This window comes from Rhinoraja longicauda, chromosome 11, assembly GCF_053455715.1.
Source record: "Rhinoraja longicauda isolate Sanriku21f chromosome 11, sRhiLon1.1, whole genome shotgun sequence".
Classification (NCBI taxonomy): domain Eukaryota; kingdom Metazoa; phylum Chordata; class Chondrichthyes; order Rajiformes; family Arhynchobatidae; genus Rhinoraja; species Rhinoraja longicauda.
In genome coordinates, this window is record NC_135963.1 from 5,391,949 (window position 1) to 5,527,796 (window position 135,848).

At 45.7% G+C, this 135,848-nt stretch overlaps 4 protein-coding genes across 17 annotated transcripts in view; 2 read left to right on the forward strand and 2 right to left on the reverse strand.

Moving 5' to 3' along the window:
* Positions 1 to 6,465: 6,465 nt before the first annotated feature.
* On the reverse strand, positions 6,466 to 24,777 carry dnajb4 (DnaJ heat shock protein family (Hsp40) member B4). Its single transcript, XM_078408149.1, has 3 exons — positions 24,170 to 24,777; positions 18,157 to 18,737; positions 6,466 to 9,338 (listed from the first exon to the last, which is right to left on the reverse strand). Exons 1-3 carry the CDS (start codon positions 24,378 to 24,380, stop codon positions 9,105 to 9,107), a joined length of 1,026 nt encoding a protein of 341 aa, XP_078264275.1. The 5' UTR covers positions 24,381 to 24,777; the 3' UTR covers positions 6,466 to 9,104.
* Positions 24,778 to 34,800: 10,023 nt separating this feature from the next.
* Positions 34,801 to 68,193, forward strand: fubp1 (far upstream element (FUSE) binding protein 1). 11 transcript variants are annotated; one of them, XM_078408151.1, is made up of 23 exons: positions 34,801 to 35,169; positions 39,496 to 39,589; positions 41,134 to 41,169; positions 42,413 to 42,449; positions 43,702 to 43,751; positions 44,515 to 44,586; positions 46,101 to 46,158; positions 46,411 to 46,573; positions 46,680 to 46,778; positions 46,868 to 46,978; positions 47,206 to 47,308; positions 47,412 to 47,512; positions 47,681 to 47,828; positions 50,880 to 51,040; positions 53,897 to 54,057; positions 54,154 to 54,233; positions 54,792 to 54,917; positions 55,261 to 55,341; positions 56,339 to 56,413; positions 56,505 to 56,662; positions 59,093 to 59,227; positions 63,966 to 64,129; positions 65,475 to 68,193. In XM_078408151.1, exons 1-22 carry the CDS (start codon positions 34,942 to 34,944, stop codon positions 64,023 to 64,025), a joined length of 2,337 nt encoding a protein of 778 aa, XP_078264277.1. In that variant the 5' UTR covers positions 34,801 to 34,941; the 3' UTR covers positions 64,026 to 64,129; positions 65,475 to 68,193. The 11 variants fall into 11 exon arrangements, with proteins under 11 accessions (XP_078264277.1, XP_078264278.1, XP_078264276.1 ...); XM_078408150.1 differs by having other exon boundaries at positions 34,803 to 35,169; positions 55,258 to 55,341; XM_078408159.1 differs by having other exon boundaries at positions 35,165 to 35,212; positions 55,258 to 55,341.
* Positions 68,194 to 70,550: 2,357 nt separating this feature from the next.
* nexn (nexilin (F actin binding protein)) lies at positions 70,551 to 117,543 on the reverse strand. Of its 4 annotated transcripts, XM_078407886.1 has the most exons (13): positions 117,343 to 117,543; positions 114,454 to 114,533; positions 101,217 to 101,298; positions 96,812 to 96,960; positions 92,757 to 92,957; positions 89,385 to 89,564; positions 88,323 to 88,526; positions 82,465 to 82,533; positions 78,976 to 79,179; positions 77,462 to 77,683; positions 73,134 to 73,316; positions 71,564 to 71,930; positions 70,551 to 71,231 (listed from the first exon to the last, which is right to left on the reverse strand). In XM_078407886.1, exons 2-13 carry the CDS (start codon positions 114,478 to 114,480, stop codon positions 71,218 to 71,220), a joined length of 1,902 nt encoding a protein of 633 aa, XP_078264012.1. In that variant the 5' UTR covers positions 114,481 to 114,533; positions 117,343 to 117,543; the 3' UTR covers positions 70,551 to 71,217. The 4 variants fall into 4 exon arrangements, with proteins under 4 accessions (XP_078264012.1, XP_078264015.1, XP_078264013.1 ...); XM_078407889.1 differs by lacking the exon at positions 92,757 to 92,957; XM_078407887.1 differs by lacking the exon at positions 82,465 to 82,533.
* An 11,204-nt stretch (positions 117,544 to 128,747) lies between these two features.
* miga1 (mitoguardin 1) overlaps positions 128,748 to 135,848 on the forward strand; it is a 57,927-nt gene continuing 50,826 nt past the window's right edge. The window contains exons 1-2 of the mRNA XM_078408086.1: positions 128,748 to 128,752; positions 130,940 to 131,102. Of these exons, the coding sequence (XP_078264212.1) occupies positions 128,748 to 128,752; positions 130,940 to 131,102 (168 nt within the window). The remainder of the gene's footprint in view (positions 128,753 to 130,939; positions 131,103 to 135,848) is intronic.

Below are 135,848 nucleotides of genomic sequence, written 5' to 3' on the forward strand. Positions count from 1 at the left end.
GGTTTGAGGAACATGATGAAGTGTTCACGGTGTTGCCCTGGCCTCCAAATTCTCCAGATCTCAATCCGATTGAGCATCTGTGGGATGTGCTGGATCGACAAGTCCAACTCCACCTCGCAACTTACAGGACTTGAAGGATCTGCTGCTAATGTCTTGGTGGCAGATACCACAGGACACCTTCAGGGGTCTTGTAGAGTCCGTGCCTCGGCGGCTCGGCGCTGTTTTGGCGGCACACGGAGGACCAACAGCATATTGGGCAGATGGTCATAATGTTTAAGCTGATCGGTGTATATGTATATAAAACTAAATTTATTAAATATATGTCTATACAGCGCGGAAACAGGCCTTTCTGCCCACCGCATTAACCAGCGATCCCCGCACATTAACCCTATCCTACACACATTAGGGACAATTTACATTTATACCACACCAATTAACCTACAAACCTGTACGTCTTTGGAGTGTGGGAGGTAACCGAAGATCTCGGAGAAAACCCATGCGGCTAATGGGGAGAACGTACAAACTCCGTGCAGACGGCGCCCGTAGTCGGGATCGAACCCGGGTCTCCGGCGCTATAAGGCAGCAACTCTACCGCTGCCCACAAAATTAGGACAACTTAATGCAACACAGATATAGTCTTAAGGATGTTTAGGCAAAAACAAGATCGCATTACTGGATTCCAAATTACTTCAAACACACTCACGGCCTATTTATACAAAGATTGATTTACTCCTGTGATAATAATAATCTGTGGCATGTCTATAAACAGATCTCGTTCACAACTCTGTGTTATGTTAGGAAACCTACTTCGAATTTTCCACAATCAACACATTGTTTTTAAAAAAAGGTGGTCACTGAATTTGAATGTTAGTTGATTTTAATAGTTAGTTTATAAAGATAGAAAATAGGTGCAGGAGGAGGTCATTCGGCCCTTCGAGCCAGCACCGCCATTCATTGTGATCATGGCTGATCGTCCACAATCAGTAACCCGTGCCTGCCTTCTCCCCATATCCCTTGATTCCACTAGCCCCTAGAGTTCTATCTAACTCTCCTTTAAGTGAATTGGCCTCCACTGCCTTCTGTTGTATTATTTAGTCTTCCAAATCCATCTGCCCTTTTAAAGCCAATCCCCAGGTACTTTCTGTGCCTAAGTGGTCAAAGTGCTGATGTTAATTGAAATGTGTTTGTTTTTGTTGGCATGGGAAAGTTGCACGTTGTAAGATATTATCAATTTTTTTCACCTGGGTTCATAAGAACTGCAAGCTTTCACTTTATTTTCTTCGAATGTCGGTTTATTATTGACATATGTATCGAGGTACAGTGAAAAGCTTTGTTTTGCATGCTATCCAAACAGATCAGATAATACCATACATAAATATAATCATGTCAAACTCCATGCAATAGGTAGAGCAATGGGGAAGATACAGAGTGCAGAATATAGTTCTCAGCATTGTAGCGCATCAGTTCCACAGACAAAGTCCAATGTCCGCAATGGGGTAGAGGTGAATCGGACAGTACCCTAGCTTATGGAAGGAGCCTGATATCAGAGGGGAAGCAGCTGTTCCTGAGTCTGGTGGTGCGCGCTTTCAAGCTTCTTTTAGTTCAGTTTAGTTTGGGTTAGTTCAGAGATACAGCGGGTAAACAGGCCCTTTCGGCCCACCGGGTCCGCGCCGACCAGTGATCCCCGCACACTAACACTACCCTACGCACACTCCGGACAATTTTTTTTTACAATTACCAAGCCAATTAACCTACAAACCTGTACGTCTTTGGAGGGTGGGAGGAAACCGAAGATCTCTGAGAAAACCCACGGGGAGAACGTACAAAAACTCCGTGCAGACAGCACCCGTAGTCGGGATCGAACCCGGGCCTCCGGCGCTGCATTCGCTGTAAAGCAGCAACTCTACCGCTGCGCCACCGTGCCGCCCAGATTCTGTGCCTGCTATTGGGGTAGAGGTGAACCAGACAGTCCCCTTGCTTATTGGGGTGTCCTATCTTAATCGCTAAAAGTTGTTGGCAGCTCTGACAGCTGCTTAAGACTCTAATATCGCCTGTCGAACAGAAAGTAGATAGTTGTAACCACTCCTGAATATGATACCACTGAATGTACAGGACAGGCACTGAGAATGTTTCTGCACAGCTTTTGTTTTGTATGTTTATGTATTTTTTATTCTGGGTAAAGTTTATCTTTGGAAATAAAAAAACCCAGAAAGTAGCAAAAGAGTCACAATTTCTCTTCCGGAAACCTGGCAAATGCTCAACAGAACTGAACAAGTAAGAGAGGTGACCAGCTGATCATTCCCACGGACACTCATCGTTGCGGCCTCTGCTTTAATTCGGGGGACCATCTTCCCTTTCATATCGCTGTCATCTGCGAGGTTTGGATGCATTACCAGGCAGAGTGACCTGTACAGAATGTAGCCACCGCTCTCCTGCCATTTATAATTGGAACTGCTCAATGTGAAGGTAATGTGCCAGCAATGTCACGTTAGCTGCCTGTCACGGTGACATTTACACCCCTCCACTTGGAAATTTCTATGAGACTCCTCGTCTGATATCAATCTTCGGCTTCACGGCACAGTGGCGCAGTTGGCAGAGTCCAGCTGGCACGGCCCCAGAGACCTGGGTTCGATCCTGACATCGGGTGCTATCTGTGAGGACAATAGACAATAGACAATAGGTGCAGGAGGAGGCCATTTGGCACTTCGAGCCAGCACCGCCATTCAATGTGATCATGGCTGACCATTCTCAATCAGTACCCCGTTCCTGCCTTCTCCCCATACCCCCTGACTCCGCTATCCTTAAGAGCTCTATCCAGCTCTCTCTTGAATGCATCCAGAGAATTGGCCTCCACTGCCTTCTGAGGCAGAGAATTCCACAGATTTACAACTCTCTGACTGAAAAAGTTTTTCCTCATCTCCGTTCTAAATGGCCTATCCCTTATTCTTAAACTGTGGCCCCTTGTTCTGGACTCCCGCAACATTGGAAACATGTTTCCTGCCTCTAACGTGTCCAACCCCTTAATAATCTTATACGTTTCGATAAGATCCCCTCTCATCCTTCTAAATTCCAGTTTATTCAAGCCTAGTCGCCCCAGTCTTTCAACATATGAAAGTCCCTGTGACCACATGGGTTTTCTCCCACATCCCAAAGACGTGCAGGGTTGTAAGATTAGCCTCCACAGTTTAGTTTAGAGACACAGCGCAGAAACAGGTCATTTGGCCCATTTAGTCCGCACCGACCGGCGATCCCCGCACACCAACGCTATCCTACACCCACCAGGGACAATTAGGGGCAATAAAGTGCTCCGAGTGTGTTTGGGAGTGGATGTAAAAGTGGCATAACCTAGAACTAGCGTGAACGGGTGATCAGTGTGGACTCAGTGAGCCGAAACGCCTGTTTCCATGCTTTACCTCTACCAAACCTAACCTAACTACGTCAGGATCTCAAGACCTGAAACACTTCACAGTTAGTTGCTCATCTGAACATTTCGATTTGATGAACACTTTTAGAATTCCATGTGCATGTCTTGAGAACTATGTCAGGGAGTTTAAAAAAAGTCATGCATTGGAAGGATTTGCAGATGCTGGCATAAACCAAAGATAGGCACAAAACGCTGGAGTAACTCAGCGGGTCAGGCAGCATCTCTGGAGAGAAAGAATAGGTGACGTTTTGTGTCGAGACCCTTCTTTAGACTGAGAGTCAAGGGAAAGGCCAAGGAGAGATATAGACAGTGATACAGAGAGATATAGAACAAATGAATGAAAGATATGCAAAAAAAGTAACGATGGTAAAGGAAACAGGCTTTGGCTTTGGTTAGCTGTGGGCTGGGTGAAAACGAGTTACAGACAATGAGACTCAACAAGACGACCTTGAAACCAGTACAATGACTTGGGTGGGGGAGGGACGGAGAGAGTGGGGATGCAAAGGTTATTTTGTTAGCAAAATTAATATTCATACTTGGGTTGTAAGCTGCCCAAGCAAAATATGGTGCTATTCCTCCAATTTACATTTGGCCTCACTCTGCCAAACACACGAAAGTCATTTGGTACGTGACTGAAACACCTCTGGTTCTGCTTGTGCACTTTTGTAAAGGTCGATATTTTACAATAGACAATAGGTGCAGGAGGAGGCCATTTGGTCCATCGAGCCAGCACCGCCATTCAATGTGATCATGGCTGATCATTCTCAATCAGTACCCCGTTCCTGCCTTCTCCCCATACCCCCTGACTCCGCTATCCTTAAGAGCTCTATCTAGCTCTCTCTTGAATGCATTCAGAGAATTGGCCTCCACTGCCTTCTGAGGCAGAGAATTCCACAGATTCACAACTCTCTGACTGAAAAAGTTTTTCCTCATCTCAGTTCTAAATGGCCGACCCCTTATTCTTAAACTGTGGCCCCTGGTTCTGGACTCCCCCAACATTGGGAACATGTTTCCTGCCTCTAACGTGTCCAACCTCTTAATAATCTTATACGTTTCGATAAGATCTCCTCTCATCCTTCTAAATTCCAGTGTATACAAGCCTAGTCGCTCCAGTCTTTCAACATACGACAGTCCCGCCATTCTGGGAATTAACCTAGTAAACCTACGCTGCACGCCCTAATTTGACAGCATAAATTCAGAACAGTGGAAACCGTGTTGAATTCAACATGTGAGTGAAAAATCAGAAAAAATCTGCAGGTGCTGGGAATGTAAAATACAGAAATAAACACTTGAAAGGTCAGTCAGCATCTGTGGTAAGAGAACTAGAGTTATCGTTTCAGGTTGAAGAAGGAAAGAATGTCAGGCACAAGAGACAGCAGATGTTATAGTCTGGAGCAAAATCTTTGATCATGTTGGAGAGTCCTCCCCTCCCAGACTCCACCGCACTTTAACAAGCCATTTGTGTCAAGAAACAGGGAATTGCAGGTGCTGGAATCTTATGTGAAACATAAAGTGCTGGAGTCACTCAGCGGGTCAGGCAGCATCTGTGGAGGACATGGATAGGTGACTATTTGGGTCAGGCACCTTCTTCAAAATCTGTATGTACATAGATCTGAATTCTATTCCTGATCTCTTAAATCTGAAGAAGAATCCCGATATAAAACGTTACCTCTCCATGTTCTGAATGGATCTGAATTTAGAAGGATGAGAGAGGATCTTGTAGAGACTTAAAATTCTCAGGGATTGGACAGGGTAGATGCAGGAAAAATGTTCCCGTGTTGAGGGGAGTCCAGAACCAGGATAAGGGGGAGGCCATTTAGGACTGAGATGAGGAAAAAAAAATTCACCCAGAGAGTTGTGAATCTGTGGAATTCTCTGCCACAGAAGGCAGTGGAGGCCAATTCACTGGATGTATTCAAGAGAGAGTTAGATATAGCTCTTAGGGCTAACAGAATCAAGGGATATGGGGGAAAAAGCAGGAACGGTGTACTGATTCTGGCTGATCAGCCACGATCATATTGAATGGCGGTGCTGGCTCGATGGGCCGAATGGCCTATTCCTGCACCTACTTTCTATGTTTCTATGTCTCGACCCAAAACGATACATCCAGAGATGACCCGCTGAGTTACTCCAGCATTTTGTGTCTGTCTTCGATGTACTTCAGCATCTTTCCTACACTCTATTGGCATTGTCAGTAAAACCCCTGTCCCACGTAGGCGATTGTTTAGGCGACTACAGGCGACTAGGCTGTCGCCACACGGTCGCCGGGGTGTCGCCTGTACGGTCTGGTGAGTCGTCTCCAAAGAGTCGTAGCCTCTTTCTGGCCGCCGCTCGATTTTCGGAATGTTGAAAAAATTTCGGTGACAGTGGGTTTGACGCCAATGATCGTAGCTTGACGTCTCCTGGCGTAGGTGCTGTGGTAGGTCGTTGCCAGGTGACGTAGGTTGTCGCCGGTGCTGACTTCGGTGAATTCCATTGGCGACTACCTACGTCAACCTACGACAGGTACCGGCGTCAAAACCGGGGGCCAAAATGGCGTGAATTGTCTTCAGTTGTCGCCGACACGGTCGTAGCTTGTCGCGGGTGGACGTAGGTTGACTTCGGTTGTCGTAGGTTGACGCCTGCGTGGTCGTAGGTGCGGTCGTAGGTGGACGTCCTACTCACGACGATCGGGTCGCCGGTTGTCGGTAGCTTGCCGTAGCTTGACGTCGGCTAGGTGGTAGGTTGGTGTAGCTTGTCGTAGACATTATCATAGTTTTTCGACGAACTTCTGCGACTGACAGTCGCCTAAAAAATCGCCTACGTGGGACAGGTCCTTAACACTATATTCTTTCCTTTTCGCGCTATCTGTTGGTCTCATTCATGGTATGATTGCCTAGATTGCTAGATAGAGCTCTTAAGGATAGCGGAGTCAGGGGGTATGGGGAGAAGGCAGGAACGGGGTACTGATTGAGAATGATCAGCCATGATCACATTGAATGGCGGTGCTGGCTCGAAGGGCTGAATGGCCTCCTCCTGCACCTATTGTCTATTGACGGCATGCAAAAAAAGGTTTTACGCTGAATCTCGGCAAACACGACAATAACAAAGCAATACCATGCTCACACTGTGAATAAATATAGAAATATAAGACATAGAATGCCATGTAACCATGTTTGCGTTGCATTTATTAATAAAAAGTAAGACTTTTCCAGACAATATGCAATAAAAACCCTGCTTTAACGTTGGATCGGAGTAATTGCTGTCAGTATTGTTAGATCCGCTTCAGTTACTGAGTTACAAATGAAACTGCACACAATATCGTGATGCTCCAAGGATGCACCACTTGCTTCATGCTTTTAATTAAATCACCTCAAAAGATCCTTTTCCTTGCGATAGATTCTCAAGTGTAGCTGTTTCCACTAGTGGGAGAGTCTAGGAACAGAGGCCACAGCCTCAGAATAAAAAGATGTACCATTAGAAAGGAGATGAGGAGGAATTTATTTCGTCAAGAGTGTGGTGAATCTGTGGAATTCATTGCCACAGACGGCAGTGGAGGCCAAGTCAATGGATATTTTTAAGGCAGAGATTCTTGATTGGTACGGGGTGTCAGGAGAGAAGGCAGAAGAACGGGGTTGAGAGGACAAGATAGATCAGTCACGATTGAATGACGGACTAGACTTGACGGGCCGAATGGCCTAATTCTGCTCCTGGAACTTATGAAACCACTATGCCGCCTTTTAAGAATCTATCACAAGGCAATGGACTCGCCAGATTCGAACGGGGGCAGAAATGGGATAACATACGAGGTGCCTTCACAATATAAGTGGCTAAAATGTTGACAAAACCATCAAAAATCTGCTTTGAGTAAATACAGTGACATGTATCCAAACACCTGCCATGCTCATTGACAGTGAAGAGAATTGGGGACTCAAATTGCACTATGTTGAAACATATTTTTAAAGATTATGGTATATTTCTGTACGAAAGTGCTAATCTGGTAAAAACACATTATCTAGTTGGGTAAAGTGACACCATACATACATACACATGTTGCTAACAGCACACAGTGCATTCTGAATCCTAGAAATCCATCTTTGAGAACATGTTCTTGAATGGAATACTCACATCAGCATGGTCGCATTCATTTAGTGTAGTTTGATTCAGAGGTACAGCATGGAAACAGGCCCTTCGGCCCACCGAGTCCACACTGGCTATCAATCGATGTTACCACTAGTTCTACGTTATCCCACTTTCTCATCCACTCCCTCCACACCGAGGGTAATTTTACAGAGGGGCCAATTGACCCTCAAACCTGCACGTCTTTGGGAAGTGGGAGGGAACCGGAGCACACGGAGGAAACCCGCGCGGTCACAGAGAGAACGTACAAACTCCGCACAAACAGTACCCGTAGTCAGGATCGAACTCGGGTCTCCCAGCTGTTGCCTCACAGTGCAGGTTAATTGGCCTCTAAAAATCGCCGTTAGTGTGCAGGGAGTGGATGCAGGAACGGGGTAACAGGTAGGTAACAGTGTGGATGACTAATCGTGGGATGTGGGAAGAGTCTTAAAGGAGGAATGATAATGGGCAGCGAGACTTGTAAGATCTAATTCTGGGCTTTATGGGTTTGGCAGAAGGGCGAGCAACTGCCAATGATTGGGGAAGCAACAGGGGATGAGCAAAAGGCCTGAAATGGAGCAGCATTGTAGGTAGGAAGCAGATCGCAAGTAACAGATGACCAAGATAATGGATGGAACTGAAAACAAAAAGTTCAGGAATCGTTAAACTGGAGCCCGTACAAGTCAAAGCAATGATGTGTGTAAATGAGACTTGGTTCATGGGCATATGAACACATGCATTAAGAGGTGCCTAGGCTTCATCCACATAGTTTTCAATGATCTCAAGTTTATGCTCTTGAAAAGTCCAACCCATTGTGAATTTTTAGTTTCGAGATGCAGCGTGGAAACAGGCCCTTCGGCCCGACGAGTCCATACTGACCGTTGATCATCCATTCACACTCCCCACTTTCTCATCCACTCCCTGCACACGGGGGGGGGGGGGCAATTTTACAGAAGGCCAATTGACCCACAAACCCGCACATTTTTTAGGATATGGGCGCGCCCAGAGGAAACCCACGCGGTCACAGGGAGAACATGCAAACTCCACGCTGGCAGCACCCAAGATAAGGATGGAGCCTAGGTCTCTGATGCTAGCAGCTATGCCACTGAGCCATCTTGTGCTGCCACTCTTGAAAGGGTTCCGTCTCAAGTCAGCCAGCGTTCACATCCAAACAAACGATAAAAAAATGTACAAAAATGTCCACGTTAGCATCAGACGGAACACAGTGGAAAGCTTGCCTGTAAAGAACCACCACAAAAAATTATTGCTGTTGGTGAAAATCTCTCGAAAAGAGTCCTTGCTGCTTCTTCCCGGGGCGTGCAGGCTCAGTACTTCGAAGCAGTCATGTCGCTATGTACAAGAGTGCGAGGTGCTACTGGGTACAAGAACACGTCCTCACATCTATGAGCAGGAAGGAACTGCAGGGGCTGGTTTAATGGGAAGATCAACACAAAAAGCTGGAGTAACTCAGCAGGTCAGGCAGCATCCCTCAAGGGTCACGACCCCGAAACATCGCCCATTCCTTCTCTCCAGAGAGGCTGCCCTGCTGAGTCACTCCAGCATTTTGCGTCCGTCCTCACATCTACGACATGGGTAAGTGTCGCTTCAAGCCCTCTTTGGAAGACGTGCTGAGGAAGTCTGGGAACTTGACCTCAAATTCCACGATCAGGTCACCTCTTTGTTGGGGGCTCTTTGAGAATGGCACTCCTCTGCCGCTTATTCTCTTCCTCGCGCCCGGCTTAATCACCTCCTGGGTCGTTAGCGAGACGGATCTACCTTCCATGGTGGGCACGTGAATTGTACAACCGCACAGAGCCTGCAACGGAGAGGAATACAGAGTTAGTAGGAAGGAATATATATTCACAGCGCCGCGAGATTTTATATCTTCTAGAGACGTATAAAATTACAAAAGGACTGGACAAGCTAGGTGCAGGAAAAATGTTCCCGATGTTGGGGGAGTCCAGAACCAGGGGCCACACAGTCTAAGAATAAAGGGGAGGCCATTTAAAACTGAGGTGAGAAGAAACATTTTCACCCAGAGAGTTGTGAATTTGTGGAATTCTCTGCCACAGAGGGCAGTGGAGGCCAATTCACTGGATGAATTTAAATGAGAGTTAGATAGAGCTCTAGGGGCTAGTGGAATCAAGGGATATGGAGAGAAGGCAGGCAGGGGTTACTGATTGTGGATGATCAGCCGCGATCACAATGAGTGGCGGTGCTGGCTCGAAGGGCCAAATGGCCTCCTCCTGCACCTATTTTCTATGTTTCTATGTTTATGTTTCCATCAAGGCATCCGTTTTTTCTCATCATTAACCCTCCTCTTCCATTCCCTGGGAAAGAAAAAGTTCCTTCAGACCTTATTCAGAAACACAGACACAAGAGATCCTTTAAATAGATTGTTGCTGTTTCAAACATGCCATTGCCTTGTTGTCATTTGTTAATCATAGACTTGCCATTGGATCTGAAATCTCGCGCAGGTCCACCACTGAGTTTACAACTGATGCTCCTACACCTCCTTTAATCCGGACAAAATCACGAGTGCACTTGAATCCCCCCCCCTGGAAGTCTCCCCAAAAATGTGGCGTCTGGGAAGGGTGAGGTGACCTATCTCAACCTTATCGGGACTTCTGCGCCGATTGGCGGGTCGAATTTGCTCCCTGCGGCCTGGGCTCTGGAACACAGCCGACTCCTGAGGCTGACAGTCGGACTCCTCTCAGAGGCCGTGACCTCTGTTGCTCCGGGAGAACAGATAATCCAGAAAAGTATCACAAAATGCTGGAGTAACTCAGCAGGCCAGACAGCATCTAGGAGAGAGGGAATGGGTTACGTTTCGGGTCGAGACCCTTCTTCAGACTGAGGGTCTCGACCCGAAATGTCACCCATTCCACTTCTCCTAGATACTGCCTGACCTGCTGAGTTACTCCAGCATTTTGTGATACCTTCGATTTGTACCAGCATCTGCAGTTATTTTCCTAGATCATCCAGAAACGCTCTGGAACCAAGGGTGCCGACCTGAACTTGCTTTGCCTTCGTGGCTCAAGAATGTTATTAATCGATTGACTGATCGATTGATTGATTAATTGACCGATTGATTGATTAATTGACCGATTAATCAATCGATCAATTGTTTGAAAGATGCAGCATGGAACCCATCCCTTCGACCCACAGAGTTGGGATATAGGTGGGAAACCAGAGCACCCGGAGGAAACCCGCACGGTCATGGGGAGAACATGCCAACTCCACACAGACAGGACCCAAGATCGGGATCGAACCCGGGTCTCTGGCGCTGTGAGGCGGCGGCTCTACTCGCGATGCCACTGTGTCGCAATCGATAATAGTGGCTGAATTTAAAATATAGCAATTAAACCAAGAGCTGCCAGAACTTTTATCTCCTTAATAATACATATTTATTATTCAAAAGGCCTGTGAGCTGTGTCTTTGCATTTGGTTTCTGATTTCACAAAACAGAGAGAACATGACATACAAAATAGGAACTAGACACTGAGGCCAGCTACCATTCATTGAGATTCCTTGAAAGTGGTGTCGCAGGTAGCTAGGGTGGTCAAAAAGGCTTTTGCCACTTTGGCCTTCATCAGTTAGAGTATTGAGTATAGATGTTGGGGGCGGGGGGTCATGCTGCAGTCGTATAAGACATTGGTTAGACCACATTTGGAGTATTGTGTGCAGTTTCGGGCACCATGTTATATCATATCATATCATATATATACAGCCGGAAACAGGCCTTTTCGGCCCTCCAAGTCCGTGCCGCTCAGCGATCCCCGTACATTAACACTATCCTACACCCACTAGGGACAATTTTTTACATTTACCCAGCCAATTAACCTACATACCTGTACGTCTTTGGAGTGTGGGAGGAAACCGAAGATCTCGGAGAAAACCCACGCAGGTCACGGGGAGAACGTACAAACTCCTTACAGTGCAGCACCCGTAGTCAGGATCGAACCTGAGTCTCCAGCGCTGAGATATAGTCAGGTTGGAAAGAGTGCAGAGAAGATTTACTAGAACGTTGCCAGGACTCGAGGGTCTGAGCTATAGGGAGAGGTTGAGCAAGCTAGGACTCTATTCCTTGGAGTGCAAAAGGACAAGGCGTGATCTTTTTGGAGTGAACAAAATCGTGAGAGGAATGGCTCAGGTAAATGCATAGAGTCTCTTGCCCAGAGTAGGGGGATCATGAACCAGAGGACATAGGTTTAAGGTGAGGGCAGAAAGATTTAATACGAACCTAATGGGTAATGTTTTTTACACAAAGCGTGGTGGGTGTATGGAACGAGCTGCCAGAGGAGGTAGTTGAGGCTGGTACTATTGCAATGTTTAAGAAATACAGGTTCATGGATAGGATAGGTTTAGAGGTATAAGTGCCAAATGTGGGCAGGTGGGGCTAGTCTAGATGGGGTATGTGGTCAGTGTGGACAAGTTGGGCCGATGGGTCTGTATGACTGGATGGGGGATGATTTGATCATGGTCTCAGGTACACATTCCTGCCAGTGACTCCTGATCCTCCACTTGCCAGTAGAGTCCATCTTTCTCAGCCTTAGATATATTAGACAATAGACAATAGGTGCAGGAGGAGGCCATTCGGCCCCTCGAGCCAGCACCGCCATACAATGTGATCATGGCTGATCATTCTCAATCAGTAACCCGTTCCTGCCTTCTCCCCATACCCCCTGACTCCGCTATCCTTAAGAGCTCTATCTAGCTCTCTCTTGAATGCATTCAGAGAATTGGCCTCCACTGCCTTCTGAGGCAGAGAATTCCACAGATTCACAACTCTCTGACTGAAAAAGTTTTTCCTCATCTCAGTTCTAAATGGCCTACCCCTTATTCTTAAACTGTGGCCCCTTGTTCTGGACTCCCCCATCATTGGGAACATGTTTCCTGCCTCTAACGTGTCCAACCCCTTAATAATCTTATATGTTTCGATAAGATCTCCTCTCATCCTTCTAAATTCCAGTGTATACAAGCCCAGTCGATCCAGTCTTTCAACATATGACAGTCCCGCCATTCCGGGAATTAACCTAGTAAACCTACGCTGCACGCCCTCAATAGCAAGAATATCCTTCCTCAAATTTGGAGACCAAAACTGCACACATTACTCCAGGTGCGGTCTCACTAGGGCCCTGTACAACAGCAGAAGGACCTCTTTGCTCCTATATTCAATTAATTATTCCGTCTCTGCAGATCTCTGGGGATGATTCACAACCCAGATGAGAGGATTAGATCAGGTATTCCTTGCCCAGTCTCTTGCCCAGAGTAGGTGAATCGAGGACCAGAGGACATAGGTTTACGGTGAAGGGGAAAAGATTTATTAGGAATCTGAGGGGTAACTTTTTCACACAAAGGGTGGTAGGCGAATGGAACGAGCTGCCAGAGGAGGTAGTTGAGGCTGGGACTATCACAACATTTATGAAGCAATTGGACAGGTACATGGATAGGACAAGTTTGAAGGGATATGGACCAAACATGGGCAGGTGGAACTAGTGCTGCTGAGATATGTTGGCCGGTGTGGGCAAGTTGGACCGAAGGGTCTGTTTCCATGCTGTATCACTCAATGACTCTAAGATTAATCACTCAGAAGAAATTCTTCCTCATTGCCAACATAAATGAATGTCCCTTATTTTTGAATCTTTGTTTGATTAGACAGATCAGGTGACCAGCGTTGCATTTTCATTAATGAAGGAAAGTTCTTGGGAGACCAAAGGAACTGCAAATGGTTTCGGAAAAATGACATAAAGTGCTGGAGTAATTATGTCTGGAGAAGGGTCCCAACCTCTCATCTTCTCAAAGAGAAATTTCGTGTCGTTGCTCCCTGCTTTTCCAACAGCTGTTTTCGAGCACATTTTGACGAAGAACAATGATATATTTTGTAGATGGGAGCTGGTTCTGCCCGATTAGGAAGGAGTTTTCCTTTGATCTTGGACACATGCGATTTAGTTTAGTTTAGTTTAGAGATACAGTGCGGAAACAGGCCCTTCGGCCCACTGAGTCCTCGCCGACCAGCGATCCCCACACACTAACGCTATCCTGCACACTCGGGACAATTTATACTTACGCCAAGCCAATTAACCTACAAACCTGCACGTCTTTGGAGTGTGGGAGGACAATAGACAATAGGTGCAGGAGGAGGCCCTTCGGCCATTCGAGCCAGCACCGCCATTCAATGTGATCATGGCTGATCATTCTCAATCAGTACCCCGTTCCTGCCTTCTCCCCATACCCCCTGACTCCGCTATCCTTAAGAGCTCTGTCTAGCTCTTTCTTGAATGCATTCAGAGAATTGGCCTCCACTGCCTTCTGAGGCAGAGAATTCCACAGATTCACAACTCTCTGACTGAAAAAGTTTTTCCTCATCTCCGTTCTAAAATGGAGATCCCGGAGAAAACCCACGCAGGTCACGGGGAGAATGTACAAACTCCGTAAAGACAAGGATCGACGCTGGCGCTGTAAGGCTTAAGTTAGTTTTTGCAATGAAGACAGTAGAATTATGTAGCACCGAGGGTAATTCAAACCAATATGTCGGAACTTCAATGAGAGATATCCAATTAGTGCCTCTTCCCTGCTCTTTAGCCATTTCTCTGTAATTTTCTTCCCCCTGAGAGCATTTATCTAACTCAGTTTTGGAAGTTGCTATCAATTTGCATCCACCCCCTTTCAGGCTAAATGTCAGGCTGTGACAATTCACCCTGCAAGCAATTCCTCTCTATTTTTGTCTTGGCTTTTTGCCAGGAACAGGCAGTGCCTGAGTTTCATAAGGGTTCTGTTCCAGAGAACTGTCGGTAAGCCAATTTCTCCATAGATCTGTATCTGCTCATGTTGTATCACCATAATGTTCATTAGTTCATAAGTTCTAGGAGCAGATTTTGGCCACTCGGCCCATCAAGTCTACTCCGCCATTTAATCATGGCCGATCTATCTTTCCCTCTCAACCCCAGTCCCCTGCCTTCTCCCGATAACATAGAAAATAGGTGCAAGAATCGCGGGCCAACATCGCCATTCAATATGATCATGGCTGATCATCCAAAATCAGTGCCCCGTTCCTGCTATCTCCCCATATCCCTCGATTCCGTTAGCCCTAAGAGCTACATCTAACTCTCTTGAATACATCTTGACACCCTTGCTAATCAAGAATTTGTCAATCTCTGTCTTAAAAATATCCACTGACATGGCCTCCATTGCTGTCTGTGACAAGTTTGTAGGTTAATTTGGATTTGGGAAAAATCTGTTCCATCTCATATTTTGCTTGGACAGTTTACACCCCAGCGGTATGAACATTGACTTCTCTAACTTTAGATTGCTCCTCTGACCCTCTCTTTCCCCTCCCCTTCCCAGTTTTCCCACTAGTCTTCCTGTTTCCTACTACACCCTTATATGTCCCACCCCCTCCCCTGACATCAGTCTGGAGAAGGGTCTCGACCCGAAACGTCGCCCATTCCTTCTCTCCAGAGATTCTGTCTGACCTGCTGAGTTACTCCAGCATTTTGTGTCTACCTTCGATTTAAACCAGCATCTGCAGTTTTCTTTCCTACACATCTCGCCCTCATCCCAGGTCACAATAAACTCCCACTTTCAAACAGGAAAAAAAAGGAACTAATTCTCAGACATCTTGTACACCACTTGGTCAAGGGGAAGCTCTTATGGGCATACCGTGGCACAGCCGATAGAGCCATGATTGAATGGCGGGGTAGACTTAATGGGCTGAATGGCCTAATTCTGCTCCTATTACTTATAACCTTATGACTTCATAGGTTTCCCCCAGGTGCTCTGATTTCCTCCCACATCCAAAGGATGGCATGGGATTGTAGGTTAATTGGCCTCTGTAAAATCCCTCCTATTGTGTAGGAAGTGGATGTGGCAATGGGATAACATCGAACTAGTGTGAATGGGAGTTTAGATGAATAAGGGGGAACCTCAATGAAACATACAGAATAGTGAAAGGCTTGGATATAGTGGATATGGAGAGGATGTTTCCACTAGTGGGAGAGTCTAGGACCAGAGGGCACAGCCTCAGAATTAAAGGGCGTTTTTTTATGAAAGAGATGAGGAGAAATTTCTTTAGTCAGAGGGTGGCGAATCTGTGGAATTCTTTGCCACAGAAGGCTGTGGAGGCCAAGTCAGTGGATATTTTTAAGGCGGAGAGAGATAGATTCTTGATGAATACGGGTGTCAGGGGTTATGGGGGGAAGGCAGGAGAATGGGGTTAGGAGGGAGAGATAGATCAGCCGTGATTGAATGGTGAAGCTTGACTAGAACTTGAACGAGTGAATATCTGACCTTGAAGTATACAAAGTGATGTTTAGAGAGGTGCCCGAAAGTAAAAATGGTCACGTAGAAAAGGTGTGGCACGGTGGCGCAGCGGTAGAGTTGCTGCCTTACAGCACCATAGACCCCAGGTTTGATCCTGACTACGGGTGCTGTCTGTACGGAGTTTATATGTCATCCCCGTGACCTGCGTGGGGTTTCTCCGGTCTCCTCCCACACACCAAAGACATGCAGATTTGCAGGTTAATTGGCTTCGTATACTTGTAAATTGTCCCTGGTGTGTGTCGGATAGTGTGAGCGTGCAGGGATCGCTGGCCGGTGGGCCGAAGGGCCTGTTTCCGCCCTGTATCTCTAAACTAAACCCAAAAAACCCGAAGTGAACAAAAAGGTCTAAAAACAGTGGGAGAGCGGCTCAGAGAGAAAATTCTGGAGCTGAGGGAGAAACAAAGAGAATGTGGTAGACTAGAACTGGCAATGAATTGTGTAGCAACTGTGTTACCCCCGACTCATGGCTAAAATATTACATGGCTCAGAATATCAGATATCATAACTTTCCACCTGAATTCCTTCCCCCATCTTCACAATTCGCAACTCTCTATCCTTTTGGCTTACATAGAAACATAGAAACATAGAAAATAGGTGCAGGAGTAGGCCATTCGGCCCTTCGAGCCTGCACCGCCATTCAATATGATCATGGCTGATCATCCAACTCAGTATCCCGTACCTGCCTTCTCTCCATACCCCCTGATCCCTTTAGCCACAAGGGCCACATCTAACTCCCACTTAAATATAGCCAATGAACTGGTCTCAACTACCTTCTGTGGCAGAGAATTCCACAGATTCACCACTCTCTGTGTGAAAAAAAACGTTCTCATCTCGGTCCTAAAAGACTTCCCCTTATCCTTAAACTGTGACCCCTTGTTCTGGACTTCCCCAACATCGGGAACAATCTTCCTGCATCTAGCCTGTCCAACCCCTTAAGAATTTTGTAAGTTTCTATAAGATCCCCCCTCAATCTTCCAAATTCCAGCGAGTACAATCCGAGTCTATCCAGTCTTTCTTCATATGAAAGTCCTGCCATCCCAGGAATCATGTTTTTTCATCTCTGGCCATTGTCCAACCTATCAGAAATCCCCCTTGCCTGCTTTCACCTATTACTGACTTCGTCCTGCCTCCTCTCCCTTCCAGCTTTTCCCCCTACCCCCCTCCATGATCAGCCATGATCATATTGAATGGCGGTGCAGGCTCGAAGGGCCGAATGGCCTACTCCTGCACCTATTTTCTATGTTTCTATGTTTCTCCCCTCACAATCAGTCTGAAGGAGAGTGCTGGCCTAAAACATCACCTCTGTTCTCCAGAGATTTTTTTTGCCTGACCCCCTGAGTTACTCCAGCACTTTGTATCTTTCTTCGGTAAAGAAGCATCTGCAGTTTCCTTGTTATAAACATTCCAGAATATCTTGAGGATGATTCCCGAACCAGAACTGGTGGAGACTGGAACTGTTCTTGAGCATGTGGAAGAACTGGAAAGAAATGCAAAGTGTACAGCTCATCTAACAGACAGGGAAAGCAAGGTTCACATTCCAAGCAGAACTGGTGGTTCACCAAACTGGAGTGTAGGCCTGATCTACCACCTACCTCATCGCAGACCCTTGCACTGCCTTTGTGTAGGAAAAAAACTGCAGATGCTGGTTTAAATCGAAGGTAGACACAAAATGCTGGAGTAACTCAGTGGGTCAGGCAGCATCTCTGGAGCGAAGGAATGGGGGGGAAAAAAACTGCAGATGCTGGTTTAAATCGAAGGTAGACACAAAATGCTGGAGTAACTCAGTGGGTCAGGCAGCATCTCTGGAGAGAAGGAATGGGGGGGGAAAAAAACTGCAGATGCTGGTTTAAATCGAAGGTAGACACAAAATGCTGGAGTAACTGGAAAAAAACTGCAGATGCTTCTTCAGTCTGAAGAAGGGTCTCGACCCGAAACGTCACCCATTCCTTCTCTCCAGAGATGCTGCCTGACCTGCTGAGTTACTCCACCATTTTGTGTCTACCTTGCACTACCTTTCATCAGTACACTTCCAGATTCAGGGACAGTTTCTTCCCAGCTGTTATCAGGCAACTGAACCACTCTACCACCAACCTGACCTCCCATCCACCTCACTGGAGCTGTTCGAACTATATTTAATTGGACTTTACCGGTTTTTATATTGCACTAAACATTATTCCCTTTGTACTGTATCCATACGCTGTGGACGGCTTGATTGTAATCATATATCGTATTTCCGCTGACTGGATAACACGCAACAAAAAAGCTTTCCACTGTACCACGGTACACGTGACAATAAACTAAACCAAACGTACCTCCCGAAGGCTGACCCGAGCATGGTAGACAATATTTGATCCGTCCCTCTTGAAGTGAGGATGAGGCTTATCCTTCAGTATAAAGACCACGTCTGCTGGTATAGTGTTGGGCATTTCGTCGCCTTCCTTTGGGAATGTGATCTTCGTTCCCTCCTTCCAGCCCTTTTTAATCTCGATGGTCAGTATTTTGTCCTCCATCCGGATGGTCCTGCCGTCTGGGTTGAGGCGTTTCCTGGAGATCTTCATCCTCTTGGTGGAGCCGTTGTAGACCTCCTCCAAGGACACCTTGAGATCATGGACGATGGGAGGGTCCTGCCTACGCTGCGTTGGCCCCATCATCCCTCCCCGGTGCCGGTCCCTGGGGAAGCCGTTCATGCCGAAGCCCCCAAAGTGGCCGAAGATGTCCGGATCCACGTCCATGGACTCCCCCTGCTGGCCATTGGCCATCCTCCTCCCGAAGAACATCTCGAAGGGGTTGGCGCCATTAAAGAAAGCGGCAAAGGTGGCGTGAGGATCTCCGTGGAAACTGTAGCGGAACGTCCCTCCCTGATCATCGTTCCCACCAATTCCTCCTTTCAGACCTGCAATGGAAGAAGAAAAGAATACAGAAAAAATCATTCACGCTTTCATTTCCTCCCGCCTATACTACTGCAACTCCCTATACACTGGGATCAGCCAATCTTCCCTGTCCCGCCTGCAACTGGTCCAAAACGCCGCAGCGAGACTCCTGACGGGTACCCGTAAAAGGGACCACATCACCCCGATTCTGGCCTCTCTCCACTGGCTCCCTGTACGGTACAGAATCAACTTCAAGCTCCTCCTATTCACGTATAAAGCCCTAAATGGACACTCCCCCCCCCTACATCAAAAATCTTCTAACCCCCCTCTCTAACTCCAGGTCCCTCAGATCGGCCGACTTGGGGCTATTCACTATCCCGCGGTCTAGGCTTAAACTCAGGGGTGACCGCGCTTTTGCGGTTGCAGCTCCTAGACTGTGGAACAGCATCCCTCTCCCCATCAGAACTGCCCCCTCCATTGACTCCTTTAAGTCCAGGCTCAAAACATATTTCTACTCCCTAGCGTTTGAGGCTCATTGAGGAGGCGCTGTGAACTGTTTGCGTGCTACTGTATGTTTTCATTTTTTTTCTATTGGAACCTAATCAAATGTACAGCACTTTGGTCAACGTGGGTTGTTTTTAAATGTGCTATACAAATAAAATTGACTTGACTTGACTTGACTTTGTCAGTCTGTGGCTGCACCGAGACAGTACGCAAAGACGTGGAAGACAACGCAAGTATAAATCAAATTCTCATTACTCCCTGAACCCAAACCACCAATTTAGCAGGACATGCAGCATCTCTGTAGAGAAGGAATGGGTGACAATTGTTTTTTCATGTATGCATGCATATATATATATATATATATATATATAATATATATATAGATAAAAAACCAAGAGTCAAGAGTGTTTTATTGCCATATGTTCCAGATAGAACAATGAAATTCTTACTTGCATCAGCACAACAGAATATGTAAACATAGACTGTAAACAACATAATAAACGAGGAAAAAGGTTCTGCTTGTGCATATATATACACATACCCAAATATACATATACACATACACATATATGTATATACACATATATATATATATTTGTGTGTGTGTATATATATATATAAATATATATATATATATATATATATATATATATATATATATATATATATATTTGTGTGTGTGTGTGTATGTAGGAAAATCTCATATTTCGCTTGGGCAGCTGACACCCCAGCAGTATGAACATTGATTTCTCTAACTTCAGATAGTTCCTCTGTTGCTCTCTTTCCCCTCCCCCCTTCACAGTTCTCCCACTGACTTCCTGTCTATGACTCCATCCTATCTTTGTCCCGCCCCCTCCACTGACATCAGTCTGAAGAAGGGACTCGACCCGAAACGTCACCCATTCCTTCTCTCCTGAGATGCTGCCTGACCCGCTGAGTTACTCCAGCATTTTATGATACACACACACACACACACATATATATATATATATATATATATATATATATATATATATATATATATATATATAGCATTCAAGAGAGAGCTAGATAGAGCTCTTAAGGATAGCGGAGTCAGGGGGTATGGGGCGAAGGCAGGAACGGGGTACTGATTGAGAATGATCAGCCATGATCACATTGAATGGCGGTGCTGGCTCGAAGGGCTGAATGGCCTCCTCCTGCACCTATTGTCTATATAACGTGTGTGTGTGTGTGTGTGTGTGTGTGTGTGTGTGTGTGTGTGTGTGTGTGTGTGTGTGTGTGTATATATATATATATATGTATCTTTGGGTATGGGTATATTATATTGTTTATAGTGTATGTAACAGCATATTCTGTTGTGCTGATGCAAGTAAGAATTTCATTGTTCTATCTGGGACATATGACAATAAAACACTCTTGACTCTTGGTTCCCGTAAGGATATTTTTTAGTCATTTTGCGATTGTTAATTTATTTAATTTTAGTTTCTTATATATTATCAATATGTATTACATTTACAAGCCTCTTACGTTGCAGCAAGTAAGAATTTCATTGTTGCATTATTGGTACACACGACAATGAAACACCCGTGACTCTCTTGAACCTTGAGTTTTGTCCTCCAATCCATTCACTCCATTCATTGCCCCCTCCAATCTCCAATTGACTATAGACATTCCAAATTTCAAACTGGTGAATGATAATACGCTAAAGGTGTGGCACAATGGTCGGTAAAGGGAGACTTAGTCAGAATGTGTAGGAAGGAACTATCTACGCTAGTTTGTACCGAAGATAGACTCAAAATACTGGAGTAACTCAGCGGGTCAGTCAGCAAAGGTAGACATGAAATGATGGAGTAACTCAGTGGGACAGGCAGCATCTCTGGAGAGAAGGAATGGGTGACCTTTCGGGTCGAGACCCTTCTTCAGACCAGCATGACTGGAGGCAAGGAATAGGTGACGTTTCGGATCAGAACCCTTCTTCAGGCTGTAGAAGGGTACTGACCCGAATGTCACTTATTTTTTCTCTCCAGAGATGCTGCTGGACCCGCTGAGTTACTCCAGCATTTTGCCTCTATCTTCGAGATTTAGTCAGAGTTTGGTTGTGATCCAATTGACTGGTTTAACAGACTTCAGAGAAGGTATTTCAAGGAACATCATGGTGTACGGGTGAAAGAGGAGGGAAATGAGGCTAGCTCGCACTCACTTGATGGGCCAAGTGCATCCCTTTTGTCTTGTATTATTCAAAGAAATATACCTGCTCAGCTCATGGACTTCAGCAAATCAATTGGTGTAGGGATGAAGGTAGACACCAAATGCTGGAGTAACTCAGCGGGACAGACAGCATCTCTGGAGAGAAGCAATGGGTGACGTTTCGGGTCGAGACCCCTCTTCACTCTTCATTGCTTCTCTCCAGAGATGCTGCCTGTCCCGCTGAGTTACTCCAGCATTATGTGTCTACCTTTGATTTAAACCAGCATCTGCAGTTCTTTCCTACACATGAAGTAGGAATGAGACACAGTGACCCTGTTCAATTCGGGTACCATGGAGGAATTTAGAACATTGTGTTCAGTTCTGGACACCGTGTTATAGGAAAGATGTTATCAAGCTGGAAAGGGTACAGAAAAGATTTACCAGGTTGTTGCCAGGACTAGAGGGTCTGGGCGATAGGCAGAGGTTGATTAGGCTGGGTCTCTATTCCTTGGAACGCGGAACGAGCTGCCAGAGGAGGTAGTTGAGGCAGGAACTATCGCAACATTTAAGAAGCAATTAGACAGGTACATGGATAGGACAGGTTTGGAGGGATATGGGGCAAACACGGGCAGGTGGGACTAGTGTAGCTGGGACATGTTGGTCGGAGGACTATCGGAACGCAGCCCCCAGCCTTGGAGGGCATCTACAACACACGATGCCTCAGAAAAGCCACCAGCATCCACAAAGACTCTTCACACCCCTGCAACAGTCTGTCCGAACTTCTACCATCGGGCAGACGATACAAGGCCTTCTACGCCCGCACCTCCAGACTCAGGAACAGCTTCATCCCCAGGGCCATAGCTGCTATGAACCGGTCCTGCTGAGCCGGATGGTCACATCGCACAGTGAACCGGCACAGATCTACTTGCACTTTATTCTGTTTTAAAACTGTTCCAATTTGTTTCATTGGGTTGTTTAAATTAATACTGACTAACTAATTAATTTATTGCATCGTATGGGAGGCGCATTCCCAATCTCGTTGTACCCCTGTACAATGACAATAAAGATATATTGTATTGTATTGTATTGCATTGTGTGGGCGAGTTGGGCCGAAGGGCCTGTTTCCTCGCTGTATCTATCACTCTATGAATGCATGGTGACCATCCCATCTCACCTCCCCATGGACAGATAGATACATGCCGCTGAACCAACCAGTGGGATGGTGACTGGTGCTTGGTTGGGGAAAGCGAGGTTAAACCATGATGTAATGGACTGCAGCACAGGTGCTCGGAGAACCGAGACCTCCCTGAACATTCAGAGAAATGACCAAGTGGGAACATTCCCATTTACAAGGGTGGATAGATTTCGCAAACTTTGAAGTCAAGAGTCTTCTAAAACAGATCCATCCATGGTCGCGGTCACTCCTCTCTGCCTCCAGCATTGGGCAGGTTTGTGACTGGGCGTAAGAGAGAGAGAGAGACACACAAAAAGCTGGAGCTACTCAGCGGGACGGGCAGCATCTCTGGGAGGGGGGGGGAGGGGGGAGGAATGGGTGACACTTCGGGTCGAGAGACCCTTCTTCTGTAACCGAGAGACCGTGAATCGAGGGAGGTGGGATGGGGGGGGGGGGGGTGGGGATGGGAGGGTGGGGATGGGAGAGTAGGATGGGCAGGTGGGATGGGGATGTGGGATGGGGAGGTGGGATGGGGAGGTGGGATGGGGGGGTTGGGATGGTGAGGTGGGATGGGGATGTGGGATGGGGGGGTGGGATGGGGATGTGGGATGTGGGATGGGGGGGTGGGATGGGATGGAGAGGTGGGATGGGGCTGGGATGGGGAGGTGGGATGGGGAGGTGGGATGGGGAGGTGGGATGGGGGATGTGGGATGGGGGGGTTGGGATGGGAAGGTGGGATGGGAAGGTGGGATGGGGAGGTAGGATGGGGAGGTGGGATGGGGGTGAGCTTTGGAGAACAACATCACACTAACGTTGTTAGTGAAAAGATTAGAATGTCCCCGGGAGGTGGGATTGGGGAGGGTGGGATTGGGGAGGGTGGGATGGGGGGGGGGGGGATGGAGGAGGTGGGATGGGGGTGTGCGATGGGGAGGTGGGATGGGGGGGTGGGATGGGCAGGTGGGAGGGGATGGAGAGGTGGGATGGGGGTGGGATGGGGGTGGTGGGATAGGGAGCTGGGATGGGGGGGGTGGGGATGGGGGGTGGGGAGGTGGGATGGGGGGGGTTGGGATGGGAGGTGGGATGGGGGGGGTGGGATTGGGATGTGGGATGGGGGGGGGTGGAGGTGGGATGGGGGTAAAGCTTTGGAGAACAACATCACACCAACGTTGTTAATGAAAAGATTAGAATGTCCCCGGGAGGTGGGATTGGGATGTGGGGTGGGATGGGATGGGCAGGTGGGATGGGGGGGGGATGGGGGAGGTGGGATGGGGGGTTGGGATGGAGACGTGGGGTGGGATGGTGGGGTTGGGATGGGCAGGTTGGGATGGGCAGGTGGGATGGGGGGTTGGGATGAGCAGGTGGGGGGGGGGTGAGCTTTGGAGAACAACATCACACCAACGTTGTTAATGAAAAGATTAGAATGCCCCCGCACGAAATTCGCAGGGGAACCACCAATGCCTGGAGCCATCACCGTTACACAAACAGCTGCAACAATTGCACCTCACTCAGTGCCCACTCCAAGTGTGGAGCGACCCCTTCACTAGACAACGAGAGACTCCCTTCCCCTCCCCACCCCTTCCCCTCCCCTCCCCTCCCCTCTTTGCTTACCTTCTTCCCCGAATTGATCGTAGATTTCCTTCTTCTTGGGGTCGCTCAAGACCTCGTAGGCTTCGGCCACCTCCTTGAACCTGTCCTCTGCGTTGGGAGACTTGTTCTTGTCCGGGTGCCATTTCAGGGCTTGCTTGCGATAAGCCTTCTTGACCTCTTCTTCGGAAGCCCCCTTTTGCAAGCCCAGGATGGTGTAATAATCTTTGCCCATCGTACAGTGCAACAAAACAAAAAAAAGACTGCAGAGGGTGGTGGGGTTGCCCTTCAGAGATAAAGGTTCAGTGATCACTCTGCTGGGGAATTAACCCACACCTGTCTACTGGCAGTAACCGATCACTCTCAAAACATCTCTCTCTCTCTCCCTCTCTCTCTCTCCCTTCCTTCACTGCAGCTGACTTTATATAAAACCTCATTCAGCCTGGGTTTAAAAAAAAAAAAAGCCCTAGTCCTTTCCAGAACATCTATAAACGTCATTTCCCATCCATCCAGACAAGACTGACGCAAAACTTTGAACATTCCTGCCACCGCCCTTTCTCCTAAAAAGGAAACAACAGCGCACAATAGGTCAAATTATCTAGAATTTGAGCAAACGGTGGTGGACTCTCGCAGATGCTGCAGTCGTGAGCACAAGCCACACACGCTAACAGTGCTGGGCTGGGGCTGGGGACACACAGACTCAGTGGGTCAGCCGGCATCTGTGGAGCAAAATGACCAGATCTCCCTCTATCTTCCTGTCCTTTAGATAGTTCCTCTGTCCCTCTCTTCCCCCTCCTCCTTCCCAGATCTCCCTCTATCTTCCTGTCCTTTAGATAGTTCCTCTGTCCCTCTCTTCCCCTCCTCCTTCCCAGATCTCCCTCTATCTTCCTGTCCTTTAGATAGTTCCTCTGTCCCTCTCTTCCCCTCCTCCTTCCCAGATCTCCCTCTATCTTCCTGTCCTTTAGATAGTTCCTCTGTCCCTCTCTTCCCCTCCTCCTTCCCAGATCTCCCTCTATCTCCCTGTCCTTTAGATAGTTCCTCTGTCCCTCTCTTCCCCTCCTCCTTCCCAGATCTCCCTCTATCTTCCTGTCCTTTAGATAGTTCCTCTGTCCCTCTCTTCCCCTCCTCCTTCCCAGATCTCCCTCTATCTCCCTATCCTTTAGATAGTTCCTCTGTCCCTCTCTTCCCCTCCTCCTTCCCAGATCTCCCTCTATCTTCCTGTCCCTGTTGCTCCCCATCCGCAGATGCTGCCTGCCCCCGCTGGGTCGTCATTTCTCTCGTGTTTCGCCTTGCATTTAACTGCCTTCCCCAAACTCTGGAATCATGTCAAATGCGATCACCATGAGATATCACAAAAAGGCCACTCACTGATCATATTTTAAAAAAAAGACAAAAGTCCTGGAGTTACTCAGCGGGTCAGGCAGCATCTGGGGAGGGAAATGGGTATGGAGTGAGACCCAATGCAAATTGGAGGAACAGCACCTCATATATCACTATATACTGACATTTTTTTCCCCGTTTATTATTGTTTAACAATAGACAATAGGTGCAGGAGGAGGCCATTCGGCCCTTCGAGCCATCACCGCCATTCAATGTGATCATGGCTGATCATTCTCAATCAGTACCCCGTTCCAGCCTTTTCCCCATACCCCCTGACTCCGCTATCCTTAAGAGCTCTATCTAGCTCTCTCTTGAATGCATTCAGAGAATTGGCCTCCCTCCACTGCCTTCTGAGGCAGAGAATTTCACAGATTCACAACTCTCTGACTGAAAAAGTTGGACTGGCCCAAACTCTGGAATCATGTCCAATGCCATCACCATGGCGGCGAGATCTCACAAAAAGGCCACTCACTGATCATATATTAAAAAAAAGACAAAAGTGCTGGAGTTACTCAGCGGGTCAGGCAGCATCTGGGGAGGAAATGGGTATGGAGTGAGACCCTACGCAAATTGGAGGAACAGCACCTCATATATCCCTATATACTGACTTTTTTTCTCCCCGTTTATTATTGTTTACAGTACTATGTTTACATATTCTGTTGTGCTGTTGCAAGTAAGAATTTCATTGTTCTGTTTGGGACACATGACAATAAAACACTCTTGACTGTTAAAAAAAATTAGCAGAAAGATGTACCCTGCAATTTAAGAAAGAGTTAGATATAGTTCTTAGGGCTAACGGAATCAAGGGAAACAGGGAGAAAGCAGGAACGGGGGATACTGATTTTGGATGATCAGCCATGATCATATTAGAAACATAGAAAATAGGTGCAGGAGTAGGCCATTCGGCCCTTCGAGCCAGCACCTCCATTCAATATGATCATCCAGAATCAGTACCCCATTCCTGCTGCTCCCCATATCCCTTGATTCCGTTAGCCCTAAGTTATATCCAACTCTCTCTTGAATAGATCCAGTGAATTGGCCTCCACTGCCTTCTGTGGCACAGAATTCCACAGATTGGCAACTCTCTAGGTGACAAAGTTTTTCCGTCCGGCGCGGCGCTTCAATGTCGGGAGCCCCGACCGCTCCGATGTGGCAACTCCAACAGCCTGACCGCGGGAGAAAACGGCAGGGGAAGAGAAAATACATTCTGGCCTTCCATCACAGTGAGGAGGTGACTGGAGGAGACTCACTGTGATGGATGTTTCTTTTGTTTGGTGTTGGTTTATGATTGTATGTGTTATTGCATATTTTTATTGCTTATTTTTATTGGTCTTATTGTTGAATTGCAGGTCATTTTTCATTTCACTGCACATTTATGTGTATGTGACCAATAAATTGACTATTAAATGGCATACCCCTTATTCTTAAACTGTGCCCCCTGGTTCTGAGCGCCCCCAATATCAGGACATTTTTCCTGCATCTAGCCTGTCCAATCCCTGAATAATTTTATATATTTCTATAAGATCCCCTCTCATCCTTCTAAATTCCAGTGAATATAAACCCAGTCGATCCATTCTTTCATCGTAGGCCAGTCCCGCCAACCCGGGAATTAACTTGGTGAACCTACGCTGCACTCCCTCAATAGCAAGAATGTCCTTCCTCTAACTAGGAGACCAAAACTGCACACAATACTCCAGGTGCAGTCTCACCAGGGCCCTGTATAACTGCAGTAGGACCTCCTTGCTCCTAAACTCAAATCCTCTCGCAATGAAGGCCAACATGCCATTTGCTTTCTTCACTGCCTGCTGTGCCTGCATGTTTACTCTCAGTGACTGATGTACAAGCACACCCAGGTCTTGTTGCACCTCCCCTTTTCCTAATCTGACACCCTGCAGATTATGTGTAAGAAGGAACTGCAGATGCTAATTTAAACTGAAGATAGACACAAAAAGCTGGAGTAACTCAGCGGGACAGGCAGCATCTCTGGAGAGATGGAATGGGTGACATTTCGGCTTGAGATTTCTCGACCTGAAACGTCACTCATTCCTTCTCTCCAGAGATGCTGCCTGTCCCGCTGAATTACTCCAGCTTATTGTGTCTACCATTCAGATAATAATCTGCCTTCTTGTCCTTGCCACCAAAGTGAATAACCTCACATTTATCCACGTTATACTGCATCTGCCAATAATCTGTCCACCCACCCAACCTATCCAAGTCACGCTGCAGCCTCATAGCATCCTCCTCGCAGCTCACACTGCCACCCAGCTTTATGCCATCTGCAAACGTGGAGATGTTACATTTACTTCCTTCATCTAAACTGTTAATATATATTGTAAATAACTGGTGTCCCAGCACTGAGCCTTACAGCACCTCACTAGTCATGCATATTGATATGGCGTTGCTGGCTCGAAGGGCCTAATGGCCTACTCCTGCACCTATTTTCTATGTTACAAAGTACTGGAGTAACTCAGCAGGTCAGGCAGCATGTCATAAGTGATAGGAGTAGAATTAGGCCATTTGGCCCATCGGGTCTACTCCGCCATTCAATCATGGCTGATCTATCTCTCCCTCCAAACCCCATTCTCCTGCCTTCACCCTTAACCTCTGACACCTGTACTAATCTCTGGATAAGAAAACACAAAGTGCTGGAGTAACTGAGCAGGTGAGACAGTATCTCTGGAGGACATGGCTCGGAGACGCTTCTGGTCAGAACCCTTCCCTTTCCATAAACCAGCATCTGCAGTTCTTGTCTAATGATCGTAAAACTTGTGTGATGTTACCCGGGTATCCCATCAACCCCATTCTCCAGCCTTCTTCCCGTATACTTTGAAGCCCTTACTAATCAAGATCTGAGAGAAGGTAACAATGTGGGACTGGCACAAGACTATGTGTTAAATTTTGATTACATCTCAATTCTAATCAACAGTCTGCAGCAGTGATGCAAAATGGTCTTTGAACATTAGCAAGTCACCAATCACAAATGTTTAGGAAGGAACTGCAGATGCTGGTTTAATCCAAAGATAGACAATAAAATAAAAACATTTTAAACCATTGTGATGGTGAATTAGAAATACCCCAAGCTTGTGAATTATTGATGATTTGATGGCATTACATCTTTATTGGATGTCACTTTGTGGTTTAAACAATCTCTGATCCGTTCAGAAACATGTCTAGTTTTGGAGCTTGCTTTGAGCTTCAGAAGTGAGATTGACTTTTCCCCAAAGATAGACACAAAGTGCTGGAGTAACTCAGCAGGCCAGGCAAACGTCACCTATTCCGGAGAAATGGAATAGGTGACGTTTCGTGTCGAGACCCTTCTTCAAACGAAAATGTCAAAATGTTGACAGCTTCTCTTTCTAGAGAACTAAGAGGGATGCTGAAGAAAGGGAGTGGGGGGGGGGGGGGGGGGGGACACAAAGAAGAACAAGGACAAAGAAGAACCTTCGAGATTCTTATGACTACTTTTGTAACTTTGGCGTCATGAGAAACGTGGTGACACTTTGTGTATTGTATGCAAAAACAAATAATTTCACCGTACATGTGACAATAAAGTATCATTGAAGTTTATTGTAGACAATTAACAATTGTCGCACCTCAGTAGGAGTGGTAACTAGTTTAGTCAACTGCGCTTCAAAAACCCTGGGTAATTTTGTCATTAGTGGACCTTGAGGCCCTTCAGGCCACGAGCTGCAAACAAATAACAACATTGTGACAGTCTCGCAATGGCCTGGAATTCACAGAGCCCTAGTAAATGACATAAATGATAGCCGATGATATCCAGCTCCTCATCTCCACCAAGTCAATCTCCTCCACCACACACTCTACACTGACAAACTGCATTACTGAAATAAAATCTTGGCTTCAATCAAACTTCCTCAAACTCAATTGCAACAAATCTGAAATCATCATCATTGGTCCAAAAATGCTCACCAAATCCACCCAAAACTTCATCCTCAACATTGATGGTCTCCCAGTATCCACCTCACCTCACATCCGGAATCTTGGAATCATCCTTGATCAAACCCTCTCCTTCGACAAACACATCACAAAGACAGCCTTCTTCCACCTCAAAAACATTGCCCGTCTCCGTCCATCCCTCTCCTCCACAGCTGCAGAAACCCTCATCCACGCCTTCATCACCTCCCGTCTGGACTACTGCAACAGCCTCCTCTATGGCGCACCCTCAAAAATCATCAATAAACTTCAATACATTCAAAACTCTGCTGCCCGTCTACTCACACACACCTCGATCCGTGACCATATCACCCCCGTCCTTTATAAACTCCACTGGCTCCCCATCCCCCAGAGAATCCAGTACAAAATCCTCCTCATAACCTACAAAGCCCTCCATAACCTGGCCCCATCCTACCTGACCGACCTCCTCCACAGGCACACTCCCACCTGCACCCTCCGCTCTGCCGCTGCCAATCTCCTATCCCCCCACGTCCGGACTAAACTCAGATCCTGGGGGGACAGGGCTTTCTCCATCGCTGCTCCCACCCTATGGAACTCACTACCCCAAACCGTTAGAGACTCCCCCACATTCAAAACATCGCTGAAGTCTCACCTGTTCAGTACTGCCTTCAACCACTGAAGGTCACCTCACCTACTGTCTCCTTTCTCTGTTCATTTATTTATTTACTTATTTATCTATTTATTAATTTCCCTATGTTCTCAAAATCTCTGTAAAGCGTCTTTGAGTATATGAAAAGCGCTATATAAATAAAATGTATTATTATTATTATAAATCTATCCGGAAGGAATTCTACATGTCCTCATGAGCTCTGATGAACTTGTTCATATTTTTTATTTGAATGAATAAGTGAATACTTTATTGTCACATGTGACAAGTCACAGTGAAAATTCTTTGCTTACATCCATCCCCATGATATGCATATAATTGCCACATAAAGGGCACTGACAAGTGTCCCGCACCAAGTTCTCCATTATTCTCCCCCCCCCCCCCCCCCCCCCCCCCCACGCCGGGACCTCCTCTGTTCTCACCCCCCCCCCCCCCCCCCCCCCCCCCCCGGCAGTATTTGTAGTTTGTAGATATCACAGGATTAAACTGTGTAGGAAGGAACCGCAGATGCTGGTTTACACCGAAGATAGAACACAAAAATGCAGGAGTAACTCAGCGGGTCAGGGAGCATCTCTGGAAAAAAGGAATAAGTGATGTTTCGGGTCGAGACCCTTCATGAAACTCAGTCTGAAGAAGGGTCTCGACCCGAAACGTCACATATTCCTTTTCTCCAGAGATGATGTCTGACCCGCTGAGTTACTCCAGCTTTTTGTGTCTATCTGCAAGATTGAACTTGTTGGTTGAAGGAAAGTAGCTGTTCCAGAACCTGGACTTGTACACCAACTTCTTCAGTACTCCTTGGAGCCCATCATTCACTGTGTACGTCCTACCCGTACTTAGTGAGGAGCCAGATCTTGCGTTATCTGCACACATACTAATAATATCTGCCATTGTCATTAATGTATACGGCAAACGCAGTGCGCAGTCAGAGGCGCAGCTGTTACTGCTGCTGCCTCACAGTGCCAGAGACTCTGGTTCCATCCTGACCTTGAGTGTGTGTGAAGTTTGCACGTTCTCCCTATGACCGTATGGGTTTTCTCCGGGCGCTCTGGTTTCTTCCCACATCCCAAAGAACGTGCGTGTTTGTACGTTAATTGGCCTCTGTAAATTAGCCCGAGTGTGTAGGGAGTGGATGCAAAAGTGGGATAACATGGAGCTAGTGAGAACAAATATTCCAAGATGAAGAAGGGGGTTCCGACCCAAAATTCGCTTGTCCATGTGCTCCAGGGACGTTGCCTGATCCACTGGGTTGCTGTTGAATTTTGGGCCTTTCTTTGATCTGAACTAGCATCTGCAGTTCTTTGATATCCCATTGGCGCGTGTTTGACCTATATCCCTCTAAAATGTTTCCTATCCATATACCTGCCCAAGTACCTATAAACATCTTTTCACGTGGAGCCAGGTACTATAATAACATTTTGACAGGTACATGGATAGAAATGGTTTAGAGATGTGGGTCAAACGAGAGTAGGTGGGATTAGTGTAGATGGGGCATCTTGGTCAGCATGGGTAGGTTGAGCCAAAGGGCCTGCTTCTGTGCCGTATGATTTTAAATCATACTGTTGTAGTACCTGACTCAACTACCTCTTCTGGCAGATTGTTCCATACACCACCACCCACTGAGTGAAAAAGTTGCCCCAGAAATTCCTATTTTATCTTTCCCCTCTCAGCTTAAACTGTGTCCTCTGCTTCTTAATTCTTATATTCAAGGTAAAAGACTCACACTATCTATTCCCCTCATAATTTTCTTCTGCCTCTATAAGATCTTAAGGATAGCGGAGTCAGGGGGTATGGGGAGAAGGTAGGGTACTGATTGAGAATGATCAGCCATGATCACATTGAATGGTGGTGCTGGCTCGAAGGGCCGAATGGGCTACTCCTGCATCTATTGTCTATTGTCTATCACCTTTTATATGCCTAAGATCATTCTATAAGCCTCCTGCACTCTAAGGAAAAAACTCCTAGCCCACCTAACCTCTCCTTCTTGCTTAGGTCTCGTGTCCTGGCCATGATCTAATTTTATGAGTACATAACTTTTTTAAGGTCGAAATTCCTAACTATTGAGAGAGTTCGATGTAGCTCTTAGGGCTAAAGGAATCAAGAGATATGGTGAAAAAGCAGGAACAGTGTTCTGATTTTAGATGATCGGCTGGCTCAAAGGGCCGAATGGCCTACACCTGCACCCATTTTCTATGTTTGCCATTCATTAGGATTTGTGGTCAACATGATCAAGGGGGCACAATGGCACAGCTGATAGAGCCGCTGCCTCACAGCGCCAGAGACCCGGGTTCAATCCTGACCTCGGGTGCTGCCTGTCTGGAGTTTGCACGTTCTCCCTGTGACCGCCCGTATCTTCCCACATCCAAAGACGTGCAACTGTGTAAATTGTAAACGTGTAAATTGCCTCTAATGTGCAGGGTGTGGATGAGAAAGTGAGATAACATCGAACTAGTGTGTTTGGGTGATGGATGGTCGGCGTGGACTCGGTGAGCTGAAGGGCCTGTTTCCACACTGTGTTTCTAAACTATGTAAATCATTTGTTGGGTATGGGAACCTGATTTTAATATGAAATGACTTTTAATATGAAATGACTTTATATATGAAATGACTTGCACGTTTGTACAGATACTCAAGGAGGACTTAAGATGGCGCTAACATGAATACAGGATCGTTTGAATACTTGTGTGTGTCTGAGATTTATTCATAGTCCAATTACAGCACAAATACACATCAATTTGGCGGCGAGGATGGGATTCCTCTAACAGGAACAGATTGCAGTCATTTTGAAGTTTTCGCACGACCTAACATGAAGTAAATGACTCGGTACGTCAGCAATAACTTCTGGATCTTTAGTTCCAGGTCTGTTCCTTTTCCTTTATTCACACCTGCTTTCACCGTCTGTACCCCTCTTTCTGCTAGTCCGTTGCTGGACGGGTGCTTGGGTGATGTTTGAATGTGGCAGATGTTGTTGCTGCTGAGGAACTTGGCAAATTCTTCAGACACAAACTGTGTACTGTTGTCTGTGACCACCGTTTCTGGTAACCCATGAGTTGCAAACAACCGCCTCACTGTTGTTGCTGCTTCTCCTCCCACTATTTCCAGTCGTTTCTTGAGGTGTGACTAAGTAAGTAAGAATTTCATTGTTCTATCTGGGACTTCTGACAATAAAACACTCTTGACTTTGGCTGGAGTAACTCAGCAGGTCAGACGACATACGAGTGTCCAAGCTACTCCTTGGATTTGGAGGAGTGAAAAGGAGAATTTGGTGAAAGGACCAGCTCCACTATAGATCGGGTAGGTGCAGAGTCTCTTGCCCAGAGAGTAGGTGAATCGATGAGAAGAGGACATAGGTTTAAGGTGAAAGGGAAAAGATTTAATAGGAATCTGAAGGGGAACGTTTTCACACAAAGGGTGGTGGGAGTATTTAAGAAAGTGTTAGATATAGCTCTTAGGGCTAATGGAACCAAGGGATATTTAGGGCTAATGGAATCAAGGGATATGGGGAGAAAACAGGTAGTATAAGAAAATAACTGCAGATGCTGGTACAAATCGAAGGTATTTATTCACAAAATGCTGGAGTAACTCAGCAGGAGAGAAGGAATGGGTGACGTTTCGTGTCGAGACCCTTCTTCAGACTGAAGAAGTCACTCATTCCTTCTCTCCTGAGATGCTGCTGACCTGCTGAGTTACTCCAGCATTTTGTGAATAAATGGGGAGAAAGCAGGAACGGTTTTGAATGTCAGCCATGATCATATTGAATGGCGGTGCTGGCTTGAAGGGCCGAATGGCCAGCTCCTACGCCTGGCCAATCTATGATTGTCTTTTTCCTACAACTCCAGAGGGGCTAGGCTTTGGTAAATTGCGCCAAGGGTCTTTAAAGCTGGTCTGGGGGCGCCTTGGCCGATAGATGTATGTGGTTGAAGGAAGGAAAAGATGCTGGTTGACACTGAAGACAAGAGACAAAATGCTGGAGTAACTCAGCGGGACAGGCAGCATCTCTGGAGAGAAGGGAAGGGTTAGGTTTTTACAGAGTTAAGGAAGTGCAAGAGATCAAAAGAGAGGGAGATCAGGGAAAATGTAGAATATGCCATTGTTAGCTGGGAAAGCAAAAATGCAATCAGACTGATCGGAAAAAGGGGGAGGGATAGAGAGAGAGGGGGAAAACAAGAGTTACTCATCCATTGACAAAGTTGGACACAAAGCTTTCGGCCATCTTCCATGTCCCGCTCGCTGCACCGCCTCCCGCCCGCAATATGGCGGCAGTTGCTGCTGCCCCGCGGCAAGCGGGCTCTCGCTCTCAGTACAGGCAGCGAAACTCTCGCGAGAGCTGGTCCGCCCCTCAGTGCAGTCATGGGGAGTTATCGCGAGAGTTGGTTCGCTCCATCAATGCGGTCGTGGGGAGTTCTCGCGAGAGTTGGTTCGCCCCCTCAGTGCGGTCGTGGGGAGTTATCGCGAGAGTTGGTTCGCCCCCTCAGCGCAGTTGTGTGGAGTTCTCGCGAGAGTTGGTTCGCCCATCAGTGTGGCCGTGAGGAGTTCTCGCGAGAGCTGGTTCGCCCCTCACTGTGGTCGTGGGGTGTTCTCGAGAGAGTTGGTTCGCCCCATGGTGCGGCCGTGAGGAGTTCTCGCGAAAGCTGGTTCGCCCCTCTCCATCCGAGCGGGCAGCCCGGCAGGTTCTCGCGAGAGCCGGTTTGCCCCCCACAGCGCGGGGCGGGGCGACGACCTCGCCGCGGCGGCCATTTTGCAGCGGATTCCCAGCGCACGGAGGCCATTTTGCTGCGGATTCCCAGCGCACGGCGGCTGTTGCTACTCTTCTCTCGTCTCTTCGCTGTTCCACATGGCCGAGTACTCAGCGGTAGCGCCACCGAACGCCTTGGCGTCGGTGGGTGGAGGTCCCCCAGGAGGTGGTGGTGGTGGTGCTGGAGGCGGTGGAGGAGGCGGAGGCCCTGGTCCCAATAACGTCGGGGGAGGAGGAGGAGGTGGTGGAGGAGGAGGAGGCGGCGGCGGAGGGCCCGGCGGCTTCAAAAATGACGCGTTCGCCGATGCCCTTCAGAGGGCGAGACAGGTGGGTGAGGAGACGGTGGGAGAGCAGCTTCAAGATGGAGCGGGTTCGTCGTCGTAGTTGTTCACCGAGGATGGGGGGGAGAGGGGACAGCGGGCCCGCCGAACCCCGGTGTCCGGATGGGGGGGGGGGGGGGGGGAGAGAAGGAGACTCGGAGTCCTGGGCTGGGGGTCAGGGTTGGAGAGGGAGGTAGAAGAGTTCAGCCAGGCCCCGGGGACGGTGTAGGGAAAGGGTCGAGGCCCGCGGTGGCCCAACGTGGAGGGGGGGGGGGGGGTGGAAGAGGCGGGAGGGGCAGAAATTGGATGGAAGAGGGGGTATGGTAGAAGAGCTGGGGGGGGGGGGGGAAGAGAGAGAAGGTTTTCAGGCCCCGGGGTGGAACAGGTTTGAGGGGGCAGGATGGCAGAGGCGGGAGGACTGGGTCTGATATGGCGCGGGGAGGGGGGGGGGGGAGGAGATGGGGTGGAAGAAGGGATTATGGTGGGGGACAGGGAAGAAAGGGGGGGGGGGTTATGGTAGGGGAGAGATTTGTGGTGGAACCGGTTTGATGGGGTGGTCAAGGCGGGAAGGCTGGGATATATTACGGGGGAAAACCGTGGCAGGGGGAGGTTGGAGAGAGTTTTGGGATTGAGTGGAAAAAAAGTGGGGGGTATGGTTCATGCCCGGGGTGGTGAGTATTGGGGTGGGGTGGGGGGAAGAAAAGAGAGATGGGGTGGAAGAGGGGACATGTCTGAGATATGGTGGTGGGGGACAGGGAAGAAATTGGGGGGGGGGGGGTTATGGTAGAGGAGAGATTTGGGGTGGAACCGGCTTGGTGGGATGGTCAAGGCGGGAAAGCTGGGATATATTACGGGGGAAGACATTGGATGGAAGAGGGGTGTGGGCTGGGAGGGGGGGGGGGTTAACATGTGGTGGGGAGGGTTAGCACGTGGTGGGGAGGGTTTTGGGATGGGGTGGAAAGGGGGTAGAGTCTGGTTCCGGGGTGGGGAACATTGAGGGGGGGGGGGGGGGTGGAAATGCGGTTTCAGGGTGATGGGAGAAATGAGTGAGTGGCTGGGGTGGGAGATGGGAGGGATTGCGTAAGGCGGGAGGGTTCTGTCCCCAGTCTGTGAACAATAGGCGAGGCCCAGGTGGCCGCGGCTGGGATTTACTTCCTCTCCACCCTGCCTGCTGTGTGCAAACACGAGTCTCCACGTCGCTTTATAATATCTCCGGGTCCCTTCGCCACAAACTGCTGCGGAAGTCTACTTCACGGCGGCGGAAAAATTGTGCACGGCGGTAGTTAAATGAGTACTCGTGGTGAATAATACGCGTGGGTCTTCGTATCGCTGAATAGATCACGTCTGGAAACACAGACCGTCGTCAGGGGTCGAAACCTTCCAATATTAGTCCCAATTAATGGTTTCCATCCAAATCTCCCCTCACCACCAGATAATAGTTGATCTCAGATTCTCCAGAGTAGCTCCAAATTCCAGCATCTAGTCTCCATTGATCAGACTTATTCATTCCCCATCTTGTGCCACAACCTTACTTTTGCTACCAACCGTTGCTTTGTTTTGTGGGTGAAATGTGCGATGATATCCTGTCTTTGTTCAGATGTGTAGTCTGAAAGTGCAGTTTAATTATGCTGCATTGTTTTGTGAGGTTATAATAGCCTCATGAAAATGCTGTCCCCTCCCCCCCCCCTCTTAAGTGTAAAACACCCCAGGCACCATCCTTTGAGTTTTTTTAAATAATAAAATCAATCCCTCTCAGTTCACCCATATGCATTTGTCCCTCCACATATGGTGGAAATTTTTGAGATATGGCCGCAGTCACTTACTGGCTTTTGAATGCCAAATTTCACACTTGAGATACATTGAGTGTTAATAGCACACACGTTTCCATTGCCTTAATTCTTTGAGTGTTTAAAAAGACCAGAAAGGGTAGAAATTGTTGAACTATTTTTGGTTGAGGGCACCTCGAACAAGTTGAAGCTGATCCATTCAGAGAAGTAAGTCGATTTATCGAACTTGTGCTCTTGAAGGGACAATTGATATGAATAATTTGCATAGCATATCAAGTAAAAAAAGACAAATAGACACACAAAATACTGGAGTAACTCAGTGGGACAGGCAGTATCTTTGGAGAGAAGGAATGCAAAACATTTTGGGTCGAGACCCGTCTAAATTGGTATACTGCAACTGTGTAAAATCACAATGATTCCTTGCAAATGCGTGGAGGCAATTCAGCATAATGCAAACTAATGCAGTTAACCAAATTCATACTTGCTTCATTGCAGATCTTCATATTGGATAGTCTTTTGTAATAAGAATGCAATATATGGAAAAAATAGGTGCCAGAAAAGGCCATCTTGTCCATCAAACCTTCCCTGTTATTTAATAGGATTGTGACTGATCTGCCCCAGTCAACTCTCTTCTATGGTAGTTTCACATGTCACTAGTGGGACAGAGATATCTTGAATGATCACCATACATAGAGGCTTGCTTCATATTCATGAACATTAAACACGGGCGTTAACTTCTGCAATCAGATTATCAGTTGCGCTTTTTCCTGTTGTGGGCTTTTATGTGCTACCATCATTCCACAACCGAACTATTTTGGCCTTGATACTGTGGGCGAAAACATTGTTCCAATCAACAATAACAATTAAAGTTACTGAATCCAAGCAGATGGTAGGCATTCAGTATCCCAAAAAGCATTTGAATCTGGAATTGTTCAAGATCTCTGGGTGGTAAAAAAAGTTCTGGAGCACGAAGAAAAGCAAATTTCCAAATGTTTTAGTGTGCATTTTTTGTGAGCTAAGTATTTGAACCTTTTCTACCAACTTGTTGGAGTAACAACATGTAAAGTTGGCTGAAGTAACAAAGCTGAAAATTCAAAAGTCTTTTGTTACTTCACCAGACAGGAGCTCTTTATTGTAATCTTTACAACCTATGTCAAATAAACATTTAGAAAAGTAGGCAGACAAATGTTAAATGTCCCAACCTTTAAATCAAATGTACTCCTGAGCAAAAGCAATGCTGAATTCAAACTTGCCTTGGAATTAAAATATTACACAGTGGTTAGGGATTTATGGTGGAGAGTTGATAGAAAAGCCATGAAATCGCATGGAAAGTCCTTTTGGAGTAGTCTCAGCACTAGCCACTGGGTGGTGTGCACAAGTATGGAGGATTTCATTCAAATTTCTGTCATTGGGTGGTATTTTGCAGAAACTGGGAATTATAACTTGTTTCTGAACTGGTGTCATTTTACACAAAATAGCCTACAGCATTATTATTGTCATCCAGTATAAGAGATGAGAATAAGCTCTTACCAGTTTATTGACAATTGTCACAATCCTCCTTACTTACTACTTGTCATAGTACCTGGTAACCTTCAAATATGTTTTACATTGGTGTTGATTTATTATTTCCACGTGTACCAAGATACAGTGAAAAAGCTTTATCCGCATGCCAATCCAGGCAAATCATACCATACATCGAGATAGTGAAATGCAAAATCCAGTGTTACAACTCCAGAGAAAGTGCAGATTAAAAGAAGTGCAGACTGTAATGAGGTAGGTTGGGAAAGCAAGAACTCGTCATTGTGCTTTCTTAGCCATAGTGTATTTAGAGGTTTCTTGCATCAAATTGAATAGATTTTCTCCAGTGCATCCTGAAGGATTTATAAATATATTTTAAACCATTCTGTTAGTGAATCAGAAATACCATAGGTTTGTGAATTGTTGATGATTTGATGGCATTACTTCTTTATTAGATATCATTGTGGTTTAAACAATCTCTGATTCATTCAGAAACGTGTCTAAATTTGAAGCTTGTTTTGAGCTTCAGAAGTGAGATTGACTTTTCCCAAAGATGGACACGAAAAGCTGGAGTAACTCCGCGGGTCAGGCAGCATCTCTGGAGAAAAGGAATAGGTGACGTTTCGGGTCGAGACCCTTCAGACACAGACTTTTCCCCAAGACAGTTTCCCATGAGTGCAATCGTAGTTAGGAATATCAAATATGCTACTCTTGGAAATGTGCATTTTAAACCTCCATCACTGAGCAAATCAGAAAGCTGCTTTAACAATAAAAACAATAATTTGAGACTCCCTTATTTTCCTGTCTGTTGAAACTAAAGGGATTTCCTAATTTTCAGTGTTTAGGGTTTTTATTGATTTAGGAGTTTGGGGTCTGGGAAAAGCTGACATTTTTTGCCCATGAGTGAGTACTATGTGAGTACATCCCAACTTTTAATACTTGCTGCATTTATATAAGTAGGCCAATGAGTTGAATAGAAAGGGAAAAAATAGTTGACTCTACAAACCATTGCATTTCTTTTTACGCAGATTGCAGCAAAAATTGGTGGAGATACAGGAACAACAACAATAAGTACACCTGACTATGGATATGGTGGACAGAAAAGGCCTTTGGAAGACGGAGGTAAGATACTAAATTTTCTTTGAATATTTATAAAGTCTTTGGGTTGCTTGACCTTCACCAACAGTGGCGGATGCGCCTTTCTATGACAATGTGAGTAGAAGTGATCACAGTACAGTCCTTCAGAAGATATAGTCCCAACATTACACCTAGGATGTCTTCTGTCATATTGTGTGACATTGCAGTTATGCTGAATGTGATAGACTTGAAACAGATAAGGCAGCTCAGAACTGGGCATATGAGGTCTGCTGGACCAGATACTGAAAGTGTCCTTACCCCTCCTTGTGCGAGAGGACAGAAGCTTTAGTTACTGGTTCTTGCGGGTGCTTGGTATGGAAGCTGCTCTTTTAACCTGATGGTCGGAGATCCAGTGCATTAAGGAATAGTGAGGTTATGATGTTGGTCTTTCATTCAGATTGGATGAGTTGTTTTTGCTGCTCCACTTTATGCTGTGGATTTTGAATCACCTGCAATGGCAAGAACAGCAATCATAGTCATATAGATGAGCACTGGTTTGAGAAGATATTTAAAGTGGGCCACATCTAAAGTATATTGATTTTTATTTGCAAGCTGGAGTTAATAATAGAGCAAAGATATTAAGATAATTTCAGACTCCTAGATCAAGACTGCATGGTCTAAGAAAATTGTGTGTGCACATGCATTTGCATAATATAAGTATGCAGTTACATATTCTACACACTAACTTGTATAACATTCAAAAACAATTTATTTCCTCATGCACCATTCATCACTCCTAATTAATTGTGAGGGCAATAATATTCATAAGTGATCGGAGTAGAATTCTGCTGATAGTTGGATGTTGGCAGGCCAGTTAAAAGTTCTTAGGTTTCCTAAGAACCCCATATTTTGTTCTTTGAATTCTGGCAGTATTTGTATTTCCCAACTGTCCAACTAATTTTCTGTCCAGAACCCAGCATATTGGTTCATGTAGTTCTTCCCTAAATTACTGAACATTCATTCACTTAACACTTCTTTGCTAAAGAATTGAATTTATCACTGAAAGGTTTCACTTGCGACAACTTGGGGTTGGGAATGTATTCATTTGGAGACGCTATCACAAACACTTCAGGGGAAAAAAGCGACATTTAAGATTTTGACCCCTTTATTGGAAAGTGCTTGTTAAATATTCCAGCTATTTAACATGGGCGAGATGGAGCCACTCCATTGAACACTAGCTGTCTTCCATCTGGCAGAAAGGGCTGTTGAATGAATGGCTTTTATGCATCAGTTTTTAAGATTTCAGCTTGTTCTAACTAGCACTGTTTGTTTTATCATTACTGCATCCTTCGTTTCTGATTTCTTTTCTCACGTCCATGGCAGCTGGTGTGCCCTGTGAAAGGGTTTATTGTACCTCCGCTTGTAAAATATTTGCATAATGAAGAGTTCTTTAGGAACCTAGCCCCTTTGTTAACTGGAGGAAAGAGCTATGTTCAAAGGAAAGATGAATACCACCTGACCTGTTTCACCATTTTTGGTGTAGTGAAGCAGCTACCTGCAACAGTTGAGAAAATTCTTTGTTTTTGCAGATCAACCAGATACCAAGAAAGTTGCCCAGAATGACCGTAAGTAGTGATTCTCCAGAATGGGATTCTCTACTGCTAATTACATTAGAAATACATTTCTCTATCTTATTTAATAAAAATAATTAAATAGCTCCTTTAAGATAGTTGAGCACTCTTGGAATTGTTGAGTAAACATTGACGATGAATCATAGATTAGTGCATGCGACATAAGGCTTGTGGCCGATTTTATAGCGTACGTTGAGGGCAGAAAGTGGAGTCGCCGTTGATTGCAGTCTGAAATAGTTGTTCAATTATATCAAATATTTAACTGAAAATAATGCAGCGTACCAGGAGCTGTGCTGGAATAATTAGATTTTCTGCACGGTATATTGATAATGCTAGTGCCATGACACATCCGAGTTCTCACCTACTCCCTTTCTCTTCACTGACTTGCATTGGCCACTGACTGACAATGGTGCAGATTTAAATGAAGCATCCTTGTCTTCTTATCACTGTGTTGTTGCTTCCCTTCCCCCTCAATCCTTCACGTCTCAACTTCTCTACGCCTCCAATTGTGCCTTCTAATAGACCCCCAGTTTTCATTGCCTCACTTTTGGCAGTCAGGTTGTCCAAAGGCTAAATTTTGGGATATTCTCCTTGTCATCATGAACAAAATTCTGACATTAAACCAGCCAGCACCCCTAAAACTTAAATGTGTATGGAACACACTTTCATCATCATCTGGTCATAATGTCAGCATTATAGGGCCTTTGTCACCTACTTACATGCTCTCTGCAGCCTTTTATTGTAAGATATTAGTGGCGACTTGTAGTCTGAGGAGTTGATGTTTAAATGATCCTGTAAGATGTAGATGAGTAAGGATATGGGCCTTGTTAGATTTTCTAAGAGCAGAGTGGGCAATAGACAGACTAAATTCAACTGTTCAAAATGCTGTCCTGTTGAGTGGTGATCTTGTGTAAGAATCAATAGGTTCCTTGCAGATTACTGGCAAACTATAGCAGATGAGCAGAATCAGGAATCTGATTCCCTTGATTTACGATTGAGAGTAAATATAAGAGAGAAACAAATAGAGCAATGTGCATTTAATATTTGAAGATGTAAGGGGGAAAGAGGCCCTTGTAGAACATGAAGATTGTAATAGACACAAGTAAAATTTCTAGGGTACTATTTTCCTGTTAAGTCCTTAAAACTAATAAATGTGGGTCTGATCTTTTATTGCAATGCATTTTCTTGTGCTTCAGTTGTACTTTAGCTAAACTAACATGTTTTTTTCCCCTTTAAGCATTTGGAGCGCAACTAGCTGCAATGCATCAACAGCGGTAGGGAACACCTTTACTCTTTTTAAATGATGAATCATCATATCATGCATTATGCTTGTTATGTGAATTCAATCTGGCTCATTTTAATAGTTTTTTTTATTTATTAAGGAAGGACTGTATTACCTAGCTTTATAGTTGTGAAAGTTAACGATCTATATCATGTAAAATCCCATTTCTAATCCTTGTCCCATTTCCTAAACTTCCGCACGTACACGGAAGGAATGTGTACCTGGTTTATGTCTTGTTGCATTGTACATGAAGATTGAGATAAAAATGTAACAATATCAATCATAAAAGCAGCAATGAAGTGGAAAAGAGAATTGGACTGGAGCTTATTGGACATATTGAGTGCTGCGCCAATACTGCTTTTGATCATTTGAGCAAAGATGTACCTGTTTTGTTCTCTCATTAAAAAAAAATTCTCCCACCCAATATGGCTTTTTGTCCACACCAGCATCCAAGTTCAACAAATGATTCATAATTTCCTCCACCTCCAGCAGGATCCACAACTGGACATATTTCACCATTGACAGGGACCATTTGCTTCACAACTGTGTGACCTGCCATTCCAGCTCCCCCCACCCCCACAATCAATCCCTTCAACAATGCCACACTTGCCCTTTTTATTTAGTCCATTCCCACTATCCAGATATTCCTGCCAGATGAAGTAGCTTTTCCAGTTTAAGGCATTGCATTTGATTGGGCTACACCTGAAAAAAGCAAGTACAAATTGCGATGCATTGCACAGCTCTCTGGAACTTCCACTCGCGTCACTTTAATCCCAGCCCACTCTAATTTCTCTGAATTCGACATTTCCCTAAAGATGCCCAAAGTAAGCTCTCGTTCCTTTGCCGGGGCGCACTGAAGCCAACATAAAGTAACACTGAATTTCACGTAACCTTTCCGTTTATTTCTTACCACATATGCTTCTGGTATTTTCTTGTTTTGTTTAGCATCTCCATTTTTTTGCTCTGGCATCAGTTGCTGGTTTACTGATCAAGCGACTTCTATTCAATGTAGTTGTATCACCTTGAGCTGCGATAATAGCTTGGATGGTGTGATGTACATGATTTCTTCTGCTTGCATGCTTTAAATTGTGTTGTGCACAGGATCAACTCTTTTTCAACCACGCGTTTTGACATGAACTATACAGAATCTAATGTTCTAGTGTATGTTGCTGTGAGGGAAGATGGAGAGCACCTGATTCTTACTGGGAAATGTTGGCTAACTGAAACTTTCTTTTAAAACATAGGTCAATTTCAACAGAGGAATACAAGGTTCCTGACAGCATGGTTGGATTTAGTAAGTGAATTAAAGTTCATTTTTGTTAATAGTCATATAAATTACATATGGGCAAACTGCTTTACCCATTTCATCCAACCATTGATTTTTGGTATCCATCTGCTGGACCAGTGTCCACCCATGCACCTTGCACAAGCTTCAGTTTTCATTGCAAAAGATAAGAAATATTCCTGGTCCATGCACAAACTAGCTTACTACTTCATTCCAACTGTAGTCTCCTAAGGCGTGATCTTCAATTGAACATTGTTCATATTTTGGTTGTTGGAAGTTGACTCTCCTTTTCACTCTATTCATGATTGCGATCTACCATTTCTCTAATCTCACCAGCTTCTAACATCTGCTACCGCGCTTCTCCAGATTCGGGTGTTCAAATTATTTTCTCTTTGGCTTCTTAAACTTCACCCTCTGCCGTAGTGTCTTGCTTTCTACCAATTCTTAATTCGCAACTTTGTTTTCTTGCTGGTTTGTTGGTTCTTCATTAAATAAATTCTTGACATGGTCCTATGCAAACTCCTTTTCCTCTTCTCTCATTATCATCAACTGTTGATTTCAAACACGCTACTATGGAAGTTATTCCCTAAACCGAAGTCTAATGCATTGGGTTGTGGGGGAAGAGGTAGTAGCAGTGATATGGTTGACACAATACGTAAAACTACTGTTTATAAACACATTTTACAGATTGGGTTTTGGCTTAAAATTTGCCCTTTGAAGCACTAGTGGTGTACCTCAGCACAATGTTTAAAGTAATGCTTTCTTCTTTTAGTAATTGGTAGAGGAGGAGAACAGATCTCACGTATACAACAAGAGTCTGGGTGCAAAGTACAGATTGCGCCTGGTAAGATTTTTATTCATCTTTAATTTTATTTTTGCTTTGCTTGACAGTTGGGTTAGCACTTGTAAGTCTAGCTATAAATATAGTTAATATTCTTTTCCATATAGTTAGTTTGAGTTTAAGAACCCAAAGCTGTTGTGGAATTTGAGGAAATCTATATATGAAAGAACACATTTTATAGAGATTCCATTGGAATCTGTTACTAGAAGTCAAGCAACAGGATTCATTGTTTGCTTTTGTACATTAATTTGTGCATTTCAACTAAACTCGAGTTAAGATTTGGCTTAATCTAACAGTTAGATAAAAAACAGAAGGCATGGTCTTTGCACCAAATGGCCTCTGGAGAGATCATCAAAGTTGTCATTTACAGCACCAGTTGTGCTTTATTATTACCATATTCCTTGCACTGTTTTTGATGTGGATTAACAAACTAAATGATGGGTAAAATCATTTCAAGTCACTCAGACCATGTCTATCTAGTGGAAGTTCTCCTCTTCTGAAGAATCTGTCTCAAAATGAATCCGTATGCTATAAGCTGCTTTGGTGCTTCCGTGCCCTTTGCTGAGATTCCTTCCTCCATTTCATTATGGCTCTTATTTTTCAAACTAAGTTTAACTTTTCTACCAAAATGAAGGTCTCACAGTTAACCAGAATTGGAATTAATTGCCATTACACATCCCCTTTGCACATCCCCTCACAGTTTGTCAGCTTTGTACAGTTTTCTTCAGGGCTAACTGCAATCCATTTTGATATTCCAGTTCCAATCCAAAATTATATTGTTTGCAAATTCTGTTAACCTCAACCTGACTTGAAATAAGTTATCATGCACAAGTACAGCGAGATACAGGTACAATGAAAATCTTGCTTACAGCAGTATCACAGGTACATAGAGTCAGACAACACTTGAAAACATAATTCACGCATCAATTAAGGCAAATTCTACCAGGCAGTTAATAGGAAAAATAGTGCAAAAAACCCCCCAAAATATTAGCACAAACCACAAATAGAAAGCAAGTAGAAAACAAATAGAAAACGTCACCCATTCCTTATCTCCTGATTGCTGCCTGACCTGCTGAGTTACTCCAGCATTTTGTGAATAAAAACAAGTACATGGTAGTGCAAAGGTTGTCCATAGTATTCCATTGCTGAAGTAGCATTATGGTTGTGAGGGTTGGTTCAAGAACCTGATGGTTGTAGAAAAGTAGCTGTTCCTGAACCTGTCATGATGTACAGAAACAGGTCCTTTGGCCACAACTGCCCATCCTGATCAAGATGCCCCATCTACACTAGTGCCACCTGCCTAGACTCTAATAGAGTCATACAGCCTTCTTTAGGACAAATTGTACCTGCAACTGATGTGCAAGTGATCCCAGTGTTGATACGCATGGGACACTTTTTCTGCTGGTCCAAGTAACTACAGTTAACCCACCACTTTGTTTTCCAACTGTTTTGCTTTCATTTTTCCTTCTTATCCATTGACTCTACATAATTGGATCTTTTGTGAATTTGATTTTCAGACAGTGGTGGTTTACCAGAAAGGTCTTGCATGTTGACGGGCAATGCTGATTCTATTGCGTAAGTGTAATTAAAGATACTTTGTGATTTCTGTATGATACTTCGAATGATGTGATAGCCCAAAGTATTATTCAACCTGCCTGGCTGCCTGTCTGTTTGCAAGGTTTGTGCAGTCAAGTCTAGTATAACTAAACCATTTATCTTGCGAACTCTCATCATTGTCTCATTAAGAATTGAAATGTAATTAAGAATTGTAGTAAGATTTTTCCTTTCTCCCATTCTATCCACTATTCTCGTCCTTGGGTGTTCCAGAGGTGCAAAGAGACTACTTGATCAGATAGTTGAAAGGGGCCGAATTGGTCCGGGTACACACCATGGTGATGGAGCAGGTACTTCTGTGCAGGAGATCATGATTCCTGCAAGCAAGGCCGGGCTTGTTATTGGAAAAGGCGGAGAAACGATCAAGCAGTTACAGGTAAGATTCGCGTTTGCTGTTCCTGCTTTGCTTCCTAAGTGCTAAGACCCTGTAATTAAATACAGTTGCAAAGGTGGGTACATGGAGTTGTTCTATTGCAAAATAGGAGCGTGCTGGAGTGAAGATGGTGATGATTCAAGATGGACCTCAGCCAACAGGATCAGACAAACCCCTTCGAATAACCGGAGATCCATACAAAGTCCAGGTAGGATATAAGATTTCTTCCTGCTTTTCAATAGGTGTTTGTCCTGCTACTGAGTGGAAAGTGTGAACATGCTTTAATATTTTTTGTAGCAAGCCAAGGACATGGTGATGGATTTAATTCGTGACAGAGACCAAGGTGGTTTTAGAGAACAGCGTAATGAGTATGGATCTCGTGTGGGAGGAACGAACGAAACTTTGGATGTAAGTGTAAAACACTGCCTAAATGTAGGCACTTTCTCTCAAAGCTATTAGCACAGTATTAAAAGTCTATGAGTTTTGGTGATTACATTAATTCGATTGGGTTGCATTTAAATTATAATATATAGTGGCAAGTTGATGGATTATCTTCACAGGTATACATTGCCAGTTATTTACAGTCACAACCTGTCTTGTCTGTTGCAGTGTACATTAATTGCATTTTCTATTAGGTCCCCGTACCTCGATTTGCTGTTGGTATTGTAATAGGGAGAAGTGGGGAAATGATAAAGAAGATTCAAAACGATGCCGGGGTGAGGATTCAGTTCAAACCAGGTAAATTTAAGATAACCTAGTTATTCTCCAATTTTTAATAAACTATTTCCACACCTAGTAAATCTGTCAAAAAATCCCAATAACTTTTTTCTTCAATCTCAAGACGATGGGACGACTCCAGAAAGAATAGCTCAGATCCTGGGCCCACCAGACCGATGTCAACATGCTGCAGAAATACTAAGAGACCTTCTTCGAAGCGTGGAGGTTAGGTTACAAGTGTTTTCTCTTTCTGTGTGCCAAGTAATTTTATATGTTTACGACTGGAATGCTGCTGTTTATGTCGTGTTAACTGTTCGGGAATGTCTTTGTGGTCTCTGTTGCTTGGGGACAGATGCTAAACGGTAGTTTTAAGTTCTCTCCTCCTACTTGTAGGCTGGCATGCCTCCTGGTGCTAGTGGTCCTGGTCCTGGCAGAGGAAGAGGCAGAGGCCAAGGGAACTGGACAATGCCCCCGCCCGGTGGATTGCAGGAGTTCACTTTCACAGTACCAAGCAGTAAGACTGGCATTATCATTGGCAAAGGTAAGCTCCTGTAATGAACATTTGAACCGTAACCAATTCAATACACAAAATCATAGGGACAGAAGGAGTCTATTTGTCCAATCCAGCAGAGGAAAGAGCCATTCAAACTAATTCTGCTTCGTTACCCTGGTATGTAGCTTCATTGGTTATGACTAACTGTAACAAAAGTTTCTGCCTCCATCGCCCTTTTAGGAAAATGAGTTTCCAGCTGCTTGTTCTCTGGTGTGATGTAAAAATCCCTCAATTCCTTTATAGTCCCTCTAGTAATTAATTTAAATCTGTTCCTTAATTGTAAATCTCTGCTAAGGAAAATTATTTGAAGTTCATGCTGTTCTGTCCTATCTCAAATAAACCCCTCCCCTGCTTACTAGGGAACAAAGACTTTCAGCCTAGCCCAATCTCTGCTCGTAACTCATTCTGCATCCCCTGTAGCAGTGAGATCTGTACATATTATTCTTGGCTGTGGCTTAGCCATTGTTCGGAAGAACTCTGCCATGACCTCCCTGCTAGTGCATTCCATTCTCCCATCAGTAAATGCATCCATCCCCTTTTGTGTTCTTATCCTCTGATTTGCATCTTCAGGGATCTGTGAACAAATACTTCAGAATCTCTCACTATATTTTAATATAGGCACTTTGCATTTTACATGTGTTTGATTTATGAAATAAGGCACTTGTTGAATTAATACCAAGACCTAATTTACACGCTATAGTTTTGAAATTTACGCCTGTTTAAATGTATACGTTTAATTGACATGTTTTTGAATTACTCGCTGATTTTCAGGAACATATCCCCCACATAAAACGCGAGCTGCCTGTATGTATTTTCTAACCTTGTTTGTTCTCCACGGGTGCAATACTTTGCACCATTCTGGATTGAATTCCTTTTGCCACTTTAAGGCACACCTTACCAGTATTTAAAAATTTCCATGTACTGGAAAACCATCTTCCTCACTACCAATAATACTACCAATTTTGATATTATCTAGAAACACAATTGTCTCTGCAATTCAGTACATAATAATATTACAAAAAGCAGAGACCGTACCCTGTGGAATATAAGGCACGGCAAGTTTATTTATATACACATTTCATACAGCAATGGCAATTCAAAGTGCTTTACACAGAGCATAAATATACAGAAAAGGTGGGAAAATACAAATAATAAGAGCAATAAGATAAATAAATAATAGCTATAAGTAAGATTAATAGAGTAATGGGGGATCATGACAGAAGCCTCCTCGTGGCGATCCCCCGGAAAAGACGACACTATGCACTCGGCGACGCGTTGGGTGACTGATTCTGTCAACATGTTGGACGACGACAGAAGCCAACAGCGAACGTCGTCCTGCACACGAGCGATAGAGTAATAGAATTAGACAAAAAGTAATAAAATATAATAAAAAGTAATAAGAATAGACCAAAAGTAAGATATATAGAGTAACAAGAATCAAAGTGCTAGTCATAGACACTGCAGAACATGGTTTTAAGCCTAGTTTTGAATATATTTAGTTTGGGCCTGTTTGAGTTCTTCGGGGAGTTTATTCCAGATGCACGAAGCAGAGTGACTAAAAGCTGCTTCACCGTGTTTTGTTTTTACTCTTGGAGTGTTTAATAGACTGGTCCCAGCTGACTTAAGGGGTCTAGCAGGAATGTAAGGTGAGAGATGGTCTGAAATGTATTTTGGTCCAAGACCATTTAGTGATTTGTAGACACTTAGAAGTACTTTGAATTCTATTCTCTGACTGACTGGTAGCCAGTGTAGAGATCTGAGAATTGGTGTAATGTATTCAAATTTTTTAGCTTTTGTTACGACTCTAGCAGCGGCGTTTTGGACGAACTGCAACTTGCGAACAGCCCCTTTAGATAGGCTTGTCAGAAGACCATTACAATAATCAAGCCTATTTGAAATAAATGCGTGGATGAGCTTTTCAAGGTCTTGTTTAGACATGAAACCTCTAACTCTTGCAGTGTTTCTCAGGTGATAGTAGGCTGATTTAGTTATTGAGTTTATGTAGCTGTTGAAATTTAGATCAGAGTCTGGAATTACACCAAGATTTTTGACCTGGTTTTTAGTCCGAAGAGAGAATCAAGGTGGGCACTGACTATCGATCTTTTGTCCATAGCTGGAGAACTGATCGAAGCCTGTTCCAGTCCAGAAATTACGACCGTCCCTTGATTTGGGAGTATCACATTTCTTGATCGGTGTACCAAAGGACACAGACAGCTTTAAAAAAATAGCTGGAGTCCTATATTTGAAATTGCCTGAATGAAATTTTTGAATGACCTTAAAAAATATTAGCAGCAGCTCATTCAGTCAGTCAATCCAGCAAGTTTGTTCATATGTTTATGCTCCACTCCCACATTCTCTGGCTTATCTGCATTTTAGCTTAAAGCAAGTTCCTCGCTTGTTATTATTTATCTTCCTCGTAGATTAATTTTTCCTTATTGCCTCAGCAATTTGTGGTGATAATGGTAGTAATGGATGGTTGGAAGCAGAGTGATGGTGAGATGGTGATGCGGAATGAGTAAAGCATTATGCTACCATGATGTTCAGGTTTATTAATTAAGGAGTGATAATTGACTCCCAGGTGCTGAGATATTAAAAAATATATATCTGCCAGCTGCAAACATGTTACAATCTTAGTGTAATGACAGGTTGGAATGCCAACCACTCACTAGGATTGGGTGAAATTTGGATGGAGGCTGTGTATCATGAGTTTGGACTGTAAATAAGCGACAATTTCATAAAACTACCAGTACTTGGATACTAATCTACTTTTCGCAAGTGTTTCGGAACAATTTAATCTTTTCAACTTGGTGGGACATTCATCTGATGTGAAAGCTATTGCAGACAGATGAGGGAATTTTTTACCACCACCATCATGGTTGGGAGTGCTAAACACATGGTCCAGACAAATCAGTATCCCAAGTACTGGCATATACCAAAGATTACTGCCTGTGGTTTAATCAGATCATACATCTGTGAGTGACATCCTTGTTTGAAGGATTTGTAAACTTTTTCCTCAAAATCTCTCCTTTTCTACTTCAGGAGGCGAGACTGTAAAAGCAATCAGTCAACAATCAGGAGCACGGATAGAGCTTCAGAGAAATCCTCCTCCAAATGCTGATCCCAACTTTAAAATGTTTATTATTCGTGGATCAACACAGCAGATTGACTATGCCAGACAACTTATTGAAGAGAAGATTGGGGTGAGCTTTCTCCTACAATTTTTGTGAAACAAATCACATGATGGAGCTGTTTTTCAGGTCCATTGTTACAGGCTAACAGCGTACACATTTTCCAACTGCGTGAACAAATTGTCGTGCCTTAACTTTGTAGTTTACTGTTCATGCACCCTATGTTGTTACATTGGAGGAAGTTCCCCAAAGTCAATTTATAGTATATCAATATCCAGACTTCTAGTTCCTGAAGTGTTGAGGGCGATCTGTGTGCTGAGAAATAAAAGTTGTGTCAGGTTGAACAATGGTTAAGTGGAAAGTTGGTAATGGAATAGTCGGTAATACAGTCTGCTTTCAATCCAGTGTTTGATGGCTCAATTGCCTCTTCTGGTTTTAAAATGGGTAACATTGTTCGTCACAGCACTAGAGACCCAGGTTCGATCCTGACCTCGGGTGCTGTCTGTGTGGAGTGTGTCTGTTCTCCCTGTGCCAGCATGGGCTTGTTCCAGGTGCTCCGGTTTCCTCCCACATCTCAAAGACGCACGGTTAATCATCCTCTGTAAATTGCCGCCAGTGTGTAGGTAAGCAGATGAGAAAGTAGGGTGACGTGGAACCAGTGTGAATGGGAGATCAGTGGTCGGTGTGGACTTAGTGGGCCGAAGGACCTGTTTCCATACTGTGTCTCTAAACTAAAGTATGAAACAATGTCTATGTGCTTTATAGTGGCATTGTTGTGAGATTGGGGGGGGGGGGGGGGGGGCTGAGGCACAGTTAAAATGAACTTTGAAGGATACTTCTGAAGTCAGTGTTATGAAGAAGTAGTTGGGGAGGTGAAGTCTGAAAGATTGTTGCCCAGTGGAGCTTACTGACCCATCAACAGATTAACAATGGCACTGTGGGAAATTTAATTCTTGTACAATTGAATCAACATCCCATTTAATTGACAAATACCATTTATCGTTTAGGTTTTCAATCATTCAGTTAGAGTAGAGTTTGTAATTCTGGCATTAACTTGTCAGTTATCTTTGACACTTGGTAGGTTTCCTCTTGTATCTTGCAAGTGGTTTCCTTGGTAGCAAGTTTGGTTCCATCCATCAAATGTATACAAAATGACAACAATATTTGGTCTATGTTTTGGTCTTTAATTTGCTGGCAGTTTTATGCTGCACGGTTTTATGGTCTGATTTTTTTTTCAACTTTACCAATTCTTGACCGTGCACGTATTGGCCAAGACCTTTGGCATCAATGGGGCATAATGGCTAAACTCTCAACATCAATGTAATGGAAGGATGGGGAGCATGTAAGACTGAAAGAGGGAGGGGTATGAACCATGAACAAAGTAAAATGTGAGATAAAAATATGGATCTTGTTAGTTGCAGTGTGCAAAACAAAAAGTATTCTGTTGTGCGATTTCTGAGTAGAGAACAGAGATCATTGCATTTTCGTGGATATGAGTTGCGATCAAAGCTGTCTCTTGGAGCTGATTTATCTATTGTGGGTTATTAGGAGGAATTATCAGAAGTTCTTGCTGAGTTTACTTCTGGAATTGCATCAGTTGTAGCAGGCATGCAGTGTCCATTAGATTGAGTCAGCAGTAATGGCATTCTTTGCACTTGGTTCAAGCATGTGCTCACGTTAGGGCTGAATTATATGATAGCAGTTCATAGCCACTAATATGATGACATTGTACATAAGCCAATAAAATGTAGTAATTTAAGGTTCTGTAAAAATACATAATTCATCAAGAACAAATTGTTTTCAGTTTTAGTCACGCTGCTATAGTTAAGCTGGAAAAAGAGTGCAAAGAAGATTTACGAGGATGGTGCCAGGACCTGTGGGCTGGACCTACAAGGAGAGGTTGGGCATGCTGGGACATTTTCCTTGGAGCGCAGGAGGCTGAGGGGTGATCTTATAGAGGCATATAAGATCATGAGGAGAATAGATAGGGTGAATGCACATGTTTTTTTATGCAGAGTAGAGGAATCAAGAACCAGAAGACATAGATTTAAGCTGAGAGCAAAGAGATTTAATAGGAATCTAGGGCAACTATTTCACATGCATTTTGGTGGGTATATGACGTGAGCTTCCAGAGGTGGTAGTTGAAGCAGGAACTGCAACAACATTTAAAAGACATTTGGACAGTTACATGGTTAGGAAAGGTGAGGGACATCGGTAGATTGGACTAGTGTAGGTGGGTCATCTTGGTCGACATGAGCAAGGTGGGCCAATGGGCCTGTTTTCATGCTGTGTGACTTAAAATGTGTGGTTTAAAAATAAGATTTGTTTTCTAAGAGGTCTATTTAAATACACTTCTCTCCAAAAAAAGTTCAAATAGAGTCATTTTGGAATATTATACCAAACTCAGTTTTCCATTAAAATAATGGCCTTATTCATCCTTTACTTTAATTTAGAGAAACAGGCCCTCCAGCCCACCGAGTCTGCACCGACCAGCAATCCCTGCACACTAACACTATCCTAGTAACACTGGAGACAATTTACATTTGTAATACCAAACCAATTAACCTACGAACCTGAAGCACTTTGGAGTGTGGGAGGAAACCAAAGATATTGGAGAAAACCCACGCAGGTCACGGGGAGAACGTACAAACTCTGTACAGACAGCACCCTTGGGATCGAACTCTGGCTCTGGCGCTGTAAGGCAGCAACTCTACCGCTGCGCCACCGTGCCGCTTTATTGGTCTGAATGGTCCTATTCTAAAAATATTGCCGATGAATGATTTTCTTTTTAAACAAGTAAAAAGAGCAACATTACATTTGATTAGATTGAGAATAATGGTTAATGATGTTTACGATCTGTTCCCTCTGCAGAGATTTCCCGGTTTGCATGTCTGATTGTGTTTCATGCGATTATGTTTGTGTATTCAGGCTCCTACTGGTCCTCCTGGGCCACCTGGCCCTCACGGTCCCCACGGACCCCATGGCCCACCGGCCCCTCATGGGCCCCCGGGTCCCCCAGGTCCTGGACCTCCAATGGGACCCTATAATCCTGGGCCCTATAATCCCGGCCCTCCTGGCCCACCACAACAGTAAGTAGCATGGCGTAACTGGCATAATTCCTTTCATGTGATTGCTGATTAAAGTATGTAAGATGTTATCATTACCTGATCTCTTAACTTCTGCAGTGGACCACCAGCACCTTATGCTCCACAAGGATGGGGGAATGCCTATCAGCCCTGGCAACAGCAGGGTCAACCAGATCCAAGTAAGACACAGTTTCATGCTTGACATTCTCCATCATAGCTTTATAAAAGCAGTCTAAGCTCTTACTCTGAGGGCTCCGTTGATGCAAGTGAGCCATAGAGGCACGTTGAGTCCAGGTTTGAGCCCTGGTTTGTGCTGAGTTGGCTGATGTCAGCTACGGTGGGGCTAAGTTTGGCTTTGGCACTCGCAGGGATGGGGCAGCAATGGATGGGGTCAAACCGTTTAGGATTCCCACTCCTACTGCTATCTATTTTTAACCTGCATCAGAAGTGCGTGCGTGCCATAATCAGTCGAAAACTGTGTTGGCCTCGACTGGTTTCTTGCACGGTCGAGAGGTCAGCTGTTTGCAAATGGTCACCCGGGCTGGATACTGGAGGGTATCTTATACCGGTGGTGGAACCATACCCCAGCAAGGACCATCACCTTCAGCAAAGGTAGAGGGCAAGAAACAATGAACCGCTTACCTTGCTGTAATGCTGTAATATATTACATAACTTGAACATTTTTATCTGCAGTGTTTGAATACCAGTAGTAATAAAATATTTTTAATTTATTGTAGATAAAGCTGGAGATGCAAATACCGCTGCATGGGCAGCGTATTACGCTCAGTATTATCAGCAACAAGCGCAGCAGCCACCTGCAGCTCCAAGCACTGGTCAGGGCAATACCCCAAATTCTGCACCGGGTAAATCATCGGGTATTTTTATATAGATCTTCTGGCTACACTGACAACAAGTTAACTGCTGCAGTTTTCAAAACTTTGAGAACTAAGTTTGCATCTTACCCAAAAGATTTATCATGTAGTTCATGTAGACTACTTTTGGGAAAACAGTGTTACTATTATTTTTGTTTTGTGGAGTGTGTGCCTAAATTCACTTCATACAGAGGGTTCAAAAAAAGCTCTGTTCAATTTAGTTCTAGCAGCTTTTGGTTTTTCCTAATGTTCCGACCTCTCTCTCCTCTGTCCTCCATGGCAATTCAAAGTTGTAGGGCTACCGTGCTAATTTGTGGTGTACTTTTCACAGCAGGTGATCCAAACCAACCGAGTGCGCCTCCAAATCCTCCGACTGATTACACCAAGGCCTGGGAAGAATATTACAAGAAATTAGGTAATTTTAATTCAAACTGATACAGAGGGGGATATACCATCTAAAATGTAAGAACCCACCTTCAGAACCGTTTCATTTCATTCATCTATGTAATTACACTGATTATACTGAGATTATAGGTGGATAGTCAATAATCTATAAGAAAATAACTGCAGATGCTGGTACAAATCGAAGGTATTTATTCACAAAATGCTGGAGTAACTCAGCAGGTCAGGCAGCATCTCGGGAGAGAAGGAATGGGTGACATTTCGGGTCTCGACCCTTCTTCAGTCTGAAGAAGGGTCTCGACCCGAAAGGTCACCCATTCCTTCTCTCCCGAGATGCTGCCTGACCTGCTGAGTTACTCCAGCATTTTGTCAATAATCTATACATTAGTTTCTTACTAGACTCACATCTATTAATGTGCTGGCTTTGACTGATGTTTAGGGATTTCTTACAAGTATCTGTAATTGTCAAAACTATTAGCCGTTTCTTACATTCAAGTGCTTGTAACCATTGGCACCTGAAAATGTAAAACTCTTTTTGAGTGATTTGAATTATCATTGTTCCATGAATTGGTTTAGCTATAGATAGGGTGGCACAAGGGTAGAGCTGCTGCATCACAGCATCAGAGACAGTTGAATCCTGACAATGGGTGCTGTCTGTGCAGAGCTGGTCCATCTCTCCCCCCCCCCCCCCCGTGACCCTGAGGATTCTTTCCGTGTGCTCCAGTTTCATCCCACGTTCCAAAGATTGTAGGTTAATTGGCTTTTGTAAATTACCCCTAGTGTGTAGGATGCGATAGTTTGATAACATGGTATGCTGGTGATCAATGCCGGCATAGGCTGAAGGGCCTGTTTGCATGCGGTCCTCTAAACTAAACAATCTAATGACCAAGTAGATTTTCAGGTTGTCCCGTGTCACGATTTGAAAACTCACGGGATATAGTGAATTGTGGTTCCAATTTTTGTACTTGAGGAAATATATTCTTACAATTTCGTCAATGTTTATTTTATAGGTCAACAGGGACAACAACCACAAGGCCCCCAGCAAGATTACACCAAAGCTTGGGAGGAATACTACAAGAAGCAAAGTATGTCATTTTCTGTGTGAAATGTGATTAATAGGTTTAAATCGTCTGTATTTGGTCAGTGATTTATTGGTGCATTTTTAAAAACTTTCAGGCCAGGCAGCCCAAGCCTCTAGTACAACGCTTCAACCAGGTGGACAACCAGACTACAGTGCTGCATGGGCTGAGTATTACAGACAGCAAGCTGCGTACTACAGTCAGACAAATTCCCAGCCGATGCCCCAGCACCCACCAGCACAGCAACCCCCCCAGGTAAATACCTATGAAAGATAGAAGTGCACTCACTGTAGGGGCAAGACTTTTCTCCTTATTTGGCACGTAGAAATCTTCCTGTGAGCTCATGGATGTTTCTGAGAGCAATGAAATTAAGGTAGTGTGACGTGCAGAACATAGTGTTTTCAACGCAGTTTTCCATAACTAATGCAATTGACTTCGAAGAATTGCACTTGAGAACTGTAATGTCACGTTATTTCAAAGGTTCTTCATTTTGCAAATTTCCCCCCTCAATGCAGGCAATGCAAAAATCAGAAACTATCAGATATGTTTAATCTTTCTTTTCGCAGAAAGAGGATCCTGTCCACTCTCGGTGTACTTGAAGTGTTTTTCATGTTGGTAACCACTTGTGTATTTCTTATGTATTTCTTCTGTGCAGGGCCAGTAATGTGAAGTGGAGATATTTGCGTCATTATGGGAAAAGCCTTTGTAAAATTTATGGATGCAGACGTCTTGATGAAGATCTTAATTTTGTTTTTTGGTTAAGAAACATAGTGTTTGTTGCTATTGTCATACCTAAGAGGTAGAGAACTTGATAACCATTATTTTGTGTAGAATTGCAAATTTGGTTTGCTTTTAGTGAATCACAATAGTTTGAACATTCCAGCATATGTATTTTCTATTTTTATTCAGTCTTTAAAGTGACATGTGCTTTTGTTGTAAAATGTATTAATTTCACTGTATACCTGTTCACTTTTAAAATGCTTGTTTTGTGCTTGACAATAAATGATATGAAAACCTTTGTTTGTGGGTAAGTTGGATCTATGGGTAAAGTTATAAGAATTGTGTTGTGCCCATTGGATTGTCACCTGGTATTGCAACACATTTCTCTGTCTTGTGGATTTTTTTTTAGTCAAAATAGGACTTCAGATGTGGAAAGTTTCAATTTAGATCCTGTTGCTAATGTAGCCCAAGTTCTTGAGTCCATTATTATTGCAATTTAGCTCATCAGTAAAATGCATAGTTGAAAGCAGTTTATATTTTGCATAATCGTTCTATAGCGGGGATGTATGAAGGTGTAATCTTCTATTTAATCTTATGAGTGGCATTCTTAGCTTTTCTTTGCAGTTTCATTCTGATTATCACTATGGCAAGCTACTTAGGAAGTACTTGTCTATTTGTTTGCAGTCTGTAATTACTGCCATGCAAAATAGTGCCCCATAACTTTTTTTTCTAACAGAAGGAGATTAGGAAAACTGATGGTAAGGTATCAGTCGAAGTATTGACTAATGACAAAGCAGTTTCTTAAACTGACAATGGATTTGTTTTCTGATGAATTATGACCTGCTCCACATTATTTAGTTGCAATTTGCTATTTTTAAATCTGAATTTTAAAAAAAATTTGGATTGCTTTTGCCTATTTATCTTTTTGAAAGTGACTTGTTTCTGTGCAAATTGCACTTTTTGCACCTGCATATTATAATAGTTGCTCAGTTTAATTATGCAAAATGCAGTCTCTGTTTGCCAGTGTATTTATTGAAGTACAGGTGTGTTCCAACCACTATAGCTCTAGCTCTGTAAGGGTAACCTGGCGTATGCCGTGCACCATCCTTGATTCTGTTTCTTCAAGGAGCTATGCAGTGTAAGTACCTTAGAATAAATCTTGACTGAAATGGAGATGTCTTACTGTGCAGTAACACTTGAAATTGTTTTTGCCCGTTTCTCTTAAACTGAAGTTTTCTGTAGAGAATGTGTCCTTGATCACATACTTAGCATGTAAAGCTTGTAGGAATTGAATTGATGATAGGTGTTTTCCCTGCTAGTATTGCTGATTACAAATCTCTATAAAAGGGTAAGTATTTCCTAAATTGTATTAATTGATGACTGAGATTCCACTAAGTGGAAATCTACTTTGGGTGATGCTGTGCTAGCTTCTCTTAGGTTACTTGGACTGTATGCACTTATATTTTGTTGATGAAGGTAGGTAGGTCAGGAGTGTGTTGCATTTCAACTGCATTGATGTTCATCTTAATAAATAATCAAGAATACCTGCTTTTGATGTTGATGCTTCAAACATTGAGAGTTATTTCTAGTTTTCCAAATGGGCGCATAATATTTTCCAGAGCAAAGTTGACATTTTGTTGTAAATTGCTTTAGAAATTGCTAACTGAAGTAGTAACTGTTGAATAAATGTTTTGGGTTGTGCTTATTTTGCTGGACATGAGAATGAAGTGTTGAGGTTTTTTTGCTGTGGATAACATTGTTCTGAGCGGGCATTTTAACTTAATAGACATTAGATTTGTTCTTCACTTCAACATGCTATTTTGAATTGAATGCTCTTTGATTGTTTCAATTGGATAAAATAATGGAGGTGAATTGTACTGTTTTTACCGTAAAAACAGTGTGCCGGTCGGTTACTGTAACTTAGTTTCACAGTTGGGCCCATTTTCACAGAATCTAATTTTGCAGGCATTAATCAAACCCCTCCTTGAGCCACAAAGAACGTTCAGTAGCCCAGCTGTTGGGGACTACTTTTTTAGATTTGGAGAATCGAATGAGTACTATGACAAAGAACCACGAGCCATCTGCAGGTTGATCCTCAATGTGAGTTCTGTTCACACATGAAGCTCTTTATTGAAATTGATGTTGCAAATTCACAGATGAGAAATTTTGGATTTTATTTGAAATGAAAAATTTGCAAAAACTTAAAAGTGTGAATTATGTTAAGTATGAAAGCCCGTGGTCCATTTATGTTTAGCTGAAGATTTGACATGGTGATTGTTTATAATTACAGAAATTATTCTCTATGCCTCCTTTACAATCATCCACTGTCTGCATAGGCACCAGAAAAACATTACAACAGTTGTTTTCCTCTATACCTTAATTAACTGGTACTCTGCCTCTGCAAGGAGTTTGTGTTCATTTATGTTACAGTGGAAACACTTATCCCCTTTATTCATTGATCTCCTTATCCATTTCAGGTTCTTTTGTCATATAGTAAAACTGAAAATATCATCTTAGTTCAATTCTAGAAATGTGCTCCACAGTATACTTCTACAGAGGGCAGATTACATTGTCTTGACGTGGTTTTCAGTGAATATCCCAAAGAGCTTTTAATACTTGCAAGGATTCATAAAATGTCCGATCTGAAGAGTTTAGCCTTGACAAACCTATGGTGAGTAATCATGCCTGAACAAAATGGTGTGCCCGATAATCTTTGTATTGTCGAGATGAAAATTGATCTAATAAAAGACAGGTATTTGCAGAAACTAATTTGCAAATCTGCCTTATGATGCAATGCAAGGAAGGTAGTCGGCGAGTCGTTTTAACTTTCATTTCACATTTTGCTTAAAGTTGAGGGGTTTGTGGTACTTTTTACTGGTGCCTCCTAAAATGGTGCCAGACAAAGCATTAATGATTATGGACAGCAGTTGTCAGTGGATTGGTCTACATTTGGAATGGTACTCTTTATAGTCAAGTCTAATTGTGTTAACATACATATACTGCAAGTAAAGGCCTTAGATACCGGGTAGAAATCAGGAGTAGGATTCCTTGGAAGGAATCTTGGAGAATAATATGTGTTGGAAAGAACTGCGGATGCTGGTTTAAATCGAAGGTAGACACAAAATGCTGGAGTAACTCAGCGGGACAGGCACCATCTCTGGAGAGAAGGAATGGGTGATGTTTAGGGTCGAGACTTCTTCAGACTTAATGTTATTCTTTATTATAGATTTCAATGCAACCATTATGAAAATGTAGATGCCTCTGGCTCTATTTGATTATAGACCATGAGCCCAACATTTTTGAGTTTTACTGTAGCTTGAGGGCAACTTCACAGGAGTCATTATGCGATTTGGTTTTAACAGCAGGAGAATATTGTATTTGTCATTGAGATTGGTTGAGCTGTAACTAAAGAAAAGTACAATGTTAAAGAATGGCTGAATAGTTGATTGAGTCATATTTGAAATATACTGTTTAATGTGCTTTTTAAAAAACTTTGTTCTTTAGTACAGTTTACCCAAAGCTTTGTTTGACTTGCAATATATCTGTGCATGAGCTCTGAATATGAATGCCTCTAGACAGCCTGGACAAAGTTAATTTGCATTGTTTTGGATTAGATTTTGTTACATTCTCAGTACAAGTCGTTGTCCTACTTCTGCAGCAGAATATGATTTGAAAATCTGAGACTCGGAAGAATTTAGGAGAAATTAATACATATGGGGAGTGGCAGGTCTATATGTATTGGGATATACTGACGGCGATTTTAAACTGGAAAGTTTTCAAAATAGCCCCCACGGATGGTTGTAACTATCTTGGAGTATCTGGCCATTATTGTTCAATCTCTGGTCAATACCTTTCGGAATTGTCAATTACATTTCCCTTCAATGGGATAAATACTCGATCATATCATTTATATCTGAAGTGTCGGCATGCCCTTCATGCACTGTGAATGTATTAGCTCTTTCGCGATTATCTGTTTTGTGGCTGCTAGTATCACTGGCGCTACAAATTATATCTGTTCAACTATTTAGTGGGATTTGCAATTCTTATATAAACTACTGAATATAGAGAATGACAACATTAAAGGTTATTAACCACTTTGCTATTGGTTTTGTCTACATAACAGAATGATGTTCTTAATGTATCTTAGCTGTCAAAAGTTTTAAGAATTTTATTCTCAGCAGTGTTAGGCTAAAGTACACAATTTATTACACTGTAATGCCTATAAACTGCATCTTGTAATCCAGGACTTAAATTTAGTGATATTGATTGAATGCAATTGCTAATTTTTAGCTTTCCAGAATCTTTGTGGGTTCTTGAGATGGCTGGTGCAGGTTGCACTTGTCAACCAAAGGCAAAGGGTAATTTGATAAATTAAGCTGTATATTAACATCAAATGAAGGTCGTGACAATTTCTATCTGCAATGTGACTGGTAGATGGTAGGATTTAGAATTGACAACAATGAACAGCACCAAAATGATGTAACACGAGAATGAAATTCTATTGGATTCCACCTGCAGCTTTAGGGTTGGTGTTAATGCCCCTTCATTTGTCTTTGTCACTTGATTTCAATTCTCTAAGAGTCACACTTGCATCAATTTTAAATAACAGCCGGGTATAAACTTTCACACACGAGTGTTTTGCTAAGGTGTTTTAAATACCAAATTAATTTTTTTTCACAGTTAGGTCACCTTACACTAAAAATGCACGAGATGCTTCCTTGATCCCCCTGCCCAACAATGGAAGCTCTGCAGTATTATAAATTATTACCATTGTAGTGATGCAACTACTAAATAACTAACATTTTGACAGTGCTTATTTGGGTATCAAATATAAGTTGAGGTGAACACTCAGAAACGTAAGAAAATATTTTGATGGATAATAATGAAATCTTGCATGCTTTGTGGAAGATGGGATTGTTTGCAAAGTAGTTTCCTATTCGTGACGATATTTTGATTCTGTAATTATTTTCTTTCCTCTCACAAAAGCACTCATGTGAGCTCTCTAATTGTCCGCTCGCTGTGTTAGCTGTGGCATTAGTCATCAGCTCGCTGCCTAACTGGAATGCATTGCAGCTGCGTTTGGCCTTTGTGCTACACGAATCACGGCATGTTTACCATTTGCTGGGAAATAATAGCAATGCAATCTTTGTTTAGTCCACAATTTACATCACACATGACTATGCCATTTGTAACACTACTTATTCCCATGTCCTTTTGAGCTCGGCAAACTCAGGTGAGATTAACTGTCGATTTACTGATCTGTATAACTGAGAGCCAATGTGATAAATTTATCAGTTGAGGCACTGAATGCTAATGCAATTTATTAACCTTTATAAATTATCTTGACCTGAAATTTAGTTGAATTTCTCCCGTATAACATGCCATCACCAAACGATCCTGACTCCCAATAATTGTTACAGCAAGAGCCAAACCTTCAGCTTTTGCAACTCATTAAATGAGCTCACTTCTGTGTAGTCCTTTTGTCCTTTAGGTATGAATTGTCATCCTGTTACCAAGCTGTACTCTTTATTTTCCATTTGCCAAATCATTCTACTGTCATTGTGGTTTAATTTCATGAATTTGCAGTATTAAAAGTAATTCTCAGTATCTTAGATGAATTAAAATTTATAAAGTGCCTTTGACATTGAAAACCAACCAAGATGCTCCCACGGATAGATACTAGCAAGAGCAGCTTGGAAATAAGCTGAAACGTTTTCTACGTTGAATCTAGAAAATCTACGTTTTCAGTAGGATGCATTTTTGCAGGATTTTCTAAAGCTGGGCAAAAAGGTGAGGAATTTGCGTGGGGCTGCATAGAGAAAAATATGTTTCATTTTGTTTCTACAAAGATGGTTTTAACAATTAGAGCTTGGAACTTTATTTTACAGACTTATTTCTCTTTGCTTTGTCTATATATTTTTTAAACATCACCAAGGCATCGAACTTTGGGGAGTAGCCTATGATGACATTGCTTCATGATAGGCTTGTAGCTTCCCCCTCCTTACCAGACCATCCCCATATCATCTAATCAGAGCCGACCTGTCAAGTTCACACTGTTATTGGAAGCCGAAATATGAGATGTTTACTTTAGCTATGATAAAAAAAATGTAAAGTGCATAGCCGCCTGCTACTTCATTTTGATTAACTTAATTCTACCATGGTAAATTTTTGAATAGAAGCTAAGCCGCCATCCAGTGAATGATTTTGCTGATAAATAATGGATTTGAATGTTTATATATCATCTTGGCCTAATTGTAGGGGAAGGTGATTTGGCATTTCAAAATTTATCTTTAATTTAATGCAAATCGTTCTTGATTGTAAGTAGGTTGCAATGTATATAGCATTCAAATAAGCTATGAGTAAAATGCTTATACAAAAAACATACAAAAGCTTGTTTTGGTAGCACTGTTCACCATCAAATTGAAAGAAAACTTTTGTGTTCTCTATTGCAATAAGAATAAAATGGAGAACAAGTTAAATTGACCACCTTTGCATTTCTGAAAGAAGAGTTTATAATTTTGTTTTTTGGATTGATCAAGATTGTAATGTTTGAAATTAATGCATTTGCTTATTGCTTGATGTATTAGTTGGTGGAGCTCATCTTTAAAAGGCAATATGTAGCTAAATACTTTTGATATTGATTCCTGAGCAATTAACACTCCACCTGTTTCACCCATACCCCATCTTGCTGAATTAAATTTCAAAATTGATATATGTGGGTTATATGTGAACAGGAATATTTGTCTTGATTACTGTTCTGTAGGGTGACGGTCACAGTTGGTACCGTATAGGATTTCTTTCTGTTCATTTTTAAATTTAGGCTTTTATTCTTTGTCAGATTATAGACCTAAGCACTTCTGACAGTGTGACCTTGCAGACAAAATCCAGGCCAAATTGAATTAGTCTTGACAAAATCGTCACCGGGATTACACACGTGCCTGTTCAAATGTTTGGATGATCCAGACTCCTTAACATTGGTCAGCAGCAGTCCTGGATCCCAAGGTGAGGAAGACAATCACCTCCCACAGTCTATCAGAATTGTACATTTATGCTGGTGGCTCTGGATATTTGCCATAGACTGCCAATGATCTAATTTTATTTTTAATTGCATGTAGTTTGTGTTTCTATGCCAATATATATCATTTTATACATTTGCGCAGCTGGCTGTGATCTCAGTTAAAAGATTTGATGCTAGGATTAGAACAGTGCATTTACCGTATGAATAATATTCTGAACTCATAAGCTTCAATTTCTTTAGTAAGAAAATGTGGGTAATTTTGTTGCAGAATACGGCGCTGTTAGCATATTTACAAATTGGAATAAATACCTATTAAACTTCAACCCCCAAGAGAAATGCGCTTCATGTCACTGCACTTATAGGGAGCAGTTTAAATTCTGGACTGGTTAGTCCCCCTTGTTCATTGACAGCTGCTTGCAGGACTAGGTATTAAGAACATTATCACACTTTTACTAATGAGAGGCCATTGCCCCTCTTTCATCCTTATTCCACCCCGTTGTCCTCCATGGCCCCTTTAATTTTTCCCTTCCAGTTTTTCTGAGACGTACTTAGGGAGAAGGACCCTTGTCTGTGACATTGACCGTCCCTTCTGACATAACCATCAACCCCAACTCATTCATATATTTGCAAAGCTGTTCGTTGAAAACTTGGTCAGGGAACTGTGGAGAATGTGAGTTTGTTAATAAAGTATTTAATCAGATTAAACGTGGTGGGGGCTTGACAGAATTTGGTGTCTTTTATGCAGTTACATGAAATGTGGGTTGGTTAGTGGGAAAAGTTAGTGCACGTATCAACTATTGATATGGCATAAAACATGCTGAGAAAGTGGCAGAGAACAAGTATCTGAGCCTTTATTTTTCTTGCTGGTGCATTTCTCTATTCCATGGTAAACACTTTGGGGATAATTTTGCACATTATTGTTTATTCTTCTAGAGCATGTGTTGAAGAATGGCCTGTATCAAATTATTTGGTGTTTTTAATAGTAATGAAGCAATCGGAAATGATGACTTTTGAATAGTCTGGATCTTTTGAAGCTTTCTGCCATATGTAACCAATGCATGCAATATTTGGGGTATTTAGACAGCAGCAACAAAAGTTGAAGGGATATTGCAGAGGATTAGTTACCTATATATTCTAAATTAGTATGGTGCCCTGTTTAAAACAAGATAAACCAGTTCTATACATCGTGTATCACAACTGAATGCCAAATTGATTGTAAGACTGACTTTATAAGGAACTGTTTCAAAATGGAGCCTGTTGGTATAGTTTTCTTGTACCATGTGAAGTCGCAACTCATTGCAAATGAAGTGCAATTTTTATACTTCACAGTGTCACCCAGACCTTGAACCTTAAGTTCTGCTGCAGTACACTGAAGGTAAGCAAGAACAAAGGCGCATTCTTTCAGGGTTGAAAAGATTTGAACCAGTTAATTGGCCCCCCCATGTATGCATTATTGTGATGAAACCCCCCATTTGTAAACAGTACAAGAATGGTATTTACATGTTAGTCTGATTAGCCAAATGTTATGTAATTCATTACCATATGCACAAATTTATGCAAGTTAAACCATAAAAGGCTATGAGTATGGAATTATACAGAAGCATGGAAATATACGTCAGTCAGCATCTGAAAAAGAGACTGGTTAAGGTTTTGGGCCTGCACCTGAATCTTTATCTGTCTTCTCGGGTGCCATCAGATTAGTTTTGCTGCTTTAGTACTTTGCTTGTGGATGAAGTTGGAGTTTGCATATATTCACAATGTTTGGGTGTGAGGTTTATAGCTCCAATATTTTATGCAGTTATGAGATTTTTTGGCAGAAATTACAGTAGAACTTATCTTTGATAGGGGTTTAACTTAAAACTACACAAAGTTCCATGTCCCAAAGGCCTTCTTAATTTAGACTTCAATTTATATTAGGTTTCTATAATGACTGTCATTTGTTCATTCTAAATCTCCTAATTACAGTGTAATTTGGTTAGGGGGGGGGGGGGTTGGATATGTTTAATAATAGATTGATAGGAAGGGTTGGGAGAGTTGGAGTAGGTAAATACCTATCCAGTATGTATATTTATGAAGAAAAAGCTACATATTTTGCCATGGACTATTCCACATTGTCTTATTTTAACCCTCTTCCATTCCAGCTGATAAATGCTGCTGGTTATTTCACCCCATGCAGTGTACAGTTTCTAAAAATGGTGCACATTCTTTGCTCCATGTGATAAGCATCAATGCTCAGTGTTGTAAAACAAAGCAGCTTTGCCGATTGGGCCTTGCTATTCTGCATTGGGGCCTTGTGAAGAGGCTTTTGAGAAATAGCCTGGAGAGAGGGTTATATATAAGCAATTTATGCAGCACTCATTGCAGGCAGATAATTGTATCTTAAGATGAGGTATGCTGTTATTTTGGTGTGTAATTTTAATGGTGAACTACCATTTAATGGCCGGTTTGTGCTCTAGTTTACTGTATTTTGGTTGATAATTAGCTCAGAAACCTCCATGAGGTTCGATGAGTGAATCTATCTTCAGTACAATTTTATTTTAGAGGATTGAATATGCCACAAGTTATTACTTTTGTTTTCTTTTTAATCAGTAAATCTTTGGATTGCGTTTAAAAAGCCACGTTCACTTTCCATTTAAAAGGCCAACTTGCTTTCCTCTTGGCAATTCTCCCCCCCCCCCCCCCCCCCCCCCTACAAAGTGTGCATAGATGATGCCTTCGTTCCTGCACAGCGCTGAAGAGCTAGCTGGCAGTATCCGATTCATAGGTCACAGGAACAGGCCCTGAGATAGTTTCTACCCTTGTGGAGAATTCCTTTGAGTTCCTCATGTTGAGCTGATGAACACAAAAACTCACAAAGGATCCCTGTATAAGGCGAATTTTTTTTTTAGGGAAATGTCCTTCACTTCTGTGCAAAGTTTATTTCCCACAAACTAATATTTGTCTGGCGACACGCTCTGAATTTTTGGCTTGTGAACTGGTTTTCTGCTCCCGTGTTTCAGTTGCATACAAATGTTAAACTATGTGAACTTCTTTCTGCAGGCTGAAATTGCCATAGTTCAGTCCTATTCTAGAGCTCTGCAAATTTTAAGTCATCCATTTAGAATTGCAAAATTTAACGTGTGCATTTTTTGCTGTTTTCCCGGTGGTCAGTTTGTTTTTCCTTTCTTTTTTATCAATGTTTTCTACAAGGTTCAATTTAAATTTAGCTTTCTGAATTACCAATGAACATATCAAATGTATGTGCATTATAATTTTGAAACCAGATTTTAATTTGAATAGAGCAGAATTACGTCTGTCTTGCCACTAACTTAATGGTCCAATGTAAATATAGGAATCTGCATTAAATGAGAGATAATTGTCCTTTCTTTAGTGTGGGTGAGTGGGTGTAGCTTTATATATAAATGTGGGCATTGAAGTTTAATATTTGAGGAATTCCTTGTCTGAACAGCTGACACATTTTTGTTTCAAAAATGTTTAGATGTCTTGATTCTAAAAAATCTGCAGAAGAGAACTTCTGCCTTTTCGATTACTACACAATTTGTGTCGTTAGATTCTGCAGGGAATTGTTAACGCAACGCAGTGTTTTAAAGTAGGCCGTAACTGCTAGAATTTAGTAGAGGAATAAATTCATAGTAGAGGAATAAATTCACTATGACTCTAACTCTATGAATGATATACTTGGATTTCACTGCAGATTTTTGCTGTTGTCCTTGTTTGTAGTTTTAATATTAGTACACTGTTAGATAGGTTTCCTGCATATTTCTTTTACTTTTATTTTTAAACATGGCTTTTTGAGATGGATTAGATATTATCTCGAAGAAAAAAATTCTTCAGAAAATGTGCATTGCTGGAGAAGACTACTAAGCAAGTAAAGGGCTTGCTGTGGTTGGAGAAAGGGATATCATGCTGATTTGGAGCTGAGCCGCAGGTAACCTCAATCTGACAAACCTGTTTGAGAATGATGCAGATGTATTGATACTGAAGGTTTTACTGACATGCAATCTAATCTTAGTGTGAATTGAATTGTAACGGTTTTGAAATTTATAAATAAAGTTTCCCGTTGTGCAAATAATCATTGCCTGTGTATTGTTTTGTTTGTGTGTCAATTTTTGTGCGTTAATGCGTTTGAGAAGATTGGATATATCACATTTTGGCCGAGACAAGGTCCTAAATGACCCTCCCCCAGGGGGCCACTTGGCATTACCTTGGTCAAAATAAGGGTTTGGTTTGGGTTACACAGATCCGAGTTACTTCCTGACAGTTCTAACTTTTTCAGGCTAGTTGCTAGACTTGGGTTACCAGAGTTCACAACTGTTCTTCGTCCATGGCCTCATGACTTTAGTTCATAAAAACTGTTCTTTTCGAGGAGTCAGCGGTTTCTAACTTCAGCAATTCTCTGCAAACCTCTACACCATTTAAAAGGAATTTTACTTTCCTGATTACCCTCCGTACTTAAACAATAATGAATCATTGTGAGGATCAGATCGCACCTCCATAACTAGTCATTTTGACTGTCCATAACGTTCATCTTGACGACAATTGGGGAAAGGAACATGGCTCAATTCTTTCAACTGCCTCCTTATCCAAGGTATCTATGGCTGGTTCTGATGCACAGCTGCACCTTTCCATGGAGGTAGTCTCACCTGGAATCACGTTCAAGGCTGCCTACTTCTGCCTTCAAACTTGCACAGCGTGTTGTGCATTTTGACAGCACTGGTGGGAGTTTAGAAGGATGAGGGGGGGACCTCGTTGAAACTTACTGAATAATGAAAGGCCTGGATAGAGTGGACGTGGAGAGGATGTTTCCACTAGTGGGAAAGTCTGGGACCAGGGGTCATAGCCTCAGAATGAAAGGATGTTCCTTTAGGAAGGAGATGAGGAATTTCTTTAGTCAGAGGGTGGTGAATCTGGAATTCATTGCCACAGAGGACTGTGGAGGCCAAGTCAACGGATATTTTTAAGGCAGAGATTGATTCTTGATTAGTATGGGTGGTGGGTTATGGAGAGAAGTCAGGAGAATGGGGTTAAGAGGGAAAGATAGATCAGCCGTGATTGAATGGCAGAGTAGATTTACCTAATTCTGCTCCTATCACTTCTGAACTTGTTTACTCATTCCGACTTGGTTTTGTCTCAGTGGATGGCCCTCCAGAGACTTGAACAGTTTAGTTATAGCATAGAAACAGGCCCTTTGTACCCACCAATACCATGCCCACCATCTTTCAAATGGGATATGTTATGCCACTTTCTTGTCCACTCCCTATACATTAGGGGAAATTTACACGGCCAATTAACCTTCAAATCTGCATTTCTTGGGATGTGGGAGGAAACCAGAGCACCCGTAGGAAACCCACGGGGAGAACGTACAAACTCCGCACAGATGACACCCGTGGTCAGGATCGAACCCAGGTGCGTGGTGCCATGAGGGAGCAGCTCTGTCAGCCGAGTCTGTGCCAATTAGAGAAGATGCAGGCACTAAAGTGAATGGAGAATTAGATCGTTACTAATGCGCGTGCAAAGAATCAATTAGACATGATGCCATGAGAGGAGACCACATAGTCATACAGCATGGAAACATGCCCTTCAGCCTAATTTGCCCACGCCAATCAACATGCCCCATCTACACTGGTCCCACCTGCCCGTGCTTGGCCCAAAGTCTCACTGCCTTGCTGCAAATCATCATTCCTCCTTTAAGACTTTTCCAAAAACCTAACTGACGTGCATTTGGTCATCTGAACATTTTTATGAATACGTTTTCCAATGTGGATGTGGAGAGGATGTTTCCGTTAGTGGGAGAGTAGGACTAGAGGTCTTAGCCTCAGAATTAAAGGATGTTCTTTTAGGAAGGGGATGAGGAGAAATTTCTTTAGTCAGAGGGTGGTCTACCTGGAATTCTTTGCCACAGGAGGCCAAATCAGTGGATATTTTTATAGTAGAGATAGATGGATTCTTGATTAGTACGGGTGTCAGAGGTTATGGGGAGAAGGCAGGAGAATGGGGTTGGGGAGAGATAGATCAGCCATGATTGAATGGCGGAGTAGACTTGCTGGGCTGAATGACCAATGCTGTGGCAACTACAAAGATGAATCTAATTCAAAGCAGTTAAGTGAAGAAGGGTCCCGACTAGAAACGTCTTCTGTCTATTTTCTCCAGAGATGTTGCCTGACCTGCTGAGTTACCCCAGCATTTTATGTCTATCTTTGGTATAAAACAAACATCTGTGGATCTTTTTTTATTACTTAGGTTTTTGGGTTGGTGTTGATTGAATTGAAATGGTTGGAATGCAAGTACCTGTTAATAATTGGCAAAATCTCTTGTTTTGTCTGAGGAAAAAAGAAACATAGCCTTTTGTTTTGAAAGTTAATTTTTTTAAATGATATCAGAAAAAATCCATACAGTTGAGCGGAAATTAAACTGTTTACAAAAGAGTACATCTATGTGAAGAACAAGTTATCGGACACTACCTCTTCAGTCCTTTATTTATTACAAGTGGAAGCACTTCCATCCATAAGGCTTTGTGGTAATTTTTACAGTAATTGTACATAAAGACCCCGTTTTTTTAATATATGTTGGAGAAATCAGAGTTCATCTTTGCATATACCCAACAAGTGCTTTCAACACTATATTTGATACTTTAAAAATCTCCTTTATGCCAAATCTAAAAGTTGGCTTTCACGACAGATAGTTGCAACTGGGCTCATTTTTAAAATATAATTTTCCTTGTGTTGGCCCAAGTAAGAATTTGGATAAATAGGACGTCACTGGATTACAGTTGTTTAAAACGTTTATAGACTTGACTGGTTCACAAGTGGGCGCCACTTAACAACGTACAGATATAATGCGTCTGGTAAATAAGAGTGTCACAAGATTTTTTTTTCAAAAGATTAAAACTGACCAAATAAAACCAAGAGGTAACATCATGCATTTTCCCTAGGCTATACGTAACCATAAGAGGAATGAGGAACAACACAACAGCAATTTTTCCAAGGGCAATAGGATTAGACTTTTTTGGCCCCATCAGAAGGAAAAGATGGATGTAGTAAAGGTTGAGGATAAGAAGGAAATTCCAGGAGATTTAGTAGTCATCAGCTAAAAAAAAGAATGAAGGAAAGGAGTTAGTTGACATTGAAAAAACAGCAGCTGATAGAAAGTAGTATAGAAAGGAATTGCAGATGCTGATTTACACCGAAGATAGACACAAAATGGTGGAGTAACTCAACGGGACAGGCAGCATCTCTGGATAGAAGGAATGAGTGAGAAGAGGGGTCTCAACCCGAAATGTTACACATTCCTTCTCTCCTGAGGTATTTGTCCAGCATTTTGTGTTTTATCTTGGAAAGTAGTATAGAGTTGTAGAGTTGTGTGTGGTTGAGTGCAAATTTCCTTCTGGAGAAGTGGTAGTGTACAGGTTTAGTTCTTACTTTCGATGGTGAGAATGCAAGTACTGGCGGCTGTTCCTCTGGCGTTGACCGCCTTGCACATGTACTCTCCTTCATCTTCGGGGAAGGTCTCGGGCAGGTAAAGGCAGTAGGTGTCCCCTCGTTCAATGTACTGATAGTCCTCGCAGTCCTGCAGGGTTTCTCCCTCGAACCACCACGTCACCTCTGGCGTGGGCTCCCCGATGATCTTCACGGTGAATCTCACTGGCTCGCCGTCCACCACCGACGTGTTCTTGAGGGGCTTCTTGAACCAGGGAGCTCCGGATCGTATAAGTTCATCCATGTCGTCCTCGCAAGTTGATCCATTAATAATGCTCCCTTCCTCCTCCTCCTCCTCGTCATCCCCTTTCTGCAAGCGCATCAGAAAATATATTCATTATTTAATCCCTTGGTCAACCTGAGAGGAGTGGTGCGGTTGTAACAGTAATGACGCATAACTACAGCACAAGAACACTCCCATACAACCCAGCCGTATGAATAATAATTTATCTAACTCCAAGTAAACCTTGAAGTCTGAAGAATGGTCACCACCTGAAACGTGACCCATTCCTTCTATCCAGAGAAGCTGCCAAAGCTGAGTTACTCCAGCATTTTGTGTGTCTCTCTTCAAGTAATCCTTGCATCCCCTCTCTCTCCGCCCCTTCCCCATCTTGGTCGTTGTACTGGTACTACTGTCGTCCTGTTGAGTTTCACTGTCTAGAACACGTTATCACCTCTCCCACAGCCAACAACGGCCCTTTGTGGGCTCCATATTTCTGTGATTATCCTTGCTTTTAGGAAATCTTTGTTTCATTTGTCCTAAGTACCGTCTATCTCTCGTTCCCCTGACTGAAGAAGGATCTTGAGCCAAAAAGTCACCTGGTCTTTTTCTCCAGAGATGCTGCCTGACCCGCTGAGTTACTCCAGCTTTTCATGTCTATCTTCAGACAAATCATGTGCTGGCCTTGAGCACGTGAGAAAAGATATCCTACTGAAGTTGTTTGGAGGCCTGATTAAATCACACTCCAGAATATTGTGTATTCTGTATTGTAGAGTGGCGCAGCGGTAGAGCTGCGGCCTTACAGCGCCAGAGACCTGGGTTCGATCATGACTACAGGTGCTGTCTGCGGAGTTTGTACGTTCTCCCTGTGACCACGTGGGTCTCTAGTGCTGTGAGGCAGAGGCTCTACCAGTTGCGCCACTGTGTCATCTGAACCACCCCAACCCATCAGTCTTTGACTCCCACAAGAGCTTAAACCATTCTGTGACAGGGTGCAGGCAAAACAAGTTTTATCTTTCATTCTGCGGGATGTGTTAAATCTACTCGCTTCCGTTGACATGACAATAGACAATAGGTGCAGGAGGAGGCCATTCGGCCCTTCGAGCCAGCACCGCCATTCACCGTGATCATGGCTGATCATTCTCAATCAGTACCCCGTTCCTGCCTTCTCCCCATACCCCCTGACTCCACTATCCTTAAGAGCTCTATCTAGCTCTCTCTTGCATTCAGAGAATTGGCCTCCACTGCCTTCTGAGGCAGAGAATTCCACAGATTCACAACTCTCTGACGTACCTTTTGCTGAGCTGCATCAATTTCCTTCTGCTCAAATTGCATCCGTTGCCGTTTCTGTTCTTCAATCCTTCTCCGTTCTTCATCCTCTCTCGCTTTAGCCATCTGCTCAAAGCGAGCGCGCATGTCCACCTTGTGAGTGAATGGAGGGTTGCTTCTCCTCTGTTCCTTGACCTCTATTTCTTCCTGCAAGGATGAAAATACCATTGAATCAGCCCTACGCTACAGAGACTTTCACCAGCTTTAGTTTAGTTTAGAGAGACAGCACGGAAACTGGCCTTTCAGCCCACCGGGTCCGCGCCGACCAGCGATCACCCCGTACATTGGCACTATCCTACATACGGGACAATTTACAATTTTATCAAAGCCAATTAACTTACCAATCTGCACCTCTTTGGAGTGTGAGAGGAAACCGGAGCACCCGGGGAAAACCCATGCAGGTCACGGGGAGAACGTACAAACTCCGTACAGAGAGTACCCGTGGGCAGGGTCGAACCCAGGACTCTGGTGCTGTACGGCGTTTGTACGTTCTCCCCACGACCACGTGTTTTTTCCCCAGGGAGTCCGTTTCCTCCCATACTCCAAAGACATGCAGGTTTGTAGGTTAATTGGCTTGGTAAAAGTGTAAATTGTGTGTGTAGGATAGTGCTAGTGTACAGGGATCGCTGGTCAGCGTGGATTCAGTGGGCCGAAGGGCCTGATTAGGCGCTGTATCTCTAAACTAAACCAAACTAATTACAGTCAGCCCAAACTAGAGTGTACTAGATAGAGCAATGGGGACGATACAGTGCAGAATATTTTGTGGGACAGGTTTGTAGGTTGATTGGCTTCGGTAAAAATGATAAATTGTCCCTAGTGTATGTTGGATAGTGTGAGTATATGGGATATGCTGGTTGGCACGGACTCGGTGGGCCGAGGGGCCTGTTTCCACACTGCATCCCTAAAACAAAAACAACAGCAACGTGTTTATGTACTGCACACAACAGTGCGATTATCCACACACAATGTTGGAGGATTGAGATGAAATACCAAGGAGAGGTTAGCACATCAAATAGTCCATGGGTTACATCCAGGGGGAAGTTAGCGAGGGCTTTCATTGATATAGCACCCCACGAGTGCTAGGCGGCAGCGATTGCCCGGATCAAGTGCTTGAGTCTTGCATAAGACCTAAATGAACCTTCACTTCATAAGTGAGAGGAGCAGAATTAAGCCCATTCGGCCCATCAAGACTACTCCGCCATTCAATCACGGCTGATCTATCTCCCTCCTAACCCCATTCTCCTGCCTTCTCCCCATAACTTCTGACACCTGTACGAATCAAGAATCTATATCTCTGCCTTAAATATATCCACTGACTTGGCCTCCACAGCCTTCTGTGGCAAAGAATTCCACAGATTCACCACCTCTGGGTGCTCCGGTTTCCTCCCACATTCATAAACGTGAGGATTTGTAGATTAATTGACCTCTATAAAATTGCCCCTAACGTGTAGGGAGTGGATGAGAAAGTGGGACACCAGAGGACTGGTGTGAACGGGTGATCTTGATCAGTGGGCCGAAGGGCCTGTTTCCACGCTGTATCTCCAAACCAAACTAAACTAAAACAAGAATTCAGCAAGACAGTGAGAATTCTGCATCTACATTTCTACATTTTATCAGGCACCTGAACCATCTAACCCACAACTAGAGAGCAGTCCTGAGCTACCGTTTACACATGGAGACACTCGGACTATCTTTGATCGGACTTTACTGCAATTTATTTTGCATTAAACGTTATTCAAGTTATTCCCTTTATCCTGTATCTACACTGGACGGCTCGATTGTAATTGTATATTGTCTTTCTGCTGATTGATTAGCAAGCTACGGGTGGCACGGTGGCGCAGCGGTAGAGTTGCAGCCTTACAGCGGCAGAGACCCGGGTTCAATCCTGACCACGGGTGCTGTCTGTACGGAGTTTGTATGTTCTTCCCGTGACTTGCGAGGGTTTTTCCCCTCGTGATCTCCGGTTTCCTCCCACACGGCCATTTGTCCCATCAAGTCTACTCCGCCATTCAATCATGGCTGATCTATCTCTCCCTCCTAACCCCATTCTCCTGCCTTCTCCCCATAACCCCTGACACCTGTACTAATCAAGAATCTATCTATCTCTCCCTTTAAAATATCTATCGACGACCTACACAGCCTTCTGTGGCAATGAATTCCACAGATTCACCACCCTATGACTAAAGAAATTCCACCTCATCTTCCAAAAGGAATGTCCTTTAATTCTGAGGCTGTGGCCTCTGGTCCTAGACTCTCCCACTGGTGGAAACATCCTCTCCACATCCACTCTATTCAGGCCTTTCATTATTCAGTAAGTTTCAATGAGATCCCTCCCCTCATCCTTCTAAACTCTAGCGAGTACAGGCCCAGTGCCGACAAACGCTCATCATATGTTAACCCACTCATTCCTGGGATCATTCTCGTAAACCTTCCTCTTCTCTGGCTCAACAATCAATGAAATTAATTAACGATCGACACAAAGTGATGGAGTAACTCAGTGGATCAGGCGGCATCTCTGAAGAAAAAAAGATGGGTGATGTTTCGGGTCAGGACCTTTCTTCAGACGGGGTATAAACCAGCATCTGCAGTATTTGTTTCTGGAATTGAACCTGACTCTTGCAACCATAATTCTCCATTCAACGCAAATGTTCTTAATCCGGATCTGGGTTTTAGATTGATAATTTGATGCCCCTAGATTAGCTTTAATAAAAAAAGAACTGCTTCTGCAATTTCGTGTGTCTCCAAAGCTGATTACTTAATCAGTGAGACTTGTTTGCACTACATTTATCTGCAAAACAACAGCTATGGACGTCATTAGTGTTCAGGATTCCAGCACCTGCATTCGCCTTTTATCCTGACAGTACGAGTGGTGTGATGGTTAAGCCATTGGTCTCCTCAGGCGAAGATCGTGAGTTCAAGTCCCATCTGGGGTGATGAAGAGCTTTCTTTCTGGGTCATGAAACTTTACATGAAGCACAGTAGTGCAGCTGGTGAAGCCTAAAGTTGCTGCCCCACAGCGGCAGAGACCCAAGTTCAATCCTGACCTCGGGAGCTGCCCGTACGGAGTTTGCACATTCTCCCTGTGACTGCGTGGGTTTTCTCCGGGTGCTCCGGTTTCCTCCCACATTTCAAAGACATGCAAGTTTCTAGGTTAATTGGCTTCTGTAAATTGTTGCTATGGTCTGAATCTGAAGAAGAGTTCTGACCCTAAACTTCACCTATTCTTTTTCACCAGAGGTGCTGCCTGACCCGCTGAGTTACTCCAGCAGTTTGTGTCTTATCTTCGGTATAAACCAGTATCTGCAGTTCCTTCTTTCTCATAGTGTACGGGGATCACTGGTTGGTAAGGACTCGAAAGACCAAAGGGTTTGTTTCCACGCTGAATCTCTAAATTAAATTAAACTAAACAGAGTTTAAAATACTCCCGAGGGCAAGGATTCTTGTAATGACATCAGTTTTTCACAAGAGTTTCAATTTAGTTTATTGTCAGTGAAAAGCTTTTGTTGCGTTCTATCCAGTCAGCAGAAAGACAATACATATTTACAATCGAGCCATTTACAGTGTAGGTACATGATAAAGGGAATAACGTTTAGTGCATGGTAAAACCAGCAAAGTCCGATCAAGGATAGTCCGAGGGTCACCAAAGAGATAGATAGTAGTGTAGCACTGCTCTATGGATAGGATGATTCTATTAAGTTAGGATGATTCAATTGCCTGATAACAGCTGGGAAGAAGCTGTCCCTGAATGTGGAGGTATTCAAGAGAGTTCGATATAGCTCTTAGGGCTAACGGACTCAAGGGATATGGGGAGAAAGCAGAAACGGGGTACTGATTTCGGATGATCAGCCATGATCATATTGAATGGTGGTGCTGGCTCGAATGGCCTACTCCTGCACCAATTTTCTATGTGTGCGTTTTCACACTTCTATACCGTTTGCCTCATTGGAGAGTAGAAGAGGGAGAGGCCGGGGTGCCACTCGTCCTTGATTAGGCTGCTGGCCTTGCCAAGGCAGCGTGAGGTACAAATGGAGTCAATGGAAGGGAGACAGGGACGGGACGGGACAGGCAGCATCTCTGGAGAGAAGGAATGGGTGACATTTCGGGCCAAGACAATCGGGTTGGTTTGTGTTTATGGTCTGGGCTGCGTCCACAATTCACTGCAATTTCTTGCGGTCTTGGACGGAGCTGTTCCCAAACCAGGCTGTGATGCATCCCGATGAAATGCTTTCTACGGCGCATCAGTAGAAGCTGGTGAGAGTTGTCGGGTTGTGGAGGTGCAGAGTGAAGCTTACCTCCCTGAATCGCTCGGATTCTCTCTCCTCTATTTCCAGGTCTTCTGCCCTCCTCCTGGCTCTCTCGTCTTCCACCTTCTTCTGTATTTCCTCTTCTGACAGCTTGCCAATTTTCTCAAACTTTGACTTTAAATTCTTGGCCTGAATGGAACCAGTTCTTTTCAGGTTCTTCAGCTCTTCGTACTCAGTACTTATAACCTCAGTAGTTTCATTGATTTCATCCTGAAACCAAAAACAAAAAGGATGAATTTACAAAAGTGGATTGCCAAGTCTGGACTTTTGACCTCCAATGTGACATTTGACCTTTAACCAGAAACCTACAATTGCAAGCACATTAGGCGCTGTGACGCAGTGGGTGGCACGGTGGCGCAGCGGTAGAGTCGCTGCCTTAGAGCACCAGAGACCGGGTTCGATCCTGACTACGGGTGCTGTCTATAGAGTTTGCAATGGTCTCCCCGTGACTGTGGGTTTTCTCCGGGTGCTCCGGTTTCCTCCCACACTCTAAAGACGTACAGGTTTGTAGATCAATTGGCTTTGGTAGAGATTGTACATTGTCCCTAGTGTGTAGGATAGTGCTAGTGTGTGGGGTGATCGCTGGTCTGTGCGGACTCGGTCCGAAGTGCCTGTTTCTGCGCTATTTCTCTAAAATCTTAAGTAAAGAGACTTACATGAATGATCCCAGGAATGAGTGGGTTAACATACGATGAGCTTTTGACAGCACTGGACTTGTACTCGCTGGAGTTTAGCAGGATGAGGGGGGACCTCATTGAAACATACTACTTGTTGGTATCGTGCCTGGATAGAATGGATGTGGACCTACCTTTAGAATGGAGATGAGGAGGAATGTCTCCAGTCAGAAGGTGGTGAATCTGTGGAATTCATTGCCACAGAAGGCTGTGGAGGCCGTCAATGGATATTTTTTAAGGGAGAGATAGATAGATTCTTGATTAATTCGGGTGTCAGGGGTTGTGGGGAGAAGGCAGGAGAATGGGATTGAGAGGGAATGGTAGATCAGCCATGATTGAATGGCGGAGTAGACCTGATGAGCCGAATGGCCTAATTCTGCCCCAATCGAAACGTATAAAATTATTAAGGGGTTGGACACGTTAGAGGCAGGAAACATGTTCCCAATGTTGGGGGAGTCCAGAACCAGGGGCCACAGTTTAAGAATAAGGGGTAGGCCATTTAGAACAGAGATGAGGAAAAACTTTTTTAGTCAGAGAGTTGTGAATCTGTGGAATTCTCTGCCTCAGAGGGCAGTGGAGGCCAATTCTCTGAATACATTCAAGAGAGAGCTAGATAGAGCTCTTAAGGATAGCGGAGTCAGGGGGTATGGGGAGAAGGCAGGAACGGGGTACTGATTGAGAATGATCAGCCATGATCACATTGAATGGCGGTGCTGGCTCGAAGGGCCGAATGGCCTTCTCCTACACCTATTTTCTTTCTATCTATCTGTCTGTCTGTCTGTCCGTCTGTCCATCCATCCATCCATCCTGAACATAAAGTTTACCCACCTCCCCCAGTTCCTGTCGCTGCTGATCCATCTCTTGTTTCTCCAGCTCTAGTTTCTGCCTCCGCTCCTCTTCCGCACGCCTTCTCTCTTCCTCCATCTTCTGTTTCAATAGTTCTTCAAAGTTGATTTCCAATTTACGTGGACAGTGCAAATCATTGGAGTCAGCGGCCGATTTTTCAAACTCGGTAGATTCATCATCAAGTATCTATTTCGGGAGTGGGACGGAGGTGGTGAAGTAAAGACAGACAATGTTACAAACATTATCCCGCTATCCAATATCTATTCTTCAGGACAACGCACTTTTTCCTCCTGTCAACCCTGAGGCAAACTCTTGTTTGACATCTAGTCAGTTGTAGGTGGCCAAATACTACAAAGGGTGACAGATTATTTTTTCAGGTTTGTTTTCCACGATGAAACGTAAAGATGATATATTTCCTTATTCTGACCCTTTTTATGAATGAAATCATTCCCATTGATATCCTTCTGTGCATTATCCAAATACCCATTCACAAACAGGTGCCTGCAGTTCATTCAACTGCCAAAAAAAGACTTAACATGCTGGAGTAACTCAGCGGGTCAGACGGCATCACTGGAGAGACGGATAGGCGACATTTTGGGTTGGGATTTATTTTGCGGCAGAAACGTGTGAGGTTGCACGGAGGCGCAGCACGCCAGAGACACCCGCGTTCGATCCCGACTACGGGTGCCGCCTGTATGGAGTTTGTACCTTCTCCCTGTGACCTTGTGGGTTTTCTTCGGGAGCACCTCCGGTTTCCTCCCACACTACAAAGATGTGCAGGTTTGTAAATTGTCCCCGGTGTGTGGGATAGAACTGGTGTACGGGCCGATCGATGGTCAGTGCGGACTTTGTGGACCGAATTATGGAAGTAATGGAAGTTCCAAATTATGGAAGTTCACCCTTAATACAGAATTCACAAGCCACCACCCAAAAATTTGAGATAGGGAATAAAATTTGCCCTTGCAGAATCTATGTGGGAAACGTAAAGAAGTCAACGCAAGGTTTTATTTTTCAATCCCCATTCCTTGATGCTTGTGAAGACATACGAGAAAACCATGATGCAACCTGCTTTCAGGGAACATAATTCTGCCCTGCCTCTGCTTGCTTTGAAACTCTGGTCAGTGAGTTGGTGAGAGAAGTTGGGTAAGTTTGCTAACTTAATTTTTAATCAGCTTCAACATCTTAGTTTAGTTTAGGGATACAGCGCAGAAACAGGCCCTTCGGCCCACCGAGTCTGCGCCGACCAGCGATCCCCGCACACCCAACACAACCCTGCACACACAAAGGACGATTTCTCCGAGAGCTCCAGTTTCCTCCCCCCACACTCCAAAGACATTTTGGTTTGTAGGTTAACTGGCTGTAGTAAGCATGCAGGTACAGCAGGCAGTGATTCAAGGGGTATGGGGAGAAGGCAGGCACGGGTTACTGATCATGGATGATCAGCCATGATCACAATGAATGGCGGTGCTGGCTCGAAGGGCCAAACGGCCTCCTCCTGCACCTATTTTCTATGTTTCTATGAATAGGTGACGTTTCGGGTTGAGACCCTTCTCGAGCCGAAACGTCACCTAATCCTTTTCTCTGACCTGCTGTCTGACTCTGGCTTTTTGTGTCTATCCTGGTGTGACAGCTCTGGGGATTGGGTGATGGAGGAACCGGTTTGGACATGTTCAGTCAACATTTTCCGGCCATGGTAAGAACCGGCATTACTGCTCCAGCAAACCTTTCTCCCCCTCAAGAATTTCACCGTGACTTGCTACATGTGACCATAAAGTATTCATAGAAACATAGAAAATAGGTGCAGGAGGAGGCCATTTGGCCCTTCGAGCCAGCACCGCCATTCATTGTGATCATGGCTGATCATCCACAATCAGTACCCCGTTCCTGCCTTCTCATATCCCTTGATTCCACTAGCCCCTAGAGCTTTATCTAACTCTCTTTTAAATTCATCCAGTGAATTGGCCTCCACTGCCTTCTGAGGCAGAGAATTCCACAAATTCACAACTCTCTGGGTGAAAAAGTTTTTTCTCAAGATGGCGGCGCCTAACGGCAGTGGCTGACTAGCAGTCTGTCCCTCTTTTTTTTTTTCCTTTTTTTTTTTTTTTTGTTGTTGTTTTTTTTGTTTTTGTTGTGTGTCGGTGTTGGGATGGTTTTTATATATATATTTTTGGTTGTGTATGTGTGGGAGGGGGTGGTGGTGTGGGTGGGTGTGGGGGGGGGGAACTTTTCTCTTCCTCACGGCGCGGGGTGCGGCTCGGCTGCGGGGCCTAACATCCCCCGGTGCGGCTTGGCCGCTGGACTTGACATCCCCCGGTGCGGCTCGGCCGCTGGACTTTACATCCCGGTGCGGCTTGGCCGCTGGACTTAACAGTGCCCGGTGCAGCTCGGCTGCGGGGCTTTACATCGCCCGGTGCAGCTCGGCTGCGGGGCTTAACACCGCCCGGTGCAGCTCGGCTGCGGGCTTTACATCGCCCGGTGCGGCTCGGCTGCGGGGCTTAACACCGCCCGGTGCAACTCGGCTGCGGGGCTTAACACCGCCCGGTGCAGCTCGGTTGCGGGGCTTAACACCGCCCGGTGCAACTCGGCTGCGGGGCTTAACACCGCCCGGTGCAGCTCGGCTGCGGGGCTTACATCGCCCGGTGCGGCTCGGCTGCGGGACTTAGCTGCGCAAGGCTTGGTCTCGGGCCTTTCATCGCCCGGTTCGGCCGCGAGACGTTTCAGCGCCCGGTGCGGGGACTGTGCGGGTCGGTCGGGGACGAGCTGTCTGTCCGTGGGCGTGGGGAAGAGAGTGGAAGTTTTGTTGCCTCCATCACAGTGAGGGGGTGTTTGGAGTCACTGTGATGGACGTTTGTGTTGGGGTCATGTGTCTTGTGTTCTTTTTTTTTCTTCTATGACTGCTATGTAGTTTCGTTCGGTACTTCGGTACCGAACGACAAATAAAGCTCTGTTATACCTGTTATACCTGTTATAAATGGCCTCCCCTTTGTTCTTAGACTGTGTGTGGCCCCTGGTTCTGGACTCCCCCAACATTGGGAACATTTTTCCTGCATCTAGCTTGTCCAGTCCTTTCATAATTTTATATGTCTATAAGAACCCCTCTCATCCTTCTAAACTCCAGTGAATACAAGCATTCATTCATTCATTCATTCATTCATTCATTCATTCATTCATGCATTCTCTCTTCGCTGTGCGTTCTTAAACCCCATATCTGGACGCTGATGTCAACAATAGTTTGCCTTTCGGGTCACCACCTGCGATTCTCCAACAGGCTCAAAAGAACAAGAGACAGTGGACAACAACAAAAAGATATCTCACAAAAAGTTAACCAAAGTTTAAACCGTACCGTTCAGAAAGATAGTGGAAGTTAGCTAGTGCAGAGGTGAGCTAGGCTAAAGGAAAAGTGGTGAGTGCTTTCCGTTAAAACATTCATGGTTACACAGTAGTTGCACTTTTGAATGAATGATGCCTTACTTCATTGGGTCCATAATCCTCCTTGTCTGAACTTGCAAGCTCCTTCAGAGTGCTATCCTGGTCTGGACTCTTAAAAAATAATTGCGACATTGGATAACTTCAACAGTCGAAAAATATCACTTCAATAATGGAACCACTAATGTCAAAGGAGTCACAGTTTGTTTTCTGGGGGGGTGGGGTGGGGTAGGGGGTAGTCCTCGCTGGGATGACAAGGCTTGGATAGAGTGGATGTAGAGAGGATGTTTCCACCAGTGGGAGAGTCTGGGACTGAAGGTCATAGCCTCAGAAGTAGGAAGGAGATGAGAGGAATTTCTTTAGTCAGAGGGTGGTGAATCTGTGGAATTCTTTGCCACAGAAGGCTGTGGAGGCCAAGTCAGTGGATATTTTTATGGCAGGAATATATAGATTCTTGATTAGTACAGGTGTCAGGGGTTATGGGGAGAAGGCAGGAAAAGGGGGTTAGGAGGGAGAGATAGATCAGCCATGATCGAATGGCGGAGTAGACTTGATGGGACGAATGGCCTAATTTTACTCCTATCCCTTATGATCATATGACAACTTGACTTCTTCTCCACCCTCTCTCAGCAAACACCACCAACGCATCTAGTCTCCTTTGATATCCAGAGGTTTCACTCAGAGAGGTGGGTGTATGGAACGAGCTGCCAGAGGAGGCAGTTAAGGCAGGTACAATAACACCATTTTAAAGACACTTGGACAGGTACATGGATAGGAAAAGTTTAGAGCGATATGGATCAAATGTGGGCAAATGGGACTAGCTTCGCTGGAGCATCGTGGTTGGCATGGATGAGTTGGGCCAACAAGCCTTTTTCTGTACTGTATGACTCGATACTACAGAGAATCTACTAGGGGTGCCAACTATCTCACTCCCAAATAAGGGACAAGGTGACTTCACCGCCCCGCGCCCCACGTGACCTCACCCAGCCAGCGGCCACGTGCTCCCAATCCACCAATGGCGGGCCCCTGGGCCAGGAGGTGGGTTGCTATGCAACCTCCGTTACGTGGCGCCCAGGCCTACACTGTCCGGACCTACAGCGTCCGGACCTACAGCCTCCGGGCCTACAGCGTGCGGGCCTACAGTGTCCGGGCCTACAGCGTTCGGGCCTACAGCGCCCCCCGGGCCTAATACGGGACAAACCAATTTTAAAGATAGATCAGCCATGATTGAATGGCGGAGTAGACCTGATGGGCCGAATGGCCTGATTCTGCTCCTATCACTTGACCTTATGATCTTCATTGTACCTCGGTACATGTGACAATAAACTCAACTCAACTCAACTCAACTCATTTCCGACATTTCCTCGCCCTGATGAAAGGACTTGGAACATCAATTTCACAGGTGCTGTCCACCCTCCTCACTATTTCAAGTATTTTTTCTGTTTTATTTCAGATTTCCAGCATCTGCTACATTTGCTCCTTGAAGCCTGACGATGCCTCGTTGAACAGCAAACATCCCTGCACATCTCCGACAGTAGACACAAAATGCTGGAGTAACTCAGCGGGTCAGGCAGCATCTCGGGAGAGAAGGAATGGGCGACGTTTCGGGTCCAGACCCTTCTTCAGACTGATGTCAGGGTAGGGGGCGGGACAAAGATAGAATATAGTCGGAGACAGGAAAACAGGTGGGAGAACTGGGATGGGGGAAGGGAGAGAAAGGGACTATCTGAAGTTAGAGAAGTCAATGTTCATACCGCTGGGGTGTAAGCTGCCCAAGCGAAATATGAGGCGCTGTTCCTCCAATTTGCGCTCGGCCTCACTCTGACAATTGAGGAGGCCCAGGACAGAAAGGTCAGATTGGGAATGAGAGGGGGAGTTGAAGTGCTGAGCCACCGGGAGATCAGGTAGGTTAAGGCGGACTGAGCGGAGGCGAAGGTAGACACAGGATAGACAATAGGTGCAGGAGGAGGCCATTCGGCCCTTCGAGCCAGCACCGCCATTCAATGTGATCATGGCTGATCATTCTAAATCAGTACCCCGTTCCTGCCTTCTCCCCATACCCCCTGACTCCACTATCCTTAAGAGCTCTATCTAGCTCTCTCTTGAATGCATTCAGAGAATTGGCCTCCACTGCCTTCTGAGGCAGAGAATTCCACAGATTCACAACTCTGACTGAAAAGGTTTTTCCTCATCTCAGTTCTAAATGGCCTACCCCTTATTCTTAAACTGTGGCCCCTTGTTCTGGACTCCCCCAACATTGGGAACATGTTTCCTGCCTCTAACGTGCCCAACCCCTTAATAATCTTATACGTTTCGATAAGATCTCCTCTCATCCTTCTAAATTCTAGTGTATACGAGGATGCTGGATTTTTTCCTGCACATCTCTGACAGTAGTCAGTTTTAGTTTAGGAAAGTTGGCTTCTGCTCAGAACAGAATACGGTCACACCGCCCTGGAGCCAGTTCAGGCCATTCCATTAGATAAGGTTTAATCTGCATCTCGTCTGCTCCATAAATTCTGATTAACAATGATCTGTTATTCTCTTTACTGCAATTTCAGGCCTTCAGATTTTGCTGGAGGGAGTCAGATTTCCATTGCTTCTGAGTTTAGATTCCCACTGCCCACTTTGCCTGTTGCGATGTCCCGTTTATTTAGACTTTAGAGATACAGCGCGGAAACAGTCCCTTCGGCCCACCGAGTCCGCATCCACCAGCGATCACCCCATACACTACACACGAGGGACAATTTACAATTTTACCCAAGCCAATTAACTTACAAACCTGTACGTCTTTGAGTGTGGGAGGAAACAGAGGCAACCAGAACAGAGTACTGTCTGTACGGAGCTTGTACGTTGTCCCTGTGAGACCGGGTGGGTTTTCTCCAGGTGCTCTGGTTTTCTCCCACACTCCAAAGACGTGCGGGTTTGTAGGTTTATTGGTTTTGGTAAAATTGTAAATTGTGTGTAGGATCGTGCTGGTGCTGGTCGGCACGGACTCAATGGGCCTGTTTCCCCACTGTATCTCTAAAGTCTAATAGAAAACAATTAGCTACCATTCATTGCTTTGGGATTGGTCTGCATAAATCAATGGAATAAATATGCACAAATCATATTTTGCCATAAATTATGCAAATCAACCAATTCTATTTGCCTAATGGGACCGGGATTCCACTCAGGTTTGGTCACTGCCAATGTAAAGTTCATAAATTCTAGGAGCAGAATCAGGGCCATTCAACCCATCAAGTCTACCCCGCCCCATCAATCATGGCTGATCTATCTCTCCCTCCCAACCCCATTCTCCTGGTTTCTCCCCATAACCCCTGACCATCCGTACCAATCAAGATTCAGTCAATCTCCGCCTTAAAAATACCCATAAAAAAGAGGCCCTTTGTAATCATCAAAGATTCTAGAGGAACAAGATGGGCCACTCCGTTGAAATCGCCTATACTGAAGTGTGGTACGCAAAGGAGCCATTTTAGTAGGCAAAACCTGCCGTTCGTTATGCCTCTCGCAGTGTAATCAGTGTTTTGGGGGAACAGTAACCGATTATACCATTAAAATGCAGAATTTATCTCATCTATCAATTCACTGATTTTTGTTATTTTTCTTTTTAAATGTTTCTGCAAGTTTCTGCCTACTAAAAAAGCCTTGACGTTCTACATTTTTTAGGGTCGAGCGGTCTATCTTGTTCCTCTAGTATCGTTGGTAATCATGTTGTGTCTTTCCGCTGACTGGATAGCACAAATCCGTTTCCGGGATTTTCTGCCATAAAATGTCAGTATTGTGCATATTTCTGCTCATTGTCCATCTAATCAGAACCTCCCCTTGGTTAAAAGGATTAAAAAGTACTGAAAAGTGTCAGGTTCAATTTGCTATCCAGTCAACGGAAAAACAAAAGCTTTTTACTGTACATCGATACACAGGACAATAAACTAAAACTAAATCTCCCAAGGGGGAAAAGTGTACTCCTTCAAACATGGATTCTTGACAGGTCAATGGAAATGGCAACTGTTGACTGTCTGATTTTGGAATAATTAATTGATACTGAAACAGATTACCTGAGCATTGCGATTGCTACAGTCTATATTCGGTCTGGAGTTGTGAATCTGTGGAATTCTCTGCCTCAGAAGGCAGTGGAGGCCAATTCTCTGAATGCATTCAAGAGAGAGCTAGATAGAGCTCTTACGGATAGCGGAGTCAGGGGGATATGGGGAGAAGGCAGGAACGGGGTACTGATTGAGAATGATCAGCCATGATCACATTGAATGGCGGTGCTGGCTCAAAGGGCCGAATGGCCTCCTCCTGCACCTATTGTCTATATTCAATTGGATGGACCTTGTAGGCAGAGGCTGGGAATTGACTTGAGAATTTGGTCAGTTCCCCATCACTTATTTTAATGAAGGAGAATCATTGCAAGGGATTTAGCTAAGTGTTAGCACCTAGGTTTTGTTCTTCAATTATTTGAATTTATTAAATGTTTAGTTTAGAGATACAGCGCGGAAACAGGCCCTTCGGCCCGCCGAGTCCGCGAAGACCAGCGATCCTGCACTCGGGACGATTGTCACATTTACACCAAGCCAACTAACCTATCAACCCTGTGCGTCTTTGGAGTGTGGGAGGAAACCAAAGTTCTCGGAGAAAACCCTCGCAGGTCACGGGGGAGAACGTACAAACTCCGTACAGACGAGCAACCGGGACCGAGCCCGGGCCTCTGGCGCTGTAAGTGCTGTAAGGCAGCAACTCTACCACCGTGCTGCCCCTATTGATTGTCTGCGCTCCTGCAGCAGATGCAAGACAGCGAGTAATTTCTGTAGGCAGAGTTATGGAACCACAGACACTGTGGTTGGAACCATCTTCCAGAAAGGATTGCAAAAAGGTTTAGACAGGACTGTTCGTAAACCTTTGCAAACTTTGTCGGCACCAGAAATGAGGCCTAGGTGAGGTCTGATTATGCAAAACCAAGTATTTGTTTGTGACCAGAGGTCACTGCCTCAGAATTAAAGGACGTTCCTTTAGGAAGGCGATGAGGAGGAATTTCTTTACTCAGGGGGTGGTGAATCCATGGAATTCTTTGCCACAGAAGGCTGTGGAGGCCATGTCAATGGATATTGTTAAGGCAGAGATTGATAGATTCTTAATTAGTACGGGTGTCAGGGGTTATGGGGAGAAGGCAGGAGAATGGGGTCAGGAGGGAGAGTTAGATCAGCCATGATTGAATGGCGGAGTAGACTTTAATGGGCCGAATGGCCTAATTCTGCTGCTTTCACTTGTGAACTGATGAGGTTAAAATTAAAATATCGTTTGACTGTTAAGATTCATCCATTTGGGTGACGAAATTTGCATTTGCTTCCAATCAGCATAGGCAGTGCGCGGATGGATGTGTGGGGTGACCAGGTGTGATGCTAATTTAGACCCGCCCTCTTTGCCCATATTTTAGTTAAGGTTGGTAGTTGTGGCAGGTAGAGTCATAGAGTGATACAGTGTGGAAACAGGCCCTTCGGCCCAACTCCCCCACACCGGCCAACAATGTCCCAGCTACACTAGTCCCACTTGTCCTCGCTTGGTCCATAACCCTCCAAACCTGTCCTATCCATGTACCTGTCCAACTGTTTCTTAAACGTTGGGATTGTCCCAGCCTCAACCACCTCCTCTAGCAGCTTGTTCCATACACCCACCACCCTCTGTGTTAAAAAGTTACCCCTCGGATTCCTATTAAATCTTTTCCCCTTCCCCACCTTGAACAAATGTCAAAAACAACATTGAGGTTCTAAAACAACATTGCAAACACACTTGGACAACCTTCTGACTGTCCCTAGGTACATGCGACTATAAGGCACCATGGAATCATTGAGTTCCCGCCCAGCGTGGGCGAGGGTGTGGTGTGGGAGAGTGTAACGATGGCCTACCATGCTCCTGCGAGCCTCGGCAAATTGTTTCCGCTCTTCCTCCAGACGTTTGCGAGCCTCCTCCTCCGCCCTCCGCTGCTCCTCCTCCCGCCTCTGCCTCTCCAGCTCCTCGAAGCTCAGCCTCAGCTTCCCCGGCCGGGCAGCCAGCTTCAGCCCCGCACCATCTTCATCGTCCGCTTCCTCATCCTCGTCGTCCGCCAGAGACTGCGTGGTGCAAGGGTCAGCAGGTTAGAGCACGCAGAGAGGCAAAAGGCCCAGGACACAAAGGTCAGTGTGGGAATGGGAAGGGGAGGTAAAATGGTGGAGGCCCTGGACAGAAAGGTCAGTATAGAATGGGAAGGGGAGTTAAAATGGAGGAGGCCCTGGACAGAAAGATCAGTATAGAATGGGAAGGGGAGTTAAAATGGAGGAGGCCCTGGACAGAAAGAGCAGTACAGGAATTGGAAGGGGAGTTAAAATGGTTAGGTTGAAATGGAAGACGCTAGGACAGGATGGTCAGTGTGGGAATGGAAGGGGGAGTTAAAATAGTTGGGTTAAAATGGAGGAGGCCCTGGACAGAAAGGTCAGTATAGAATGGGAAGGGAAGTTAAAATGGTTGGGTTAAAATGGAGGAAGCCTAGGACAAAAAGAGCTGTACAGGAATGGGAAGGGGAGTTAAAATGGAGGAGGCCCTGGACAGAAAGGTGAGTATAGAATGGGAAGGGGAATTAAAATGGTTGGGTTAAAATGGAGACCCAGGACAGAAAGGTCAATGTGGGACTGGGAGGGAGTTAAAATGGAGGAGCCCCATGACAGAAAGGTCAATATAGAATGGGAGGGGAAGTTAAAATGGTTGGGTTAAAATGGAGGCGTCCTATGACAGAAAGGTCAGTGTGGGAATGGGAGGGGAAGTTAAAATGGTTATGTTAAATGGAGACCCAGGACAGAAAGGTCAGTGTGGGAGTTAAAATGGTTGGGTTAAAATGGAGGAGGCCCAGGACAGAAAAGTCAGAGTGGGACTGGGAGGGAGTACGAGTGACCGGGAGATCCAGCAGGCCTTGGCGGACCGAGCGCAGTTCCCACCTTCCTTGCTTCAGCGAAGGCTGCCTTCTCCTCCGCCCTGCGTCGCCGAGCCTCCTCCTCCACCTTCCTCTTGTCCTGCTCTTGTCTCTGCCTCTCCAGCTCTTCGAAGCTGAGTTTTAATTTGCCGGGGCGAGCCTCCGCCTTGCTGCCGGCCTTGCCCCCCTTGTCCTCATCTTTGTCCTGATACGACAGCACAGGCAAGGTTATTAGTGAAGCAGTTGTAGAGTCATACAGATGGACACAAAACGCTAGAGTAACTCAGCGGGACAGGCAGCATCTCTGGAGAGGAGGGGTGGGTGACGTTTCGGGCCGAGACCCTTCTTCAGACTGAGAGTCAGGGGAGAGGGAGGCACTTCTGTCCAGAGATGCTGCCTGTCCTGACGAGTAACTCCAGCATTTCGTGTCTGTCTTTGGTGCACCACAGACTGCACCTGTAGTCAGGATCGTACCCGGGTCTCTGGCACTGCAAGCTCTGTAAGGCCGCAACTCTATCGCTGCACCACTGTGCTGCCCTGGTGGGGGGAACATTTCTTAATGTCCCACTGAGCCTTCGCCTGGGCTTATTTAAGGGGGAAGGTTGACGAAGGATCTGCCACCTTCACCCATCTACCTCCACGCGGCTCCAGATTTCGCATTCCAGCATTTTGGCGGCACGGTTGTGCAGCAGTAGAGTTGCTGCCTCACAGCGCCAGAGACCCGGGTTCGATCCCGACCACGGGTGCTGTCTGTACAGAGTTTGTACGTTCTCCCCGTGACCTGCGTGGGTTTTCTCCGGGTGCTCCGGTTTCCTCCCACACTCCAAAGACGTGCAGGTTTGGGGATTAATTGGCTTTGTAAATTGCAATTTTCCCACAGTGTGTGTCAGGAGTGCTGGTGTACGGCGGGGTGATCGCTGGACAGCGTGGACTCGGTGGGTCGACGGGACTGTTTCTCTTCAGTCTTAAAGTCTAAAGACAACGTTATAATTTTTTATCTGTGTTGTTTTCCCCAATGTTCCTGGGCTCTCGATTGCGGTTACTGATTTCTAGCCATTTAGTAAACACAGCAGAGTCTCAACAAGACAATTATCCGTGAGATCAGTTGGCCTGGGCTGCTGACACAAACCAAGACACAACAACAAAAAAAGGCACAATTTTTTTTTTAAACACTTTCTTTAGGGTGGCATAGTGGCACAGTGGAAGTGCAGCCTCACAGCACCAGAGACCCAGGTTCGATCCTGACCTTGGGTGCTGTCTGTGTGGAGTTTGCATGTTCTCACTGCGACCGTGTGGGTTTCCCCTGGGTGCTCTGGTTTCCTCCCATATTCCAAAGATATACGGATAACTCAGCGGGTCGGGCAGCATCTCTGAAGAGAAGGAATGGGTGACGTTTCAGGTGGAGATCCTTCTTCAGACTGAGAGTCAGGGGAGAGGGAGAGGGGAGAGGGGAGAGGGAAATCAGACATGTGAAAAGGTTCAGAACAAATCAGAGCCGGCGCCGATGACCCAGGAAAGATGGAGCCCACAATGGTTGTTGAAGAGGGGGATAACAAAGGTGACACATGGATGGGAACAGTAGAACTGGCAGGATGAGTGGAGTGGGGGAGGAGTGAAGAGGGAGTGAATGCAACTACTTGAAACTACTAATTTCAAGTAATTAGAGAAATCGACATTCGTACCACTGGGCTATAATAAGCTGACCAAGCGAAATATGTGGGAAGGAACTGCAGATGCTGGTTTAAACCAAAGATAGAGACAAAAAGCTGGGGTAACTCAGCGGGACAGGCAGCATCTCTGGAGAGAAGCAATGGGTGACCTTTCAGGTCGAGACGTCCGAAGAAGGGTCTCGACCCGAAACGTCACCCATTCCTTCTCTCCAGAGATGCTGCCTGTCCCGCTAAGTTACTCCAGCATTAAGCGAAATATGAGGTGCTGTTCCTCCAATTTGCACGTGGCCACATTCTGACAGCGGAGAAGGCCCAGGACAGAAAAGTCAGTGGGAATTGGAAGGGGAGTTAAAATGTTTGGCAATCGTTTAAGAAGCATTTAGACGGGTACATGGATAGGACAGGTTTGGAGGGATAAGGTCTGATTCCTAACAGACAAACATGGATGTACAGACACGCACACGCATGAACGTATACACATGAATGTACAGACACGCACACACACACACACACACCTTTCTGAGGTTAAATTTCTTGAATATGGTTAAGTTGGTCATTTCTCTATCTCTCTGTCTTTCACTCTGTCTCTATTTTTTCCTCTTTTTGTCTTTCTCTCTTTGTCTTCCTCTCCCACTCAGGTCTTCGCTCAGGATTAATCAACTCAAATGTGCTCCAGTTCTGTGGATGCCTCATGTGAGCCCGTGGGCAGTGGCTTGCCGAGACCAGCCTGGTTTCGATCCTGTGACAAGGAGATCTAAGACAATTGAGGACTGAGCTCTTCTGCACCAACCTAGCACACACTCTGCAAGCATGTACGCACACACACACACACGCACACACACGCACATTCCGATCACACACACACAGTGATCACACATGCACATTCTGACCACACACACGCACACACACACGGGCTCACATACATACACATACACACACGCACATTCTGACCACACACACACACACTGTGATCACGCGTGCACACACACACGCACAAACACATGTACACCCACAGACACACATGCACACACACATACACACACACACGCACATTCTGACTACACACACACACACAGTGATCACGCCACACACAAACACATGCACACACACACACGCACGGACAAACACGCATACACACACACACACATACATGCACATTCTGACCACACACACACACACACACACACTGTGATCACACACGCACGCACGCACACACTAGTGAGAAGGAATCCTGGCCATGTTTTCCCTCTCAGGCCCGGAGACCAGCCCCACTGTTGCTGTCTGTGTGGTAATTCGCTGACAAGGCCCGACATTCCAAAGAGCGATCCATTGACGGGAATATTCTGAGGAAACGTTACGTTTATGAAAGGTTTGTTTTGTACAAAAGGTGTATTCTATATGTGCAACACATAATCAGCGCAATGATAGCGTCACAGAGCGATACAGCATGGAAACAGGCCTTTCCGCCCAACCTGCCCACGCTGACGAACACTAGTCCCACCTGCCTGCGTTATGGCCCATGTCCCTCCAAACCCGTCCTATCCATGTGCCTGTCCGAAGATTCTTAAGATATAACACAGACAGACAAACATGCTTAGTACACAGGGACAGCGGTCAAAACCCTGCCCAGTCTCCCTTCTGTAGCCTGGAGACTGGTGGCACCATTGTGTTCAGACGTTCCAGCACTAGGTTAAGGAGGTTCAGTCCCAGTGGAGACGTGGACTTACAGAGAGCGTCGCTGAGCGGCGCTTGGCTTCTCGGAAAGAACGTCTGTTTTCTTCGTATCTTCTCCTCTTGTCTTCCTCAGTCCTCTGATGACCGTCATCTTCCCGTGCCTTCTCCAGATCCTCAAAGTTCATTTTGATTTTGCCCGGTGATTTGCCGATGCCCTCAGAACCGTCTGTGGTCGAGGGCAAAGCTTCATCCTCCTGTTTCAAAACAGAAACCTTTCCTTTTAATAAACCTTTCCTTTTCTGCTGTCCCTGTTCACTTGAAAGACCGTTCCTCTGCAGGGAAGGCTTTGTTGCTTGGCTTTGTACCCGAGGCTGTGATTTCTCTCTTCTCTCTTCACTGGTGTCCATTGGAATATCTAGGATAACGCACATCCTTGGAGTTCTTGCCCTTCAAGTGAAACACCAAACAAGTGGGAAGACGAGGTGAGTCCTCTGTCGTATGTTGAAAGGCTGGAGCGATTGGGCTTGTATACACTGGAATTTAGAAGGATGAGGGGGGATCTTATTGAAACATATAAGATAATTAGGGGATTGGACACATTAGAGGCAGATAACATGTTCCCAATGTTGGGGGAGTCCAGAACAAGGGGCCACAGTTTGAGAATAAGGGGTAGGCCATTTAGAACGGAGATGAGGAAGAACTTTTTCAGTCAGAGGGTGGTGAAGGTGTGGAATTCTCTGCCTCAGAAGGCAGTGGAGGCCAGTTCGTTGGATGCTTTCAAGAGAGACCTGGATAGAGCTCTTAAGGATAGCGGAGTGAGGGGGTATGGGGAGAAGGCAGGAACGGGGTACTGATTGATAGTGATCAGCCATGATCGCATTGAATGGCGGTGCTGGCTCGAAGGGCTGAATGGCCTACTCCTGCACCTATTGTCTATTGTCTATTGTCTATTGTCTCTCTTGACGTCAACTACCAACGCTCGTTCAATGTAAAACCAAAGAACTATAAAACCGTGGGTAGACACAAAATGCCGGAGTAACTCAGCGGGTCAGGTGGCATCTCTGGAGAGAAGGAATGGGTGACTTTTCGGGCTGGGACCCTTCTTCAGACTGAGAGTCGGGAAGGGGGGGGGAGGGAAACTAGAGGCAAGAAAAGACACAGAACAAATCAGAGCCGGCACCGACGACCAAGGAAAGGTGGAGCCCACAATGGTCCATTGTTGGCTGTGGAAGAGATCATAACGAAGAGATACGTAGATGCAAAACAGTGGAACCAGCAGGCCGACTAAGGTGGGAGAGGAACAGAGAGAGTGGAAATGCAAGGGCTACTTAAAATTAGAGAAATCAATTTTCATACCACTAGGTTGTAAGCTGCCCGAGTGTAATATGAGGTGCTGTTCCTCCAATTTGGGCTTGGCCTCACTCTGACAGTGGAGGAGGCCCAGGACAGGAAGGTCAGTATGGGAGTGGGGAGTTAAAGTGTTTGGCAACCGGGAGATCGCGTGGTCCAAGGCGCACTGAGTGTGGGTGTTCAGCGAAACGATCGCTGAACCAGTCTGCGCTTGGTCTCGCCGATATACATGCAGTAGGAGCAAACAGTGGGACTTTTGCACTTCTGCAGAGAGAAAATAATTCACTCCATTTCATTGCAGAGAGACTTACTCCGAATTGATACAAGTGAAAAGCTGCGTGCCGATTAGAATATTGCCTAGCAAGATGGATGGAGAAGGGAGGCAAATGTACACGGTTGATTCACCAGTTATTTGAGAATCAGGGTCGTCATCACGAGTGTAGAGACGATTTCCAGGCAAACAGACAGAGGTCGTACAGAGATGAAGCCAGAGCTTGTTTCAGTTGATGGCTGGGTCAATTACTAAGGAACAAGGTCAAAGATAGTCGGCAAGAATTCATTCTTATAAATATTGCAGGTTCAGTTTAAGAAGGGTAGAGTTCATCAAGTAAGAAAGATTGTTGGGAGCAAGCGGGATCGGAGGAGGTGAGTCATGTTGATCATAAGCTGAACATAACACGAAGAACACGAAGTCTACAAATCTGTAAAAATGGAGGCTTTTCATTTCAGATATCAGCTGTGGCTTAGCTGGTAGAGTCCTTGCTTCTGATGAAAGTCTGATGGAACTGCCCAATAACACCGTAAAATAAAACAACACCAAGTACTGGAGTAACTCAGCGGGCCAGGCAGCATCTCTGGAGAACATGGATAGTTGACGTTTCAGGTCAGGAACCTTCTTCAGACTGATTGTAGAAGGGGGGAAAAAGCTGGAAGAGAGGTGGGCACAGGGCAAAACCTAGCAAGTGATAGGTGGATACAGATGAGAGGGGTATTGATTGGAAGATGGTTGGACAAAGGCCAGAGATGAAGAGACAAAGAGTAGTGAGAAAAAGAGAAGCAGTCTGTAAACCAATATCTGCACTTCCCTGTTTCTACATAATAAAGTTGTAATCTGCCTTACTCCAATTTAGTACCATTCCCCCAAGATCCAGACTTATCTGTATTCAAAGCAATCTTAAAACGTATGGAGAACACATAAAGGGCTAGAGTAATGTATAGGAGAAAAACTGCAGATGCTGGTAGGAAAAAAAACTGCAGATGCAGTGCTAGAGTAACTCAGCAGGTCGGGCAACATCCGTGGAAGATGTCCCGACCCAAACATCACCTCCATAGATGCTGCCTGACCTGCTGAGTTATCCCAGCACTTTGAGTTTTGCTCAAGATTGCAGCACCTGCAGTACGTTTTGTCTCCATTTAAACCTCATGGAGCCATGGTCACCATCTCCAAAATGCTCCGATGATGTCTTTCTGACGGGATATTCAACCAAAGCACATTTGTTCTTTCAAGCCAGCTTTAAAAATCCACTCACGCCATTTTGAAATTCATTCCCACAGTGCCCCGGCCAATAGTTTAGTTTAGAGACACAGCGTGGGAACAGGCCCTTTGGCCCACTGTGTCTGCACTGACCAACAATCACCTGTTTACACGTTGGCTATGTTTCCCATTCTACACAACAGGGGGGGGGGATTTACAGAGAAGCCAATTCACCTACAAACCTGCGCGTCTTTGGAGTGTGGGAGGAAAGCGGAGCTCTCTCAGAGAAAACCCAAACGCAAGTCACTGGGAGAACGTACAAACTCTGTACAGACAGCACCCGTAGACAGGTTCGAAACCCGGGTCTCTTGTACTATAAGGCAGAAACTCCACCGCAGAGCCAATGCACTGCCACATACTTATCCCTCAATTAACGTGACCAAAAACGTTCTGTGATCATGTTAATTCCAGAAGCTTTTGCATCTATTTCTTATCTTCTTCTAGCACATTGGAGTTTGCGGGAGCTTCCTCTGCTGTGCCAGGAAGGAGCGCAGAGAAGATGTTTAGTTTTTTTTAGAGATACGGCACGGAAACAGGCCCTTCGGCCCACCGGGTCAATAGACAATAGACAATAGACAATAGGTGCAGGAGTAGGCCATTCAGCCCTTCGAGCCAGCACCGCCATTCAATGCGATCATGGCTGATCACTATCAATCAGTACCCCGTTCCTGCCTTCTCCCCATACCCCCTCACTCCGCTATCCTTAAGAGCTCTATCCAGCTCTCTCTTGAAAGCATCCAACGAACTGGCCTCCACTGCCTTCTGAGGCGACCAGCGATCCCCGCACATTAACACTATCCTACACACTCTCGGGCCAATTTTTTACATTCACCTGAGCCAATTGACCAACAAAAACCTGCACGTCTTTCGAGCGTGGGAGGAAACCGAAGATCTCGGAGAGATAAACCCACGCAGGTCACGGGGAGAGCGTACAAACTCCGTACAGGCGGCGCCCGCAGTCGGGATGGAACCCGGGTCTCCAGGTGCTGCCTGCCATTCGTTTTAAGGCAGCAACTCTGCCGCTGCGCCACCTTGACCGCCCGAGGACGTTGCCAGGATTTGAGGGCAGGTGGTGGATGGGCAGGCTTGGAGCTCAGGAGAACTGAGAGGTGCATCAAATCATGGGGGGGGGGGGGGGGGGGGGGGGGAATAGTGAGGGGTGGGTGCGCAGAATCTTTTGCCCAGAGGTTAGGGGAATCAAGTGGCGGAGGTCAGACTCAGTACCTCTGCACCTCTCTTCGCAAGCTCACGCTGGAGCTTCCTCTTCTCCAGGATGTCCTGCTGAATCCTTCTTTTCCGTTCTTCCTCCATCCGCTTCCTCTCCTCCTCTTGCCTCACCTTCTCCATCTCCGCAAACTTTCCCTTAACAGTCCCTGTGGGCAGAGGAAGGCACTCTTTGTCAAGGCGAGCTATTCACAAGTTACACTGCAGCGTGTTTCCCAGTTTCAGGTTGTTGGGTGTCAACATTTCTGATGACCTCTCTTGGACCCACAATACCCCAACACTGATCAAGAAGGCTCACCAGCGTCTCTTCTTCCCGAGGAGACTAAAGAAGGTCCATCTGTCTCCTCAGATTCTGGTGAACTTCTACCGCTGCACTATCGAGAGCATCCTTACCAACTGTATCTGGGCATTTGCACGGTGGTGCAGCGGTAGAGTTGCTGCTTTACAGCGAATGCAGCGCCGGAGACTCAGGTTCGATCCTGACTACGGGCGCTGCACTGTACGGAGTTTGTACGTTCTCCCCGTGACCTGCGTGGGTTTTCTCCGAGATCTTCGGTTTCCTCCCACACTCCAAAGACGTACAGGTGTGTAGGTTAATTGGCTGGGTAAATGTAAAAAAAAAATTGCCCCTAGTGGGTGTAGGATAGTGTTAATGTGCGGGGATCGCTGGGCGGCACGGACTTGGTGGGCCGAAAAGGCCTGTTTCCGGCTGTATATATATGATATGATATGATAAGTATGGTTATGGCAACTGCTCTGTCTCCGACCGGAAAGCACTGCAGAGGGTGGTGAAAACTGCCCAACGCATCACCGGTTCCTCACTCCCCTCCATCCAGAGTAGGCGATGTCTGCGAAGGGCGCACTGCATCGTCAAGGACAGCTCTCACCCCAACCACAGATTGTTTACCCTCCTCCCATCTGGGAGGCGCTCCAGGTCTCTCCGTTCCCGGACCTGCAGGTTCAGGAACAGCTTCTTTCCTGCGGTCGTTACCTTACTTAACTCTGCGCTTCGGTGATTGCTGCCATCCCCCCCACCCCCCCCCCCCCCCCCCCCCCCTCGGGCACTCCTCCCATCAGTGACTGATCTCGCTCACCAGAATTTCCACTACCGCTACTGAATTACTGTATATATTATATGTTTTACTATTCCATCGCATGCACTCTGGTTAAGATGCTAACTGCATTTCGTTGTCTCTGTACTTGTACACTGCACAATGACAATAAAGTTTGTATTGTATTGTAGGAGTAGAATTAGGCCATTCGGCCCATCGGGTCCACTCCGGCGTTCAATCGTGGCTGATCTCTGCCTCCCCATCCCATTCTCCCGCCTTCTCCCCATAACCCTCGACTCCCGTTCCAATCAAGAATGTGTCAGCCTCTGCCTTAAAAACATCCACTGACTTGGTCTCCGCAGCTCTCTGTGGCAATGAGTTCCACAGATTCACCACCCTCTGACTAAAGAAGTTCCTCCTCACCTTTCTAACATTGCGCCCCTTAATTCTGAGGCTGTGACCTCTAGTCCTAGACTCTCCCACCAGTGGAAACATCCTCTCCACATCCACTCTATCTATGCCTTTCATTTTTGCGGTAAGTTTCAATGAGGTCCCCCCTCAACCTTCTAAACTCCAGCGAGTACAGGCCCAGTGCCGTCAAACGCTCATGAATGAATGAATAAGTTTATTGGCCAAGTATGTGCATATACAAGGAATGTGCCTTGGTGCTCCGCTCACAAATGACAACACAAACATTCAGTTAACAATTAAGAATAAAGCATAAACACATCAAAACAATAAGGATACAACATTACGGTCGAAACCAGAGCAAAAAAGAGAGACTACAGACTTGGGTTACAGACTCGTGGGAAAAAAAGCTGTGTTTATGTCTGGCTGTGGCTGCTTTGACAGTCCGGAGTCGCCTTCCAGAGGGAAGTGCTTCAAAGAGTTGCTAACCCCCTATTTCTTGGTTTATTTTAATGAGAAAAGACAAAAAATTGCTGGAGTAACTCAGCGGGGCCAGGCAGCATCTTTGGAGAACATGGATGGGTGATGTTTCGAGTCGGGACCCTTCTTCAGACTAATGTAGGATTGTTGTAAATGGGTGTTTGCAAGTCAGTGCAGACTTGGTGGGCCGAAGGGCCTGTTTGTGTGCTGTATGACTCATGACTCAATGGGCACAGAAGACCAGATGACCAATGGTTTTTTTAATGTGTAGGAAGGAACTGCAGATGCTGGTTTACAACGAAGATAGACACAAAAAGCTGGAGTAACTCAGCGGGACAGGCAGCATCTCTGGAGAGAAGGAATGGGTGACGTTTCGGGTCGAGACCCTTGTTCCGACTTAGGGGAGAGGGAGGCACAGAGATATGGAAGGGTAAGGTGTGAAAAGGAGAGATCAAAGCAGACGAAGTTCAAGGAAAATATAGAATAGATCATTGTTAGCAAAGGGAAAGTGACAAAGATAACTTTTAATCAAGAGGACAGTCAGACCAGTCGGAGAACTAGGATGGGGGAGGGATGGAAAGCAAGGGTTACTTGAGGTTAGAGAAGTCAATGTTCATACCGTTGGGCTGTAACATTTTTTTAAAGGTGAGAGGGGTAAAGTTCAAAACATGCATAGCAAGGAACTGCAGATACTGTTTTATACTGAAGATAGACCAATAGGATTAACAAACTCATCAGGAAGGCTGGCTCTGTCATGGGGGCGGAGTTGGATTCACGGGAGGTGGGGCTTGGAGGGGAGGACGCTCCTCAAACTGCAGAGCATCCTGGACAACACAGCTCACCCCCTCAATGACACACACTGGTCAACCTGAGGAGCACCTTCAGCAACGGACTGGTCCCACCAAGATGCAGCACAGAACAGAACGCCACAGGAGATCCTTCTTCCCTGTGGCTGTCAAACTGAACAACTCCTCCCTCTTCTCTCTCGAGGGGTAGACTGAGAATGGTATCAGTACCCCGTTCCTGCCTCCTCCCCATACCCCCTGACTCCGCTATCCTTAAGAGCTCTGTCTAGCTCTCTCTTGAATGCATTCAGAGAATTGGCCTCCACTGCCTTCTGAGGCAGAGAATTCCACAGATTCGCAACTCTCTGACTGAAAAAGCTTTTCCTCATCTCCGTTCCAAATGGCCTACCCCTTATTCTTAAACTGTGGCCCCTGACTCCCCCAACATTGGGAACATGTTTCTTGCCTCTAACGTGTCCAACCCCTTAATAATTGTATGTGTTTCGATAAGATCCAGCAGCATAAATCAAGAACCGGTCTCACCCCCGGTCACTCCCTCTTCTCCCCTCTCCCATCAGGCAAGAGGCACAGAGGTTTGAAACCGTACACCTCCAGATTCAGAGACAGTTTCTTCCCGGCCGTTACCTGGCAACTGAACCGTCCTCTCACCGACGAGCGAGCGGTTCCGAACTACCATCTACCTCACTGGAGACCTTTGAACTATCTTTAATCGGACGTTATCTTGCACTAAATGTTGTGTCCTTTATCTGTGCGTTGTGGACAACTTGTCTCTAATCACGTCTAGTCTTTTTTTTGACTGGGTAGCAGCCAAACAGAAGGTTTTTCCCTGTACTTTGGTACACGTGACAATAATAAAGTTAAAGACTAAAAATAAAAATAAACTAATCGTGTTCGGCACATACATTGTTGGCCAAAGTGCCTGTTCCTGTGCTGTGGCATTCCGTTACTCGTCCAGTGACTTGTTTTTAGCATTTGATGGAAGGATTCGAGTCCTTCGAGAGTTTAGAAGAATGAGGGGGGACCTCATTGAAACATACAGAATAGTGAAAGGCTTGGGTAGAGTGGATGTGGAGAGGATGTTTCCACCAGTGGGAGAGTCTAGGACTACAGATCATTGCCTCGGAATTAAAGGACGTTCTTTTAGGAAGGAGACGAGGAGGAATTTCTTTAGTCAGAGGGTGGTGAATGTATGGAATTCTTTGCCACAGAAGGCTGTGGAGGTCAGGTCCATGGATATTTTTAAGGCAGAGATAGATAGATTCTTGATCAGTGCGGGTGTCAGGGGTTATGGGGAGAAGGCAGGAGAATGGGGTTAGGAGGCAGAGATAGGTCAGCCATGATTGAATGGTGGAGTAGACTTGATGGGCCGAATGGCCTAATTCTACTCCTATCACTTATGATCTTATGATCTTATGACTTCATCACAGCCTAAAGAGCCTCAACCCCAACCATAGCAAGGTAGATGGACCTGGGCCTACCCTTCTTCTCCTCTTCCTCAGTAGTCCTTGAGGGTTGGGGGTGAATTAATTCCAGTCCAATTCTGTGGATCCTGAGCTGGCCAACATTGGTTCGTTCAGACACTGCCACAGGTGGACTTCCCAATCTATGGCACTCAGACCCTTATCCTTCAACACTTAGGACCTTCTGAGTCTTTGTTACCTGTCATCTTGGGGACATACGCCTTCTTCAGTTCGTTGATGTTATCTTCCTCTTCCTCATCTGAAGCAAGGAGCTGCCGATACTGAAACGAATCGAGTGGGAAGATGTTGAGAGTTAGTCTCTTTGCAGCGTTACACTGCGTTGCTCAGTGTCTGGGGCTGCTGTTAATGATGACGGTGCATTGATCTTACACTGTGGCAAGGGTGACCTTGAAGATGTGTAGGAAGGAACTGCAGATGCCGGTTTACACCGAAGGTAGACACAAAAAAATAATGTTGGGGTAACTCAGCGGGTCAGGCAGCATCTCTGGAGAGAAGGAACGGGGTGACGTTTCAAGTCGAGAGCCGTCAACGTCACCTATTCCTTTCCTCCAGGGACGCTGCCTGACCCGCTGAGTTACTCCAGCATGTAGCGATCTTGCAGATGCCCCATGGAATTGACCGAACAGGGAACCAGGAAAAGCCGAATCAGGCAAGGCGGGCGGTACTTGAATCCGCAATGTATGTATTTTAGCAGTGTTTTAGGAGAAGTAAACATCGAGACGCAAGGAGGCTTAAATCCTGAGCGGAACACACAAAATGCTGGAGTGACTCAGTGGGTCAGGCAGCATCTGTGGGGGGGGAATGGATCGGTGACGTTTCGGGTCGGGGGCCCTTCTTCAGTCCCGACCTGTCCATTCTCTCCGGAGATTTCCTCTTCAGACCGAAGGAGGGCCCCGACCAGAAACGCCGCCTGTCCACTCCCCCCCACGGATGCTGCCCGTCCCGCTGAGCAACCCCAGCACTATGTGTATTGCGAGGTGTAACGTTGGCAGTATTTGTACGCACACACAATGGTCGGGCATAAGGAAGTGTTAAACGAGTAGAGGTGGGGAAACTGGAGCCCAACTATCACCGTACACTCCGAGGTTTTTATTCACAAAATGCTGGAGTAACTCAGCAGGTCAGGCAGCATCTCGGGAGAGAAGGAATGGGTGACATTTCGGGTCGAGACTCTTCTTCAGACTGATGTCAGGGGGGGCGGGACAAAGGAAGGATATAGGTGGAGACAGGAAGATAGAGGGAAATCTGGGAAGGGGGAGGGGAAGGGAGGGACAGAGGAACTATCTAAAGTTGGAGAAGTCAATGTTCATACCGCTGGGCTGCAAACTGCCCAGGCGAAATATGAGGTGCTGTTCCTCCAATTTCCGGTGGGCCTCACTATGGCACTGGAGGAGGCCCATGACAGAAAGGTCTGGGACTGGGAGTGGGAGGGGGAGTTGAAATGCTCGGCCACCGGGAGATCAGTTTGGTCAATGCGGACCGAGCGCAGGTGTTCAGCGAAGCGATCGCCGAGCCTGCGCTTGGTTTCGCCGATGTAAATAAGTTGACATGTAGAGCAGCGGATGCAATAGATGAGGTTGGAGGAGGTGCAGGTGAACCTCTGTCTCTTTGTACACTCACTCCACCGTGAGGGTAAACGTAGCTGCAGACTGCACAGGGTGGATTCCTGTCACGGCCCACTGGGCCGGCACGGTGGCACAGAGGTAGAGTCACTGCCTCACAGCACCAGAGACCCAGGTTCCATCCTGACCATGGGAGCTATCTTTATGGAGCTTGTATATTCTCCGACCACTATCTACCATCTACCTCAATGGTGACCCTCGGACTGCCTTTGATCGGACTTTGCTGGCTTTATCTTGTACTAAACGTTATTCCCTTATCATGTATCTCTACGCTGTAAATGGCTCGATTGTAATCATGTATTTTCTCTCTGCTAACTGGCTGGCAATCGCCAAAGGCTTTTCACTGTGCCTCGGTACACGTGACAATAAACTAAACTGAACTCCCCGGGACCTGCGGGGGTTTTCTCCAGGAACTCCGGTTTCCCCCCACACTCCAAAGACACACAGGGGTGGAAGGTTAATTTGGCTTCGGTAAAACAATTGTAAATTGTCCCTAGGGTGTAGGATTATGCTAGTGTTCGGGGTGATCGCTGGTCAGTGCGGACTCGATGGGCCGAAGGGCCTGTTTCTGTATCTCTAAACTAAACTAAGCTTCCACAAGTACACTGAAATCTCATTGTTACTGCCTACACACAGCAGGCCTGTGACAATGACACTGCCTTAAACTAGAGAGCTGTCCTGAGCTATTATCTACCTCATTGGTGACCCTCGGACTATCTTTGATTGGACTTCACTGGCTTTACCTTGCACTAAACGTTATTCACATTAATCACTCGGTCATGTATTTATACACTGTGAATGGCTCGATTGCAATCATGTATTGTCTTTCCGCTGACCGGTTAGCACGCAACAAAAGCTTTCACTGTCCCTCGGCACACGTGACAATAAACTAATAACTCAAACTTAAGTGTTCCCTCTAGTCCCAGAGCATCCTGACTCGAGATTAGATTGGCATTCCCAAAATCCTGGAACTCCCTACCCTAACAGGGGCACCTTCTGTATGGGAGCACCTTCTGTACTGTTCAAGAAGACAGCCCACCCTCACCTTGCCAACATAAACAAAGACTTGTCCCAACATAATCAAAGACTTGTCCCACCCCGGTCATTCCTTCTTCTCCCTCCTCCCGTCTGGAAGAAGGTACAGAAGATAGACAAAAAATGCTGGAGTAACTCAGCGGGACAGGCATCATCTCTGGAGAGAAGGAATGGGTGACGTTTCGGGTCGAGACCTGAAAAGTCACCCGTTCCTTCTCTCCAGAGATGCTGCCTGTCCCGTTGAGTTACTCCAGCATTTTGCGCCTATCTTCGGTTTAAACCAGCAACTGCAGTTCCTTCCCACACAGGAGGTACAGAAGCTTGAAAGCGCGCACCACCAGACTCAGGAACACCTTCTTCCCCTCTGTTATCGGGCTTCTGAACGGTCCTTCCATGAGCTAGGGTATTGTCCTGTTATCGGGCTTCTGAACGGTCCTTCCATGAGCTAGGGTACTGTCCGATTCACCTCTACCCCATTGTGGACAATAGACAATAGGTGCAGGAGGAGGCCATTCGGCCCTTCGAGCCAGCACCGCCATTCAATGTGATCATGGCTGATTATTCTCAATCAGTACCCCGTTCCTGCCTTCTCCCCATACCCCCTGACTCCGCTATCCTTAAGAGCTCTATCCAGCTCTCTCTTGAATGCATTCAGAGAATTGGCCTCCACTGCCTTCTGAGGCAGAGAATTCCACAGATTCACAACTCTCTGACTGAAAAAGTTTTTCCTCATCTCAGTTCTAAATGGCCTACCCCTTATTCTTAAACTGTGGCCCCTTGTTCTGGACTCCCCCAACATTGGGAACATGTTTCCTGCCTCTAACGTGTCCAACCCCTTAATAATCTTATACGTTTCGATAAGATCTCCTCTCATCCTTCTAAATTCCAGTGTATACAAGCCTAGTCGCTCGTGGACATTGGACTTTGTCTATGGAACTGATGCGCTACAATGCTGATAATTATATTCTATATTTCCCTGTGCTCTGTATCTTCCCCTTTGCTCTATCTATTGTACATGAGTTGGCCTTTATGTGCAGTATTATCAAATTTGATAGGATCACGAGCAAAACAAAGCATTTCACTGTATCTCGGTACATGTGACAACAGCTTCGTTCAGTTTATTGTCGTGTGTACCAAGGTACAATGAAAAGCCTTTTGTGTAGGAAGGAACTGCAGATGCTGGTTTACACGTAAGATAGCCACAAAATGCTGGAGTAACTCAGCGGGTCAGGCAGCAGCTCTGGAGAGAAGGAATAGGTGACGTTTCGGGGCGAGACCCTTCTTCAGACCGAGAGTCAATCAGGGGAGAGGGAAACTGGAAGTATGAAAGGGCATAGAGCCGGTGCCCATGATCCAGGAAAGGTGGAGCCCACAATGGTCCATTGTTGGCTGTGGAAGAGGTGATCACGAAGGGATATGAGCAGTGACACCAGCAGGACAACTGGCCAAGGAGAAATTAATGTTCATACCGCTGGGTTGTAAGCTGCCCAAGCGAAATATGAGGTTGCGTGCTAACCGGTCCAATACTAAACCAATGCCAACACTGAACATCAACCTAAAGCAAGGCCAATTAATTAATGCTAGCTTTGCCACCGATGACCAGGTCTTGTGTTAAAAGAGGAGAATAGACAGGCTCCGTGTTAAAGCCAAGAGTTGGGTCAGTTCATTGGGATAAAGGCAGCAGGAAGCAAATATGACGTAAAGGCCCAGTGACCTCCTGTTTTATCTTTGTCCATTCTTTCTCCTTCTTATACTGTTCATTCCTCCTCTTCTTCTCTTCTCCGGTTCTTCTCTGGCTCCTCTCCTCCCGAGCTTTCTGCATGGCTTCGAACTTAGTCTTAACATCACCCCTGGCCGCCTTTGGCGCATATGATTTATGAACAGATTTAGATGCAGATAGAAGTCTCTATGAGGGTTAAGGAGAGACAGACAGACAGACAAAGAGAGAGCGGGAGAGAGGGAGAGAGGGAAAAAAAAAGGAAACCAGATGAATGAAGGCATCAAAGCAAAGAAAAACGAGTGGATGTGATAAAAGAATGAAGCATTAGCACTTTGGCTACCTAATGAGAATCGGAGCCTTACAGCGTGGAAAGAGCCCAACTTGTCCACTCCGACCAACATGACCCATCTACACTAGTCCCACCTGCCTGTGTTTGGCCCATCTCCCTCTAAACCTGTCCTATCCATGTACCTGTGCAAACGTTTCTTAAACGTTGCGATATCCCTGCCTCAACTACCAGCTCGTTCCATGCAACCACCACCATTTTGTGTGAAAACGCTACCCCTCAGGTTCCAATTAAATCTTTTCCCCTCCTCACCTTATACCCCATCTTAGGTTCACGGGGTTAATCCCCGGGATGGCGGGACCGTCATACGAGGAAAGATTGGAAAGACTGGGCTTGTATTCACTGGAGTTTAGAAGGATGAGAGGGGATCTTATAGAGACGTATAAAATCATAAAAGGACTGGACAAGCTAGATGCAGAAAAAATGTTCCCAATATTGGGGGAGCCCAGAACCAGGGGCCACAGTCTAAGAATAAAGGGGAGGCCATTTAAAACTGAGGTGAGAAGAAACGTTTTCACCCAGAGAGTTGTGAATTTGGAATTCTGTGCCGCAGAAGGCAGTGGAGGCCAATTCACTGGATGAATTTAAAAGAGAGTTAGATAGAGCTCTAGGGACTAGTGGAATCAAGGGATATGGGGAGAAGGCAGGCACGGGTTACTGATTGTGGATGATCAGCCATAATCACAATGGCTTGAAGGGCCGAATGGCCTCCTCCTGCACCTATTTTCTATGTTTCTATGTTTGTACGTTTGTATGTTTCTATGTCCTCTGGTTCTCGATTCCCCTACTCTGGGCAATCATTAAGATTTTTTCTACTGTTGTGTGGAGACCACCTGTATATGTCCCTAACATTTGTATACATGATGTCACAACATCCATCTTTGCAGAACTAATGCATTAATAATGCCTTGTGTTTGTACAGCTTTTTTTTCTTTTCGCCATCTTGTATAATTTATGTTCTGCGTGTTGTCTGAGTCTCTGTATCTGTGTTGCGGTTGCAAGGAAGTTACCATGGATCCTGTACCTCACTGTGCTTGTGCATATGACAATAAACTTGACTTGGTTTGAATAACATTTTGATTAATATACAGACCGAATGAATCTTTAGTTACTGATAACTATAATCCTCCAATCACAAATACACCTCCTCCGACAATCTCATCAACCTCTGTTTTATTAATATCATCCACTTCGTCCAGAAATAACAGCATCACTCTTGAACGGTTACTGTATCTGAACTAAGATCTAAATTTGGGGCGGCACGGTGGCGCAGCGGTAGAGTTGCTGCCTCACAGCGCCAGAGATCCAGGTTCCATCCTGACTACGGGTGCTGTCTGTACGGAATTTGTACATTTTCTGAGGAACTTTGAGGAAATTTGAGGAAGGATATTCTTGCTATTGAGAGCGTGCAGCGTAGGTTTACTAGGTTAATTCCCGGATTGGCGGGACTGTCATATGTTGCAAGACTGGAGCGACTAGGCTTGTATACACTGGAATTTAGAAGGATGAGAGGAGATCTTATCGAAACGTATAAGATTATTAAGGGGTTGGACACGTTAGAGGCAGGAAACATGTTCCCAATGTTGGGGGAGTCCAGAGCAAGGGGCCACAGTTTAAGAATAAGAGGTGGGCCATTTAGAACTGAGATGAGGAAAAACGTTTTCAGTCAGAGAGTTGTGAATCTGTGGAATTCTCTGCCTCAGAAGGCAGTGGAGGCCAATTCTCTGAATGCATTCAAGAGAGAGCTAGATAGAGCTCTTAAGGATAGCGGAGTCAGGGGGGTATGGGGAGAAGGCAGAAACGGGGTACTGATTAAGAATGATCAGCCATGATCACATTGAATGGCGGTGCTGGCTCGAAGGGCCGAATGGCCTCCTCCTGCACCTGTTGTCTATTGTTCTCCCCGTGACCTGTGTGGGTTTTCTCCGGGTGCTCCGGTTTCCTCCCACACTCCAAGGACGTGTAGGAATGTAGGTTAATTGGCTTGGTATAATTGTAAGTTGTCCCTGGTGTGTGTGGGATTGTGTTAGCGTTCGAGGATCGCTGGTCGGCGCGGACTCAGTGGACCGAATGGCCTGTTTCCGCTCTGTATCTCTAAACTGAACTAAACATTTGGATAGGTGTAGGAAAGAACTGCAGATGCTGGTTTAAATCGAAGGTAGGCACAAAATGCTGGAGTAACTCAGCGGGACAGGCAGCATCTCTGGAGAGAAGGAACGGGTGACGTTTCGGGTCGAGACCCTTCTTCAGACTGAACTAATAACGAACAGACTGAAAGCATTTGGATAGGTGATTGAATAGGAAAGGAGGTGAAGAATTTGGGCAAAGGGGACTAGCGTAAGGAGGCAACAGTGGCCACGGACAAGGTGGGCTGCCAGGGGCCGCTTCTGTGCTGTACATTTCTATGATTCTATAAAACCCAGTGACAACATTAGCAATTGTCTCAGAATTCCTCAGCATCAGGACTGGGGCCCTTGGTAAACATTGATAGGCTCAGCTAGATTATTGACTTGAGGTTGGAAATTTGTGGGCTGGGCAACTAATGAAGCATTAATTGTGTGTTCAAATGCACTTGCGGGAGGTGGAGGGAGTCCGGATTAATGTTTTTTGGAACAAGCACGCCCAGAGCTGTGGGTGATTCACTAGAGATTGACTGTTCTCCCTGTATGCATCACATGCATTCATAAAATCAGTCGCAGATTTATTTTACACTGGCTTGCATGGAATTACATTCACACCAAACAAATTCACCTACAAACCCGCACGTCTTTGGAGTGTGGGAGGAAACCGAAGATCTCGGAGAAAACCCACGCAGGTCACGGGGAGAACGTACAAACTCCGTACAGACAGCACCCGTAGTCGGGATTGAACCCGGGTCTCCGGTGCTGCAAGCGCTGTAAGGCAGCAACTCTACCGCTGCGCCACCGTGACCGCCCTTAAACACTTAAAAGCATAGTATCTTTCTCAATTGAGCGGCCATCTTTAAGAGGTGTATAAATCATACAACGCGACTCTAAGAATCCATCTACCTCTGCCTCTAAATTATTAATCTTCTCTGCCATTAAAGAGGAGTTTTAAAGGCTCTTCGCCTTTGGAGAGAAACTAATTGTTCCACATCACTGCATTAAATGGACAACCACTTAATTTTGAATAATGACCATTGGCTCTAGACTGTCCCACAAAATATTCTGCACTCTGTATGTTCCCCTTTGCTCTATCCGGTGCACTTGAGTTTGAACTGATTATATTTAGTGTAGTTTAGTTTAGAGATACAGAGGGGAAACAGGCCTGTCGGCCCATCGAGTCTGTGCTGACCAGCGATCCCAGTACACAGACACTATCCTACACACACCAGGGACATTTTACAATTGTACTGAAGCCGATTAACCTAAAAATCTGTATGTCTTTGGAGTGTGGGAGGAAACCGGAGTACCTGGAGAAAACCCACGTGGTCCAAGGGTCTGTGGAGACAGCACCTGTAGTCAGGATCGAACCCGGGTCTCTGGCGCTGCAAGGCAGCAACTCTACCGCTGCGCCACCGTTTGGTTTATGTATGGCTTATATGATCTGCGTGGGTAGCACGAATAGCACTAATAGACGGGCCTAAGGGCCTGTTTCGATGCTGTATTTCTAAACTAAACTAAACTAAAAGGCACAAACTCGGAGAATAGTTCACGGGACCACAGGAGAGGCTGATAACAAGGCAAAACAAGTTGCTGTCGGACTGAAGTCACGTGAAGTTCAGTCTTGAGTATGAATAAACTTCAGTTACATTTCTCAACAATTGCCACAATCCGAAGGGTAATATTACGGTGAATAAATGGATTGTAGTTGGGGCATTTAGAACTGCAGCAATTTTCTGCACGGATGGAGACTATTTACCTCACGGTCTCTTGCCCAGAGTAGGTGAATCGGGGACCAGAGGACATGGGTTTAAGGTGAAGAGGGAAAGATTTAATAGGAATCTGAAGGGTAACTTTTTCACACAAAGAGTGGTGGGTGTATGGAACAAGCTGCCAGAGGAGGTAGTTGAAGCAGGGATAATCCCAACGTTTAAGACACATTTAGACAGGTACATGGATAGGACAAGTTTGGAGGGATATGGGCCAAACACGGGCAGGTGGGACGAGTGTAGCTGGGACATGTTGGTCGGCATGGGCAAGTTGGGCCGAAGGGCCTGTTTTCACACTGTATCATTCTATGTCTCTATGACTCTAAAGTGGGCCCAGATTTTTTTTTAATGCTTTTCCAAGATAGCATGAAGTGTAGATGGAGTTATTGTTGATGCCTCTTTAAAATAGAATGTATGAAGATTTATCAATCCCCTGACCTTAAGACCTTCACAATAGTTGCAACTTGCAATTAGGGGGCAATGTTGGATGAGAAAGTAGCTTCACATCCAACACAGAGGATCGTGAATTTCAACATGCAAAGCTCATACACTATTAATAAATCACAGCATAATCTAAAGAATATTGGAGGGAAAGCATCTCAACAGGTTCTGATCTATTATTTGCACCCCAAAATTACCCTGATTTCCACTAAGGACTTTTGTGCATTAATTTGAGTTTCTAATTTTTTTTGGGGGGTTTAGAAACATAGAAAATAGGTGCAGGAGGAGACCATTTGGCCCTTCGAGCCACCACCGCCATTCATTTGTGATCATGGCTGATCATCCACAATCAGTAACCCGTGCCTGCCTTCTCCCCATACCCCTTGATTCCACTAGCCCCCAGAGCTCTATCCAATTCTCTTTTAAATTCATCCACTGAATTGGCTTCTACTGCCTTCTGTGGCAGAGAATTCCACAAACTTTATTATGTTATCTATACGTTTACCAGTTATCTATGTTATTTAATAACCAAATTCTGTCAATAACCAAAGCCTGTAGTCCCTTTTTTGCTCTGGTTTATTTTCACCCACATGTTTAGACCGTAATGTTGTATCCTTATTGTTTTGATGTGTTTCTGCTTTATTCTTAATTGTTAACTGTATGTTTGTGTTGTCATTTGTGAGCGGAGCACCAAGGCACATTCCTTGTATGTGCACATACTTGGCCAATAAACTTTTTCTTTCATTCATTCATTCATTCATTATTTATATCATCAGAGACTCACACCACCCTGGCCACACACTCATTTCACCCCTGCCATCGGGAAGAAGGTACAGGAGCCTGAAAACTCTAACGTCCAGGATCAGTAGACAATAGACAATAGACAATAGGTGCAGGAGGAAGCCATTCGGCCTTTCGAGCCAGCACCGCCATTCAATGTGATCATGGCTGGGCAGGAACACGTTCTTCCCTACAGCCATCGGGCTATTAAACACCGCACCTCAAATAAGCTCTGAACTACAGGACATAGACTATCGTTGTTATAATTGCATTATTATTGTTTGTTTGTTATTTATGTGTACGTATGTGAGCCTGTGTGTGTATGTATATGTGTCTGTATATATATATATATATATATATATATATATATATATATACGTGTGTATGTGTGTGTGTGTGTTAGTGTGTATATTGTATATATGTGTATATGAGTATATGTATATATACACACACACTGAACTTTTTCTCCACATCTATTATTATTGTTCACAGTGCACTATGTTTACATATTCTGTTGTGCTGCTGCAATTAAGAATTTAATTGTTCCATCTGGGACATATGACAATAAAACACTCTTGACTTGAGTTCTGTGCTTACAGACTTTTAGACAATAGACAATAGACAATAGGTGCAGGAGTAGGTCATTCGGCCCTTCGAGCCAGCACCGCCATTCAATGTGATCATGGCTGATCATTCACAATCAGTACCCCGTTCCTGCCTTCTCCCCATACCCCCTGACTCCGCTATCCTTAAGAGCTCTATCTAACTCTCTCTTGAATGTATTCAGAGACTTGGCCTCCACTGCCTTCTGAGGCAGTGAATTCCACAGATTCACAACTCTCTGACTGAAAAAGTTTTTCCTCATCTCCGTTCTAAATGGCCTACCCCTTATTCTTAAACTGTACAGAGATTGACCGATTCTTGATTAATACGGGTGTCGGAGGTTACGGGGAGAAGGCAAGGGGTTGAGAGGGAGAGATAGGTCAGCTATGATTGAATGGCGGAGTGGACTCGATGGGCCGAATGGCCTAATTCTGCTCCTATGCCTCACTAACTTGTGATCTGTTATGCTGCTGCAAGTAAGAATGTTGTTGTTCCGTTTGCAGTACATATGCCAATTGAACGTCCTTGGAGTTGATTTTGAATCATTTCCTGTCTACCTACTGCATGCTTTTGTCCAAGTCTGTGTTCGGAAGGCAAGTATTATATTGGCCTTGAGTATGTGAGATAAGATAACAGTCTGGTGTTACATAGAGGTCTGATGAGATCACATCCAGAGTACAGTGTACAGATTTGGTCTCCTAACCAAGTAAGGATGTACTTTGGAGAGAGGAAGTGCAGTGAAAGTTCAAATGGAGAGTGAACGGATTTATTAACATAGAACAGTACAGCACATGAACAGGCCCTTCGGCCCCCAATGTCCCTGCTGTACATGAAGTCATTGCCTTAGGAATGAAGGGAGCTATTTTAGAAAGGAGGTGAGGAGGAACTTATTTAGTCAGAGGGTAGATAATCCGTGGAACTCATTGCCACAGAGGGCTGTGGAGGCCAAGTCAGTGGATATTTTTACAGCAGTGATAGACAATTCTTGATTAGAACGGGTGTCGAGGGTTATGGGGAGAAGGCAGGAAAATTGGATTAGGAGGCAGAGATAGATCAGCCATGATTAAATGGCGGAGTGGACTCGATGGGCCGAATGGCCTAATTCTCCTCCTATAACTTGTGAACATGTTTAGTTTAGTTTAGTTTAGTTTAGAGATACAGCGCGGATGAGAGGGGATCTTATCGAAACATATAAGATTATTAAGGGGTTGGACACGTTAGAGGCAGGAAACATGTTCCCAATGTTGGGGGAGTCCAGAACCAGGGGCCACAGTTTAAGAATAAGGGGTAGGCCATTAAGAACGGAGATGAGGAAAAACTTTTTCAGTCAGAGAGTTGTAAATCTGTGGAATTCTCTGCCTCAGAAGGCAGTGGAGCAATCCAATTCTCTGAATGCATCCAAGAGAGAGCTGGATAGAGCTCTTAAGGATAGCGGAGTCAGGGGGTATGGGGAAAAGGCAGGAACGGGGTACGTTAGATTTTTTTTTTAGATTTAGAGATACAGCGCGGAAACAGGCCCATCGGCCCACCGAGTCCGCGCCGCCCAGCGATCCCCGCACACTAACACTATCCTACACACACTAGGGACAATTTTTACATTTACCCAGTCAATTAACCTACAAACCTGTACGTCTTTGGAGTGTGGGAGGAAACCGAAGATCTCGGAGAAAACCCACGCAGGTCACGGGGAGAACGTACAAACTCCGTACAGACGGCGCCCGTGGTCAGGATCGAACCCGAGTCTCCGGCGCTGCATTCGCTGTAAGGCAGCAACTCTACCGCTGCGCCACCGTGATCGCCCGTATTGAGAATGATCAGCCATGATCACATTGAATGGCGGTGCTGGCTCGAAGGGCCGAATGGCCTCCTCCTGCACCTATTGTCTATTGTCTATTGTGCCCCTCTCACCTTAAAGCTATGTATGCCCTCTCACAGTTGGCATTTGCCACCCTTGGAAAAGGATTCCATCCTGTCCACCCTATCCGTGCCTCTCATAACCGTATAAAACCTCTGGAGAAACAAAGAGATGCAGAAGCTGGTTTATACCAAAGATAGACAGAATGTGCTGGAGTAACTCAGCGGGTCAGGCAGCATCTCTGGAGACAAACGGCAGATTTAAGGTGAGAGGGGCGGTTGTACTGGAGATGTGCGGCGCGTTTCTGTTTACACTGAGAGGGTGGGGGTGTCTGGGACGCGCTGCCCGTGGTGGCAGTGGAGGCAGATATGAGGAGGATGTCAATTGACGTTTTTGAGGCGGAGATACATAGATTCTTGATCAGTATAAATGTCAGGGGAGAAGGCAGGAGACTGGGGTTAGGAGGGGAAGACAGATTTAGATTTAGAGATACAGCGCAGAAACAGGCCCATCGGCCCACCGAGTCCGCGCCGCCGAGCGATCCCCGCACATTAACACTATCCTACACCCACTAGGGACAATTTTTACATTTACCCAGTCAATTAACCTACAAACCTGCACGTCTTTGGAGTGTGGGAGGAAACCGAAGATCTCGGAGAAAACCCACGCAGGTCACGGGGTGAACGTGCAAACTCTGTACAGACGGCGCCCGTAGTCAGGATCGAACCCGAGTCTCCGGCGCTGCATTCGGTGTAAGGCAGCAACTCTACTGCTGCGCTACCGTGCCGCCCAGATCGGCCATGATTGAATGGCGGAGGAGACTTGATGGGCTGAATGGCCTGGTTCCACCCCTATCACTTACGGCCTTATGACCTTCTGATTGTGCTGGGACTTGACCTTGTATGTGCGTTGGCAGGATGTTGAGACATCATGAATTACTGATAAACCTTGAGTGATACGAGGGAGGGGGAGGGAGAGAAACCGGCAGGGGAACCTTCCCTGTGATATCCAGAAGACGCAACAGGCTGAATGGCGTACTCCTGCTCCTAGGACCGATGAACGTGTGAAATTCTATCTCGCTGAAGACACCATGTGCAATGATTAGTAGCGGATACACTCACCTCGGCCTTTTGTGCCACATCAGTCATGTTTGCTTCAGGCTTGGCTCAGGTACAAGTGGAATCTCCCTTGCTTCACACACCTGCAGAGAAACCAAACGTTACTCTTAACGAGGGCGGTCACGGTGGCGCAGCGGTAGAGTTGCTGCCTTACGGCGAATGCAGCGCCGGAGACCCGGGTTCCATCCCGACTACGGGCGCTGTCTGTACGGAGTTTGTACGTTCTCCCCCGTGACCCGCGTGGGTTTTCTCCGAAATCTTCGGTTTCCTCCCACACTCCAAAGACGTGCAGTTTTAGTACGTTAATTGGCTTGGTAAATGTTAAAAAAATTGTCCTTAGTGTGTGTAGGAGAGTGTTAATATGCGGGGATCGCTGGTCGGTGTGGACTCGGTGGGCCGAAGAGCCTCACTGTATCTCTAAACTAAACCAAAATACTGTGGTTAATCTGAGGAACTCATTGCCACAGATGTCTGTGGAGTCCAAGTCAATGGATATTTTTAAGGCAGAGATAGACAGATTCTTGATCACAACGGGTGTCAGGGGTTATGGGGAGAAGGCAGGAGAATGGAGTTAGGAGGCGGAGATCAGCCATGATTGAATGGTGGAGTAGACTTGATGGGCCGAATAGCCTAATTCTGCTCTGGTACAACTTGTGAACTACTGGTCACTCTTTGTCCTAGCTCACGTGTCCAACTTGATCAAAGACGGACACAAAATGCTGGAGTTACTCACAGCAGGTCAGGCAGCATCTCTGGGGAGAAGGAATGGGAGACGTTTCGGGTCGAGACCCTTCTTCAGACTGAGGGGGAGTGGGAGACACAGAGATACGGAAGGGCAAGGCGTGAAAAGGAGAGATCAAAGGGGAAGAAGGTCAAGGAAAATGTAGAATAGATCATTGTTTGCCAGGGGAAGTTGACGATGAGGCACGCAAAGATAAAATGTAATCAGGGGGACACAGACTGGTCGGAGAACTAGGATGGGGAGGGATGGAGAGAGAGGGAAAGCAAGGGTCCCAACTCAAAACGTCACCCATACCTTCCATCCAGAGATGCTGCCTGTCCCGCTGAGTTACTCCAGCATTTTGTGTCGATCTTATGTGTAAACCAGCACCTGCAGTTCCTTTCTACATATTTTGTCCAACTTGATCAACATGGACTTATCCATGGGACAGCGAATCAGACTGGTTAGGTTACTCAAACATAACACAAGGTGCTGGAGGAACTCAGTGGGTCAGGCAGCATGGTGTCACAGAGTCATACAGTGTGGAAACAGGCCCATCGGCCCAACTTGCCGTCACCGACCAACATGTCCCGGTTGCCAAACACTTCAACTCCCCCTCCCACTCCCACACTGACCTGTCTGTCCTGGGCCTCCTCCACTGTCAGAGTGAGGCCACACGCAAATTGGAGGAACAGCACCTCATATTTTGCTTGGGCAGCTTACAACCCAGAGGTGTGAATATTGATTTCTTTAACTTCAAGTAACCCTTGCATCCCCTCTCTCTCTCCGTTCCGACACCCACCCAAGTCGTCGTACTAGTTTCACTGTCCTCCTGTTGAGTTTCATTGTCCTATCCATGTAACTGCCCGACTGCTTCTTAAATGTCGCGATGGTCCCTGCCTCAAATACCTCGTCTGGCAGTTCGTTCCGTATACCTGTCTAAATGTTTCTTAAACGTTGCGATATTACCCGCCTCAACTATCTCCACTGACAGCTTGTTCAAGACACCATTCTATTCCATACATGTAAAGTTCAGAAGTTCTCGGAGCAGAATTAGGCCATTCGGCCCATCAAGTCTACTCAGCCATTCAATCATGGCTGATCTACATATCTCTCCCTCTTCCTGTAACATTCGATGTTCTTACTACTCAAGAACCTATCACTCTCAGCGTAGGTTCACGGGGTTAATCCCCGGGATGGCGGGACTGTCATACGAGGAAAGGTTGGAAAGACTGGGCTTGTATTCACTGGAGTGTAGAAGGATGAGAGGGGATCTTATAGAGACGTATAAAATTATAAAAGGACTGGACAAGCTAGATGCAGGAAAAATGTTCCCAATGTTGGGCGAGTCCAGAACCAGGGGGCACAGTCTAAGAATAAAGGGGAGGCCATTTAAAACTGAGGTGAGAAAAAACTTTTTCTCCCAGAGAGTTGTGAATTTGTGGAATTCTCTGCCACAGAGGGCAGTGGAGGCCAATTCACTGGATGAATTTAAAAGCGAGTTAGATAGATAGACAATAGACAATAGGTGCAGGAGTAGGCCATTCAGCCCTTCGAGCCAGTACCGCCATTCAATGTGATCATGGCTGATCATTCTCAATTAGTACCCCGTTCCTGCCTTCTCCCCATACCCCCTGACTCCGCTATCCCTAAGAGCTCTAGCTCTCTCTTGAATCTCTAGGGACTAGTGGAATCAAGGGAGATGGGGAGAAGGCAGGCACGGGTTACTGATTGTGGAGGATGAGCCATGATCACAATGAGTGGTGGTGCTGGCTCGAAGGGCCAAATGGCCTCCTCCTGCATCTATTTTCTATGTTGCTATGTTTTCTTCACTGTTAAAATACCTAATGACTTGGCCCCCACAGATTGTAGTTCCAAGGTTGGATCAGAGGCCAGGTCATTTTCTTTGGAGAGAAGGTTGAGGGGAGATTTGATAGAAATGTATAAAATAATGGAAGATCTGGACAGAGTGGTTAGTGGGAGGTTATTCCCTTTGATGGAGGAGTCCGGGACTCGAGGTCACAAGTATAAACCAAAGGTGAAAAGAATTAAGAATGATTCTTTGGAGGTAGCGGCACGGTGGCGCAGCGGTAGAGTTGCTGCCTCACAGCGCCAGAGACCCTGGTTCGATCCCGTCTACTGGTGCTGTCTCTACCGAGTTTGTACTGCACCTGTTGTCTATTGTCTATTGTTCTCTCCGTGACCTGCGTGGGTTTTCTCCGGGTGCTCCGGTTTCCTCCCACACTCCAAAGGTGTACAGGTTTGTAAGTAAAAGGGCTTCGGTAAAAATTGTAAATAGTCCGTAGAATAGTGCTAGTGTACAGAGTGATCGCTGGTCGGCACGGACTCGTTGGGCCGAAGGGCCTGCTTCCCCACTGTATCTCTAAATCTAAAGTAAAGCAAAGCAAATCATTCTTGATGGCCTTGATTTTTTCTTTACATACCTTTCATTCTTTTATTCTCTGCACCCCCGCTCACACCTCTAGCTCCCCTCTCCCCTGAGTCTCAGTCTGAAATAGGGTTGCCAACTTTCTAACTCCCAAATAAGGGACAAAAGGTGATGTTAACGCCTGTCCTGCGCCCCACGTGACCTCACCCAGCCAGCGGCCACGTGCTCCCGCTCCACCAATGGCGGGTTTGTTTGTATTTTCGTAGTGTACATATCATTTTTGTAAATAGTTGATTAAAAATTATTTTTGGTTAAAAAAACCCGCCTGGGCCGGGAGGCAGGTTGCTAGGCAACCTCAGTATGGCGAACACACTCGGCCCCACTCCCCGAACACACTCCGTTAGCCACCACTGTCCGGGCTCACAGCAGCCCCCGGGCATACAGTGTCCGGGCCTACAGAGTCCTGGCCTACAGCGCCCCCCGGGTCTAATACGGGACAAGGGCGGTCCCGTACGAGACAAACCAATTTAGCCCAATATACGGGATGTCCCGGCTAATACGGGACAGTTGGCAACCCTAGTCTGAAGACAGGTCACGACCCAAATCCTTTTCTCCAGAGATGCTGCCTGACCCGTTGAGTTACTCCTGCATTTTAGAAACATAGAAACATAGAAAATAGGTGCAGGAGTAGGCCATTCGGCCCTTCGAGCCTGCACCGCCATTCAATATGATCATGGCTGATCATTCAGCTCAGTATCCTGTACCTGCCTTCTCTCCATACCCCCTGATCCCTTTAGCCACAAGGGCCACATCTAACTCCCTCTTAAATATAGCCAATGAACTGGCCTCAACTACCTTCTGTGGCAGAGAATTCCACAGACTCACCACTCTCTGTGTGAAAAAATGTTTTCTCATCTCGGTCCTAAAAGACTTCCCCCTTATCCTTAAGCTGTGACCCCTGGCTCTGGACTTCCCCAACATCGGGAACAACCTTCCCGCATCTAGCCTCTCCAACCCCTTAAGAATTTTATGTTTCAATAAGATCCCCCCTCAAATTTTGTGTCCATAATAGTGTCGATAGCTCCATGCTCAAGATAGACGCAAAATGCTGGAGTAACTCAACGGGTCAGGCAGCAGCATCCTGATGTTGGGCCTAAGGCCTTTTTTTTGATATGTACAGTACAAAGATACAAACAAACTCACCACCATAATACAACAATAAAGCAAATATTCTTAAATACTGAATATTGAATGACTATTTCCCCCTCCTTATTGAGGTTACATCCACCCCCAGACAGCACTAAGTCCCTCTCTAGTGCCACACGGGAAAGGGGCAGGCAGACAGCTCGGGCAGAGCCCTCTACCGCCTGGCGCCGTGACTCGCGGATGGCCAGCTTGGCCAGGCCTAGGAGCAACCCAACCAGCCCTCTCCCTCTCCCTTACGCACAGGGTATCCTTTGGCCTTTGCATCTGCTCTCGGAGTCCTGTAGTTCTATTTCCACTGCGCTGTATCATCTCTCTCTCTCTCCCCCCACCCTCTCCTCCCCCTCCCCCTCTCCCCCTCCCCCCCACTTCCCCACCCCCCTCTCCACCCCCCCTCTCCACCCCTCCTCCCCTCTCCCCCTCCTCTCCCCCCTCCTCTTCCCCCTCCTCCCTCTCCCCCTCCCTCTCCCCCCTTCCACCCCTCCCTCCCCTCTCCACCACCCCTCTCCACCACCATCTCTCATCCCCCCTCTCTCCCCCCCCTCCCCTCTCCCCCCTGTCTACCCCCGCTCTCCCCCCCCCCCTCTCTCCCCCCTCCCTCGCTCTCCCCCTCTCCCTCGCTCTCCCCCTCTCCCTCCCTCTCTCCCTCTCTCTCTCTCTCTCATATCCGACAGATGTCGGGCACTTAGGAATGTGTGGCATTGACATGGTCAAGATGAGCTCCCATCCAAAGGGCAATTCAGATTCCTTTGCAACACAACACTGAAGATTGTGGGACTGCTAACCGATGACGGGCTTGCTCCAGACTGGAAACTGCGTCATAACTGTTTCAACAGTGGCAACCAACGTCCCTTCCCCACCAGACAAAGGCATGTGGAGACAGAGGCTTCACAATCTTTAAACTTTAGAGACACAGCGTGGAAACTGCCCCTTCGGCCCACTGAGTCCACACGGGCCAGGGATCTCCCCGGCACTCTCCCACACACCCCGGCACTCTCCCACACACCCCGGCACTCTCCCACACACCCCGGCACTCTCCCACACACCCCGGCACTCTCCCACACACCCCGGCACTCTCCCACACACCCCGGCACTCTCCCACACACCCCGGCACTCTCCCACACACCCACGAGGGACAATTTACAATTGTACCAAAGCCAATTAACCTACAAACCTGCACGTCTTTGGAGTGTGGGAGGAAACCCGCGCAGGTCACGGGGAGAACGTACAAACTCCGTACAGATAGCACCCGTAGTCAGGATCGGACCCGGGTCTCTGGCGCTGTGAGGCAGCAACTCTACCACTGCGCCACCGTGCCGCCATAAGTCTGCTGAGGAAATGGAAGCGTTGGCGTGGCCCAGACAGCGTAGGCCCGGACAGCGTATGCCCGGACAGCGTATGCCCGGACAGCGTAGGTCCGGACAACGTAGGTCCAGAAAGTGTAGGTCCGGAGGCCCGGGCGCCGCCTAACGGAGGTTGCGTAGCAACCCGCTTCCCGGCCAGGGAGCCCACCATTGGTGGAGCGGGAGCACATGGCCGCTGGCTGGGTGACGTCATGTGGGGCGCATGGTGGTGACGTCACCTTGTCCCTTATTTGGGAGTGAGATAGTTGGCAACCCTACCTGACACAGGGCCTGTGGCCGATACGTAGAGCTCGCTTTCTTCCCAGGCTGAGCTGGTTTTGTCCACATCTAAGGTGCTTTCACCACATCTCCTGGTGGTGGGAACTTGACAGCCACCGGGGAGCGGGAAAGACAGGACAACCACCTCATTTCAAGGTGCAGCATTTCTGGGGAGATGGTGGCGCGGCGGTAGAGTTGTTTCCTCACAGCGCCAGAGTCCCGGGTTCGATCCTGCCCACGGGTGCTGTCTGTACGGAGTTTGTACGTGACCTGCGTGGGTTTTCACCAGGGGATCTCGGGTTTCATCCCACACTCCAAAGACGTACAGGTTTGTAAGTTAATTGGCTTCAGTAAAAAACTGTAAATTGTCCCGAGTGTGTGTGGGATAGTGTTAGTGTGCGGGGATCGCAGGTCGGCATGGACTCGGTGGGCCGAAGGGCCTGTTTCCGCGCGGTATCTCTAAACTAAACCAAACTAAAACTAAATATCACGCTGGGAACCCGATGATTTCTCGTGATTGTAATAAATTCCCACCCCGACATTTTGAAGAAGAAGCCGTGAATTCACTTCACTGTCCTATTCTATCCAACATTGATCCCTCCACCAACATCACAGGGGCAGCTGCTTGGTCATTTACACGGGCTTTCTATAGACCCATTGACTGTTACATGTCCTACATCACAAAAGCAACTGCACTTCAAAAATATCTCATGCCTGCAGAGGGCGCTCAGAGATGAGAAACACACTAGAAATGAAGTTTAGTTTAAGAGATACAGCGTGGATTCATAGAAACATAGAAGCATAGAAAATAGGTGCAGGAGGAGGCCATTTGGCCCTTCGACCCACACCTCCATTCATTCTGATCATGGCTGATCATCCACAATCAGTAACCCGTGCCTGCACGGTAGCGCAGCGGTAGAGTTGCTGCTTTACAGCGAATGCAGCGCCGGAGACTCAGGTTCGATCCTGACTACGGGTGCTGCACTGTAAGGAGTTTGTACGTTCTCCCCGTGACCTGCGTGGGTTTTCTCCGAGATCTTCGGTTTCCTCCCACACTCCAAAGACGTACAGGTATGTAGGTTAATTGGCTGGGTAAATGTGAAAATTGTCCCTAGTGGGTGTAGGATAGTGTTAATGTGCGGGGATCACTGGGCGGCACGGACTTGGAGGGCCGAAAAGGCCTGTTTCCGGCTGTATATATATGATATCCCTTGATTCCACTAGCCCCTAGAGCTCCATCTAACTCTCTTTTAAATTCATCCAGTGAATTGGCCTCCGCTGCCCTCTGTGACAGGGAATTCCACAAATTCACAACTCTCTGGGTGAAAAAGTTTCTTCTCATTTCAGGCCCATTCGGCCCACAGAGTCTGTGCCGACCTGCGATCACCCCACACACTAGTTCTATCCAACACACACTGGGGACAATTCACAGAGGCCAATTAACCTACAAACCTGCACGTCTTTTGGATGTGGGTAGAAACCGGAGCACCCAGGGAAAACCCACGCGGTCACAAGGAGAACGTACAAACTCCGCACAGGTTGCACCCATAGTCAGGATCGAACCCGGGACTCCGGCGATGTAAGGCAGCAACTTTAGAGCTTAGAGATACAGTGCAGAAACAGGGCCTTTCAGCCCACCGAGTCCGCACCGACCAGCGATCACCTAGCAGTATCTTATACATTAGGGGCAATTTACAATTTCACCGAAGTTAATTACCCTAAAAACCTGTCTTTGGAGTGTGGGAGGAAACCGGAGCACCCGGAGAAAACCCACGCAGGTCACGGGGAGAATGTGCAAACTCCGTACAGACAGCGCCCGTAGTCGGGATCGAACCCGGGTCTCTGGCGCTGTGAGGAAGCAACTCTACCACTGCGGCACCGTGCCACCCTAAAGCTTTGCCAATGTTCGCTTCTTGTGCTTTTGTTGGATTATAATAGTTTTTAGAATAGGATGTCACACAGCAGAGGTTCATTATGATGGATCCACTAAAGCATTGGTGACACAGTCAAAAGTCCAGGTCTCATTAACGTCTACAGAAGTATTTTATCACAAGGCTTCACAGCATAGTGTGAGAACAGCACCACCAGAGACCGCAAGTGGCACGGTGGCGCAGCGGTAGAGTTGCTGCCTCACAGCGCCAGGGACCCGGGCTTGATCCTGACTACGGGCGCTGGCTGTGCAACGTTTGTACGTTCTCCCCGTGTCCAGCTTGGGTTTTCTCCGAGATCTTCGGTTCCCTCCCACATTCCAAAGACGTATAGGTTTGGAGGTTAATTGGCTTGGTGTGAGTATAGATTGTCCCTAGTGTGCGTAGGATAGTGTTAGTGTGCGTGGATCGCTGGTCAATAGACAATAGACAATAGGTGCAGGAGGAGGCCATTCGGCCCTTCGAGCCAGCACCGCCATTCAATGTGATCATGGCTGATCATTCTCAATCAGTACCCCGTTCCTGCCTTCTCCCCATACCCCCTGACTCTGCTATCCTTAAGAGCTCTATCTAGCTCTCTCTTGAATGCATTCAGAGAATTGGCCTCCACTGCCTTCTGAGGCAGAGAATTCCACAGATTCACAACTCTCTGACTGAAAAAGAGTTGGTCGGTGAGGACTTGGTGGGCCGAAGGGCCCGTTTCCACGCTGCATCTCTAAAATAAGATTGCACAGAGTTGTGGACGCAGCCCAGACCATCACACAAATCAACCTCCCTTCCATTGAATCCATCTACACCTCACGCTGCCTCGGCAAGGCCAGCAGCACAATCAAGGACCAGTCTCACCCCGGTCACTCCCTCTTCTCCCCTCTCCCATCGGGCACGAGGTACAGAAGTGTGAAAACGCACACCTCCAGATTGAAGGAGAGTTTCTTCCCAGCTGTTGTCAGGCAACTGAACCATCCTACCAACAACTACAGATTGGATCAACAACAACTACAGTTACTATCTACCTCATGGAAGACGCTCGGACTATCTTTAATCGGTCTTCACCTTGCACTAAATGTTATTCGAGTCATCATGTATCTGTACACTGTGATGGCTCAATTGTAATCAAGTATAGACTTTCCACTCACAGGTCTGCATGCAATAAAAGCTTTTCACTGTACCTCTGTACACGTGACAATAAACTAAGCTAAACTAAAAAAGCACTGGGCACTGAGATAGAACATGGATGGGACAACACAACTTGGGTCATATCATACTGGGTCACTTACTGCTGCTAGAATCCCACTGTACTCATACGGTACCATGCAATGCACACATGGCAATAGACAATAGACAATAGACAATAGGTGCAGGAGTAGGCCATTCGGCCCTTCCAGCCAGCACCGCCATTCAATGTGATCATGGCTGATCATTCTCAATCAGTACCCCGTTCCTGCCTTCTCCCCATACCCCCTGACTCCGCTATCCTTAAGAGCTCTATCTAGCTCTCTCTTGAATGTATTCAGAGAATTGGCCTCCACCGCCTTCTGAGGCAGAGAATTCCACAGATTCACAACTCTCTGACTGAAAAAGTTTTTCCTCATCTCTGTTCTAAATAATAATAATAATAATAAATCATTACATTTATATAGCGCTTTTCATATACTCAAAGACGCTTTACAGGGATTTAGAGAACATAGGGAAGTGAATAAATAGATAAATAAGTAAACGAACAGAGAAAGGAGACAGAAGGTGGGGTGACCTTCAGTGGTTGAAGGCCTACCCCTTATTCTTAAACTGTGGCCCCTAGTTCTGGACTCCCCCAACATTGGGAACATGTTTCCTGCCTCTAATGTGTCCAACCCCTTAATAATCTTATACGTTTCGATAAGATCCCCTCTCATCCTTCTAAATTCCAGTGTATACAAGCCTAGTCGCTCCAGTCTTTCAACATATGACAGTCCCGCCATTCCGGGAATTAACCTAGTAAACCTACGCTGCACGCCCTCAATAGCAAGAATATCCTTCCTCAAATTTGGAGACCAAATCTGCACACAGTACTCCAGGTGCAGTCTCACTAAGGCCCGGTACAACTGCAGAAGGACCTCTTTGCTCCTATACTCAACTCCTCTTGTTATGAAGGCCAACATTCCATTGGCTTTCTTCACTGCCTGCTGTACCTGAATGCTTCCTTTCAGCGACTGATGCACTAGAACACCCAGATCACGTTGTACGTCCCCTTTTCCTAACTTGACACCATTCAGATAATAATCTGCCTTCCTATTCTTACCACCAAAGTGGATAACCTCACACTTATCCACATTAAACTGCATCTGCCAAGCATCCGCCCACTCACACAACCTGTCCAAGTCACCCTGCAACCTCATAGCATCTTCCTCACAGTTCACACTACCACCCAGCTTTGTATCATCTGCAAATTTGCTGATGCATCATGATATGTTGCACTCCATGCACTACCACCAAACACATACAATGCACACGCACCAACATGCTCAATGTAGTGAACATGGAAACATAGACATAGAAAATAGATGCAGGAGTGGGCCATTTGGCCCTTCGAGCCAGCACCGCCATTCAATATGTTCATGGCTGATCATCCAAAATCAGTACCCTGTTCCTGCTTTCTCCCCATATCCCATTGATTCCGTTAGCCCCAAGAGCTAGATCTAACTCTCTCTTGAAGACATCCAGTGAATTGGCCTCCACTGCCTTCTGTGGCAGAGAATTCCACAGATTCACAACTCTCTGACTGTTAAAGTTTTTCCTCAACTCAGTCCTAAATGGCCGACCTCTCATACTGTACCATGTGCACAATAAGATATACTCTACACAACACATCACCAATGGAAAGATGTTGTTCTGCTGGAAAGGGTGCAAAGAAGATGTATGAAGACTTGAGAGCCTGTGCTATAGGGAGAGGTTGAGCAGGCTATGACTCTAATCCTTGGAGCGCAGGAGAACGAGGGGTGATCTTACAGAGATGTGCAAAATCACAAGAGGAATACATAGAGTAAATGCAGTCTTCAATCCAGAGTAGGGGAATCAAGAAACAGAGGACAAGGCGAGGGGAGCTCTCAATAGAATGTTTCGGAGTAAGTAAGTCATGGTGTATAGAGTGAAGTTGTTAACGGAATTAAGACATAGATCAAATGGAATGGCGCAACATATTTAAGGTGAGGGGGGCAAGATTTAATAGGAACCTGAGGGGCAACATTTTTTTTTACACAAAGGGTGATAGGTGTATGAAATGAACTGTCGAGGCCGGTACAATCACAACGTTTAAAATACATTTGGACAGGTGCATGGATAGGTCAGGTTTAGAGGGATATGGGCCAAACGCAGGCAGGTGGGACTAGTGTAGATGGGGCTTGATGGTTGGTATGGGCTGAAGAGCCTGTTTCCTTTAGCCTGTATAACGCTAAGAATATTATCACATACACAATATGCAATAATGTCATAAATGCAAGTTGTTTACTTAGTAAACCTTTCCAAGTTAATAGACGGTAGACAATAGATGCAGGAGTAGGCCATTCGGCCCTTCGAGCCAGCACCGCCATTCACCGTGATCATGGCTGATCATTCTCAATCAGTACCCCGTTCCTGCCTTCTCCCCATACCCCCTGACTCCGCTATCCTTAAGAGTTGGGTCTCGCTATATGATATTAACTGACTATTGTGTTGCTACACTGTCCACACCATACCATGAGCGCATTAATATCACCAATTATTTCCTTATGCTTACATCATAAAAGCACCCACAGTGGTCACAGAGTCATACATCATGAATCAGGCCCTTCAGCCCAACGTGTCCATGCTGACCAAGATGCCCCATCTGAGCTCGTCCCATTAGCCACATTTGGCCCATATCCCTCTGAACCTCTAATGCCCCTCTATGGTCCCCTTACGGTCTGAAGAAGGGTCTCGACCCGAAACGTCACCCATTCCTTCTCTCCTGAGATGCTGCCTGACCTGCTGAGTTACTCCAGCATTTTGTGAAATAAAATACCTTCGATTTGTACCAGCACCAGCAGTTATTTTCTTACACTCTATGGTCCTCCGATAAGTTAGGACGTGGTCTCGATCTTCCGGCCTACCTCATTGCGAACATTGGACTTTTTCCTCTGTGACTCGAAAACTATAATACAGCAACACGATATTCTGGATATTGGCCTGGGTAGAGTGGATGTGGAGTTGACGTTCCCACTAGTGGGAGAGTCCAGGACCAGAGGTCATAGTCTCAGAATGAAAGGACGTTCCTTTAGGAAGGAGATGAGGAGGAATTTCTTTAATCAGAATGTGGTGAATCTGTGGAATTCATTGCCACAGAAGGCTGTGGAGGCCAAGTCAGTGGATATTGTTAAGACAGAGATAGGTAGATTCTTGATTAGTACGGGTGTCAGGGGTGATGGGGAGAAGGCAGAAGATTGGGTTTAGGAGGGATAGATGGATTAGCCATGAATGAATGGCGGAGTAGACTTGATGGGCCAAATGGCCTCATTCTGCTCCGATCACTTATGAACTTATGAACAATCTTTCACATCTACCTAAAGAGTTGGTTGGGATGCATTCTGACATTACATCGGAAGGCACAACCTTCATAGCTGCACCAATGACTGCATTCTTTGTCCCGTCAACATTAGATGCACAAGACTATTGAGCAGAGCTTGAATCTACAACCTCCTGACCCAGAAGCATCAAGGCTGTCCAATGAATTACAGGCAGACCTGCTAATATCGTCAGGTTGTGAAAGAACCTGCTTCAGCAGCTAAATTGGCATTCCTGCACTTCAACTCCCCCTCCCATTCCCAGTCTGACCTTTCTGTCATGGGCCTCCTCCAGTGCCATAGTGAGGCCCAACGCAAATTGGAGGAACAGCAACTCATATTTCGCCTGGGCAGTTTGCAGCCCAGTGGTATGAACATCGACTTCTCCAACTTTAGATAGTTCCTCTGTCTCTCTCTTCCCCTCCTCCTTCCCAGATCTCCCTCTATCTTCCTGTCTCCACCTATATCCTTCCTTTGTCCCGCCCCCCCTGACATCAGTCTGAAGAAGGGTCTCGACCCGAAACGTCACCCATTCCTTCTCTCCTGAGATGCTGCCTGACCTGCTGAGTTACTCCAGCACTTTGTGAATAAATTCCTGCACAGACCAGTCTCCACCCGAAATGTCACCTATTCCTGTTCTCCAGAGATGCTGTCCGACCCGCTGAGTTACTCCAGCTTTTTGTGTCTATCCCCACCATTGATTCCATCTGTACTTCCCGTGGAGCCTCAGAAATGCAGTCAACATAATCAGAGACTTGTCCCACCCTATCATTCCTTCTTCTCCCCGCTCCCGCCCGGCAGAAAGGCACAGAAGCTTGCAAGCGCACACCACCCCCTCTGTTATCAGGCTCATGAACGGTCCTTCCACAAGCTGGGGAATTGTCCGATTCACCTCTACCCCATTGCGGACATTGGAATTTGTCTGTGGAACTGATGCGCTACAATGCTGAGAACTATATTTTGCGCTCTGTATCTTCCACTTATCTCTGCCTATTGTACTTGACTTGACTTGATAGGATTGATGCGTAGTATTGTCTTATTTGATTGGAAAGCATGCAAAGCAAAGCTTTTCACAGTACCTCAGTACACGGGACAATAATAACCCTAAACACAAACACCCCAGACCCAACACCTTCTGGGCAAGAAGGAAGAAAGCTGCAGACAACGGATATTTACGATCTTCACTGTACCACGTGGCAATAATAAACCTAAACCTGTATTGTGTGGTCATTGCTATTAACCTTCTCCCTCTTTTGTTTCTGAAGTAGGGCATGGCGGTAGAGCTGCTGCCTTTCAGCGCCGGAGACCCGGGTTCGATCCTGCCTACGGGCGCCGTCTGTACAGAGTTTGTAAGTTCTCCCCGTGACCTGCGTGGGTTTTCTCCAAGATCTTTGCTTTCCTCCCACACTCCAAAGGCGTACAGGTTTGTAGGTTAATTGGCTTGGTGTAAATGTAAAAATTGTCCCTAGTATGTGTAGTACAGTATTAGTGTGCGGAGATCGCTGGTCGGCGCGGACTCGGTGGGCCGAAGGGCCTGTTTCCACGCTATATCTCTAAATTAAACTAAACTAAAACTATTAATTTTAGAATGAATCGAGTGGACTTGAATCCATGTGCGCATCCTTCTACTAATTAGGGTAGATGAACAAAGGTGTCCAATATTATGCACTGACCTACATATTAATACATGTCTTTTGTTAATACCAGGTTCTAAAAATAGTACTGCTGGAAGGCACTGCACTAAATCTTCAGATCCGATTTACAAGCCTGATGCTCCCTTCTGTATCACCACTGGGTTGAAGTTACGTCTTCCTCATTGGACACCAGAAATGCCTCCGTATTAATTCCAGGGCAGCCCGTCAAGTCTCCAGAGTTTCGGAGATGTGGTAGGAGACTTCATTAAAAGTTATAACGTTCGAACAGGCCCAGAGGGACTGGATGCCGGCCCAACGTTTCCTCTCGCTGGAGAGTTCGAAAACCAGGGGAGAAAATCTCGAGTCAAGTCAAGTTTCTTGTCAAAGGCACTAGCACAGTGAAATGAAGGTACCGTAAAGATCTTGTGTGCAAGCAGCATCCCTGACACACAGACTCTCCGACACACGCACACAAACATAATTTGTAGGAAGGAACTCCACACGCTGGTTTACAACGAAGATAGACCCAAAATGCTGGAGTAACTTAGCAGGCCCTTCCAGCCGGCACCGCCGTTCAATATGATCATGGCTGATCATTTAAAATCAGTGCCCCTTTCGTTCTTTCTCCTCCTATCATTGAGGGCGTGCAGCGTAGGTTTACTAGGTTAATTCCCGGAATGGCGGGACTGTGGTATGTTGAAAGACTGGAGCGACTAGGCTTGCATACACTGGAATTTAGAAGGGTGAGAGGGGATCTTATCGAAACATATAAGATTATTAAGGGGTTGGACACGTTAGAGGCAGGAAACATGTTCCCAATGTTGGGGGAGTCCAGAACCAGGGGCCACAGTTTACGAATAAGGGATAGGCCATTTAGAACGGAGATGAGGAGAAACTTTTTCAGTCAGAGAGTTGTAAATCTGTGGAATTCACTGCCTCAGAAGGCAGTGGAGGCCAATTCTCTGAATGCATTCAAGAGAGAGCTAGCTAGAGCTCTTAAGGATAGCGGAGTCAGGGGGTATGGGGAGAAGGCAGGAACGGGGTACTGATTGAGAATGATCATCCATGATCACATTGAATGGTGGTGCTGGCTCGAAGGGCCGAATGGTCTACTCCTGCACCTATTGTCTATTGTCATATCCCTTGAATCCGTTCGCCCCAAGAGCTAAATCTAACTCTCTCGTAAACATCCAGTGAATTGGCCTCCACTGCCTTCTGTGGCAGAGAATTCCACAGATTCACAACTCTCTGGGTGAAGAAGTATTTCCTCATCTCAGTCCTACCCCTTATTCTTAAACTGTGTGAGCCCTGGTTCTGGACTCCCCCCAACATCAGGAACATTTTTCCTGCATCTCGCCTGTCCAATCCCTTAAGAATTTTATACATTTCCATAAGATCCCCTCTCATCCTTCTAAATTCCAGTCAATACAAGTCCGGGTCGACCCATTCTTTCTGAATGTCCTTCTCTTGTTCTTTGGAGGATTGTTAAAGTACTGGCACGGCGGTAGAGTTGCTGCCTTACTTCGCCAGAGACACGGGTTCGATCCTGACTCTGGGTGCTTGTCTGTACGGAGTTTGCACGTTCTCCCTGCGACAGAGTGGGCTTTCTCCGGGTGCTCCGGTTTCCTCCCACATCCCAGAGGCATGCGAGCCTGTAGGTTAATTGGCTTCTGTAAATTGCCCCTCGCATGCGTGGGATAGAACTGGTGCGAGGGTCTGAAGAAGGGTCTCGACCCGAAACGTCGCCCATTCCTTCTCTCCTGAGATGCTGCCTGACCTGCTGAGTTACTCCAGCATTTTGTGCATAAATACCTTCGATTTGTACCAGCATCTGCAGTTACTTTCTTACACTAGTGCGCGGGCGATCGTTGGCCGGCGCGGACTCAGTGGGCCTGAGGGGCTGTTTCCGCGCTGTACCTCTAAGCTAAAATGAATCGGAGGTCCCCAATGTTGGGGGAGTCCAGAACAAGGGGCCACAGTTTAAGAATAAGGGGTAGGCCATTTAGAACGGAGATGAGGAAGAACTTTTTCAGTCAGAGAGTGGTGAAGGTGTGGAATTCTCTGCCTCAGAAGGCAGTGGAGGCCAGTTCGTTGGATGCTTTCAAGAGAGAGCTGGATAAAGCTCTTAAGGATAGCGGAGTGAGGGGGTATGGGGAGAAGGCAGGAACGGGGTACTGATTGAGAGTGATCAGCCATGATCGCATTGAATGGCGGTGCTGGCTCGAAGGGCTGAATGGCCTACTCCTGCACCTATTGTCTATTGCCTATTGTCTATTGACTGAAGATTCAGACCAACGCGGTGGCTAAAGGTCTGAAGAAGGGTCTCGACCCGAAACATCACCCATTCCTTCTCTCCAGGGACGCTGCCTCAGTTACTCCAGCATTTTGTGTCTATCTTTGTGGCTAAATATAACCTCTGGCCGTCGTACGCCCATGCAGGACCGCAGTTATTTTGACGTGTACTGCCAGGCGCACTGTTAGCCCGGCATATGCTGAAGTCCCCCTTTGTCAGTCAGCCCCATGGAGCTATTACCCAGAGGCTCACAGACACCGATGCAAATCGGAGACGGTCATGGTGTTCAAACTCCATGAAGTGTCAGAGGTAACGTGCACAGCTGACAGTCGAGGTTTCCTGACCATTCAGCTCACCCATCCATCGTGCCCAGTGGAATTATCGTCAAGCTATTTCAGTCACGGAGCTGTGACATGTGTCGGGCAGGAATGTGGAGATTGTTACACTGACTCGGCTCCTGCTCAGTTTCTGTCACGGGAACAGCTCTCCGAGGCCCGTCCTGAACTACTATAGCTACCTCTTTTTTCTTTCTTGAGACCAAACATAATTTATTCAACTATATATTTTGGGGACGTCCAGAACCAGGGGCCACACAGTCTAAGAATAAAAGGGAGAACCATTTAAAACTGAGGCGAGAAAAAAACCTTTTTCGCCCAGAGAGTTGTGAATTTGTGGAATTCTCTGAATTTGAAAGAGAGTTGGATAGAGCTCTAGGGGCTAGCGGAATCAAGGGATATGGGGAGAAGGCAGGCACGGGTTACTGATTGTGGATGATCAGCCATGATCACAATGAGTGGCGTGCTGGCTCGAAGGGGCCAAATGGCCCGTCCGTCCGTCCGTCCATCCATCCATCCATCCATCCATCCATCCATCCATCCATCCATCCAATCCATCCATCCATCCATCCATCCATCCATCCATCCATCCATCCATCCATCCATCCATCCATCCATCCATCCATCCATCCATCCATCCATCCATCCATCCATCCATCCATCCATCCATCCATCCATCCATCCATCCATCCATCCATCCATCCATCCATCCATCCATCCATCCATCCATCCAACCATCCATCCATCCATCCATCCATCCATCCATCCATCCATCCATCCATCCATCCATCCATCCATCCATCCATCCATCCATCTATATTATTCAAAACAAACCCACCACCACAATACGAGCAAAACAAATATTCTCAATTTAATATGTCCCCCATCCTCACTGAGGACACATTCAACCCCCGCGGTGCCAGCGGTCCCGCAAATCCCCCAGGGTGCCCTTGGACAGCGCGTAGTCCCTCTCTAATGCCACCCGGCGTGGACGTAACCCCTGCAAAAGGGGCGGGCAGCCGGCTCGGGCAGAGCCCTCTCCCGCCTGGCGCCGTGACTGGCGGATGGCCAGCTTGGCCAGGCCCTGGAGCAACCCAACCAGGACATCTTCAACCCTACCCTCTTATTGGTGACCCTCGGACTATCTTGATCGGACTTTGCCGGCTTTAACCTTGCACTGAACGTTGTTCCCTTATCATGTATCTACGGTATACACTGTGAATGGCTTGACTCCAATCGCGTCTTGTTTTTCACTGACTGTTTGGCACGCAACAAAACGCTTTTCGCTGTGACTTCACTTTTTGCTCGGTACACGTGACAATAAACTAATCCAAACACTTAACCATGGGTGATCGATGGTTCTACTGATAGATGGCAAATGTCACGTCTAATTATTTACCAATGTTTGCATTCTGGAAGCATTTCGTGTCGTCTGACTCACAATCTTGGCAACAGTCAAGTTTGAGGGTTTTTTTCTGAGTTCAGTTTATTGTCACGTGTACCGAGGTACAGTGAAAAGCTTTTGTTGCGTGCTATATCCAGTCAGCAGAAAGACAACACATGGTTTGCAATCGATCCATTTACAGTGTGCAGATACATGATAAGGGAATAACGTTTAGTGCAAGGTAAAGCCAGCAAAGTCCATTGTCAAGGACAATGAAAAGATTTTAGTTCAGAGATACAGCGCGGAAACAGGCCCTTCGGCCCACCGAGTCCACGTCGACCAGCAATCTCCGCACACTAACACTATCACACACACTAGGGGACAATTTACAATTTTACCAAAGCCAATTAACCTACAAATCTGTACGTCTTTGGAGTGTGGGAGGAAAACCAGAGCACCCGGAGAAAACCCACACAGGTCACGGGGGGAACATACAAACTCCGTAGACAGCACCCGTAGTCGGGATCAAACCCAGGTCCTCTGGCGCTGTGAGGTAGCAACTCTACCGCTGCACCACCCGTAGCTTCCTAACCAGTCAGCAGAAAGACAATATACAATTACAATCAAGCCGTCCACAGTGTTCAGACACAGGTGAAGGGAATAACTTGATAACGTTTAGTGCAAATAAATTGCAGTAAAGTCCGATCAAAGATAGTCCGAGTGTCTCCATGTGTAAACGGTAGTTCAGGACTGCTCTCTAGTTGTGGGTTAGATGGTTCAGGTGCCTGATAAAATGTAGAAATGGAGATGCAGAATTCTCACTGTCTTGCTGAATTCTTGTTTTAGTTTAGTTTGGTTTGGAGATACAGCGTGGAAACAGGCCATTCGCCCACTGATCATCGATCACCCCGTTCACACCAGTCTCTGGTGTCCCACTTTCTCATCCACTTCCCTACACGTTAGGGGCAATTTTATAGAAGTCAATTAATCTACAAATCCTCACGTCTATGAATGTGGGAGGAATCTGGAGCACACAGAGGGTGGTGAATCTGTGGAATTCTTTGCACAGAAGGCTGTGGAGGCTAAGTCAGTGGATATATTTAAGGCAGAGATAGATGGATTCTTGATTAGTGCGGGTGTCAGGGGTGATGGGGAGAAGGCAGGAGAATGGGGTTATGAGGGAGAGATTGATCAGCCCCGATTGAATGGAGGAGTAGACTTAATGGCCGAATGGCCTAATTCTGCTCCTATCACTTATGATCTTATGAACCCACGTGATCACAGGGAGAACGTGCAAACTCCACACAGAGAGCACCCGAGGGCAGGATCGATCTTGGGCCTCGGGCGGTGTGAGACAACAGCTCCACCGGCTGTGTCGTAATTCACCCCAATCTTGACGTGTCTCCCAGCACCTCGTGTTCTGGTCTGAGGTCCTTCTGCAGTTGTACAGGGCCCTAGTGAGACCGCACCTGGAGTACTGTGTGCAGTTTTGGTCTCCAAATTTGAAGGAAGGATATTCTTGCTATTGAGGACAAGACCTCAATAGTAGGTTTACTAGGTTAATTCCCGGAATGGCGGACTGTCATATGTTGAAAGACTGGAGCGACTAGGCTTGTATACACTGGAATTTAGAAGGATGAGAGGGGATCTTATCGAAACATATAAGATTATTAAGGGGTTGGACACGTTAGAGGCAGGAAACATGTTGCCAATGTTGGGGGAGTCCAGAACAAGGGGCCACAGTTTAAGAATAAGGGGTAGGCCATTTAGAACGGAGATGAGGAAAACTTTTTCAGTCAGAGAGTTGTAAATCTGTGGAATTCTCTGCCTCAGAAGGCAGTGGAGGCCAATTGAAGGCAGTGAATGCTTTCAAGAGGGAGCTCTTAAGGATAGCGGAGTCAGGGGGTTATGGGGAGAAGGCAGGAACGGGGTACTGATTGAGAATGATCAGCCATGATCACATTGAAGGGCCGAAGGGCCGAATGGCCTACTCCTGCACCTATTGTCTATTGGTAGCATTGAGTTGAACTCTCTAATTTTAATAAAGCCTCCTCTCTCCTTCCTGTGCTTGAGATTCCAACCATCTACAGCTCCATGTGTCTTCATTCCTCCAGCGTCAACCTCCTGTGGATCCCTAATTTCCTGCAGTTCCCTGTTGTTTGCTGTTGAATCTTTGCCTTTCCACTTTGCTAATTGGCTTGGTAAAATTGTAAATTGTCCCTAGTGTGTGTGTGTGTAGGACGGTGTTAGTGCGCGGGGATCCGCTGGTCGACGCGGACTCGGTGGCTGAATTGGCCTGTTTCCGCGCTGTATCTCGAGACTAAACTGGCCCACATTCCCTGTACTGCCCACTGAAACATTAGGCCAGAGGTCAATTGATTGATTAATTGTAAGATACATTCTTTAGGCCCCCCTCGGTCATGGCTGTCCATGCAGCCTGCAACAGGCCCTTTGGCCCAACGAGTCCACGCCGACCATCAATCACCTGTTCCCACTAGTTCGACCTCGCTGGAATTTAGAAGACTGAGGGGGATCTTATTGAAACATATAAAATTCTTAAGGGGTTGGACAGGCTAGATGCAGGAAGATTGTTCCCGATGTTGGGAAGTCCAGAACCAGGGGTCACAGCTTAAGGATAAGGGGGAAGTCTTTTAGGACCGAGATGAGAAAACATTTCTTCACACAGAGAGTGGTGAGTCTGTGGAATTCTCTGCCACAGAAGGTAGTTGAGGCCAGTTCATTGGCTATATTTAAGAGGGAGTTAGATGTGGCCCTTGTGGCTATAGGGATCAGGGGGTATGGAGAGAAGGCAGGTACGGGATACTGAGTTGGATGATCAGCCATGATCATATTGAATGGCGATGCAGGCTCGAAGGGCCGAATGGCCTACTCCTGCACCTATTTTCTATGTCTCTATGTTTCTATGACCTCATTCCAATTTCTCATCCCCTCTCGACACACTCGAGGCAATTTTCAGAAGGTCGATTAACCTACAAACACGCACGTCTTTGTGATGTGGGAAGAAACCGGATGAAACCTGCTCGGTCACAGGGAGAACGTGCAAACTCCACGCAGGCAGCACCCGAGGTCAGGGTCAAACCCGGGTCTCTGGCGCTGTGAGGCGGCAGCTCTCCAGCTGCGAATGCGTGTGTAAAATACTGCTGCAAATGGCGGCATTCGATCCCTTCTCGTCCCACCTGCCTGCGTTTGCTCCACATATTCTCAACTGTGCAAAACCTAGAAGTATTTTCAACTCAATTACTTGCTATAAAGGAGATTTTATTTCCCCCAGGTGAAAGAGACGGGCCAAAAATATCTCTGGCACTCCTAAAATAA

Coding starts and splice junctions, on each gene's coding strand:
- dnajb4 (XM_078408149.1), bottom strand. CDS start 24,380: ATGGGCAAAGATTATTACACCATCCTGGGCTTGCAAAAGGGGGCTTCC. Junction 18,738..24,169: donor CGATCAATTCGGGGAAGAAG/GTAAGCAAAGAG, acceptor CTTCCATTGCAG/GTCTGAAAGGAGGAATTGGT. Junction 9,339..18,156: donor CTCGGGTCAGCCTTCGGGAG/GTACGTTTGGTT, acceptor TCTCCGTTGCAG/GCTCTGTGCGGTTGTACAAT.
- fubp1 (XM_078408150.1), top strand. CDS start 34,942: ATGGCCGAGTACTCAGCGGTAGCGCCACCGAACGCCTTGGCGTCGGTG. Junction 41,170..42,412: donor GAAAGTTGCCCAGAATGACC/GTAAGTAGTGAT, acceptor TTCCCCTTTAAG/CATTTGGAGCGCAACTAGCT. Junction 43,752..44,514: donor TGACAGCATGGTTGGATTTA/GTAAGTGAATTA, acceptor TTCTTCTTTTAG/TAATTGGTAGAGGAGGAGAA.
- nexn (XM_078407886.1), bottom strand. CDS start 114,480: ATGACTGATGTGGCACAAAAGGCCGAG. Junction 92,958..96,811: donor TTGCGAAGAGAGGTGCAGAG/GTACTGAGTCTG, acceptor GTTTTGAAACAG/GAGGATGAAGCTTTGCCCTC. Junction 71,931..73,133: donor TTGATGCAGCTCAGCAAAAG/GTACGTCAGAGA, acceptor ATGCGCTTGCAG/AAAGGGGATGACGAGGAGGA.